Genomic DNA, 123,764 nt, shown 5'->3' on the forward strand with positions numbered 1-123,764 from the left:
CTGCCAGCTCCTCAGTAAACCAAGGGGCTGGTTTAGCTCGGTTACTCGAGAGGGGACGTTCCGGAGCGATCTTGTCAATAGCCCTGGTCATCTCCCCATTCCAGAGAGCGACCAAGGCCTCGACATGATCACCTACCGCGGTGGCGGGGAACTCCCCAAGAGCCGTCAGGAATCCACTCGGATCCATTAGCCTCCTGGGGCGGACCATCCTAATGGGTCCTCCACCCTTGCGGAGGTTAGGGGGCGCAGTGAGCCTAAATCTAATCAGGAAGTGGTCGGACCATGGCAACGGAGAGATGGACAACTCCTCCACACCGCCACCCTGCTCCCATCCCTGACAGAAAACCAAGTCCAATGTGTGTCCAGCACAGTGGGTGGGGCCAGTTATTCGTTGGGACAGCCCCATGGTTGCCATGGCGGACATGAAGTCCTGAGCCGCACCTGTGAGGGTTGCCTCGGCGTGGATGTTGAAGTCCCCCAGCACAAGAAGCCGTTGGGACTCCACCGCCAGGCTCGAGACCACCCCCGCTAGCTCAGGTAGGGAGACTGTAGTGCAGCGAGGTGGACGGTACACTAACAGAATCCCTATTCTGTCCCGGTCACCCACCCTCAGGTGGACGCATTCAAAATTTGTGGTCTGCGGGATGGGGCTCCTGGTTAGATGGATGGAATCTCTATAGACCACTGCGACACCGCCTCCCCGTCCTCCGGCTCTTGGTTGGTGTTGCACGGAGAAACCTGGAGGACAGAGCTGGGAGAGGTTTACGCCCCCCGCTTCATCCAGCCAGGTCTCCGTGATGCACGCCAGATCTGCCCGCTCCTCCAGGATTAAGTCCTGGATCCAAGATGTCTTACCGTTGACAGATCTGGCGTTCAACAACACCACCTTCAAGCCAGAGGGCCCGCTCACCTGGTTACACCAATTTACCTTCGGAGACCGATTGGGGATAGTTAATTTAGATAAACGGTCCGAATTAAGCCGAATTCGAGGTCTCCTTCTCCCGCATCTCCTCCTTCCCACCACGACCTCTATGGGGGCCCCTCGGCTAGTGGAACACCTCCCCCCCTCCATGCCGCAGTTCTGAGCCATGCGATCCCTTTCTCCTATAATTGTTGTCAAGCTTATAGGTTCTTGCCAGCATCCCCTCTCCCCCTCCTCCCCCCTCCCCACCACATCTTCAATCGTAGGCTCCAGAGCACCACCCCTATAGCCCCCCCCGCTACAAAGCAGCGTCAGGAACAATACACAAATGGGGGCAGGGGACCACATGGGTAGCAGCAATACAGATGGTAACTGATGTTCCAACTACTACAATAGGCAGTTCATAAAGTGCTTAGAATTGGGAGCAATTCATCAGTAATCGTAATGATCTTAATTGGTTAGCAGCAGCACACATTCATAAAGATACATTAACAAAGTGCAAGGTCTAAAAGCACGTTAATAAAGTGCAGATCTTAATAAAGTGCTAGGCCTAAAGGCACATAAATAAAGTGCAGATCTCAATAAGGTGCTAGGCCTAAAGTGCTCTAAAGTGCTCTACTAATGATAATAAAGTGCGGCACAGAGGGGCGGGGAAGGGGAGTAAGTGCTGGTGCGATCCGGCAGTCGATGGCAGGCGCCTAAGTGCTCTATCCTATTACCAAAAGCAGATGACAACAATGACTACCAGGGAAGGACTAGTAGATGTTATACAACTCCCTATCAAGGGTGATAGTGATGGTAAATTAATTGAGTTGCTATGACCCCAGGGTATCTAGACGGATTGTAAGCCAGCGGATGGGCTTCCGGAGCTGGTGACTCGGAGGTGGGGCAGCACAGATCGACAGTCAACACTCTTGCTCTTGCTCAGCGAAGAAGCTGGTCTACATATAGGTGGTTCTACACACTGGACAGGCCCTTGTAGGAATCACGGTGATGCTAGTCAACAATGGGCCGGGAGTCACGATGAGGCCAGTCAACAATGGGCCAGGCACCTCACGTTGGTCTCTACCGGGGTGGTTCCCCAGGGATCTGGTCTCCGTACCTGGTGCCTGCAGAGTGGAATACTCGCCTGAAGCTGGCAGGGAGAGGGCCGGAGGAGGGCAGGGGCGGGCCTGCCTGAAGATGGGGGTCGGAGGCGGACTCGCTCGAGGATGGAAACTCTCCGTGCCTGCAGAGTGGAGGACTCGCCTGGCTCGCCTGAAGTTAGCAAGAGAGGGAGAGGGCAGGAGGCGGGCAGGGCGGGTCAGTATCGGCTGTGGAGGCCGGGGAGCGCCCGGCCTCCCCACCCAGTGACCGGCGGTGCTCTTCTCCCTGTCGCCAGGCCTCTTCTCCCTCTTCAGCGTCAGGCCACTTCTCCCTGCCGCCTGCAGTGATGGTAGTGCAGCAACGGCGGCGTGGTCCAGCTGGGCCAGACCAGTGATGGGGAATGCGGCAACGGCGGCGTGGTCCGGCTGGGCTAGGCCGCGCCCGGCCTCTCCTCTCTGCTGCCGGTGATCCGGCGGTGATCCGGCGGTGATCCGGCGGCGGTCCGATGGTCCGGCGGCGGTCGAGCGGCGGTCAGGCGTCGTTCAGCCTCCCCCCCTCGGTTGACGGCCGCCGGCGGCGACCCGGCGGCGGCCGCGAGCCCGCGGCGGGCAGATGGTCCGGCCGAGCCGCCCCCGGCCCCTCTCCCGGCCGCGGAGTGATTCAGCGGCTATGGCCCGGCCGCAGCGGCAAACGGCGGCAGCAGCGTCCCGGCAGCGGCAACGGCGGCAGCGGCACCCCGGCAGTCCAGCCGACAGTCCAGCCGCTCCAACGACGGTCGACCCGCCAGCAACGATGGAAACGGGGCCAGCGGCGGCGACAGCGGCGGTCTGCTCTGCCAACCCAGCGCTGAGTAGGCCGCAAGGTAGGCCGGGGAAAGATGGCGGCGGGTGTTCCTTCTCCTCTCCGTTTCTCCGGCTTTCGCGGCTCTTCCGTGGTTTTATTCGGCTCTCCTCCCCTCTATCGGGGGTCCAGAGCTTAAGATTCCTTTCCCCCTCGTTTTGCGGGTGGTGGGCGAGGGGGGGCTCAGGATTCCTCCGGATTAGAAATTTTGGCCGAGCAGCATAGCGTTTTTGCTGCTAGCCACCATACCGGAACCGGAAGCTTCCTCCGGTTCCGGTATGGTGGCTTCAAAAGTCTTCAAAAGTTGACCATTCCTTGCTGTCAACCAGATCCCCAAGTACCTTATTTTCTTTACTATTTCCATTCCTTTGCAATTTTCTCTTGTTCTACTTTCCCTACGTTTTTAGTTCATATTTTAGTTTTCCCTTTATTCATTTTGAAGCCTGCCACTTTCCCAAATTCTTGTATTTTGCCAATCCAGCTATGCAAATTATTTATTGGGTCTTCCACTATTCCCAGTATATCATCTGCAAAGGCCCTAATTTTATATTCATATTTTCCAATTTTCACCCCTTTAATATTTGTATCTTCTCTTATTTTCATCATCAGTGTTTCCAGAGCCATTATAAAAATTAAAGGGGATAACGGGCATCCCTGTCTTGTTCCTTTTGTAATCACAAACTCCTCCGATAGTTGACCGTTAATCCTAATTTTGACCTTTTGCAAATCATAAATAGCATCAATTGTGTTTATAAATTTAGCTCCCATATCTAATTCCTGAATCAATATCTTAAAGAAATCCCAGTTCAGATTATCAAATGCCTTCTCTGCATCAACTGATAAGATGGCCACTTCTTTCTGATGATTCACCTCAAAATATTCAATCAAGTCCATAACTAGGTTTGTTCTTAAGCTGAATTTGTATGTAAGTCAGAACAGGCACATTTTAAAAGTGTAACTCCAGCCATTTTGTGACTCCACTGCACCACCAGGGGGCGATATATATATATATATATATATATATATATATATATCCCTGGTGGTGCAGCGGGTTAAACTACTGAGCTGCTGAACTTGCTGATTAGCCCCAGCTTCTGCCAATCTAGCAGTTCGAAAACATGCAAGTAGATCTGATGGGGAGATATTGGAAATATATTGATACATAAATTGTATGTACTTTACCAGCACTGAAATGTAAGAAAAATCAGGTTCCCTCTGTGTTAGAAAGCCAGCAGGACAGGGAGAATGCTGAAGGAGATCTGTGTTAAAAGGTGGAGAAAGGGGGGAGGGCTGTTATCTATACATTTCAGAGAGACTGGTACAGCATAGCTCAGGCTATAGCTTCTTCTTTCTAAGTAAGGAATCTCTCTCCCTCCTGACAGGTCAAAGAGGGCCTCTTGATTGATGGGTGTAAGCTGTAAGCTGCTTTTTAGAAAAAAATACAGAGGCATGCCTCTCGCACGTTGGAAGAGATAATTTGATATTTCTGTGATGCTAAAGTGACGTAGTGGTGATACTACGTATGTAGTAGTATGTTTCTTTGTTTGTCTGCATTTGGAGAGGTATAAAAGGCACAGTCAATGCCTTTATCCTCACTCTGGTTTGCTTTTGGACACAACTCCTCACCAGAGTCCCAGCTGGAAATAAATGTACATTTCTGACCTCCAAACAAAGGATCTCTTTTGGTATTATCTCTCCTATCATGCTGCTACAGGCAGGAAGGTAACGGCACTCCATGCAATGATGCTGGCCACATGACCTTGGAGGTGTCTACGGAGAACACCAGCTCTTTGGCCTAGAAATGGAAGTCAGCATCACCCCCAGTCGGGCACAACTACTCTTAATGACAGGGGAAACCTTTACCTTTATACTCTATCTATCTATCTATCTATCTATCTATCTATCTATATTGTAGTTTGGATAGCATAGGGAAGCAGTAACATGTCTGTAGTGTTTCTTTTGCTGTCTGTGCCCTTGTTCAGAAGATTTCACCTCACTTTCTATCCCTGTGATCATTGGATTTTGAAAAAAAATGGCTTACTGTGGAAACAAAGATTGGTGAGAAAGCTTCAGTGGAGACCCCCTTTCCCATGACAACTCTTTCAGGAGTGAATTTCCCTTCTGAGGTGTGGATTTATCTTGCTTCCTGTTGCCTTATCCCCATTCTTAACTGGGCTATTTGTAAGTCAGATGTTTGTAACTCAGGGATTGTCTGTACAAGGAAAAATGAACAAGCTGTACTAAGTATTAGTTAGGCAATAGGAGAATCTTAAGGCTGTTTCGCAATAATGAGTAGTTTCACACTTCACACTTATAGCTTTATGCTCACACTTTATAATTCCACTTTTTATAAGGCTTCACCCAATGAAATCCTGGGGTTTGGTAGGATCTTACTGGAGTTCTCTGGATGAGAATTCAAAAGTGCCCTCCCTACACTGCAAATTCCAGGATTTCATGGGTTTCTGCTATAGCAATTAAATCTGGAACCACAGCACTATGGCCTCATGGTGCGAAAAGACCTCAGGTGTATAAGACATGACTTTCCTGCCCTCTAATCCAGGAATTCAGCAACCACCTCGACCTTTCCCAGTTATATTCATGAAATTTTTCATCAGAAGATCAAATCTATCAGTGTGATTGTGGTGCATCAGGCAGGTTACAGACTAGTCAAATAAATGCTTAAGAAAAACACAAATGGTGCAGAATATTTTATTTCATGTTAGTCCAATAATACACCTTATCATGACAGCTTCTTCTTAGTCAGTCTTGCAGTTTGGTTATTAATTGAGCTTCCTAATGTAGTTATGTGGCTTTACCCAGACCCATGTTTGATTTCAACCCTCTGGAATGATTTTAAATAACTGTCCCATCTCAATTTTTGCATTTTACTTGAAGCTACAATAGTGGGCCAGCATGATGGACAGCAACAACTTAATCAAAAATTCTAAATCCTTCGGCAACAGTTTCGGCATCAGGGGGTGGTCTTCTTTGACTACCAGGTTGAAGGAATTTCTTAATGTTAGGGATATTGCTTATTCTTGCTTTAAAAGCCTATAAAAAAGGGAGAGTGCTCAGAAACACAATAATTTTATACAAAGAAAAGATGTTATCCCCGAATATTCATCATTGAACAACCTAACTGACAACGTTACATCTGTAGGACTACACATTCATCTTAAATAGACATAGATCATGGTCCAGAATTGACATGATCTGATCCTCAAATATACTAGCCACAAAAATTAGCAAAATTAAGATACTCCTTAAAACTCAAGCAAACCACTGCTCACTAGAATTTACATTAAATAAAAAACCAAGACATTGGAAATGGAAAATAAATGATAATCTATTGAAAGAAGAAAGTGATATTAGGAAAAAGAGACAGAAGCAACATATTACGAAAATAATTGCACAAGACAAAGAATACTTTGGGGATCAAGACATTGCAGAACAATTTTTAAATACTACAAGAAACTCTATTCAAAAGACCAGATCAAAAAAGAAGACATAGTTCAATACTTAAACAAACAAAATCTGACAAAAAATTGAGACCATCAGAGAGAAACACTTAACAAAGAAATTACAAAAGAAGAACTACATAAAGCAATCAAAAGCACCAGGGCCCAATGGCTATACAGCATCCTATTATAAAATATTCGAACAGGGGTTATCAGCAATCCTCCTGACAATAATGAATCAAGCAATGCAGAAAATTCCAGAAACTTGGAAAAGTTCCACAATCATAATGATCCATATGGATAAATCAGATCCAACGGACGTCAAAAATTACAGACTAATCTCCTTATTAAACACAAACCACAAACTATTCACAAATATTCTGGCAGAATGCTTCAAGATATTCATAACAGATTGGATAAAAGAGGATCAATCTGGATACCTTTGAAGAATTCTATTGAAGGATTTTTTGAAATCAGAAAAAAATAACATAAAAATATAAAGACGGAGTGGACTAAAACTATTTTTTTAAATCACAAAAGATATTCACCCAGATGGAAGAATTGGAAGTCGCAATTTTTTTTCTCAAAACTTTTTAAAACATTTTTTTCTTTTCTCTTTTTTAATTTTTCTAAATTTGTTTCTTTTTCTCTTCTATCTTTTTTCTTTTTTACTGAGGCGAAGCCCTTTTAAATTATTACTAATACGTTTCTATGTTCCCCCTCCTTTCCCCCTTTTTTCCGACTTACCTACACCCCTATTTCCTCCATTCCCACTCTAACCCCATCACTATCTTGCAATAAAACCTATTAAAAAAGAAAATAAAACAACCTTCAACCCCTGACAAAAACTAAATAGATGTATAAGTAACATATATCTCAGAAAATCTGACTATAGATTATCCTAATCTTTATGTTTAAAGTAAGAAAATTTGTGGCTGAGTCCAGAATCTGAAATACATAACCAAGAGTTACACATTCATGCAGAGGCGGCCCTAGTTAATTTTCAATGGTAAGCAAGCAGTATTTTGCCCCCTCCCCTCCAACTAATCACTGATATATATTTTCTGTTCGTTGTGGGAGTTCTGTGTGCCATATTTAGTTCAGTTCCATCATTAGTAGAGTTCAGAATGCTCTTTGATTGTAGGTGAACTATACATCCCAGTAACTAAAACTCGCATATGTCAAGGTCTATTTTCCCCCAAGAGCATCTCAAGAGCGCCCCTGGGCAAAATCAACTATACTGCATATGCTTACTTTGGGTAATGGGTTGAGCTGCCCCTGCATTCATGACTTCATTATATTCATAATACTTATCTCCTTATTTATGCCGATTCCCAACTAAGGACCATGAAAGGTCCTATTTACTATTTAACAGCCACTGTGAACAATGAATTTTTGTTGCCTTGTTGAGTGAAGAGCAGATGGTTGGCTGTGACGCCATACACACACCAACCCTTCCAATGGCTTAGGGAATACTTTCCTCCAGGATTTGCGGAACATGATGCAGCATCTATGAATGCACAGGATCTAGTACATTTCCTTACTGTGTTGTAATTCCATGTCTTCCCCAAATTTGTTGTTTACCTTTCAAAGACTTCAAGCCCCATAAGCTTCCCCAAAACAGCTTGTTTACCGTTAAAACAGGAAACTTGGAGAGGACATCAGCCTTCAGCTCTTCTGTTGCTAAAATGGTCTCAAGCAACTGGATATCTGCTCTGCTGAGCTGATTTCCCACCAGAAAATCTTGTCCATGATCTTTCAGGACCTACAGGACAAGAAACATTATAAGAAGCTTTCAAGCCAGTGGTTCTTAAGCCTTTGCTTCTCCAAGTATTTTGGACTGCCGCTCCCGCAATCTCAGACCATTGGCCATGCTAAAGGGGACTTCTGTGAGTTGAATCCAAAGTGTGTGGAGAGTCAAATGTTGACAGTCACTGTTCCATGCATATATAGTAAACTGAAATGATACTGCTGGACTAATTTGAGGATCACATACTGGAAAATACTGCATCATTAAATTAGAAGATTCATATTTGGATTGACTTAGGTTTTTGAAAAGCCACTGGACACCATGAAAATGCAACATGAATGACAGGAGGCTGGACTAGATGGCCTTTGTGGTCCCACCCAGTTCTATGATTCTCTATTGCAGCACCAGGTTAGAGTAGTGCAATCTGGAACCACATACTGGATTTTATGGCAGTGTAAATCCAGCCTAAGATACCAAGACAACTCAAGACACGAGTAGCAGAATAGGTCAGATGCACATAACAAATGTACTTCTCTAAGCACTTTTCTCATTTCAAGTTCTGTAAAGCTTCCAGGATGGCATCGTTCTATGCACTTGTGTCACCTTTATGTGATTTATGATGACAAAGTAAGCTGCACCGCTGCACAACACTTGTATTCTCATGAAAGTAAGAGAGGTGGACCTATGTGTTCAAGATCAGCGAGTAAGAGCAGTCGTCATAGCTCTATGGGTCCCATTGTGCTGTGCATCCCATTGTGCAATGGGCATTACAGCACTATGAGTGGTACTGCTTAATGAAGGCCTTGCTGTGTATCGGGGTCTCCCAGGTTGTCCCAAACACATAAGCAAGATTCACTACTAAATTGTGGTAATATTAAATATAGCCTCTATCACAGCCTATTAGCTTCCGTTTATTCCTTTCTGTTGTTCCTGATTTCTGATATATATATAAAAAACTAAAACAAAAAAACCCAAACACAAAACAGTTATACAACCAAAGACTAACAATCACTGAGATTAGGTATTATTCTCTCATAATAGGTATCCTCCTACCTTTTCAAAGACTGGGAAATATCTGTCAGTGGCTTTCTCAATGATCATTGTTGTTTCCTTCTCCCTCTCCTTTGGATCAGTGCATTTCCAGGGCATCATCCAGATCATTTCACCCAGGTCCCAAGCACCTTCACTGTACATATCAATTCTGTTAAAAAGTGAATGTGCTAGTTATACTTCCTAACTACATGCCACGTGGATTGCTCTGGAAAACTGAAATGCACAATATTCATTTTGCCGTGCTGGGAAAAGTATTTCTTCCAGTTATTTACATCTGCAGTGGATTCACAATGTCTAATTATAGCAGCTTGACCTTACTTTAACCACAAAATCCTCGTATTTGTACTTTGGTGACATATCAGTACTCTTTGACTAAACACCATGCAAAACAATAAATCCCAGATTTCCATAGGGTGAAGCTACAGAAATTAAGGTAGTATATTCCAGCTTTACTGTTTCAGAGTAGCCACAACCCTGTTGAACTGAATTAGCTTCTTCATGTATATTTGTACAAGACTACAGTCTTATATTTATTTATTACAGTCTTATTTTTATATTTAAAAATCACATTCCTTTATATGTTTATTAATAATGTTTATAATGTTTTGTGTATAATGTTTATACACAAAACATTAGAAAAAGTGCACTGAATTCCTGTTTATTTATTTATATTCTGTATTTATACTCCACCTTTCTCAACCCCAAAGGGGGCTGAAAGTGGCTTAGGTAAAGATAAAAGTTCTCCTCTGACATTATGTCTAGTCCTGTGCAACTCTGGGGGTTGGTGCTCATCTCCATTTATAAGCCAAAGAGCCGGCGTTGTCCATAGACACTTCCAAGGTCATGTGGCCAGCATGACTTCATGGAGCGCTGTTACCTTTCTGCCGGAGTGGCACCTATTGATCTACTCACATTTGCATGTTTTCAAACTGCCAAGCTGGCAGAAGCTGTGGCTAACAGCGGGAGCTCATCCCGCTCCCCGGATTCGAACCTACAACCTTTCGGTTAATAAGTTTAGCAGCTCAGCACTTTAACGCACTGTGCCACCGGGGGCTCCCAAAGACGGCTTACATATAAGCAATTATTCAATGCCTTAGAACACATACAATTAAAATTAAATTAAAATTAAAACATATTAAATATTTAAAAACATTACATTCACTATAAAAACCATGCCATCCATAATCATAGTCCAAACCACTTTGAGCCCCCCTAAGGCTGAGAAAAGCGGTATATAAATACTGCAAATAAATAAATAAATAAATAAATAAAGCTGTTCCATAGTTATTGCACATATTCCATATCTGTTATTGCACTGCACTATTCTCCAAAAGCCAAGTTTCTCACTTGGATTTAATGAAGGGCTGGAGCAAAGGTGAGTAGTATAGGGTCCTCCAGATGTTGTTGGATGCAGCATCCATGGTCAGTTAATACTGAAACCAATTGTAAGCTAACAGTGCCCTACCTAGTACTTTTTAGTTTTTATTGCACACATTGAGCATGATGCCAGCTATGACTTTTGCCTCAGCCACATTGTTTTACAATGCTGTTTTATTGTGTTTTGTTGTATCATTTTATTTTATTGGTTTTAATGTGTTGTATTTTATCTGTGATTTTTGGGCTCATTCCCTTTGTAAGCCGCCCCGAGTCCCTGAGGGGAGATGGTGGCGGGGTATAAAAATAAAGTTACTTACTTAGTTGCTTTTGGCAGTGGCAGTGAGCTGACATAGGCTGATTCATAGGGCAAACCAGATATCTCATCTCATGCACAGCAAACATATCTTGCAGAAGCAAACACGCATTCACCAAATGTAGAAATGTTGCTCACAGTGCTCTCTGCTTGATGTCGTTCCCATAGAGATTGTATTTTTCTGCAATGTAGTTGAGAATGGCTCGGGTCTGCACCAGCTTCATCCCGTCAATTTCCACCATGGGCACTTGCTGGAAGAGCAGGAGTCCATCTTATGAAGGGAAAATTGGGAGAAATCTGTTTATTTTTCTACAGCCAATGGGGATAGGCAAAATATTATGCATACACCATTATTTCTGCATGAGAACCAGCATACTGCAATTTTTGAGGGCTGGACTACAACTCTGGAGATGAGGATTTGAATCTCCATTCAACCATTAATGGGTGATCTTGGGTATGTCAGACTCTCAGGCTCAGAGGGAGGCAAAGGCTAACCATCTTTGAGCAAATCCCACCAGGAAATGCCATGATAGGATTACCTGTGGGTTGTCATAAGTTGTAAACAGCTGAAAGGTACATAACAACAACTCATTCTTACCTAAAACTGTGCATACATAATGCAGAACATGAGTAACTAGCCCGATACGAAAACATCTGTTTGTTTTCTATAGAGGCCCACCTGTTCTTTACACATGGAATCCACTGTGTGTAAAAAATCCACACAGTCTCCTCCTGCTCTATCGATAATGTAATAATAGTAATATATATATATATATATATATATATATATATATATATATAGATATAGATATATAATATTAATAATGTTGTAATATTATATATATATATATATATATATATATATATATATATATTAGTATTATATTTTTATTATTAAACTTTATTTATACCCTGCTACCATCTCCCCAAGGGACTCGGTGCGGCTTACATGAGGCTGAACCCACAATACATCAATACAAGCAATAACAACAACAACAGTAAAGCAAATTAAATAAAACTCATAAACAAAAAGCAATATGCAATGACAATAATACAACACACAATTAAAATTTATGGCTGGGCCAAATGTAATTAAAGTTAAAAATAATTCTAGGCATGAATAAGGTAGGAAAGATGGGGCGTTACAACGTACAACAATCCTACAGTCCTACAATCCAACAGTCATACACAACTTCTGGAACAATTCCATCAGTGCTGCCTCTGAAAAGTCCTGCAAATCTCTTGGGAAGACAGGTGGACATATGTCAGTGTGCTGGAAGAAGCAAAGACCACCAGCATTACAACGATGGTCCTCCGCCATCAACTCAGCTGGACTGGCCACGTTGTCTAGATGCCTGACCACTGTCTCCCAAAGCATTTGCTCTATTCCGAACTCAAGAATGGAGTGGGCAGGAAAAGAGATTTTAAGACAGGCTCAAAGAAACCTTAAAAACTGTGGCATAGATACCGAGAACTGGGAAGCCCTGGCCCTTGAGCACTCTCACTGGAGGTCAGCTGTGACCACCAGAGGCACGAACAGAGGGTGAAAGAAAGAAACATGCCAAGAGGAAGGTACGCCAAGCCAACCCTGACCAGGACCACCTTCCACCTGGAAACCAATGTCCTCACTGTGGGAGAAGATGCAGATCAAGAACAGCCACCTATGGACCCATCGCCAAGACACCACATCTGGAAGACAATCATCCTTGAGCTACAAGGGATCGCCTAAATAAGTAAGTAAGCAAGCAAGTATAATATGTATTATATATACTACAACTTATGGTATAGTACAATATATTATACAGTACTAATAGTATAATACACTGGTAGTGTATTATACATATTGTGGAAGAGTAATATAGTACAATATAGTAATATATAATAATGTAATAATTGTATCTTATATATTACATGTAATATTACTAATAATATTGCAGTATAGTGGTATAGTGCAATATAGTAATATATAATACTAATGTTGTGCTATGCTAATAATATATTTTGTATATACATATAACATTGATATTATTATAATGTGATGCAATATAATACTAATAATACAATATAATAATATATATAATAATATTGTAATAAAGTAATACTAATATCTTAAATAGGATCCCCCACTGGCGCAGCAGATTAAACTGCTGAGCTGGTGAACTTGCTGATCGAAAGGTCAGTGGTTCGAATCTGGGGAGCAGCAAGAGCTCCCACTGTTAGCCCCAGCTTCTGCCAACCTAGCAGTTCAAAAACATGCAAATATGAGATCAATAGGTACAGCTCTAAGCAGTAACGCTGGCCACATGACCTTGGAGGTGTCTACAGACAATGCTGGCACTTCAGCTTAGAAATAGAGATGAGCACCACCCCCCAGATTTGGACACGACTAGACTTAATGTCAAGGGGAAACCTTTACTTTTTAATGTATTAAATATAATTACTACTGATAATATATAATGATACACTGTTTTATTACTGTATATTTGCATGTTTTAAGTTGTAATGTTTTTGTTTGTGAGCAGCTTTGAGTTTCCATATGGAGAGATAAAGAGGGATATAAATAAAATAAAATAAAATATATTCATATTACTCCAAAGCAGATACATAAAATATTTGGACAACAAACTCACCTTTCCTTAATTTTTCTAGATCTGCCTTTGACTTAATAAGTGGTTCTTCAAACTACCAACAAAAAGAAAAGAAAGAAACAAAGAAAGGCAAATGATCTGAAGAATCTCATGTTGAAAAATGCACAACCTCCCAATCTCAGTATTTCCTCATAATTTAATATTCTCAGGGGAAAGCATAGTTTTATAAAAAGTAATGAACAAGACAATATATGCTCAGGTTACACAAATGTCCCCTCGCCTTCATCAAACAGAAACAATGATAAAGTCCACTAGAAGAAATGCAGGGCAAATACAGTTCCGTGGCAAAGTTTAAAAGCCTGTCTCCTCCACTGTAGCTGAAAACAAATCCGCTGCAGTCTAAGATACCTGGCCACTGCCAAGTGAAGCCCTAGAGTAGGAAAGATTAGAGTGGTGGTTCTCAACCTGTGAGTCCCCAAGCATTTTGGCTTACAACTCCCAGAAATCCCAGCCAGTTTACCAGCAGTTAGGACTTCGGGGAGTTGAAGGCCAAAACATCTGGGGACCCAGAGGTTGAGAACCACTGGCCTTGAAAGTCATAAAGTAAATAAAATGCAGGGGAACATTTCCCCAGGACTGACAGGTCTGTGTGAGGACATGTTCTCAAGTCTTGGGATTTTTTTGACTCAGTCCTAAAATGTGGATTTTGGAAGTGCCCTAGGTGACTTTGGGCAAGTCACACTCTCTTAATCTGAAAGGAAATAAGCAACTACGGGCATGAAATGAATTATTATTAAATTATTAAAATGAATTATAATTATTAATTATGAAATTAATTATTAATTATTAAATTATAGGCAGCTCAAATGAATTATTAAAACAATATTATCTATTTAGAGGAAAAACTGAGCCCAAACCTCAACTCCAGCTGCAGCCAACATCCATCTTATGGTTTCCATGCGGGCTCTTGTATTTGTGTAATGAAGCTTAGGTTTCCCAGCCATGTTTCCAAGTATTTTCTTTCCTGTTTTAACAAAATGAAGATTTCAAAAAGAAATACTATACCAAGGGGTGGGAAACTGGAGAAAGAGCAGAACAGCTTTCAGTATCTTTGCTTTTGATTCTATGAGCTCTGTTCTAGTTGAGGAAATTACTTCATGACAAGCCTTATCACCTGGATGTCATCTGATTTTAGAAGATATTGTGCCAAAGACCTGGTGTTAATGTTGGGTCTTGATCCAATTTTAGGCCCAAAGCAAGAGAAATGGGTTACCTGACACGCTCTGCTGGTCTCCTTAATACAGCCAGCCCTAAACATTCACTGTGGTTAGTGACACAGGAACACCATGAGAGTAGGAGCCCTTGATGGTGCAGTGGGTTAAACCCTTGTGCCAGTAGGACTGAAGACCAGCAGGTCTTAGGTTTGAATCTGAGGAGAGCACTGATGAGCTCCCTCTGTCAGCTCGGCCAATTCTCTCACACCAGAAATGACTAGTAGTTTCTCAAGTTGCTCCTGACACGGAAAGAAAAAAACCCATAAAAGAAAAAAAAAAACGGCAAACAAAGAAATTGGTACAAAATTTGAGAATGCTTCTCAAGGAATTTATAGGAATTCCAGCATGACTCTATGATTGACTTTCAGTGGAAGTTGAACACAGAATTGCACTGGAGGATGTAGAAATTCCTAGAAAAGTATTCTCTTTGGAAATCTCAAGGTCTCCATCTTGATCAGGGGAAAAGAACCATACAGCAACACTAGAAATCCTAGGGATCCCCAGAGAGAACATTTTAAATATGTGAATAATTAAAGGTCTAAATGTCAAAACTGCATATGTATGGGGACAACTGTATTAGCAATGCCCGACCTCCAAAAATAGACAAGGTAAGTTATATTTAGGGTGAGATGCCCTGGTGACCTTCCAAATACTAGCCATACTAACACTTAAAAAAACAACAACTGATAAGGTGAGGTCTATCTGGAACACAAGTGTCAAACTCAAGGCTGAATTCAGCCTGCCTTTTTATTTTATGTGGCCCTCCAGATGCTACAACTCCTGCATTCCTCATCATTGGGCATCATGACTAGATGAGAGGTGGGATACAATAACACCTGGTAGGCTGCAGTTTGTTCTGTTTAGTCAGGATAAAGGGGTTTGAATGTAGATACAAAGCTTGTTGATATGAGGTCTGACATTAAAATGTCCTTCAACTTTTCCCCAACCTCAGAGCCACAAGTGCTGTTGGATTGCAATCCCTATTATCCCTAGTCCACATGGTGGAAAATCAAAAGTGATGGGAGTTTTTGCTCAATAACATCTGGGGACCCAACCTGGATAAAATTAAAGAGCACCGAATACTAAATTTTAAAAAAGGCTGGCCCCCTGTATCCACTGATTTAACAGTCCTTTGAAGGCAAGCATAAGGCTGATGAAAATGGGGTCGACACCCCGAATCTAGAGTGATGAATGCAATATTCCCAAGCTGAAAAAAAGCTGCTGCAGCAACCTCTGCTTTCCAAAGAGTAATGTTTCTCTTGGCTCCCATCCCTGCTGAGACCGGAGACAGGGCCAAGGAATGATATCCTTGGCCCAGTTACCTCTCCCTTTCACATTAATGTGTGAGCTCTCTTTCGCTGCAGTCCTTTAGCTTTGGAAAGCCCCCTTTTTGCCCAGGGTTTTTAATACACTTTTCTTTTTCTTCAAAAATATCTTCTTTTTGCAACACAAAACAAGTTGGCTGCAACCACTGGGTTGTTGTAGGTTTTCCAAGCTGTATGGCCATGTTCCAGAAGCATTCTCTCCTGATGTTTCGCCTGCATCTATGACAGACATTCTCAGAGGTTGTGAGGTCTGTTGGAAACTAGGAAAATGGGGTTTATAGCATAAAATTCTTACACACCTGGTTTTTTTTTGGTTTTTTGGAATTAACGTATCAATTCCTTCCCAGCAATGGCAGCATGTCTGAAGAGAGAGAACTACAAACCAGTTTATATTTCTGCATTATTTTCCCCTACAGTGCATACAACCTTAACAACTTACAATTCCAGCTATATATTTGCAATTCCCTTCCACCCGCAAATGTAGACATCCCTTCACAAGATTCCAATAGTAGCATCTGAAAAAAGAAACTTTGACATGAGTTTCACAATGCTTTGATAAAACAAGAAATATATAGCTGCCCAAACTCGACAACTGGAATGCCTTAAATAAAAGGATAATTGAAGATAGGATTTGAAGATAAGTGAAGATAATGATTAGAATATTTATTCTTCTTTGATGTAAATGTAGTACTTAGCCTTCCAATAATTGCTATTGCTACTACGAGTGGTTAAAAGGTGCCTACATTGGGCACGGCATCCAATTTACAAGCGATGCACATAGGACAAAACAAGACTAGTTTGCAGGTCCAGTCACCCTGCTGAAGCCACTGCTAGGGACAAAGTTTAGGCTTAGTAGTCAACATGCAAACCTAGTGAACCCCAAAGCAAGGAGAGTGCCAGATCCCTCCGTGCTCCCCCTTAACCCCCCACAGAAAGAGGGAAATAAGAGAAGAATTGGAAACTGGGGGAGGGTGGCAAAGTTTCCTGGCCAGATGGTGTTAAGACTCCACTATAAAAACCTCAGGAAACACCATGGGTCTGCAAGGAAAAAATGCTCTTCAAATAAATACAAAGCAAAGCCTTTGGATCCAATTAAGATTGTTATTCCTCCGAGCACTCGTAGGGGCCTCCCACGCAGCCCTATATCCCAGAACATCAAGGCAGAGGGCTGTGGAAGGGCCCCTAGGGTGTTGTAGGGCTGAAGTGGATTTTCTCATCCTGGCTACTAACCTGTTGCTGGAACTGGGGAAGGAGATTTAAAGGCTTTTCTTGCGTAAGAAAGATTCAGCCTGTGTGCAACTGTTATATAAGCCTTTGGAATAGGAGAGAACCACCCAGTAGGAGGTGCAGTTTCCCTCTCTAAACAGATGAGTGTGCCAGATTGGTGGTTGATGTGTTTTCAACTACAATTAGTGGCCTTTTCAATGTGTCATTATTATGGGAGTGCTATATTCATGTTTTTACAGTTTCCCTCCATATCCATGAGCTTTGTATCCACAGATTCTGTCTCTAAAATATTTCTTAAATATCTCAAAAGCAAACTTTGATTTTACCATGATTTATAAGGGTTGCAATTTTACTACACTATTGTAAGTAATGTTACTTGAGCATTTATAGATTTTGGTAGCTACATAATGTCATGGAATTAAATCCCAGCGCATATCAAGAGTTGGGATGTTTAAGGTTTTTCAGGCTATATGGCCATGTTCTAGAAGCATTCTCTCCTGACGTTTCACCTGCATCCATGGCAAGCATCCTCAGAGATTGTGACCTCACACCCTCTGAGGATGCTTGCCATAGATGCAGGCAAAACATCCGGAGAGAATGCTTCTAGAATATGGCCATATAGCCTGAAAAACCTACAACAACCCAGTGATTCCAGCCATGAAAGTCTTTGACAATACATACCAAGAGTTTATTCAACCATATGCAACCTGTACTATAATTTTGTCCAATAACCTCATCATTTTTATGGGCAGTCCCATAAAATGTGGCTACTTTTGTTGGCCCAGCAATAATATGGCATATGTCATAAATGACCAAATTACTTTATTAGTGGCACCTAATTTTGAGCGTTACAGGATTCTTGTGAATACTTTGATTTGCATGAAGAAGGTCACAGGTTCAGCACATTGGATATTGCCAGTTGACAGTGTGAAGACACACCATACCATAAATATTCCTAGTCTATGTTTCCCAATATAGGAATCGAGAGATGATAATGACAGAAGTTTATTTTCTGTAGAAATTAACTAGCGGGTGAGCTGTGCTTATGCAATGCAAGCCAGCCAAGAAATACCACATCAGAGAAAGAAAATGTCAAGGTTTGATAAATAAAGGTTTTTGAAATCCACACAATACACTCACATTTCTTCACCCCCACCCCTTTATACTCAACCCCCTTTTCCTTATCCATCCACTTCCAGACTGACACAGCTGTATAAAATCCAGATAATCTGCTTTGAACTGAATTATATGAGTGTGGACTCAGATAACCCAGTTCAAAGCAGATATTCTGCCATATAACCCCAGATTATCAAATCAGATAGTCTACATTATTTACTTGGAACTGGATTATATGAGTCCACACTCATATAATCCAATTCAAAGCAGATAATCTGGATTTTATATGGCAGTGTAGAAGGGCTGTGAGACCTCTTCTACACTGCCATATAATCCAGATTAGCAAAGCAGATGATCCAGATTATCTGATTTAAATGGAATTATATGAGCCTACACTGCCACATAATCCAGTTCAAAGCAGGTAATCTGTGTTTTATATGGCAGTGTAGAAGGGGCCTCAGCATGCCCGAGAAAGTTTTCAGAAAAGCTTTTGTTTTCCCAATTTGTAACTAGATGCAGCGGGCTGTTATCTTTATCTTGAGCTGGAGTTGTCTCCTTTCTCCTAACTCCCTAATTTCACTGCTGAAGTTAACCTTGACTTGAATGCCTTTTTTGTTCCTGTTGCCAGGGAACTGGCTTTCTCACTCACTTGATCTTCCCTCCTCCCTTCTCTTTACCTCAATGCACAAAGCCATAGTTGCAGTTTAATAGTTTAATTTGGCAAAGGAGTTAACAATTAGCAATTAGCAATTTTATTTATCATATCAAACATGAACTGAGGGTACATTTGTATTTAAAAACACAAACAAATCTTGCTAAATTTTCTTTGACCAGTAGCTAGCCACGTGGAGTGCCTCTGGTGTTGCTATAAGGAGGTCCTCCATTGTGCATGTGGCAGGACTCATGCTGCATTGTAGTAGGTGGTCTGTGGTGTGCTCTTCTCCATATTCACATGTCGTGGACTATGCAGCCCTCATTTCTTAAAGTTGGCTCTGCATCTCGTGGTGCCAAAGCTCAGTCTGTTCAGTACCTTCCAAGTTGCCCAATCTTCTGCGTGCCCAGGAGGGAGTCTCTCATTTGGTACCAGCCATTGATGAGGTTCTGGGTTTGAGCCTGCCATTTTTGGACTCTCACTTGCGGAGGTGTTCCTGCAAGTATTTCTGTAGAGCTTAGAAAACTATTTCTTAATTTAAGTCGTTGTTCAGCGCCTTCCAAGTTGCCCAATTTTCTGTGTGCCCAGGAGGGAGTCTCTTATTTGGTATCAGCCATTGATTGAGGCTCTGGGTTTTAGCCTGACACTTTTGGACTCTCACTTGCTGAGGTGTTCCTGCGAGTATCTCTGTAGATCTTAGAAAACTATTTCTTGATTTAAGTCATTGGCGTGCTGGCTGATATCCAAACAGGGGATGGGTCAGAGATGTCATTGCCTCAAACATAAAAAACCCCTAAAACATAAACAAAAAAACAAAACAAAACAAAAACAAAAACAAAAAAACAAGATTCTGGCAACTGGACTGATTGACAACTGGGAAATAGAAGGAGAAAATGTGGAGGCAGTGACAGACTTTGTATTTCTAGACACAAAGATTACTGCAGACGCAGACTGCAGCCAGGAAATCAGAAAACATTTACTTCTTGGGAGGAGAGCAATGACCAATCTCAATAAAATAGTGAAGAGTATAGACTTCACATTGGCAATGAAGTTCCACATAGTTAAAGCAATGGTATCCCCCATAGTAACCTATGGATGTGAGAGATGGACCATAAAAGAAGGCTGAGCAAAGGAAGATAGATGCTTTTGAACTGTGGTGTTGGAGGAAAGTTCTGAGAGGGTCTTAGATCGCAAGAAGATCAAAGCAGTCCATACTCCAGGAAATAAAGCCTGACTGCCCCTTGGAGGGAAGGATAGTAGAGGCAAAGATGAAGTACTTTGGATGGTATCCTTGAAGTAATTGGCTTAACCCTGAAGGAGCTGGGGGTGGTGACGGCTGACAGGGAGCTCTGGCGTGGGCTGGTCCATGAGGTCACAAAGAGTCGGAAGCGACTGAATGAATAAACAACAACATGACTACATTTGGATAGATCAGTGGTTTGGTAATCCATCCTTTCTATGAGTACATTTGGATGGAAAGTCTTAGGATCAGTTTAAGGAGTTATTCCTTCTATGGTGTTCAGGAGTAGCAGAAAGAGCAACTCACTCACAGGAGCCATGTTTTTAACAGCAGGTGAGAGAACTATAAATCATCAAGAACAGGAACAAGGAACTTCCCAATATGGTTGAGTGGCAGTTTCTATTATCCCTGTCCAAGATGGCAGAGGCTGTTGAAAACTCCCTTCCACTCTGTGTATGCTAGGCTTTCATATGCTTTTCCTTTTCTTAAAAAGTAACTTCTTTTTGCAAAAGTTGGTATTTCCAGCAATGTAATATGGCAATGCCCCCCTATGCAAAGAAATGTGCCAGCTCATTTTCACAGCAGCCCTATCCTAGTTCATAGTCTCATATAGCTGACATTTTATCCCCCACTAGAAAACTGAAAACATATACGTTTAAATTTAGACTCAGCATCTGATAGAGAGGCCCACTGCTGGTGCAGCGGATTAAACAGTTGAGCTGCTGAACTTGCTGACCAAAAGGTTGGCAGTTCAAACCCGGGGAGCAGGGTGAGCTCCTGCTGTTAGCCCCAGCTTCTGCCAACCTAGCAGTTCGATAACATGCAATTGTGAATAGATCAATAAGCACTGCTTCTGCGGGAAGGTAACGGTGCGCCATGCAGTCATGCTGGCCACATGACCTTGGAGGTGTCTATGGAAAACGCTGTCTCTTTGGCTTAGAAATGGAGATGAGCACCACCCCCCAGAGTCGGACACTACTAGACTTAATGTCAGGGGAAACCTTTACTATCCCAATAGAAACATTTAATGTTGTATTAAACAACTTACACATGTTCATCACATTACCTTGTGGTTTATTGATTTTCAACCTAGAGGGTAATCATGGCATTTATTTGCACAAGGTGAGGCAATGTTTGTCCTCTGGCAAGTAACGGAAGGCAGCTCTTGCTCAGTCTTCAAAATTGGCATCACAATTGCTATACATTCATCATCCTTTGGCTTCCGGGCTGCCACAACTTCTTAATGTTGGGGTTTTTCTTGTTCTTGTCATGAAAGTCTAAAGAAAATGTTTTTAAACCTTTGTTTGTCGGGTTCAGTGTGGAGTTTTCTAGCGGAGTACTCTAAATACTCTTCCCTAAATGGCAAATCCCAGGATTTCATGAGATGTTGCCGTAGCAGTCAAAATCCAAACCATACGGCACTATGGTTGAATTATGTGGAAAGGCCCCAGGTGTATAAGACATGGTTTTTCTTGCCCCAACCCATATAGTGTGGAACCTTTTCCAACCATATTTATACAGATTTTCATCAGAAGATATAGTCTGTCGGTGTGATTGTGGCACAGCAGACATCTCACATACAGTCAAATGAATAATTTGAAGCCCCCGGTGGCCCAATGGGTTAAACCCTTGTGCTGGCAGGACTGCTGATTGACAGGTCACCATTTTGAATCCAGGGAGAGCGGGTTGAGCTCCCTCTGTGAGTTCCAGCTCCCCATGTGGGGACATGAGAGAAGCCTCGCACAAGGATAGTAAAACATCAAACATCCAGGCGTCCCTTGGGTAGCGTCTTTGCAGACGGCCAATTCTCTCACACCAGAAGCGGCTTGCAGTTTCTCAAGTCACTCCTGACATGAAAATAAATAAATAAATGAATATTTAACTAAAATGCAAATACTGAAGAACGTTTTATTCCATTCTCATCCAATAATACACTGTATTGTGACATCCTGTCTTTAGTTTGTCTTTTTGTTATGAATTTAAGTTTCTAATGTTATGAATTCACTTTATCCAGACCTTGTACCCATGTACAAGATTGCAACTCTTTGGAATGATTTGAAATCATTGCCACATCTCGATTTTTGCATTTTGCTTGAAGCTACAATCATGGACCAGCGGCCGCCTTCTGCCTCAACTCAACCAACATTTTCACTCCTACTTCAATAGTCTTCTCATCAGGGGGTGGTTTTCTTGGACTACCAGGCTGAAGAAATTTCTTAATGGCAGGGATGTTGCTTATTCTTGCTTTAAAAGCCTTCAAAAGAGAAGAGGGAAGACATTAAGGAATACTGCAACTTAATGTAAAGAAAAGACAAAGGTAAAGGTAAAGGTTTTCCCCTGGCATTAAGTACAGTTGTGTCCGACTCTGGGAGGGTTGATGCTCATCTCCATTTCTAAGCCAAGGAGCCAGCGTTGTTCATAGACACCTCCAGGGGTCATGTCGCCAGCATGACTACATGGAGTGCCCTTACCTTCCCGCCGGAGCAGTACCTATTGATCTACTCACATTTGCATATTTTCGAACTGCTAAGTTGGCAGAAGCTGAGGCTGACAGAGGAAGCTCACACTGCTCCCTGGATTTGAACCTGCGACCTTTTGGTCAACAAGCTCAGCAGCTCAGCAGTTTAACCCACTGCACCACCGGATGCTTCATAGTAGGGGAGCCACATTGCAATTCTCTGAGGAAGAGCCTTGGTTTTTATTCTGGAATGTTTTATTCTTATGGAATGTTGGATAAGCAAAGTTTGGATAAGCGAGACTCTACTGTATATATATTGTGAACCAGGCCACAATCTCATTGGGTAGTTATGGGTGCATAATCAAGATGTATGCAATGCATATGTGACTTCTTAGTATTCACATTTCCTACATATCTCCTTGTTTAGGAGATAAGTAAGGACCATGAAAGTCTCCCAGCCCCTATATAGTATTCACTGTGATGAATGGACATAGGTATGTTCTAGGCCTGGGTAACAACGGAAAAATTTGTTTCTAAAATCGACTTGTATTTGGGGGGTTTTTTTGTTTCGATATTTAAAATAATTACAAATTTTTCCTTTTAAAAAGTTTGATATTTACGAAATTTCGTAAATGGTAAAAAATTAACGAATCGATTTCCGAAACAATAACGAATCGATTCGTTAATGGCGGACGCGACCGCAAAATACGCTAAAAAACCTCCAAAACCTTCTGAAGCTTCCCTCTCCCTCTGTTGTTGACTGTTGGTGTGATATTATAATTTTTTTTCACTAATTAAACCATAAAACTGGCCCAGACATGCAGAAATAATAACGAAACGACCTCAAAACAATAATGAAACGAATACAATATCGAAATACGAAGCATTTACAAAACGTTTTTGAAAATTCGTTTTTTTAAATAATTGCTCCAGAATGGTTCGTTATCGTTTTGTAATTGAAAAAATTAACGAATTATTAACGAATTACGAATTAATGAAACGAAACCGCCCAGCCCTAGTATGTTCCCTGTTGATCAGGAAGCAACTTGCAAATGGGACCACCCCTCCTTATGCAAGTGATCTCCACTGTGAGGGGGGGTTGAGACAGGGACCATTTCTACCTGTCAAAATAGAGAGAAAGGGTATGGCACTCTCACAGAACCTCACTGATCATTGTTAACCGGTAATGTGAGGAGTCAAGCCAAATTCACTATATTGTTATTTAAGTTACATAGTTACATAACAACATAGTGCATTACAGATTCTGGTAGCTTCTGCTATGTTCCATTTTATTGTTTATCTCTTTTTATTTCTTCACTTTTAGTATTGCTTTGGATGTCAGGCCTTATAAGCCCTGTTCAACACATCAAAAGGATCACGGGAACTGAAGTCTACAGTGGTGGTTTTCTGCCTGTGGGTCCCCAGGTGTTTTGGCCTACAACTCCCAGGAATCCCAGCCAGTTTACCTACTGTTAGGATTTCTGGGAGTTGAAGACCAAACCATCTGGGGACCCACAGGTTGAGAACCACTGGTCTAGAGTGGTGGTTCTAAACTTGTGGGGTCCCTGGATGTTTTGGCCTAAAGTAAAGGTAAAGGTTTCCCCTTGACATTAAGTCTACTTGTGTCCATGTCCAACTCTGGGGTGGTGGTGCTAATCTCCATTTCTAAGCCAAAGATCCAGTGTTGTCCATAGACGCCTCCAAGGTCATGTGACCAGCATGACTTTCCCGCAGAAGCAGTGCCTATTGATTTACTCACATTTGCATGTTTTTGAACTGCTAGGTTGACAGAAGCTGGGGCTAACAGTGAACTCACCCCGCTCCCTGGATTCGAACCACTGACCTTTTGGTCAGCTAGTTCAGCAGCTCAGCAGTTTAGCCTGCTGCACCACCGGGGTCTCCCACAACTTGTTTTGGCCTACAACTCCCCAAAATCCCAGCCAGTTTCCAGCTGTTAGGATTTCTGGGAGTTGAAGGCCAAAACATCTGGGGACTTACAGGTTGAGAAGCACTGGTCAAGAGCAGTGGTTCTCAACCTGTGGGTCCCCAGGTGGTTTGGCCTGCAACTCCCAAAAACCCCAGCCAGTTCATCAGCTGTTAGGATTTCTGAGAGTTAGGACATCTGGGGACCCACAGGTTGAGAGCCACTAGTCTAGAGGGTCAGAGTTTCCCTTCCCCTCCTCTCTTGTACTCTAACTCTTTCAACTGTTTTGTGAATCCTTCCCTACAGGATCTGTAGAACATGATCCAGCATCTCAGAATGTGTTGGATCTACTACCCTTCACGGCTCTGCTGTCCTTCCATATCTTGCCAAAACATTCTTACCGTTAGAAGAGGAAATTCGGAGAGAACATCAGTCTTCAGCTCTTCTGTTGCTAAAATGACTTCCAGCAAATGGACATCTGCTCTACAGAGTTGATTCCCCTCCAGAAAATCTTCTCCATGCTCTTTGAGGATCTAGAGAAGGAAACATTTTAAAAGACTTCCAGTGCTCCAGGCCAATGCTTCTTAAACCTTTACTTCTCCAAGTGTTTGGGGCTTTAGATGCCAGAATCTCTGACTACTGACCATGTCAACGGAACTTTCTGGGAATTGAATCTGAAGTTTGGAAAATCAAACATTGACAGCCACTGTTTTAAGGAAGTATACTAAATGAAGAAGATGCAGCTGGACTACTTTGACAATCACTCGATGGAGAACGCTGCACCATTACAGTAGAGGGTTCCTATTAGATTTGGCTCATGTTTTTGAAGAGCCCCTGCCATGTTTTGGGTGACATTGTGCTTTAACGGGGATGTCAGCTCCCATTTATTCCTCTCCATTGTTACTGATTTCTAAATATACCAAATAGTTGCACCAATGACTAACAATTCCTGAGCTTTTCTCATAATACCTTTTCAAAGACTGGGAAATATCTGCCAGTGGCTTTCGTAAGGATCACTTTTATTTCCTTTTCCTTCTCCTCCGCTTCAGGATATTTAAAGGGCATGTCCGCGATCATTTCACCTATGTCCAAAATGCCTTCACTATACATATTGATTCTGTATAAAAGAGAAAAGGAGAGAATGCTCCTAATATGTTGATTAAGCTGATAGACCACACAGTTTGCTCTGTAAAACTGAAATTCTTAACATTCAACTGATGAAGAAGGCCCTTCTTGTTAGAAATGTTAAAAATTAACAAGGTATTTTTAATTACAAAAATGGGAGTCAAGCACTGAAAAGGTTAAATGGATACAATGACTCAGCAAAAGCTGCATTTCTATATAAGCAGGTGTGCCTGTAGCTTAGTAGCCATCAGTCTGAGGTAAACCTCAGTGGGAGAAAGGTCAGTGGGAGTAGGCCTCACAGTTTGAGGTAGGACTTAATCTGTGAGAGAAGGCCTCACAGTATGAAGTAGGCCTTAGTCTGCGAGAGAAGGCCTCACAGTGTGAGGTAGGCCTTAGTCTGTGAGTGAAACTTCAGTGTGAGGTAAGCCTCGGTATGAGAAGGCCTCGCGTGTGAAGCTCCAGTGTGGAGGTTGAACTTTATTTGTGTCATGTAAATAGTGCAACCATATTATTGTAAAAAGTGCAACCATATTATTTTGCTATAAAGAAAAGCCTCCTATGGAAGAGATAACATTGGTCTTTGTGTTTTTGTTCTTTTTATTTTGCACTAGTGGTGGTGGGTCACACTGCTGATGATAAGTAACTTTGCTTCACATTTATGGAGAAAGTCTTTTGTTAATAAGCCTGCTCGCCCAACACTTTTTCCAGTTATTTTGATCTGTAGTGTATCCACACAGTAGAATTAAAACAGCCTGATATAACCTTAACAGCCATGGCTCCATCCTACAGAATCCTGGGATTGTAGTTTGGTGAGGTACCAGCATTCCTTGGCAGTGAATGCCAAATACTTTGCAAAACTACACATCCCTGGATGCCATAGAGAGGAGCTCTGGCAATTAAAATGGTGTCAAACTACTATGTATTTGTAGAATGGATGCAGTGCAGCTTACTCCATGTATATTTGTATAGCACTACTGTTGTATAGTGACCACATTACATTCCTCTAAATTATAAGAACATTTTAAAAAAGAATGCTTTCATGTCATTTAGGCCCCATCTACACTGCCATGTAATTCAGTTTCTGAATGCAGATTATCTGCAAGGAATTGGATTATATGGCAGTGTATTCTCATATAATACCGTTCAAAACAGTTAGTCTGAATTCCGAAACTGGATTATATGGCAGTGTAGATCCAGCCTTAGTTTCATATAATTTATACAAAAATTTGGGGAAGGTCATTACATTTTGGTTGATGAGGATTAAATTAATGGTTGTAGCAAGCGTGAGTAACATGCGGCCATCCAGGTATTGTTGGAATGGAGATTCCATCATCCCTTATCATTCATCACAATGGATAAAACCAGTGAAAAAGCCAATTTGATAACAACTAGAAGGGCACAAGCTGCCCATCCCACACTAGAGAATGAACTCTAGAGAAACAACGCTTGACTTCTAATGAACCCAGTCTATGTGAACTCGATGGTGAGTAAATACTGCTCTAACTGGCACTTTCCAGTAGTGATTGGTAGTCACAGTGAATTAAAACAGGCTGTCTTATACCTTGTCAGCAGTTCATAGGACAAAACATATTTCTCCTATCTTGTGCAGTAAACAGAAATAAACATTCTGTAACCAAATAGTGAGATGTTGCCATACCTTGCTCTTTGCTTGATGTCCTTCCCACAGAGATTGTGTTTTTCTGCGATATAGTTGAGAATGGCTCGGGTCTGCACCAGCTTCATCCCATCTATTTCCACCATAGGCACTTGCTGGAAGAGCAGGGGTCCCTCTTGAGGAGGGGGAGGGGAAATGGGGAGGGGGGGATATCAGTTTACTTTTCTTATGTTATTTGAGTTTAGGCAACATCTTTCATAGTGCTATGAAGCATTTTTCTATACTGTTTGAAGTCTCCATGCACAAACACATAGATAGCTGCCATGGCTTATGTCTTATACACCCCTGCCCAAAAAATGTATATATAATATATAATCCCTGAAGCAGACACATAAAATATTCAAACAGCATATACTCACCTTCCCTTAACTTTTCTAGATCAGCCATTGATAAAATAAATTGCTCTTCAAACTAGAAAACAAAGAAACAAAAAAAAAAGCAAATTATATATATATAAAAAGATTAGGACTAAGTACGTTCCAGCCTTCTCTGCTGTGGCCCTCCGGTTTTGGAACTCGCTACTTGGTGAGATTAGGCATGCCCCCACACTAGCAGCCTTTAAGAAAGATCTAAAAACTCGGCTCTTCCGATGTGCCTTCGGAAAGTGACCATTCAACCCGTTTTGTTTGTTTCCACCTATAGCTATTCCCCTGTCCTTAATGAAGGCCAAACCCCACAGCTCCTCCTCCTTGGGCTCATTCCTCATAAATATACTTTTTTCTACTCTTTTCTCACCCAGGGTTTTAACGTTTTTAACATTTTATCTTGCACATTTGGCCCGCCCTTTGTCTTTGATTTTTATTATGTTGTTTTGAACTGTTTATTTTATTTTGTTACTTCATGTATTTTGTTGTGATGTAATTTTTTCTGGTATTTTGTGTTTAATTTTGCTGTATTATTTTTGGGCTTGGCCTCATGTTAGCCGCTCAGAGTCCCCTTTGGGGAGATGCAGGCGAGGTATAAATAAAGATTATTATTATTATTATTATTATTATTATTATTATTATTATTATTATTATTATTACATCTGGGAAACTGATCTGGTGTCCTGCTGGGAGGGAATCTACTCAGGGACACAAAGCAAACAGGAAAAGACCCTTTTTAAAGATGCGATTAGAATCAGGCTCCAGGTATTTCAGAAATATCAGATACAAACTGCACCTCAGTAAGAATTGTATTGTTCTGTATGCCTTCTATTCTGTTGTCTATCTTTACATAGGCCTCGTCTTTGTTTCTCAGGCTGACTCCTTTTACGGACTCGCAGTGTCTGCCCTGGCTTGGTCTTAATCAGTTGTTTTCAGGCAATGCAAAGAGTCTACAAAGATGTTGCCCTGGGGATGCCTAGATGTGTTACTATCCTGCGGGGAGGCTTCTCTCTGACCATGACTGAGTAAACCAACTTCTGTTCCAGCCTTCAGCCTTATGTATGTTTATTGGATCTGAATGGAGTGCTAACAATATCACTGTAGATTTCTGTAGAAGTCATCTATTTCTTTTGAAGTGTTTAATCACAGCTCTCTGCTTGACACAATACATTTTCCTACTGAGCCACCACCTTAACTCCTTCACAAACTCTTAATGAAAAAACAACGCACACAAATACTTAATTTGGCATGCACACTGATATCAGTCACTGATACTGCACAAAATCAAAACCATACCAAAATTTTAAATTGGTTAAGAGTGGAGTCTAAGGATCAGCCCTATTTGAAAAGAGAGAGAGGGAAGACAAACCTCAACCTCAGCTACTGCCAACAACCACCTTATGGGCTCCATTCGGCCCCTGGCATTGAAGTAATGCAGCTTAGGTTTCCCAGCCATGTTTCCAAGTGTTTTCTTTCCTGTTTTGACAAAAAAGAGAGATCTTTTTAAAAAGACAATATATTCAAGGTGGGAAATTGGAGAAAGAACAGCATAGCTTTCAATATCTTAATTATTGCTTTTAGTATGGAATAATCTCGTAGTTTTTAAAAAGTTAATTTTTAAATTTTCCTTTAATTTTTTTATTTCAAATTGCATGCAGTATATCTAAACTAATAAATAATAGGAACAATATTTAGTCTTTTTAAAGGTTCATTTCCTCAAGGTAAATGTTTTTTCTCCCCATCTGATGCTACCTATTATTTTATTTGTTCCTTCTCCTCGGTACTATTTATTGAAGTTTTTGTCACTTGTCAATTTAATGAATAGTAAAATATAATGTCCTCTTTCTGAAATGAAACATTTAATCTTCTCAATATGTTGAGTCCAGTTCTGGCCTTTATCTTCAATGCTGTTTTACTAACTGGTCACTGGTCTTATCACAGAACAGTGAAAGTCTCACACACACCAGCTCAGAAGTAGTCAGCCCTCCACATTTTGGGGGTTTAATTTTTGTAGATTTGATTAATATGGTCCCTTTAGGACTCGGCCTCCAGCAGAATTTCTGCTGGAAATTGGCTATAGAAAACTAAAAGATTCCTAGAGAGATGTCTCAATGAATTCTACCATCCACAACTTGGAAATCTCACTCCACCACAAGCAAAAAACCACATTTTTAAAAACTAATTTTGCCGTTTTATATAAAGGATACAGCATGGGGGCAGGGGGAATCCTGGAAGATACCAAGGGCCCACTTCATTGTCTGACTGGCAGAGGCTTTAGTGCTATAAGCAAGAGTCTTTCAAAGTCCCAGCAGATATTTGGTATTTAATAATAATAATAATAATAGTAATAATAACTTTATTTTTATACTCCGCCTCCATCTCCCCGAAATATCTGCTGGGGAGATATTACATAGGGCCAGGGCCAACAATACAGTTAAAACATAACACACTAAAATGTAAAACAACAAAATAAAACAAAACAACATAAAAACAACAACATTATAACAAAATATAAAACAATGATCAAACCAACAACCAATAGCAAAGTTGAACATCTCATCACGGGAAGGCAGACTGATGTTACAACATTTCAGAGGATAGGGCTAGTAAGTAAAGTGCATAGGTCACATAGCAGCAGCAAGGTCAAGAGCAATATAAAATAGGTTTTTTATAACTTTGGATATAAAACAATAGTACAGTGCAAGGACAGGAATTTTGGGTCCTAACTGTGGCCAGTTATCTAGGGAATTGTCTGGTCAAAAGCACAGTGAAATATCCGCGTCTTAAGATCTTTGTGGAAAGTGGTTAGGGAGGATGCAAGCCTAATCTCTCTGGGAAAGTAGTTCCAGAGGCAGGGGGCTATGACCGAGAAGGCCCTTTCTCTCATCCCCACCAACCATGCCTGAGACAGAGGTGGAAGTGAGAGGAGAGTCTCCCCAGAAAATCTTAGAGGCTGAGTAGGTTTGCAAGGGAAGATGCGGTCACGAAGATAGGCAGGTCCCAAACCGTTTAGAGCTTTATAGGTGATAACCTGCACCTTGAATTGGGATCGGAAACTTATAGGTAGTCAGTGGAGCTCTTGAAACAGGGAGGTTGGCCGCTCCCTGTAGTTTGCTCCAGTTAACAACCTGGCTACCGATTTTTGCATCAACTGCAGTATTTTTTGGTTTTTTTTTTAACTGAGAGGGAACTATTCCACAGTATAAAATGTTTCTAAGACTCCTGTTCTGTTTGAGAAACAGAATTATAATCCATACTTTCTCTAATTTTATTCTGTAAATCGTGGGCCCTACCAGTGTTAGGCTCAAAGTCTGAAAAGAGAAGGCGTTGTCTACTATGCTCTGGTGATCTCCCAAATAATAACCATGCCTGACCCACTCAAAAAACATTTAGTTTGTGAATGCTATGTCCTCAAGTTGAATTAAGCAGTAATTGCAGAGGTAGAAGTTGTTGCCTGGCAGAGAGGAGATGTGCTGCCCTTAGAATTACCATCTAAGCCTCCTCTTTGACATTGTATCATAAAAGGCCGAGAGGAGTGAGATTTAAGGAAGTTCTGGTGGGGAAAGCAATGCAAGTCTCAGGAACCCCAAAGCAAGGAAGGTTCCTGATCCATCTCTCCACCTTAATTGCATGGTATCTTCCTCTACCATAGAAATCCAGGAGGCAAGAGAAAATAGCAAAATAAAGAAAATAAGGAGGATGGCAAAGTCCCCTGGATGCCCATCCTTCAGCTAAGTCATTAGGATTGTTCTGTAAAAGCTTCATCTGGAAGCACCAGATGAAAAAAAATGCAGACCACCAAATGCTCTTCAAGTAAGGAGAGAGAGAAAGAAGACGGTGAGCACAATCTACATTTGAAGGTACTGTACTATTCTCTCCAGAACTACATTTCCAAGAAACATAGTCCACAGCTGTTGAGTTCTGAAGGGAATTTTCTATACCTGGCCACTAACCTGCTGCTGGAATTGGTGAAGGACCTGCACGTTCTTCTTCTGCCCAAGACAGAACTTGTGTGAAGGCCAGTTATAAACACTTCAGGAAAGGGAAGAACCACCTATCAGGAGGAGACCCCCCCACCCCCAATAAGCCTTCTGTGCTAATGCCTTTTATCCTATAGCAAAACTGACCTGTTCAGTGACTTCTCAGTTTGCTAGTCATCGTGGAATGTTTCTCTTACTCACATGATGCAATTCACCTTGTGAGAAATCAGTGCAGTTATGTGTACAGTAATCCTATTTTCACTACACGCAAGCCCTGACTTAATATTGTGCAATAAACTCATTGATTTTATCAACAGACAGGGTGGTTACTGATCCATCTCTCCACTAGAAGATACCGACAAGTCATAACCTACTAAATGTTCTATTCGTAGCACTGGTTTTGGGGGTTATGGGATTCTTGTGCATAGGTTTAAGGACAGAAGGCCACAGTCGCTGCTTCAGACTTGAGGGACTCTCTTCTGGTCAATAAATGTAAATGTAAATATTATAGAACACTAAGCAGTCACCAGTACATAAATTCCAAGAAAACTACATTTCATCCCCTGCAAGTTCATGGCCAAATAACAAAGGTGCTTTGCTGTAAAGCAGCGTTTCTCAACCTGGGGTTTGGACCCCTGAGGGGCCGTAAGGGGGTGTCAGAAGAGTCACCAAAGACAATCAGAAAACAATGTATTTTCTGTTGGTCATGGGGATTCTGTGTGGGAAGTTTGGCCCAATTCTATTGTTGGTGGGGTTCGGAATGCTCTTTGATTGTAGGCGAACTATAAATCCCAACAACTACAACTCTCAAATGTCAAGGTCTATTTTCCCCAAACTACACCAGTGTTGGGTTATTGTAGGTTTTTTGGGCTGTATGGCCATGTTCTAGAAGCATTCTCTTCTGACATTTTACCTGCATCTGTGGCAGGCATCCTCAGAGGTTGTGAGGTCTGTTGGAAACTAGGAAAATTGGGTTTATATATTTGTGGAAGGTCCAGGGTGGGAGAAAGAACTCTTGTGTGTTGGATGTAGGTGTGAATGTTTCAATTGGCCACCTTGATTAGCATTTGATGGCCTAACTGTTTTTAGGTGTGGCTTGTTACTGCCTGGAAGAATCCTTTGTTGAGAGTTGATTAGGTGTTCCTGACTGTTTCTTGTCTGGAGTTCCCCTGCATTTGAGTTTTGTTCTTTATTTACTGTTATAATTTCAGATTTTTTTAATACTGGTAGCCAGATTTTGTTCATTTTCATGGTTTCTTCCTTTCTGTTGAAGTGGTCCACATATACCAGTGTTCATTTTTGGGCATACTGAGTATCTGTGTCAAGTTTGGTCCAGATCCATCATTGTTTGAGTCCACAGTGCTCTCTGGATATAGATGAACTACAACTCTAAAACTCAAGGTCAATACTCACCAAACTCATCCAGTATTTTCTGTTGGTCATGGGAGTTCTGTGTGCCAAGTTTGGTTCAATTTAATAGTTGGTGGATTTCAGCATACTCTTTGATTGTAGGTTAACTATAAATCCCAGCAATTACTCCCAAATGATGAAATCAATCCCTCCCAACCGCACCAGTATTCAAATTTGGGCATAATAGGGTATATGTGCCAAATTTGTTCCAGTGAATGAAAAATACATTCTGCATATCAGATATTTACATTACTATTCACAACAGTAGCAAAATTACAGTTATGAAGAGCAACAAAAATAATTTAATGGTTGGGGGTCACCACAACATGAGGAGCTGTATTAAGGGGTCACAGCATTAGGAAAGTTGAGAAACCATAAATGTGCTGACACATGCTCATGAGAAAAATTTCATCAAAAAATCTTCCTTCACTTGTCATTTCTATCACATGCTCATGTTGGGCCCCAGGGCAAGGGCTTATTTTGTCCTTATCAACTTCTTTGTGCAACTGTAATTAGCAAATTGAATAAACACCAAGAACCCGGAAGCCCTGACCCTCAAGCGTGTTATAACCGGAGGTCAGCATACCAACATTGCAGTGGATTTCGAAGAGGCACAAATAGAGGGCAAAAGGGAGAAATGTCCGGAGAGGAAAGCATGTCAAGCAAACTCTTATCGGGACTGCTTCCGTTTTGAAATCTATGTCTCCATTGTGAAAGACCATGCGGCTCCAGAATAGGTCACCACAGTCACTTATGGACCCAAAGTCAAAGCTCTATCCTTGGAAAACAATCATACTCAGCTACAAGTGATATCCAATGATGATGAGGTTGATGCTCTCCAAAGAGAAATGAATAGAGGGTGAAAGGGAGAAATGTCCCAAGTGGAAAGCATGTCAAACAAACCTTTGTTGGGACTGCTTCCATTTAGAAATGTATGTCACTTATGGACCCTCTATCCTTGGAAAACAATCATGTTCAGCCACAAGTGATAGCCAATGATGATGATGCTCTCCAAAGTGAAATGTATGTCCTGCTGTTGAAAACAGCAACAAAAAGCCAAAAGGGGTCAATTCATTCATTGGTTTCTTTTTATCTATAGTTATTGGCCCTAATTAATCTCAACCAGACCTCCTGAAATACTACAAGACTATATGTGGAATTCAATGATCTTCTTTAGAACTCCCCACAGGAAGCATGTGGTCCCCTACATGCCCCCATTCACATGGGGCTTTCATAGTCAAAGATTTCAAAAACAGGTTTACTATCAAGAGGTTTAGTATGCCTCTTCCACCACAGTACTAACAAGCATTAGCTATGGGTTTTTTTAGTGTCAGAAGTGACTTGAGAAACTGCAAGTCGCTTCTAGTGTGAGAGAATTGGCCTTCTGCAAGGACGTTGCCCAGGGGACACCTGGGTGTTTTACCATCCTTGTGGGAGGCTTCTCTCATGCCCCATGTGGGGAGCTGGACCTGATAGACGGAGCTCATCTGCACTCTCCCCGGATTTGAACCTGTGACCTGTTGGTCTTCAGTTCTGCTGGCACAAGGGATTAACCCACTGCGCCACTAGGGGCACCATTGGCTATGGTGACACTGCTGTTGTCTCTGAGGGATTCTCTACCCACCTCAACCCTACCCCACCTGCTACCGCTAAGTATTATTATTATTATTATTATTATTATTATTATTATTATTATTATATTTATATCTCACTTTATCTCTCTTGAAGGAGACTCAAAGTGGCTTAACATAAAAGTATTAGCATACAATTTAAAATATACAACTATGCAAACTTTAAAACAGAATTAAATATAATCAGTATTAAAAATTGTCAGTTTAAATGAATTAAAACATATTGAAAGTTAAAAACCACAGGTAGATGTTCAGTTAATTTCACCTGTCTTCTCAGCAAAGGCTAGGATAGTCTCTTGCCACACAGGAGCATGAAATCCCATCATGAGTGCCATGATGTAACTCTGGCCCCATCTACATTGCCATATAACGACGTTTTGGAATGCAGATTAACTTCATTGGAATGGATTATGTTGGTGTCTACACTGCCATGTAATCCTGTTCATTGCAGTTAACCTACATTCTGAAACGACATTATATGGCAGTGTACAAGGAAGCTACAAACAAGGAAGCTACAGCCCTAGGTTTGAAGGCTTCTCATTTCTGTGGTCACAAAACTTGAAGTAGACCTGGCAGCAATTAACAGTACTACACCACCCCCCAAACAGCCAGATGACATGGTTTACCAACCTCCTGCCATTTTAGGCCCAGGTGTTTTTCAAATGTGAAGCAATGTTGCCCCAAGCATCTTCCAGTTGTCCATACCTGTTCTAGTATAGCCTTTCTTGGGTCCCTAAAATCTGTCCTCTGCGCAAGTATGGAGGATTATTGGGAGTGCTGGTGTGTGTGTGTGTGTGTGAGTGAGAGAGAGAGAGCAGGATCCCATAATACCTCTATACTTGACCATATACTTTGCAATATCCTTTTCTAATTGTAGGTATCAGTGGAGTAATTTGGAAATATTCAGACTGTGTCATCTTTTGGGAAAATATACACAATAATGTTAAGAATTGTGGAAGCTGGAGTCCAAAACACCTGGAGGGCCGGAATTTAGATGCTTGAAGATTAAGTTATCAGAGATTCACTCTGGAAGACCTAGGGATCATTTTGATGAAATCCGTGAATAATGAAATCTTCGAAAGTCAAAACTGCAAATATGGAGGGCCTACTGTATTAGCCATGCTTAGCCACCCAAAGCAGACAGGATGAGCTACAGACAGGGTGAGATGCCTTGGTGATCTTCCAAATACCAGCCATGTCCAACTCCTCAATGGACAGGATGGGGTTCATTTAAGGTGAAATACCCTAGTGACCTTCCAACTATTAACCATACACAACCCCCAAAACAGACAAGATGGGTGTGTTTAAAGTGAGATGACCTGGTGATATTTCAAATACTAAAGCTGAGAAGATGAGGTCTTCTCATCTTTGATGAATGCAATCTTCTTAAGCTGAATGTGACTGCAGACAAACAATGTGTTTTGTCTTTTATTCAAGTGTCACCTTCTTTTTAGGAACCAAGCAATCAGGAACAAACATCCAAAACCCAGGAACAAACCCAGATTTAAAAAAAAACCCAGTTCAAAGCAGATATTATGGGTTATTCTGCCTTGATATTCTGGGATATATGGCTGTGTGGAAAGGCTCCAAGAGTGCCTGGCAAGGCATTCTTTGGCCTTTTGTTTTTCAAGGTTACAAATATATCTAAAGAAATGAATGTTTCAATTCTGCCTGAGGAATGCCAGAAAGAGAAACTTTTAAGCAAGTGTGCTAAGATAAGGCTGCCTAAACCCACCAACTGGAACACCTTAAATAAAAGGACCATTGAAGATGGGACTGGCATCTCTGACTTCATCATGATTAGAATATTTATTCTTCTTTGCTATAATGGTACTTCTTAGCCTCCAAAAGGCAGGCTTTTAAAGATCGTCAGGGGCTATTGTGGTTTTAACTTTGAATATGTTTCAATGGATGTTTAACTGAATTTTTGAGTGCTATTTGTGTTTAATTCTGTTTTAATTTATGGGTATTTGTATATTTTAAATTATTTGCTAATGCTTTATGTCATGCCGCTTTGAGACCCCTTTGAGGTATAAATACATATAATAATAATAATAATAATAATAATAATAATAATAATCACCACAGCTATTTGAGTTGTTAAAGGGTCTACATTTTGATAGAGGGGGTCTCTTTACAAGCCATGCACACAGCACAGAACAGCGAGACAAATTGTTCCAAGGGTCTCATCAGGAAAATCCACTTAAAATCCGGTTTCTGCCTCCTGCAGAATTCTAGGGTTTGTAGTTTAGGGAGGAGCCTTTAACAGCCTCACTAAACTACAAATCCCAGAATTCTGCAGGAGGCAGAAACTGGATTTTAAGTGGATTTTTTCTCTAGTGTGATGTTGCATGTTCAGTCACCCCAACTGATGATAGCCCTGAAGTTCCGTCAAGATGGCCAAAATCACCGACAGAGATTCAGGCTGTACTAGTTCCACGACATTGCTCCTAGCAACTACCAGATCCAGCCTCCAGCTATTTACGCTGCTTTCACAAGTGTTATCACCTGTTGACCCTCCTGTGAGTCAACCGATTAGATCTCCTCAGTTGGATGGAAGGCTTAACACCTGATCTGCTTCCTGGAGCTCCTGATCCTGCCCTAGCTCTGTGTCCCTACTTCCTTGAGGCCCCTGGTCCTGCTCTGCAGAAAGAGATTCCTCAGACCCCTTTTACACTGACATATAATCCAGATTATCAAAGCAGATAATCCACATTATCTGCTTTGAACTGGATTATATGAGTCTACACTGCCATATAAATCAGTTCAAAGCAGATAATCGGAATTTTGTAACAGAGTAGAAGGGGCCTCAGTGCCTGGCACTGCTCTCTGCTTGCCCCTGACCCTTTTACACTGGCATATAAAATCCAGATTATCTGCCTTGAACTGGATTATATGGCAGTGTAGACTCATATGGTCCAGTTCAAGGCAGATAGTCTGGATTAGGGCCTTTTACTCTAGCACTTAAGACCTGGCTTTTCACTAGAGCGTTTGATCTATGTTAATTATTAAATTTTGTATGTATGTATTTTTATCTTTTACAATTTAGCTTGTAAATCGCCTAGAGCATCTCGGATGGAGGGCGATTAATAAGTAATTAAATATGATGATAATGGTGATGATATGCTTTGAACTGGATTATATATCAGTGTAGATGTATATAATCAGTTCAAAGCAGATAATGTGGATTACAGTAGCTGGTGAGCTAAAAGGGAAGACTGATCCCAGCTATGTAAGGGCAGGACTCAGGAGTTTGTTATAATTAGTTCACTCTTCAGCCTTGGTATTTTAATAGTAAAAGTAATGAACTTTGCAGTATAACCTAGCCGGGGTGCTAGAGAAAAGAGACTCCTGATATTTTTATTGTGACTTCAGTGTCAAGTCTGAAATAATAAAAGTAGGAATTTGCGTTTAATGTCAGTCAGAATATTTACTCTTTAAGGAGTAAATATTCAGTTGAATTATAAGTAAAGTGAAGAAACCATAAGATTAAAGTGACCCAGTCAGAAGACTGAGAAAGGAGCTAAGTTCTAAAGGAAGGAAACAACAGACACTAAAGTGGCAGAAGATAAGCCATTCTTAAAGTTAAATAGTAACAGTTTCATGTTTTCTTAGGAGCATGTTTCATGTTTTCTTAGATGACCTCTAGTCCCTTTCTCAAATGTGTTTCTTGTAAAAAAAAAGTATGATCTCAAATTCTTGATAGATTTTTCAAACACTGTATCATTTTGCCAGTGAACCTACTCCATTAACATTGAAAGAAACTACAACAATAATCCCCCCCACCCCCGCCGCCGCCAAAGACATTGTTTCAGTTGACTATGTAATTCAATTACCGTATATAAAACGACTGGGGCTATAAGACGACCCCCCAATTTTAGCAACCAAATTTAGAGTTGGGGATATAATCACTGTTTAAGACGACTCCCCAAACCAGGCCCTTCTGATCAGGCCGCTCTCCTTCTTCCTGTCCAGGCCTAGCACGAAGTGCCTCTTCTCCTGAAAGACGTTGTCTCACGGGAGAAGAGGCACTTCGTGTGACGCATGGACAGGAAGAAGGAGAGTGGCCTGAGCAGCACGGGAAGCAGCCCAGGGGCCCAGCCTCCAACAAAGGAGAGGCCTGGGCCTCTGCAAGGAAGGCAGCCAGGAAGGACGGGGAGCCTGCTCGGGAGGCCGCCATGAGCCAAGGCGGAGGAGGAGGAGGAGGAGGGGAGCCCGAGGCCAAGGCAGCCATGTTAAGTAATTTTATTATTATTTTTATTTTATACCCGGCATACTAGACGACCCCCAAAATTTTATAAGGTTTTACATGCCTAAAAAGCTGTCTAGTACCCCGGAATATACGGTAAATACTTTACCACAATTACTTTAGTCTCCATTATTTTCCTCATCCCAATCAATGACAGGCTGATTTTTTTCCGCCTCCTCCTTTTTCTTCTTGTCATTCCCCTTCTCCTCCTTGTGCCAAAGAGCACAAGAGAGCCAGCCAACCGGGTGGGAGAAGCATCCCAGGAAGCAACCTTTGTACTCTGGAGACCCCCTCCACCTTTTCCAACTCACAGTCCCAGATGTTCCCTGAGGCCTAGCTATGGTCCTACCCTCTGCAGGGAGGCTGTCCACCTCCTCCCTCCCTCTGGCTTCAGCAACCTCCTCCCATCTGTCTGTCTATCCATTTTCCTTTCAAGCACAGACCGGGCACTTGGAGTTCAAGAGCCAGCCTGGGAGAATGGACTTGAAGCACTCCTCTCTTGTTGGCATAGCCAAAAGGAGAGAGAGCGACAATGTGCCTCCTTCCCTTTCCTTGATTCTGAAGGAAGAGGCAAGGATGAGGGAGCTACCCTTGGCCCCCACTTTCTTTGACCCGCTGTCTTCAGCTGCCTCATCCTCCTTGCAATCCAGGCAAAACTTATCACACCAAGGCTCCTGATACTTGTGCAATTTGACATCCTTAATCTCCTCTTTAGCATCTCTTAGACCCACCAAATATCAGGCCTGCCATTGGTTTTCAGTCTGTCCACCTTTGTAATTTTCCAAGTTGCCACCAGAGGCTGGTAGAGAAAAAATGAATGTTTTGAGTTATTTCCTTTCCTATTCCTTATCTATTCAGCCCAGGAGAGCTTTTGACTCCATAGAATTTTTTTTTTGTATCAGGAGCAATTTGAGAAATTTCAAGTTGCTTCTGGTGTGAGAGAATTGGCCTTCTGCAAGGACGTTGCCTGGGGACGCCCAGATGTTTTGATGTTTCAACATCCTTGTGGGAGGCTTCTCTCATATCCATGTATGGGGAGGCGGAGCTGACAGAGGGTGCTCATCTGTGCTCTCCCTGGATTCAAACCTGCGACCTGTCAGTCATCAGCCCTGCTGCCACAAGGGTTAAACCCATTGCGCCACAGGGGGCTCCTCCAAAGAAGATGAGCAGAGTGAGTTTCCCTCAACACTTCCATCCTGTCCTCTGCCAAAGTTCACCCAGCAAACCACAGGAGCACAGTGTTTGCACTGGAAACTGCAGAAGAGATGCAGGCCACGCTTTAGGTGGATGGTCCCTCTGCTGCCTCAGCCCTCTCTGAACGTCATCAATGGCAGATCTGCACCTCATTAAACACACAGGACCCCATGACCAACAGAAAACACTGGAGGGGATTAGATGTCCTGATCCACCACGGCAGGAGTTGTAGTTCATCCTTCATCCAGAGAGCAGTGTGAATCCAAATGATGATGGCCCTAGTCTAACCTTGGCAGGCATACCCAACCTGGCCAATTTTGAATACAAGCAGATGACAGATTATGATGGGAGTTGTAATTTACCCAGTCCCAATATTCAAAATAATAAGCCAAGCTACATATGATCCTCTGCTGTAATGACTTGGTATTTTCCAATAAGTCGTATTCTGGGGAAGTAGTTCTCTTCCCCAGCAAGGTGAAGAATACCCAGGACTATTTAGGTTATCCTGGCACCTGAGGATTACAGATCACACATCTAGTCTACCCCCATTCCCAGGACTGAAAATTGAACAATGGTCAAAAGGTAAATAATACATCAAGTAAACAACATTTCCTGTCCTTTCATGACACCCAAAAGCACAGATAGTTCACCTTGTCTAATAGCAGGGACAGCCCCTTTAATCTTGATCTTTTAAGAAATGCTGAGGAAACAGTGGTTTGAATGCCGAATTACAGTTCTGGGAGTTCAAATACATGCTCGACCATTTCACATACTCTTAGCCCCACACAACTGCACAATAGGGTTGGCATAAGTAGGAATTCGCACATAATTACACCAACAAAGAATTGTTCCAGCTTGTCCAAGAAGGGGCAGTGTGTAACTTCAATCTTCTTTCAGCACTCAATAAGGAGTTGTAAGGTGAAAAGATGAATGAGGAAGGCAAAATAGTAATAATATGTTCTCTGACAGTATTTTGTGGGAGTTGGACTGTTTCTCTAGGAACTTAGAAGCAAATGTTGAGGTGCTGTTCCTGTTAATGTTAACCTTCTTTTGAACCTGTTTATGGGATAAACTTCATCACTTTGGAAAGCTCCTTCAAGTACACTGGATACATTTATTGCCCTACAGCAGTGGTTCTTAACCTGTGGGCCGTGGACCACTAGTGGGTCATGAGGACGAAAATCTGGCCCATGAGCCTAATTCCTCTTTACAGTGTCACATCACTTATCGCAAGTGTTACATTCCAGGACCACCGACAAAAAGTGAACATCCGTGAAGTAGGAACACTATATTTATAACATCCCTACTTTGTCTAGCCCTTGCACTTCCTTACCTGCCTCTGCTGTGCTCGCCTGGTGCGTCGGTGTCACTAGAGTTGAGGAAATGGACTCGAGAGGTGAAAAGAAGGAGGCTGACCCTGGCTGCTGCTCCTCCTCCTCCCTCTCCCTACTAGAGCTGCCTTTGCTTTTGCTGCTGCTGCTGCTGCCTACCTCTATTGCTGCTGCTGCCTTAGCTGATGCCTGCACCCTGCAGGCTGAGGGCGCGTGCTGCCAAGGAAGGAAGAAAATTTCCCCCCCCCCCTCCCCAAAGAGGCTTCCCAAAGGCAAGTTGTACATGGCCTTTGGAATACAAGCAACTCTTAACTACCATCCAATAAATGCCCCCAGAGCCACTTCTGGGCCGCGGTAGAGCAGTAGGAAGCACTTCGTGTCCAGTGGGCCTTCTCCACTATGCCTCAGGTCCAGTCCACACACCAGCCTCCCTTTCTGAGGCCCATTGGCTGCCAGGCAGAGCCACTCACCTTCCACCACCACGTAAATAATGTAATGTAAATATTTTACATTAATATTTATTGAAAAACGGTGAAACAGCGAGTCCACAAAAAGTGAACCACAAAGTAGCAAGGGATTACTGTATTTTATTTTATTTTATTACTACTGCTTTCATACCATCTGCCACTCCTTCCCTGTCATTGATCATGGCATATGTTCTGTATCAGAAACTAAAGCTGATGTGATCTATCCAATGAAATTTTCTGAATCAGCACCCCAAACCATATCTAAAGTTGACCAAAAACTGATTTGTTACCCTTTTGGGGATTAATGTTGGAGAGTGGTCCCTGGTCAAAGTGGTCCCTGGTCAAAGTGGTCCCTGGTCAAAAAAAAGGTTAGGAACCACTGCCCTACAGTCATTGAATCCTGTGGGGCAAGACATTCCTCAATAAATGTAAATATTACAGAACACCTGCTGGTCCCCAGTACACAAATTCCCCAAAACTGAATAGGTGTGGATAGCATGAAATTTCATGCCTCAAATAACAAGGGTATCTTGCTATAAAGAAGCCTAGAACGTGCTGAGATCCTGCTCCATTAAAAAATGTCTATTAAAATCTTCTTTTACTTGTCATTTCTATGATTCTGCTTTAACTCCCATGGCTTCACCCTACAAATTATTGGGCTTTGTCATTCAGTGAGGGTTTACTTGAGTTCTCTGTTTGAGAATTAAAATGCCCCCTTCCCTCTGCCTACTGTAATTTCCAGGATTTCACAGCCATTAAAAGTAGAACCGCAGTCATGTACAAGCATAACTTTCCTGGCCCCTAGACAGTGGAGAAGGATACTGACCTTTTCTAGTCATATTCATGCACATTTTTATCAGAAGGTCAAGTCTATCAATGTGAATGTGGTGTATTTGACAAGTTCATACCAGTCAAACAAATGCTTACCTAGCTTCAATACTAATGGTATAAAATATCTTATATCATGTTAATTTAACGATATTTATTTATTTATTTGTTTATTTATATACTGCTTTTCTCAGCCCTCAGGCGACACAAAGCGGTTAACAACATCAATACAAAACATCACAAGACAAGTATATAGCAGTTAAAAACAATTGTAACATAAACAATTAAACATCAGTATAACAATCATTAGCGCCTCAACAGATATACACTATGATGGTAGTTTCTCCTTAGTTGGTTTTGCAGTTCTACTATTAATTTAGTTTCCTAATTCAATTATGAGAATTTACCCAGACCTATGTATGACTGCAGTCCCTTTGAATGATTTGAAAACAATGGCCCGTCTCAATTTGGTGTAATGGCACACAGTATTATAATAGTTTCTCAGTTATGTGGATTTATTAAGATCTTATGATTGCACCCCTTCAGAATAATTTGAAATCGGAATTTCTGCACTTTCTGAAAGTTACAATAATAGACTGGCCGCCGTCTTCAGCTGAACAACTCAGTAGAAAACTTTGATTGCTTCTGCAACCATTTTCTCATCCACAGGTGGTTTTCTTGGACTACCAGGCTGAAGAAATTTCTTAATGTTAGGAATGTTGCTCATTCTTGTTTTAAAAGCCTAAAAAAGATAGAGTGTGTTCAGGGACACATGAATTTTGCACAAAGAAAACATTATGTCCCTGTATGTTCGTCATTTCAATAGCATAATGGCTTTACAACTTGACAATAAAAAATGTAAATGCAGAAATAAAATGTATTTCAGAAAGTCCTTATTTGACAATAAATAATTCCCATATATCTCCCTATTTAAGGGACATCCAGACCATGAAATCCCCCCAACACCAATGTATTATTCAGCTGCCACAGTGGACAATGAATCTCTGAGCAGCAGCTTCTTGATGGTGCCAATCCCCAATCGTGCAAGTGATCTCCGTTGCAAGGATGGTGTGTGTTTATGTGTCTCATACATCTTGCCTAACATATCTAAAAAATTAAGGACACTGATAATTCCTCACCTTTTCTGCTGCTTTGTGAATCCACCCAGCCAGGATTTGCACACCATCTTCCAGTGTCTAAAAACACTAACCCTAACCCAGTACCCTGCATGACTGTGTTGCCATTCCATAGCTTTCCAAAACTGGTTGTTTACCTTTAAAAGAGGAAACTTGGAGAGGACATCGGTCTTCAGCTCTTCTATTGCTAAAGTGGTCTCAAGCAGCTGGATATCTGCTCTGCTGAGTTGATTCCCCACCAGAAAATCTTGTCCATGATCTTTCAGGACCTACAGAACAAGCAACATTATAAGAGGATTTCAATACTACAGGTCATTGGTTCTCAAGGCTTTGCTTCTCCAGGTATTTTGGACTGCAATGTCAGACCATTGGCCATGCTAAAGGGGGCTTCTCATAACTGAATCCAAAGTGTGTGAAGAGTCAAATGTTTGAAAGTTGATTTTTCTATATTTCAGTGCTTTTAATGTGCATACAATATATATCTTTTTTCTCTCTATGTAGTAAAGAGTTACTATATTGCAGACTGGATTTGTGAGTATCTATATTTTCCAATAACTCCACATCAATATCATCCAGTTTCAGAATGCAGGTTAACTGTAATATAATCCAATTCAATGCAGTTAATCCAGCTGCATTCTGAAACCAGATTCTATGGAAGTGTAGTTTCAGCCTAAAAGTCTTCAAGTCCCCCGTGTAAGATAAGCCACCATAGCCCCATGGGCCCAGTTGTTCAGTGGGCATTGCAGCATCATGAGTGCTACTGAAAATGGGGCTGACGTATTGGGACTTCCCATATAGTGGTGCTTGTGCAGGTTGGCCCAATACATATAACCTCTCTTGCAGGGCCCCCACTTCTGTTTATTCCTCTCACCAGTTACAGATCTCAGATATACCGAATAGCCGTACTACCAATGACTAACATTTTTGAGCTAAGCAACTCGTCTTTTCTCATAGCACAGTATTTTCCTACCTTTTCAAAAACTGGGAAATATCTGCCATTCGCTTTCCCAAGGATCATGATTATTTCCTTCTCCCTCTCGTTCGGATCAATGTATTTCCAGGGTAATTGCATGACCATTTCACCCAGGTCCCAAGCGCCTTCACTGTACATATCAATTCTGTGAAAAAAAAGAGAGAATGTTTCATGATGTTTCCTAATCATTTATACCACAATATTTTCTCTCTAAGACTGAAAAGCACAATACTCAGATTCCCATCTTGAATAAGACCTTTTTTCTGTTATTTTGGTCTACAGAATATCCATACTGTAGAATTATAAATTTGACATTACGTCAACTGCCATGGTGACATTCTACAAAATCTTGTAAAACTACAAATCACAGCTTTCCATAGGATGGAGCTATGATCCTTAAAATCTTCCTGCTATAATAGAATAGAAATGTTGGGGTAGAGATGTCATAAATAAATAAAACTGTAGTATGGATGCACCCCTGAGAAACTGGATTTAGTGCAGCTTACTCATAAATGTTTGTAAAGGATTACAGTTTAGTATTGTTCATACTGCGTTCCTCCAAATGAAGAGCATTTTTATTTTTTCCATATAATTAATTTTTCATATAATTTATACAAATATTATATTAATTTCCCATTTGTTGGGGTTAAATTAATGGCTGAAGCAAAGGTAAATAACATGTAACACTCTAGGTGTTGTTGGGCGCAACATACACTATCTCTTTACACTGAGAATAAGCACTAGAGCTGATGAGAAGTTGAGTTCAATAACGAACAAAAGAGCACAACCTGCCCACCCCAGACTAGAGAGTGAACTTTGGAGAAAGGATGTTTGGTTTCCAATTAACCCAGGCCCCTTCTGCATTGTTATATAATGCAGATTATCAAAGCAGATAATCAAGATTATCTACTTTGAACTGGATTATCTGAGTCTACAGTGCCATATAATCCAGTTAAAAGTAGATAATCTCAATTTTATACAGTTGTGTAGCAGGGGTCTCAGTCTAAATGGTTTTCTATTCAGAACTTTTCAGTTGCAACTTGCAGTGGCAATAAACTGAACTGTGCTGATTCATAAATTATCAACAGAGCATAGGGCAAATCAGATTTCTCATATCTTTCACAGCAAACAGAAGCAAACATGCATTTACTAAATGTAGATATGTTGCTCACAGTGCCCTCTGTTTGATGTCCTTCCCAGAGAGATTATATTTTTCTGCAATGTAGTTGAGAATGGCTCGGCTCTGCACCAACTTCATCCCATCAATTTCCACCATGGGCACTTGCTGGAAGAGCAGGAATCCATCTTGTGGAGGGGAAATTGGGGAGAATTCAGTTTATTTTCTACACAACCAATGCATGAGAGCCAAAATATTCACTCTTATTTCTGAATAGGAGCCAGCATAGTGTAAATCTGTGAGGGTTGAACTACAACCATGGAGACTAGGATTTGAATCCCTACTCAGCCATGGAAACCCATTCGGTGAGTTTAGGCAAGCCGCATACCTTCAGCCTCAGAGGAAAGCAGGAGCAAAATCCCTCTTAACAAATAATACAACCAATAAAAACCCCATTATAGGGTCCAACTTAAAGGCAATCAACAACAGGTTCTGACATGAAACCACATGTACGTATTTGGTACATAATGCAGAACATGGGAAAACGTTCAGAAAGAGAACCTGTTTGTTCTTTACATGACATTGTACCGAGAATCCACACAGACTCCTCCTGCTCCATTATCATGAATTCATGTTTTGTCATGAGCTATGTTGGGGACAATAGAGTAATTTACCTGTAATTCTTTATGCCTGTCCCAATATCTTAAAGGATTTTTTTCACAAATACATTTGTTTATCCCATATAGTTTTAGTCACAAGAGAAAGCACATTAAAGGTTTAGACAATATACACACCTTTCTTTAGTTTTTCTAGATCTGCCTTTGACTCGATAAATTGTTCTTCAAACTAGCAAATAAAGAAACAAAAAAGAAAGAAAGTGATTTGAAATATTTCATAATGTAAATTGCACCCCAATGTCAGTATATCTTGTTTTTAAAAAGTCTCTGAAGCTTGGGAGGAAACACATGGAGAGACTTGACACACGCTCTCAATCTCCATGTAAAGGGGTGAGTTTGGGCATGAAATGAAAGTGCTGCTTTCCAACCCAAAGTGAAGGAATTAACCAATAAAATCCAGTAATCCAAAGGAATTCTGAAAAGTGATATGCTGTATTTTTGGTGGGTGGGGGATGAAAACAAACCTCAACTCCAACAGCAGATAACATCCACCTGATGGTTTCCATTCGACCTCTTCCATTAAAGTAATGAAGCTTGGGTTTCCCAGCCATGTTTCCAAATGTTTCCTTCCCTATTTTGACAAAAAAGATCACTTTAAAATAAAACACAGTAACATATGGGAGATGGGACATTGAAGAAAGAGGACAGATTTCAATATCTGGTCTGATATACAATGATCTGATATGCAGTGTTACTATTTGGAAAACCATTTCCATTTCAAATTACATACAATACATATGCACAAGACTTGTGCATGGATTCGGTTTGGTCTGTTTCCTTCGGCTTTACTAAATAATGTTAACAATGCTGTCTACACAGGCAGGGTAACATATACTTGCCCTGGTCCTGTCTGTCTTCATGACATCCAGGGACTTCTCTATATTGCTGCAGGTTCAACTGAGTACCGTATTTCTTCAATTATAAGACTCTATTTCTTGTACAATGCTCCCTAATTTCAGTATCACCAATACCAACAAAAATACATAAGATACACCTGTGATTCTAAAATGCACCCCATTTTTAGACATGTTTATATAGAAAATAATGCATCTTGAAACTGAAAAAAAAATACAGTTATTCAGTTTAGCCTCATGTCAAAGCAAGGCAGGGTATGTCCCAAAGTTGACAACTCCTAGTTCACTGCACTCCCCCCCCCCTCAACGTTGCGTAATCCCCCTTTTCCTGCAGCCTTTCAGCCCTAGAACCCTCTCTTCCATCTCTTCCTACAAAGCCTTTTAAAATGCTTTTTCTTTCAAAAATAACTATCTTTTGTTTTTTTAAAAGTGTTTCTATCAGAATAGGCCAGCACTCATCCAACATGCCAGCTGCCCAAGGCCAAACTACAGCCTTCCAGCCACCACCAACCTGCACATTTAAGAGAAGGAGACCCTTTCCTAGCTTCAAATCCAAGGCAATTCTTCTGCTTCTTGTTTTTCAGTTTACAAAAGTACTTCAACACTTGAAAGTTTCCACTCTGCCTCACCAACACCAGTGTACCTCCAAAATAATATCTTCCCTTTGCATCAAGATCATATAATTCTGCATTATTTCCCTTTCAAAATGTAGACACCCTTAGCAACTTGGCATTCTGGATGTATTTCTTTTTACACACCCCTCTTAAATTTATAATCTCTTAACAATTTTAAAGATTCCATGAATAGTGTGCAAAATGGAAAAAGAAACTTTTAAGTAGGTTTGAAACTCTGTGCTTCGATTAACACCAGCAGTGCATTGCTGTCCAATTTGACAACCTTACATAAAATTAGAATTGGAGATGGGATTGGTAACTCTGATGGATTCATGACTGAAAGATTTATTCTTCTTCTGTGTAAATTTATTTACTTAACTCTCAACAAATCACCATAGCTACTACTAGCCTCTAAAAGATGTCCAGGAAGAAATGTCCTGTATATAAATAATGCTCACATCACGACAATCAGTTCAAAGGTTGGGATACTTTGCAAGTCCAGTCACCCAGCTGCAACTGTTGGTAGTCAGCCAGCCAGTGGCCCATCTGCAACCAAGATCTGGCAAGCAAGGTAGTCCAAATCCAAGTTGAGTGAGCTCCAAGGCAAGGAGGATCACCAACTCACCACATCCCCCTTAATTACCCCAGATTTCTCTCTCTCCTTAGAAAAGGGACAAAGAAAAGCACAAAATGAAGAGAGGGGAAACTCAGGAGGAAAACAAAGTTCTCGGCATGAGGCTGCAAATCGGGTTTTAGGTTTCCCTAAGAAAACTTCATCTGGAAGCACCAGCGGTCTGTAAGTTTACAACTTACAATAAGAGAAGACTTTGGGTCGAATTTGGAGATGCTTCTTCTTGCTAGGGTTGCAAATCAGGAAAAAAAAGTTAATAACAAGAGAAGCCCTTGATCCAATTTGGAGATGCTTCTTCCTGCCAGAGCCCTAAGTTCCCAAGGAAGGCAATCTTCAGCTGGCAAAGGCTGCTGTTGGAAGTGATGAAAGACCTGCAAGTTCTTCTCCTGACCAAGACACCGAACCTGTGCAACTCAGTTAGAAAAGCCTCAGAGCAAGGGGAGAACTGCTTATCGGAAGAAGAGACTCCCTTCTGCAAACACAGAGGTGTGCCTTCTCACCCACTGTGCAAATGGGTAATTCTGTTTGCCACCACCCATGGGAAGCCTTCCCTCTCACCCCTTTCCAGACTATAATACTCATGTCAGCTACCATATCCACAGATTCTGCACCCACAGATTTCACCATTCTTCTTATTTAACATCTAAAAAGCAAACTTAAATGTTGCCGTTTGATAGAGGGGACACCATCTCCTATACCACCCTAAAGAATGCTGATAATTGCAATTGATTGAGGAACTTATAAATGCTTCTGTTAGCCAATGCCAGTATGCACGCTAACACTCACCACTACAGAGTGTACAATACATCTCATTTACTGCAAGCCACAAAATTCCTTTGGGTGAAATTATGACAATTAAAATTGGATCAAAATTACATTTCTATGTAAACAGATGATAATTTTAGATAAGGACTGCTACTCTGTTGGGGAATTATGCAATGGCTCCCATAATCAACCCCACCCCACCCTACCCCCATCCCTTTTGGGTGAGTAGGCTTATTAACAAAAGACCATCCTCATAAATGTACAGCAGAATAACTTAGCAGCAGCGTGAACCAGCACCAGTAGCTAAAAGTGATAAAAAGAACAAAAACACACAGACCAATGCTATTTATTTATTTATTTATTTACAGCATTTTTACCCCGCCCTTCTCAACCCCCAAGGGGGGGGGGGACTCAGAGCGGCTAACAAAGGCAGCAATTCGATGCCACAATCAATAACACAGTATAAAACCATAAATACATACAGAGTTAGAACAATAGCAGTTAATTATAACCAAATTATCATAAGTCATTTAAACAATAGTCCACAAACCCACTGATAGAACCATAAAACCGTATCCTCATACATATCATCTTGCCAATCCATTTCAGTGAAAGTGCTGCTTTATGTTTATTGTCCAATAGCCTGGTCCCAAAACCAAGACTTTAATTTCTTCCTGAACATCAGGAGGGATGGTGTTCAGGAAGAAATTAAAGTCTTGTAAATAGTGCAACCATATTATTTTCCTATAAATAAAAACCTCCTTATGGTTGCACTATTTACAAGAACAAGGTTTCCATAACACAAATAAAATTCTTTATACTTCTTGCTTCCCTGCTGTACTCCTTTCTCATGCAGATAAATAGCTTCGCTCTCGCAGAGCCTCCTCTCACACCAAAGTTACACAGGAGCTTCATATAGTAGCTTTAAACACAGCAGCCTTCACACTGAAGCTTCACACATGATGGCCTTCAATCTGGGGTGGCTTCTCACACCAGGCCTTCTCATACTGAGGCTTACTAACAATGAGGCCTTCTCACACTGAGGGCTCTCTCAGACTGACACCTCTCATGCACTGAGGTGAACTAACACCGAGGCCTTCTCATACTGAGGCCTATTGTAACAGAATGGGCCTACCTTGCCAGGCTAGTGTGTAGGAAAATTTCTAGGCCCTGGGAGAAAAGGCCCGCTCCAAGCTAAAATAAGAAGGAACAGCCCGCTCCTTATGTTGTAGTGATGCCTGATTGGTGAGGGAGTTAAAGAGAGTTGCCTAGTGTAACATGCTGGCCTACTGTGCAGGGCTGGTGTTTGGTTCCTTAAAAGCCAAAAGCTAAGCAGCCGTTTTCTTAGCTCAGAGCCAAGAGGGGGCGGAGCCAACAGGCAGCCTTGAGGGTGTGTGTCACCACCTGATTGGTCAATAGCCCTGAAGGAAGAAAGTGAGTGGAGCTTAGACGAGGAAAGAAAAAAAGGAGCCATTTTATTGTCAATTAGGAGTTCGGAGTTTTGCGATTTAAAAAGGGAGGAAGGAAGTTTAGCTTGTGTTATATAATAGTTACTTCAAAGAAGGACTATTGTTTGAGACAGACCCTGGTGATTGGGCTGTTTGGATTGAAGGAACTGTTTAGTGGTTTTGACTGGAACCTGTAATTCAAGCACTGAACTACTTCTGAAACCATAACGCTCTGTACAAGTTTTACTGCAACCATTAAGCTTCTGTGCCTTTTCTAAAGAAATAAATAAACATCTTTCTTTGTTCATACCAAACAAAAGTCTCTACATCCCTCTCACCCAAACTACACATATGAGGTGGTAGCCTGTAAAAGAGTCCTATATTGGGTGGCAGCCCTTTATTTTCTTTAAGAAGAAGATAAAGGGCACAGAATCCTCTACAGTTGAGATACACCAAGTGGGATATTCCTCACAGCTATATTTAGGCCACATCATGAGGAGACAGGAAAGCTTAGAGAAGACAATTATGCTGGTGAAAATGGAAGGAAAAAGGAAGAGGGGCTGACCAAGGGCAAGATGGATGGATGGCATCCTTGAAGTGACTGGATTGACGCTGAAGAAGCTGGGGGTGGTGACGGCCGACAGGGAGCTCTGACGTGGGCTGATCCATGAGGTCACGAAGAGTCGGAAACGACTGAACGAATGAACAACAACATATTTAGGGTATCTCATGGCACCTAGCTACAGAAGGTAGAGAGCGCCAGTGAGAGCGGTAATTTGAAAGACTGGGCTAAGCCTGAGGAGGAAAAGGGGGACGTGCTTATATATTAGGAGCCTCTGGAAGGGAGGACTGAGCGGTTTTGAAAAGCCTGGTTAGTTCATCTGTGCGTGAACATAGTTCTATGGAAGGAACCATTATCTTTTAAGGAAGCAGCTTGATAATCTTCTGAAACCACTAAGCGTCTGAACCTCTCCTAATATCTGAGAAGCCTTCTTGTTCTAGTTCAAATAAACTTCACAAATCTGTTTATAAGTATTCAGTGTGTCTTTCTGTGTCTCAGTGTAAGAAGGGTGTCTGTCTGGATAACAGCCATCACTCAGAGTTTCCCTCCGTTTTTGAGTGGCTCTGTTAACTGATTCCGGTGCTCGAATCAGCACCCCAAATAACCAAACTGAATCTAAAGTTGACCAAAAACGGATTCGTAGCCCTTTTTGTACTAATGTTGGAGAGTAGTCCTTGGTCAAAGAAAAGAGGGAACATCTGCTGTAAAGAAACCTAGAATGTGTTGAGATCCTGCTCATGAGAAATTTTTTTCATTAAAATCTTCTTTTGCATGTCTGTTGTTATTCCAGTTGTAAACACCATGGCTTCACTCTATGAAATCTTGGGGATTGTAGTTCAGTGAGTCTTAACTGGAGTTCTCTGTATGAGAATTAGAATGCCCTTTCCCCCTGTTATAAATCCCAGGAATTCATAGGGTTTGACCATAGCCATTAAAAGGAGAAACACAGTGTTTAAGACATGGCTTTTCTGGCCTCTTGATAGTGGGGAAGCAGACTGAGCTTTTCCAATCACATTCATGCAAGTTTTTATCAGAAGGTCAAGTCTATCAATGTGATTGTGGTGTATCTGATGTGTTTCATGCCAGGCAAACAGAAGCATAACTATAATACTAATGGTGTAAAATATTTTATTTCATGTTAATGGAACACAGTATGATGACAGTTTCTCCTTAGTCAGTATTGCAGTTCTCTTATTAATTTAGTTTTCTAATGAAATTATCTGCTTTAAACTGGATTATATAAGTCTTCGCTTACAGATAATCTGGGATAAGAAGATTATCTGGTATCATATCCTGGGATATGTGGAAGAGGCATCAGTTATGTGGATTTACATAGACATCCCTTTGGAATGGTTTGAAATTGGAATTTCTGCACTTTGCTCAAAGCAACAATAGTAGACTGGCTGCCGTCTTCAGCAGAACAACTCAGTGGAAAATTTTCATTGCTTCTGCAATCGTTTTCTCATCAGGAGGTGATTTTCTTGGACTTCCAGGCTGAAGAAATTTCTTAATGTTAGGGATGTTGCTCATTCTTGTTTTAAAAGCCTAAAAGAGAGAAAGAGTGTTCAGGAACACGTGAATTTTACATAAAGAAAACATTCTGTCCCCGAATGTTCATCATTTCAAAAGCATAATGGCATTAAAACTTGACAATAAAAAAGTAAGTGCATAAATAAAAAGTATTTCAGAAAATCCTTATCTAATGATAAATAGTCCTAATTTCTTTGATTAAAGCAAGAAGTATTCTGTTCTCTGTGTGACATAGAGTTGCACATTTATGACTGCTCTGTGTATACAATTCCTATATATCTCCCTATTTAATGGAGACAGGGACCATGGAATCCCCCCAATACAATGTATTATTCAGCTGCCACAGTGGACAATGAATCTCCGAGCAGTGGCTGGTTGATGGTGCCAACTCTCACTCATGCAAGTGATCTCCATTGCAAAGGTGTGTGTGTGTGTGTTGTAACAAGGACTCTGTTTCTGTCTGGCACAAGAGAAAGAACACACATGAGGGGAAGAGAGTGGCAGTCAACCACTTTTCAAACAACAGGGAGACAGAGCTCAGTTGGTTGTAGCAGCTGCTGACCAATAACTGGAAATGGGGTTAGGCCAAGTCTTAGACCTTGCTATGTACTTTCTGTAGTTGTATAGGAATATAATGAGCTCATAGATTCTAGCAGTTAACTTATTTATTCTGTGTCCCATTTGATTATTTGCTTTATTTATTTCTCAATTTTATCACTGTTTTAGACTTTGTGTCTCATACGCCTTGCCCAACATATCTAAAGGATTAGGGGAATTGACATTTGGCGAGCCAGAGTTCCCCACCCTTCCTCCATGGAATGAAAACCCTTCCCACTGCTTTGTGATTCCACCCAGCCAGGATTTGCACACCATCTTGTCTAAAAACACATGGGACCCAGTACCCTGTGTGACTGTGTTGCCATTCCATGTTTTGCCAGAACTGGCTGTTTACCTTTAAAAGAGGAAACTTGGCAAGGACATCAGCTTTCAGCTCTTCTGTTGCTAAAATGGCCTCTAGCAACTGGATATCTGCTCTGCTGAGCTGATTCCCCACCAGAAAATCTTGACCATGATCTTTCAGGACCTACAAAACAAGTAACATTATAAGAGGATTTCAATACTACAAGTCATTGGTTCTCAAGCCTTTAAATCTCCCAAGTATTTTGGACTGCAGCTCCCACAATCCCAGACCATTGGCCATGCTAAATGTTAGCAGTCACTGCCATATATAGTACAGTAAAATCTCGCTTTTATCCAACATAAACAGGCTGGTAGAATGTTGGATAAGTGAAAATGTTGGATAATAAAGAGGGATTAAAGAAAAGCTTATTAAAGTTTATATTATGATTTTACAAATTAAGCACCAAAACATCATGTTTTACAACACATTGACAGAAAAAGCAGTCCAATACGTAGTAACGTTATATAATAATTACTGCATTTATGAATTTAGCACCAAAACATCGCAATGTATTGAAAGAGCTGTGGATCCAGGCGGGAGGCAGACTGCGTTGGATAATACAGAATGTTGGATGAGCAAAGGTTGGATAAGTGAGACTCTACTGTACATAAAGCATATAGAGTAAACTGAAATGATACAGCTGGAGTATTTCTGAGGATCACCCATTGGAGAATACTGCATCATTAAATTAGAAGATTCATATTTGGATTGACATGTTTTTGAAGAGCCACTGCCATGTTTTGGACACTATGAACATACAACATGAATGTCAGGAGGTTGGACTAGAAGGCCTTAATGGTACCATCCAGTTCTAAACTTTTCTGATTGTACTATGCTATTCCTGTATTGAATGGCAACATTGTGAAATGGAATACATAACCAAAAGAGTCATACCACCAATTTTCAAAAGGACAGGTGGAAAAGCCCAACTGCATGCACAGTGGTATCCCATGCACAATTCCACTTCCATGATCCTGAACTGAATACCAACTTTCTGCATTGGACAACAGTGTCCAGATGTTTCCATGGGCAGTTTGCTATATAAGATAACCGGAGGACTCCAAATATCAGTAGCAGACTAGATCAGGAGCATCTAATACTTTAACAATGTATTGGCCTGAAGATTCTCCTTATTTCAATTTCTGCAAAGTTTCTGTTTAAGCACTTGTGTCATGATAAACCATCTTATGATAACAGGAAGGTGAACTGCACCAAAGTGCAACACTTGTATTCTTGGGCTGGATTTCCACTGCCATATCATTACATTTCAGAATGCAGATTAAATGCATTGAACTGGATTATATGAGGCTACACAGCAATATAATCTAATTCAATGCAGTTAATTCATCTGCTTTCTGAAACTGGATTATGTGGGATTGTAGTTTCAACCTAAAAGTCTTCAAGTCCACTGTGTAAGATAAGCCACCATAGCCCCATGGGTCCCATTGTGCAATGGGCATCACAACACCATGAGTGCTACTGAAAATGGGGCTGCCATTTTGGGACCTCTCATACAGTGGTGGTTTGTGCAGGTGGGCTCAATTCCCTACTAAATTATGAAATGTAGCCTCTCTTGCAGGGCCTCAGCTCCTCTTTATTCCTGTCCACTGTTACAAGTTTCTGGTATTCCAAATAGCTGTGCTACCAATGACTAATATTTGTTGAGCTTAAGCAACCCATCTTTTCTCATAGCACAGTTTCTTCCTACCTTTTCAAAAACTGAGAAATATCTGCCAGTGGCTTTCTCAAGGACCGCAATTGTTTCCTTCTCCCTTTCCTTCGGATCAGTGTATTTCCAGGGCAGCATCATGATCATTTCACCCAGATCCCAAGAGCTTTCACTGTACATATCAATTCTGTTGAAGAAAAAGAGAATCTTTCATGATACTTCCAATTCATTTGTGTCACAAAATTTGCTTTGTAAGACTGAAAGCACAGTACTCAGACTCCCATCTTGAATAAGATCCATCTTTCTATTTTTTTGATCCGCAGTGTATCCATACTGTATAATTATAACAGGTTGATGTATTGTCGAAAGCTTTCATGGCCCGAATCACTGGGTTGTTGTAGGTTTTTTCAGGCTATATGGCCATGTTCTAGAGGCATTCTCTCCTGACGTTTCACCTGCATTAACTGTCATGGTGCTGTTCTACAAAAACTACACATCCCAGTATTCCATAGGGTGGAGCTATGACCTTTAAAATGGTATCTTCCTGCTATAACTCTGTAGTGTGAATACACCCCTGATGAACTGGATTTAGTGAAGCTTACTCATAAATGTTTGTAAAGGATTACAGTTTAATATTGTTCACACTGCGTTCCTTCAAATGAAGAGCATTTTAATTTTTTCCATATAATTAATTTTTCATATAATTTACACAAAGCACTGGGAAAGGTGCATTAATTTCCCATTTGTTGGGATTAAATTAATGGCTGAAGCAAAGGTAAATAACATGTAACCCTCTAGGTGTTGTTGGGTGCAACACGCATCATCTCTTTACAATAAGAACAAGGGCTAGAGCTGATGAGAAGTGGAGTTCAGTAACAAACAAAAGAACACAACCTGCCCACCCCAGACTAGATGAACTTTGGAGAAAGAATGCTTGGCTTCCAGTTAACCCAGGCCCCTTCTGCATTGTCATATAATACAGATTATCAAAACCGATAATCAAGATTATCTGCTTTGAACAGGATTATCTGGGTCTACCCTGCCAAATAATCCGGTTCAAAGCAAATTATCTCAATTTTATACAATTGTATAGAAGGGGACCCCAGTCTAAATAGTGGTCTACTCAGAACTTTTGAGTTGCAACTTACAGTAGCAAAGAGTTGAACTGTGCTGACGCATACATTATTGACAGAGCATAGGGCAAACCAGATTTCTCATATCTTTCACAACAAACAGAAGCAAACATTCATTAACTAAATGTAGAAATGTCGCTCACAGTGCCCTCTGCTTGATGTCCTTCCCAGAGAGATTATATTTTTCTGCAATGTAGTTGAGAATGGCTCGGCTCTGCACCAACTTCATCCCATCAATTTCCACCATGGGCACTTGCTGGAAAAGCAGGAATCCATCTTATGGAGGGAAAATTGAAGAGAAATCAGTTTATTTTCTACACAAACAATGCAGGATAGCCAAAATATTCACCCTAGTTTTTGAATAAGAATCAATATAGTGTATATCTATGATGAATGAACTACAACACTTGAGAAGGCAAAAACTTTGTGTACCAGAAACTTCATGAAACGTGTGGAGGGCACATTTTCTTTGGCCAGGACAAAGTTGTGACCCCTTGTAAATGTTGTACATTTTTTTACAAGAAGATCAATCAGGAACAGCCATATATAACCCAGGAACAGCACCCTGTTGCTTGATGCCACGAGTACACAACCAAATCTGTTTGGACAGATGGCCAGGAAGCTAGGCTGTAAAAAGTGTCAATGATGACAAAGTTCTGATCCTGGCTTGAAAGTGTGTGTTCCTCTTTGATTGTGTACTGCTGACTTGGGCAGTAGTGGTCCTACCCCATGAGGTTTGTTTGTGTGCGGGATACTTTGTGAAACATGAGGAGGACACAGTTTTTCTGGCCAGAACAAAGAACGGAACTTATGTGGTGATACACATAACCAAATCTCTGCATATCTGCATTTTGCAGATTTTTTTAAAAAAAACTGCCAGTTTCTGGTGGAAATCCCATGGCAACCATCTTGGGAGCCTCTAACTCTCAGAACAAAGCATAAAGTTTGGACAATGGATGCAGAAATCCCGGGACAACAGGTCTGTATGTGGACCTCTCCTGAAGTCCCAGGATTTTTTGCCCCTCACTAAAACTCATGTTTTAGTGCTGTCTGGAAGCATCCTAGGATTTGAATACCCAGTTAGCTATGGAAACCCATTGGGCAAGTTGCATACTGTCAGCCTCAAAGGAAAGCAGGAACAAAATCCCTCTGAACAAATAATATAACCAATAAAAACCCCACAATGGGGTCCAACTTAAAGGCAATCAACAACAGGTTCTGACATGAAACCACATATACATATTTGGTACATAATGCAGAACATGGGTAGTTAGTCACAAATGCATTTATTTATCCTATATAGTTTAAATCACCAAAGAAGAGACATTAAAGGTTTAAACAACATACATACCTTTCTTTAGTTTTTCTAGATCTGCCTTTGACTCGATAAATTGTTCTTCAAACTAGCAAATAAAGAAACAAAAAGGTAAGTGATTTGAAAGATTTCATAATGTCAAAGACACCCTGATGTTAGTATTTCTTGTTCTTAAAAAGTCTCTGAAGCTTGGGAGGAAACACATGGAAAGAGTGACACATGCTCTCCATCTCCAAGTAAAGGGGTGAGTTTGGGAATGAAATGAAAGTGCTCCCTTCCAAACCCAAAGTGAAGGAATTAACCAATAAAACCCAGTAGCCCAAAGGAATCCTGAAAAGTGATATGCCATATTTTGGGGTGGGGGGTGGGGGATGAAAACAAACCTCAATTCCAGCAGCAGATAACATCCACCTGATGGTTTCCATTCGACCTCTTCCATTAAAGTAATGAAGCTTAGGTTTCCCAGCCATGTTTCCAAATGTTTCCTTCCCTATTTTGACAAAAATATCGCTTTAAAATACAATAACATATGGAGGATGGGACATTGAAGGAAGAGGACAGCTGATCTGATATACAGTGATTTGATATGCAGTGTTATTATTTGGAAAACCATTCCTATTTCCAATTGCATACAGTACATATGCACTACTAAATAACATTAACAATACTGTCTGCATATAGACAGAGTAACATGCACTTGCCATGAAGTTGCTCCTGTCTGTCTTCATGACATCCAGGGATTTCTCAATCTTGCTGCAGGGTAAACCAAGGGCACCATATTTCTTCAATCATAAGATACCATTGATTCTAAGATGCACCCTAATTTCAGTATCACCACTACCAACAAAAATACGTAAGATGCACCCGTGATTCTAAAACACACTCCAATGTGTATATAGATATGTGTATATAGGAAAAATGTGTCTTGTAATTTCCAGTTTAGCCTCATGTCAAAGAAAGACAATATAGGTTTGGCCACTCCTTTTTCACTACACTCATGTCCACTGAAACTTGGTCTCAGCGCAATGGTCTAAATGGTACAATCCTGTTCAGTTTCCAAAGGCTGGAAAAATCCTTATCCTGAACATTTGCCCATCTGGAGTCACAAGATCACCATGAAAGTAAAATGTTGCTATATATTTTTTTTTGACAGAGAGAACTCCTCTCTAGGAATTTCTAGGAACCTCTTCAGACGTGCTGCCAGAATCACTGCAGATTGTGGCAATTCTGGTGGCACATTTCCAGAGGCATGAGATCCTGTCACCCCATACCCTGTGCCATCCCGGCTTCCCTACTACCTTATCATATGGGGGGGGGGGGGGGGGGAAGCATCCACCAGTCAGTTTGCCCTGTTGAGAGCAATGCAACCATGGAAAACCTCCCATGTTGCCACCACCAGCTTTTTTTCACCAGTGACTCTGGTTCTGCTACAGTTTTGCCACAGAGCTACACTGGAAGTACTTGTCTGGTGTGCCTCGGAGCCAGGCATGTAGCCAGGGGGGGTGGGGGGGGGTGGGGCTTGGGAGTTTCAGCCTGCCCCCCAAATTCTCATGGTGGTTCGCCAAAAGGCCTTACTGGTGCATTATTTAAACTGTTATGTTTATTCATATCATGATCTGATCACCATACTCAATATATTCCATATGCATGGGGGTATTGGGGTAACAATACAAAAGGTTTGCTAGGGTAGACCCTCTTTCACTCAGATTCAGCCCCTCCCCCCCGAAACAAACTCAGCCCCCGCCCCCCGAATCGAAATACTGGCTACAGGCCTGCTCGGAGCCAGTAGGTTCTGTAGCAAAGCTGCTGCGGAACTGGCATTGCCACTGAAATTTGTCCCATGTGAAGAGGTCTAAGGTCTTCCAGCATGACTTTTGTTGATTCTCACTGGAAGATGAATACAAAACTGTACTGAAGAATCTAGAAAATCCTAAAAAGGCATTATCTCTGGAAATCTCTATGTTTTCCAGCATGACTAGAGGATGTTGATTGCAGAGTCACACTGAGGACTTAGGGATTCCTAGAGAGCCATGCCTGTACCCCCAAAATAGACAAGAAGGGATATATGTATGATGAGACGGCATGGTGATTTTTCCAAATATTAGTCATGCCCAAATTCCCAAAACAGACAAGATGGGTGATGAATGCAATGTTCCCAAGTTGAATGTGACTGTAGAGGTGGCAGTGCTTGCCTGGCGGAAGGCAATGATTTTCTTGGCTCTTGTCCCTGAAGAGACCTGGAATGGTGCCAAGGTAGGACACTCTTTGACCAGTTGCCACTGCCTCCGCCCACCAACGTTGTGTAATTCCCCCTTTCCTGCAGCCTTTCAGCTCTAGAAACCTCCCTTCCACCTCTTCTCCTAAAGCTTTTTGAATGCTTTTTCTTTCAAAAGAATGCTCTTTCTTTCTTTTGTTTTTTTTTTCCTATCAGAATATGCCAGCACTCAATCAACGTGTCAGCTGCCCAAGGCCAAACTACTGCAGCCTTCAGCCACCACCGACCTACACATTTAAGACAAGGGGACCCTTTCCCGGATTCAAATCCAAAGGGATTCTTCTGCTTCTTGTTTTTCAGTTTACAAAAGCACTTCAACAGTTGAAAGTTTCCATTCTGTCTCACCAACACCAGTGGGCCTCCCAAAAAAATGTATCCCCTCCCCTTCAAGAGCATATAATTCAGCATTCTTTCTCTCCCACCACAACAACTTGGCATCTTCGATGTATTTCATTCTCTCTCTCTCTCTCTCTCTCTCTCTCTCTCTCACACACACACACACACACACTCTTTTTTAAATGTATAATCTCTTAACAAGATTAAAGATTCCAAGAGTAGTGTGTGAAAAGGAAAAAGAAACTTTTAAGTATGTTTGCTACTTTGCACTTTGATTAAAGCCAGCAGTACATTGCTGCCCAATTTGACTGCCTTAAATAAAATTAGAATTGGAAATGGGATTGGTAACTCTGATGGATTCATAACAGGAAGATTTATTCTTCTTCTGTATACATATATTTACTTAGCTCTTAACGTATCACCATAGCTACTACTAGCCACTAAATGGTGTCCAGGAAGAAATGCCATGTATATAAGCAATGCTCACATCAAGACAAACAGTTCAAAGACCGGGATACTTTGCAAGTCTAGTCACTCAGCTGCAACTGTTGGTAGCTATCCAGTCAATGGCCCATCTGCAACCAAGATCTGGCAAGCTAGGTAGTCCATATACAAGTTGAGTGAGCCCCAAGGCAAGGAGGGTCACTAACCCACCACCTTTCCCTTAATTACCTCAGATTTTTCTCTCTCTCCTTAGAAAAGGGACAAAGAAAAGCACAACATGAAGGGGGGGGGGGCTTGGGAGGAGAAAAAAATTTCCTGCCAGAGGCTGCAAATCAGGTGTTAGGTTTTCCTAAGAAAATTTCATCTGGAAGCACCAGGGGAGGGGTGGGGTCTGTAAGTTTACTGTTCACAATAAGAGAAGACTTCCTGCCAGAGCTGCAAATCAGGGGGAAAAAGTTAGTAACAAGAGAAGCCTTGGAGATGCTTCTTCCTGCCAGAGTCCTAAGTTCCCAAGGAAGGCAACCTTGAGCTGGCAAAGGCTGGAGGTTTTTGTCTGCTTGGCTACTCACCTGCTGCTGGAAGAGATGAAAGACCTGCAAGTTCTTCTCCTAACCAAGGCTCTGAACGTGTGCAACTCAGTTAGAAAAGCCTCAGGGCAAGGGGAGAACAGCCTATCAGAAGAAGACACTCCCCTCTGCAAACACAGAGGTGTGCCAGCTGTACTCGTGCCTTCTCACCCACAGTACAAATGGGCAATTCTGTTTGCCACTGCCCATGGGACTACCTTCCCTCTCACCCCTTTCCAGACTGTAATACTCTTGTCAGCAACCGTATCCATGGATTTTGCACCCACAGATTTCACCATTCTTTTTCTTATTTAATATCTAAAAAGTAAACATTGGTTTTGCCATTTGACAGAGGGGACACCATCTCCTTTGCCATTCCTTAAGAATACTGATAATTACAATTGACTGAGGAACTTAGAAATGCTTCTGTTAGCAAGTGCCAGTATGCCTGCTACTGCTCTCCACTGGAGAGTGTACTATGCATCTCATTAACTGCAACTCACAAAATTCCTTTGTATGAAATAATGACAATTAAAATCGGATCAAAATCATATGTAAACAGATGAGTAACAACAACAACAACAATTCTTTATTGATTAGTCAATTTTGACCATATGAAAACATGCAGAACATACAAAACATACACACTTGCCTATGCGTACAATAAAACCAGATGAGAATTTTACACCTTAAATCTCAAGGTCAAGTCAATTCATGACTGCTACCCTATTGGGGAGTTATACAATGGCTCCCATACCCCCCCCCCCCCCCCCCGCAAATTCCCACTTCCCAGGCAGCAGACATTTCATTCAGTCCAGTTAAGCACCTGGCTGACATTTCCACTCACTCCTGTAAGTAATCTCTTGTGTTCCAGGAAAAAGCAAGACTCCCTCACAATTCCCTCTCATGACAGAGATCCGTTGTGTGAGGAAGTGGGATGGGATTGTAAGGGGTGGGATTTTTGTTCCTAGTTTATACATGCAATTTCCTAATTGGGTTGTTGTAGGTTTTTTCGGGCTATATGACCATGTTCTAGAGGCATTCTCTCCTGACGTTTCGCCTGCATCTATGGCAAGCATCCTCAGAGGTAGTGGGGGTTTCCTAATTGGTTCCATCATAAAAACATGGAAAAGGTTTATTAAACTGTAAAAAATTTGTTTTTGCAGGACATCCTACAGCATATTGTGCTATAGTTTTTCCAAGAATATCTCATCAAGTCTCAACCAATTCAACATAGTTTGTGTCAGTCACAAAAATGAAGTTTCTGGAGTATAAAAACTACTTTCAAAGTAAGTCCTGCATAATTAAACAACAAATAACACTTTTAAACCTGGAAACTGAAAATGTTTCAGATTTTAAGTGATCTCTGGTGTTCCAGGCAGAAGCAAGACTCCTCTCGCAATTGCCTCTTGAGATTCCTTGTGTGAAGTGGGGTGGGATTGTAAGGCACATTTTCCTGATACAAAGGGGGACGGACCCTATGCATCACAATTGCTGCTGTATAGTAAGTGGAGATGTTGAGGAGTGGGGGAGGGGGTCTTTTATAAAATTTATTTTTTTCAATTTAAAAATTAAATACCCAGGATATTTTTTTAGATATATAAAAGTAAATCTATATAACAAAAACTAAACGACTATAAAAAAATTACAAAACAGCAAGAGAAAAAGAAAACCCACAAAACAAGGAGACCAACCAACATCTTCAAACGTCCCACCATCCATCTGCTGGCTAATATCCTTTATTAGTTTTACACCCTTTTAATGATATCATATAGTTACACTTCTATTTTTGGCAAGATTTTACTATTTGATGAATCTTCAGTTTGATAAACGCTAAAGTCTGCTGTGTTCTGGTAATCGCAGTACCAATATGTGAGGGAGCATGGGGATGGGTATGCCAGCCCTCACACCATTATTGCTGCCCTACCTGCATTGAAGAGTGACTCTTTGAAGTAGTGTGTGCATAAGCACACATAAACACACTTTTTTGTTTTTTACTTCTTAAGACTCGTCATTTAATTTCCATTCTAGTTCTGGTCTCATGGTCAATACCTGTGATCATTCATCCTTTTCCAACTTGTGCAGGTGAGGAGGACAGTGCTGGTAGGGGAATGGGCTAGTTTTAGATAGTCTATTGATCAAGGCCAAGTAAAGTCTGGTTCTCCAGATATTGTTGGAATGCAAATCCCATCAGCCCCAGTCCAGTATAAACTGGTGATGATGAATAATGGGAGCTACAATTCAACCATAACTGGAGGATCAATAGTATGACATGATATGGGTTTCCCAAATTGCCTGCCCTTGTCATTGGCAAAAAAAAAAAAAAACATGAGTGAAGACATTAAATCTTTGTTATCCTGCCCCTAGGATTGCCTGAGTCAACAATATATTGCCTCAGTCAGAAAATGCCACTTACGTTGGTGAGTCAGCATGACAACAAATGGATCTTTAATTCAATTTCTTTTTAATCCTAAAACAAGACCCTGTCATGTACACAGCAATCATGTTTAGTGAAATCACCTGAATATTCTCTAAATGTGCCTTTCACATTTCTGCCATACCGTGAGTAACCATACATCTTCTTAAGTACGGTACCTAAATAGACATCCGTGGGTGAATCTGGTTGTATCACAGCATTTAACATATATGCACAGATAATCAGAGATCATTGATGTGTCATTTGCACTTCTTATATTCACCAGGGAAATTGCTGGGACTTTTTTTTTTTTTTTTGCAGCTCTTGTGTGGATGAGGTAATATTTCAGTTACTAAGCCATATGAGAGAAGTGGATTTCTTTCAAACTCAAACATGGATTCAGTTCTCCAAATCAAAATTCCCTTCCATTCAAACTATAAAACAGGGTGCAAGTTCCAAGGACCAAGCCCCAAATAGTTTCAATCACTTCATTTTTCAGAGATATTTCCACCCTACACCTATGGCAAAATTTATTGTATCCATAGATTTGTCTTATTTTTATTTAGCACTAGCCGTCCCCTGCCACGCGTTGCTGTGGCCCAGTCTGGTGATCTGGAAAATAATGAGAAGGTGTTGGTTTCTAATATATTTAATGTCTTTATGCTTGAGGGTGAACAGTATTGCTGTTTTTTTTGCCAGTGTTGATGTGGAGACTGTCTGGTTTGCCTACCCTGGAAAAAGGCAACATATAATTGTCCTTCTTTAGGAGCCCCTTTCACATCTATGATACTATATCTTTGTGCATGTGAATCATATCTATATATCTATATCTATGGCTGGATGGCCCTTTGTCAGGAGGGCTTTGATTACGTTTTCTTGTTCCGGTGAAGGCAGTTGGACTGGATGGCCTTAAGTATTTTCTGTTGGTCATGAGGGTTTTCTGTGGGAAGTTTGCCCCAATTCTGTCGTTGGTGGGGTTCAGAATGCTCTTTGATTGTAGGTGAACTATAAATCCCAGCAACTACAACTCCCAAATGTCAAGGTCTATTTCACCCAAACTTCATCTGTGTTCGTATTTGGGCATATGGAATTTTTGTGCCAAGTTTGGTCCAGATCCATCATTGTTTGAGTCCAAAGTGCTCTCTGGGTGTAGGTGAACTACAACTCCAAAACTCAAGGTCAATGCCAACCAAACCCTTCTAGTGTTTTCTTTTGGTCATGGGAGTCCTATGTGCCACGTTTGGTTCAATTCCATCATTGGTGGAGTACAGAATGCTCTTTGATTGTAGATGTACTATAAATCCCAGCAACTACAACTCCGAAATGACAAAATCTTTTTTTTTTTGAGTGATGGTCGCTCCTTGGGTTAGTAGGTATCATGTGGCCAAATTTGGCAGCAATTCGTCTGGTGGTTTTTGAGTTATGTTAATCCCACAAACGAACATTACATTTTTATTAATATAGATGAAATCCTTGTGATCTCCTGAGTTCAAAAAGCCAGCAGAAGCCTTTCAGAAAAGGCTTTCCAGGTGCAGACATTACAAAAGTCTGTAGAAATTTACATCAGGTGAGGTTTGCTCTGTGGGACTATCGCCTTGAGCTTGGACTGTTAATATATACTCTGGTGTTATTTGGGTGCCGAGGCTTTGACATGTGCCAGGACTGTGGAATAACCTGCTGGAAGATATTAGGTAGCTAGAGTCCCCTGGATGAGAATTTTGAATTGCCCTCCCTAAACTGCAAATCCCAGGATTTAATGGGGTGTCATAACTATTAGAACAAGAGCACTATAGCTGCATGGTGTGGACGGATCTCAGGTAAATAAGACATGACTTGATTGTCCTCTAATACAGAAACTGAGGAACCACACTGACGTTTTCCAGTCATATCCATGTACATTTCCATCAGAAGGTCAAGTCTATCGGCGTGATTGTGGTGCATCAGCCATGTTACACATCAGTCAAATAAATGCTTAAGTAAATCACAAATATTGTAAGATATTTATTTCATGTTAGTCTAATGGTACAAAGTGAGTCATGTGGTTCTGTTATTAATATAGCTTCTAAATGTAATTGAGTGGATTTACCCAGACCTTTGGGATGATTTGAAATCATTGCCCCATCTTAATTTTTGTGTTTTACTTGAACATACAATGGTGACCAGCTACAATCTTCAGTGAAACAAATCATTGGAAAGCTTTTATTGCTTCTGCAATCATTTTCTCATCAGGGGGTGATTTTCTTGGACTACCGGGTTCTAAAAACTTCTTAATGTTAGGGATGTTGCTTAGTCTTGTTTTCAAAGCCTAAAAAAGAAAAAAGAGAGACACACTGTGTTCGGGAGGACAAGAATTTTACATAAAGAAAAGGTGCTGCATTTTCCAACCCTGCTATGTGGCTGTGACACGTGGACTGTCTACAGATGTCACACTCAACTCCTGGAACAATTCCATCAGTGTTGCCTCAAAAATCCTGCAATTCTCTTGGGAAGACAGGCAGAGAAATGTCAGTGCTCTGGAAGAAGCAAAGGCCACCAGCACTGAAGCAAGGCTCCTATGCCATCAACTCCGCTGGACTAGCCACGTTGTCCAAATGCCTGATCACAGTCTCCCAAAGCAATTACTCTTCTCCCAACTTAAGAACAGGAAACACAATGTTGGTGGACAGGAAAAGCGATTTAAAGATGGGCTTAAAGTCAACCTTAAAAATGGTGGCATAGATACAGAGAACTGGGAAGCCCTGGCCCTTGAGCACTCTAACTGGAGGTCAGCTGTGACCAGCAGTGCTGCGGAATTTGAAGAGGCACAAATGGAGGGCAAAAGAGAGAAACATGCTAAGAGGATGGAGCATCAAGCCAACCCTGACCAGGTCCGCCTTCCACCTGGAAACCAATCCCTTCACTATGGAAGAACATGAGGAACAAGAATAGGGCTCCGCAGCCACCTACGTATCCATTGCGTAGATTGGAGGACCATTATCCTTGGCCTACAAGGGATTGCCTAAGTATACCACAATATTTGTAATTTGAGCAGCATAAACCTTCAACCCTTGACAAAGACAAAATGAATATATTAGGCAAAAGTATTTTAGAAGATCCTGCATTTGTGACTGCTTCATATTACCAATCCCTACAAGTTTTCTTAATTCTGAGATGCCTATGGATTATTTAAGCCCCCTAAACCAAATTTCCTATTTTGTAGATGATGAATCTCCTCTGTTGAGTGGGAAGCAGCTGGTGATCTCTCTGTGTGTGTGTGTGTGGGGGGGGGGGGGATGTGTGTGTGAAACAGGGACCCTATTTTTTCCTGCCACAACAGATGTTACGGCAGTCAACTGCTTTCTGAACAACAGAGAAATGTTGCAGGACCTGGGAATGAAAAATATATATGCTAAGATTAACTACCTAGCTATGTACCTTCTATAGTTGTATAGCAATGTAATATACTGAAGGGAAATGTTTATTTCTGCAAAATAATTGGGTTTTTTTGTATGCCCCATCTGATTATTTTGCTTTATCCATTTCTCGGTTTGTATTACTACTTTAGACTTTGAGTCCCATAACCCTTGCCCAACAATAATCCTTTGATTATTGGAACTGAAAACAGGAGGGTCTGAGTTTTCCCACTCGCCTCTATTGCATGCTAGCCCTTTCAACTACTATGCATTCCTACAGGATTTCCAGAACATGATCCAGGGTCTGAGAACATGAATACATGACATAGTAAAATTCATGGCTGTGTTGCCATTCCATGGGCAGTTCTACACAGGTGATTTATCCTGGGTGGCAACGGCAAATGCCGGATTGCCCCCCATTATGGAGGCAGGAGTTAGTCTCATTGGTGGGCCCCAGGCATGTAGCCGGGGGGGGGGGGGCTCGGGGGGCTTCAGCCCCCCCCCCGAAATTCTCATGGTGGTTCGCGAAAAGGCCTTACTGGTGCATTATTTAAACTGTTATGTTTATTAATATCATGATTTGATCACCATTCTCAATATATCCCATATGTATGGGGGTATTGGGGTAATGATACAAAAGGTTTGCTAGGCTACACCCTCTTTCACTCAGACTCAGCCCCCCCCCCCCGAAACTCAGCCCCCCCCGAAACCCCCCCCTGAAAATTTTTTAGCCCCCCCCCCCCCCGAAACGAAATCCTGGCTACGGGCCTGGTGGGCCCCATTACCATCCCTCTAACTCTGTTCTTTTTGTCACTGCAGTTAATAAGCATAGGATGGTTTAGGCCGGCTACTCATTACCAGAGCAACGAGGGAGGAGAAAGAAGAGGAATCACCCTCTCCATCCCCCCCTCCCTTCTACAATTCCATCATCCATTCACTCACTCCAGGTGATGAGTGACCAGTATGGCCCATATTTCACCCACTTGCTGGAGATGGAAGTGGGGGAAATGGGATTGAGAGACAGAGAATGCTATCCCAATCCCCATGGCACCTGAGCCATCTCAGAATCAGCCCAATTCTTTGTATGGGCCCAAATTCATGGTTTGCCTCCAATTCTGGAGGAGAATATAGATCAATTCATAACTTTGATTAAGGCAATTCAGGGTAACGTTAAGCAGCTTGGGCCCATGTTAATCCAGATCGGCTCTTTGCATCATTTACCCACCACAAAGTAGATTTGTTGGCCATTTGCTCTCATTGCTCAGTGCAGATGCACTTCCTGTCTTGCCAAAACTGGTTGTTTACCTTTAAAAGAGGAAACTTGGAGAGGACATCAGCCTTCAGCTCTTCTGTAGCTAAAATGGCTTCAAGCAACTGGATATCTGCTCTGCTGAGTTGATTCCCCACCAGAAAATCCTGTCCATGGTCTTTGAGAGCCTACAGAGCAAGAAACAGAGGGTTTCAGTTAGGGTTGGCTTATGTTTTTGAAGAGCCACAGTCAAAGTTTGGATACAACAAACAAGCAACTTAAATGGCAGGCATTTAATTCAATAGCCCTTGTAGTCCCATCCCCTTATATGATTCTCTGATTGTACCATGCATCCTTGTGGTTTTGTGTCATGGTTAACTGATTTACAGGGCCCATCTAGACAGGTCTTCCCATTTCAAAAAGGGGAGTGGCTAGACAATGTCAGCACTAAATGTGTGCTGAATCACTACAGAGGAGGGAAACTGTGGAATAAAAAGGTCCCTTTTTATATCGTTTCTGACCAAAAGATGGACATCTTCATAGGTGTGCATGACCCTGCATTCCAAAATATGTGTGTTTTCCTTCTCTTCCCCTTGGGGAGACTGCTCCAGCCGATGTCCCTTTTAAAAAACCTGAAACAGCTGATCAGCTGATTGTGCTGTCAAACAAATGTACAGCTTATTGAAAGGAAGCACAAACAGAGAACCATTAAAATTCTCTGAAACTCTATATTTTACACTGTATAATATTACACAGAAGTTTAATAAATAATTATGGAAGAGAGAAATCTAGTGGAAGTATTTTTAAAAAATTAACTCTATTATGCGCTGAATCTCATATGTGCACATGCACATATACGGATCACTGCATAACTCTCTCTCTCTCTCTGTGTGTGTGTGTGTGTATCTCCTGCCAGATGTCCTCTGTCCGCCCTCTATTTTATCCCAAGATACAGAAGGGAGGCCAATGAGGACAGCAAGGGAGGAAAGCCCAGGACTGGCATGTCTGTGTGGGACCTTCTCTGAGGTCCCGGGTTATTTTGCCCCTCTTTTTAATCCCACTTTTTGGCATTGTCTGGAAGTGCTCCCAATCAGCTAAAGCTGGACTCCACCACTGTGCAAACCTGTATTCTCAGTAAGGGAACACAAATGTATCTATGCCCTCAAGACCAACGTGTAAGAGCAGCCACCAGAGCTCAGTGGTTCCTGATGTGCAGATGGCCCCATTAAGCAATGGAATTGCAGTACCATTAGCGTCAGTGTATCAGGATCTCTTACACAGTTCCCTGTCATGCAGGTTGTCCCAATAGACATTGACAAAATTCACTACTAAATTTTAATGCTGAAATATGTTGCCTCTACTGCAGGATATTCGCTCCTCCATTGTCACTGATTTCTGACATATGAAACAGTTGCACTGAGACCTACCAAAGATGAACAGTTATTGAGCTTAGGCAAATGCCTTCTCGCATAAATACCTTTTCATAGACTGGGAAATATCTGTCAGTGGCTTTTTCAATTATTGCTGTAGTTTCCTTCTCCTTCTGATCAGCTGGCTTGAAGGGCAGGTGAATGATCATTTCATTCAGGTCCATAGTGCCTTCACAATACATATCAATTCTGTAAAATAAAATAAAAAAAGGGGGGGGGAGGATTCTGTGATTCTTACTAACCAGTTATTATATACTATGTCGGCTTCTCTGAAAAACTGAAATGCACAACACCTCTTCTCCGATGATGGAAAACATTTTTCAGATTATTTTGATCACCAATTCATCCACATTGTAGAATTGTTATAGTTTGATATCATGACTCCATCCTATTGAATGTTGCAAAGCTACAAATCCCAGGATGGAGCTACAACACTTAAAATGGTTTAATGTTGCAATAACTTTGCAGTGCAGATGCATGCCTGATAAACTCAATACAGTGCAGCTTCCTCATGTTTGTACAGGAGTATGGATCCCGAGGTGGCACAGTGGGTTGAAGTGCTGAGCTGCTGAACTTGCTGACCGAAAGGTCTCAGGTTTGAATCCAGGAAGTGGCGTGAGTTCCCGCTGTTAGCCCCAGCTTATGCCAACTTAGCAGTTCAAAAAAATGCAAATGTGAGTAGATCAATAGGTACTGCTCAGGCGGGAAGGTAACGGCACTCCATGGAGTCATGCTGGCCACATGACCTTGGAGATGTATATGGACAACGATGGCTCTCTGGCTTAGAAATGGAGATGAGCACCAATCCCCAGAGTCGAACACGACTAGACTTAATGTAAGGGGAAAACCTTTACCTTCACCTACAGTCTAATGTTGTCTGCACCCAATTCCTTCAAACAAAGAGCCTTTTTTTAAAAAAAATGCTCACATTCTGTCATGTTATTCTTTTCCATATAATCCACTTGGAAAAGATGTATTACATTTAAGTTTGGTGGAAGTAAATGAATGGCTGGAGGAATGTTGAGTAATTGGTGTTGTTGTTGGATGCAATTCCCATCATCCCTTAAATGACACCAATGGCTAGAGCTGAGGTTCAACAGAAGAGTCCAGGCTCAAGGATGAACTCTAGAGAAAGAATGATTGACTTCTAATGAACCCAGTCTATGTGAACTCAATGACGAGTCAATACTGCTCCACGACTAGCAGTGGCAGTGAGCTGAAAAAGGCTGAATCATAACCTGTCAGCAGATCAAAGGACAAACCAGATTTCTCATATCTTGCACAATAAACAGACACAGACATGTAGTAACCAAATGCTGAACTGTTGCCTACAGTGCTCTCTGCTTGATGTCCTTCCCACCGAGATTGTATTTTTCTGCAATGTAGTTGAGAATGGCTCGAGTCTGCGCCAGCTTCATCCCATCAATTTCCACCATGGGCACTTGCTGGAAGAGTAGGAATCCATCTTGAGGGGGAAAGGTAAAATGGGGGAGGGAATAGTTTATTTTCCTTCTCATGTATATTATTAGGATTATAGGAAACGTCTCAAGTCATGCTTTGAAAGTGATTTCTTGGACACCTGGGGTAGCTCACACACTCATGGCTGGATCTAGACTGCCCTATATTCCAGGATCTGATCCCAGAGTATCTGCTTTGAACTGGATTATATGAGTCTTCACTACCAGATAATCTGGGATAAGTATATAATCTGGGATACAGGGCAGTGTAATCCCAACCTTAGAAGGAGGCAATGGCAAACCCTTCTGATTAATCTCACCACAAAAACCCCATGATAGGTTTATCTTAAGTTTGCAATAATTCAGAAACTGCAACTTATTCCTATCTACAACTGTGCTTTTGTAGTTGGTACATAATAGAGAGAGCCCCCTGGTGGCGCAGTAGGTTAAACCTCTTAGCTGCTGAACTTGCTGACCAAAAGGTTGGCAGTTCGAATCCGGGGAGCAAGGTGAGCTCCGGCTGTTAGCCCCAGCTTCTGCCAACCTAGCGGTTTGAAAACATGCAAATATGAGTGGATCAATAGGTACTGCCTTGGCAGGAAGGTAACGGCGCTCCATGCAGTCATGACCTTGGAAGTGCCTACCAACATTGCTGGTTCTTTGGCTTAGAAATGGAGATGAGCACCACCTCCAAGGGGTCAGACACAACTAGACTTAATGTTAGGGGAAACCTTTACCATTACCTTTCATAATGCAGAACAATACTAACAAGTCCTATACAAAAAAAATCTGTTTTATGGTTTCCATAGTGGCCCATGTGATCTTTACACAAAGAATCCACATAAAGTCCTTCTGCTTCATCACCATCAATTCGAGTTTTGCCTTTAGCTACAAAGGGAGCAATAAAGCACTCATGATCACCAAAGAAGACATATTAAATGTTTAGACAACATACTCACCTTGTCTTAACTTTTCTAGATCTGCCTTTGACTGAATATATTGCTCTTCAAACTAGCAAAGAAAGAAATAAAATGGCAAATAACTGGAAGGATTTAATAATATAAAATGGCCTATAATGTCAATATTTTCTATTTTTAAAATAACTTTGACTCTGACTACAAAAACTTACCTTGGGCAGGTCACACTCTCTTGACCTAAAAGGAAACGTGAATTCTTGCCATGAGATGAAAGCACTCCCTTCAAACTTGAAGTGAAGGAATTAACCCTCACCACTAAATGCCAATACCTCAAATGAATTCTGAAAATAATCTAGTAAGAGAGCTAGATAGGGGGAGAGTGTCCCTACTAGTTCTCCTGGACTTCTCAGTGGCGTTTGATACCATTGACCATGGTACCCTTCTGGGTCACCTCACCGGTATGGGATTGGGAGGCACTGTTTTACAGTGGCTCCAATTCTTCCTGGAGGGGTGGACCCAGATGGTGATGCTCGGGGACTCCTGTTAGACCCTCTGTCCATCCTGTCCGCCCCCCCCCCCCCATACTGTTGAATATCTACATGAAACTGCTGGGAGAGATCATCCAGAGTTTTGAAGTTTGGTGTCAAATTTATGTTGATGACACCCAACTCTATTACTCCTTCCCACCGAAAACCAAGGATGCTGTCCTACTCCTAAACCAGTGAAGGACTGGATGAGGGCTAATAGGTTGAAGATAAATCCAGGCAAAACAGAGAGGTACTCCTGGTCAGTCAGAAGGTGGATCAGGGTGTGGGGTTACAGCTAGTGTTGGATGGGGATCACCCCCCCCCCCCCCCGAAGACACAGGTCCGCAGTCTGGGGGTGATCTGGAATCCCAGTTGTCGGCGGTGGCCAGGAGTGCCTTCGCACAATTAAAACTTGTACACCAGTTGCATCTATACCTTGATATGCCAGATCTGGCCATGTTATCCCATGCCTGAGTCACTTTCCATTTGGACTACTGCAACGCTCTCAATGTGGGGCTGCCTTTGAAGATAGCCCAGAAGCTTCAACTAGTTCAGAGATCAGCAGCCAGGTTACTAACTGGAGCGCCATATTGTGAGAGAATGACTCCCATGTTGTGACAGCTCCACTAGCTGCAGGTCCGCTTCCAGGCTAAATACAAAGTGCTGGTTATTACTTATAAAGTCCAAATGCAGCTCTGTATAAAAACTGACATGAGTGCTGCGATCTGCAGAGGATGCCCTGCTCTCATTCCCATGCCTGTCTCAAGCACACTAGGTGGGAACGAGAGAGGGGGCCTTCTCTGTGGCTGCTCCCCACCTCTGAAACTCCCTCCCAAAAGAATTTAAAACACCCCCTCTCTCCTCTTCTTCAAAAAAAGCTTTTTAAAACCCACTTATAACACATCTTCATACATATCCTTGTTTACATACTGGAATCTTACCTCAGCTTGGTTGGTCACTGAAAGTCATTCCATATTTTAATGTATTTAACTGTTAATTAATTATGTGGTAAATGTTTGTGATGTATTATAATTTGTTTATTTAAGTCGTTTACTTGTATATTTTTTGTTCCTTTGGGATTAGTTATTATAAGTCTTATGTTGCAATTGTTTTATTTATTGTTGTTGAAGTTTATCTGTTGTTTGTGCGTTATCGGCATTGAATGTTTGCCTCTTTTATTGGAAACTGCCCTGAGTTCCCCCGGGGAGATATAACAGGGTACAAATAAGTTGTTGTTGTTGTTGTTGTTGTTGTTGTTGTTATTTGAAACACAACAAGGTTAGTACACAGCAAACAAGATCACAATACTGGTTGTTGTATTGGATCACACGTCGGACACTTTCCAGTTTTCTAGGACTATGTGATGTATCAGCGAATAATGCGTGCAGATCCCAGTAGGGTGGTCCTTTGCAGTTGACAGATGGTAACTTTGTCAGTGCTGATTGTGTTTAAGTGCAGGTCAAGGTCTTTAGGCACTGCACCCAGTGTGCCAATCACCACTGGGACCACCTTGACTGGCCAAAGTCTTTGCAATTCAATCTTTAAATCATCGTATTGTGTCAGCTTTTGTTGCTGTTGTTGTTGTTAAATGTATTTGGAGAAAAGCATTGAAGACAAACCTCTATTCCTGCTGCAGCCAACAGCCACCTGATGGTTTCCATTCGGCCTCTTGCTTTGAAGTAATGAAGCTTAGGTTTCCCAGCCATGTTTCCAAGTGTTTTCTTTCCTGTTTAAAAAAATATCATTTAAAAAAGAAACAATATATGGAAGGTGAGAAATCAGAAAAAAAGAGCAGGACACCTTTCAATACCTGCATTTTGCTCTTGTTCTTGCTTTTATTAGGGAAAGGTCTGGTATATATATAAAATTATACATGTGAAAAACACTTCCATTTCTAATTGCATACAATACATATATATCATAATGTTAGTTGTCATCACCCAGCTGGTCATCTGCTTGTGAAAGAAACTTCATGTTCTTGAAAACCAGCTTGCAGAGAACAAATCCAGAATAGTGCAAAAGAAAAGAACACTGTTAATTATTGACTGTTAATTAGTTAATTTATTAAACTTTATATTCCTTCATAGCAGATTTTTCTGGGTGGCGTGCAAATATAATAAGAAATTAAAGACAATTCCAGATTAAAACAATAGGCGCTTAAACAGGTTAGAACATGTCAAACATCACAAGTACTTGCAATAGCTGAGCCCGTACCTTGGGAAGTCTGACTTGACCACGGTAGTCCACGCTCTGGTTACATCCTGCATAGATTACTGCAACGCGCTCTACGTGGGGTTGCCTTTGAAGATGGCCCGGAAACTTAAAATGGTCCAGCGTGCAGCAGCCAGATTGCTAACAGGAGCGGCGCTCAGGGAGCACACAACTCCTCTGCTGCATCAGCTCCACTGGCTGCTGGTTTGCTACCGGGCCCAATTCAAAGTGCTGGCTTTAGCCTATAAAGCCCTAAACGGTTCTGGCCCAGCCTACCTATCCGAACGCATCTCTTCCTACGATCCCTCCAGGAAGTTAAGATCATCTGAGGAGGCCCTGCTCTCGATCCCGTCTGCTTCGCAAGCACGCTTGGCGGGGACGAGAGACAGGGCCTTCTCTCTTATTGCACTGTCTTTTTTGTCTAAATGCACTTAATTGTTTTTGCTTTTGTATTGTATTGATGGCATCGAATTGTGCCGATATGTAGACCGCCCTGAGTCGCCTGCGGGCTGATATGAGCGGGATATAAGTGATGTAAATAAATAAATAAATAAATAAATGAAAACCCAGAATAATGAAAAGCTATGTACATTTCAGTTAAATTAATTCCCAACAGTGCTCCTTAAAAAAGCAACATCTTAAGTGGGTACCAAAAAAACACAACTAGCCTCAATGTCAAGGGGAAACCTTTACCTTTAAGCAAGCCTTTTATCACTGTAATTGTTGTCATCACACACACACACCCCTCCCACCTCCAATTGAATCCAGATCAGTAGCAAACTTGCCGGCACTGCAGCTCCTTGAAAGTTAGTCTTGTGTGTACTGTTGCTATTTTTTTGCACTAGTTGCAGCCCCCGAGTCCTCTTCAAGCGCAGAATGTTATAATTACATCTTAATCGGGACAGTACAGTACATTACAGTGGTGCAGGAAAAGTTCCAGCCCACACACTTGGCACTATACTGAGCTGCACTGGGCCACCAACAACCAAAGATGGCTCTAGAACTACTTTCAACTGTGCATTTGTTCCTTCAATGGCAGTACAATCCCATCCAGAGCAGGCAGCTTAAGCCAGTGGGTCTCAACCTTCCTAATGCCGTGACCCCTTAATACAGTCCCCCAACCATAAAATTATTTTTGTTGGTGCTTAATAACTGTAATTTTGCTATTGTTGTTAATCGTAATGTAAATATTTGATATGCAGGATGTATTTTCATTCATGGCACAAATACCCAATACACCCAAATTTGAATACTGGTGTGGTGGTGGGGGGGCGGGGGGCGTTAATTTTGCTATTTGGGAGTTGTAGTAGCTGGGATTTATAGTTAACCTACAATCAAAGAGCATTCTGAACTCCACCAACAATGGAATAGAACCAAACTTGGCACACAGAACTCCCATGACCAACAGAAAGTACTGGAAGGGTTTGAAGGACATTGACCTTGAGTTTTGGAGTTGTAGTTCACCTACATCCAGAGAGCACTGTGGATTCAAACAATGATGGATCTGGACCAAACTTGGCATGGATGCTCAATATGCTGAAATGTGAACACTGGTGGAGTTTGGGGAAAATAGACCTTGACATTTGGGAGTTGTACTTGCTGGGATTTAAAGTTCACCTACAATCAAAGAGCATTCTGAACCTCACCAACTATAGAATTGGGCCAAACTTCCCACACAGAACCCCCATGCCCAGGCCCGTAGCCAGGATTTCGATTCAAGGGGGGGCTGCATTTGTTTCGGGGGGGGGGGGGCTGAGCCTGAGTGAAAGAGGGTCTACCCTAGCAAACCTTTTGTATCGTTACCCCAGTACCCCATGCATATGGGATATATTGAGGATAGTAATCAGATCATGATATGAATAAACATAGCAGTTTAAATAATGCACCAGTAAGGCCTTTTCGTGAACCAGCATGAGAATTTCGGGGGGGGGGGCGTTTGAAGCCTCTCAAGCCTCCCCCCCGCCCTGGCTACATGCCTGCCCATGACCAACAGAAAATACTGTGTTTTCTGATGGTCTTTGGTTATATCCCCTCGCGACCCCCCGCCCAGGAGTCCCGAGAAACTCTGGCTTAAGCAATACCCAACTGCTGAGAAGACATAGCCTCCTTCTTTTGTCTTTTGGTGTCAGGAAGCACTCATCCACTGCTTCCATTTCTTCATTTTCATTTTGCTCAATGCTTTCACAGTGTCTGACAAGAAGGGAGCTACCTGAGCAGTATACTTCTCCTGAATGTTAGGCCATGTAGCCAATATTGTCAATCTTGACGGGCAGGGACTCTGGAGTTTTAAGGTGTATCTGCATTAATAGAAATAATGGAATTTGAAACCACTTTAACTGCCATAGCTCAATGCTATGGAATTTGGGGAGTTGTAGTTTTACCAGGCCTTTTGCTTTCTGTGCCAAAGATTGCTGGTGTCTGACCAAGCTACAAATTCCAGGACGCCATCACATTGAGCCATTGTAGTTGAAGTAGTATCAAACTCCATGAATTGTCTAGTGCAGATACACCCTCAAGAAGGATTCTTTCTGACCCTTCCCAGTAAATCCTTGGTTTTCTTTGCTGTTATTGGTTCCCTCCAGTTTTTTATTAGGAAGATATTGTTCTACAGTATAAAAGATTTCTATGAGTTTTGTTCTGTTTGAGGAAATAACTTCATAAGAAGCCTTATATGTTTGCCTGATTTTAGAAGCAATGTGCCAAATGTGTATTACCACTAGAAAGGAACGGAGGGCTTAGCAATCCACAGAGAAGTGTTTTCTCTAAAAATCTTTTGTTCCACCAGGGCCCAGGGATTCCCAGAGATAACATTTTAATCAAATCTATGAATAATCAAATCTGCAAAAGTCAAAACTGCAAATGTGGGGGACAACTGTACTGTCTCCTACATTTGCCCTTCCCCTAAAACAGACAAGAATTGGGTATACTTTGGGTGAAAGGCTGTAACAATATTCCAAATATTAACCATGCCTGGTCCTCAAAAATAGATAAAATGTGGTATATTTAGTATGTGATGTCCTAGTGATCTTCCAAATACTAACCATTCCTTACTCCCACACAAATACCAAATAAAAAGGTCCCACAGCCTTTGTCCTGTGGGGTCCCACAGAGTTCAGTACTGTCCCCCATGTTGTTTAACATCTACATGAAGCCGTTGGAAGAGATCATTCAGAGTTTTGGATTTCGATGTTATATGTACGCTGATGATGTCCAACTCTATCACTCCTTTCCACCTACCACTAAGGTGGCTATTCAGGTCCTGAACCGGTGCTTGGCCGCTGTGATGGTTTGGATGAGAGTGAACAAATTGAAACTGAATCCAGACAAGAAAGAGGTACTCCTGGTCGGTTGCAAGGCCAAACAGGGTATCGGGTTACAGCCTGTGCTGGATGGGGTTACACTCCCCTTGAAGGTGCAGGTTCACAGCCTTGGAGTTCTCCTGGACCCAGAGTTGAGCCTGGAACCTCAGGTTTCAGCAGTGTCCAGGGGAGCTTTGCACAATTAAAACTTGTGCACCAGTTGCACCCATACCTTGAGAAGCTAGAATTGGACACGCTATTCCACACTCTTGTTACCCCAAATAGGCTACTGCAACGTGCTCTATGTGGAGTTTCCTTTGAAGACTGTTTGGAAGCTTCAATTGGTCCAACAGATTGCTCACTGGAGTGGAGTACAGGAGCACACAACCCCCCTGTTACATCAGCTCTACTGGCTGCCGGTCTGCTACCAAGCACAATTCAAAGTGCTAGCTTTAGCCTATAAAGCCCTAAACAGTTCGTCCCAGCTTTCCTTATCTCCTTCTATGAACCATCTCAGAGGTGAAGCTCTTCTGGGGAGGCCCTGCTCTCGGTCCCGCCTTCTTCGCAGGCGTGACTGGTGGGGACAAGAGACAGGGCCTCCTCAGTGATGGCCCCTTGACAGTTGAACTTCCTCCCCAGGGTTATTTGATCAGCTCCTTCCCTCCTAGCCTTCAGAAAGAAAGTTAAAACTTGGCTATGGGACCAAGCTTTTGGAGAGTAACTGCAGTGCAATAAATGAATGTAGAACTGGTGCAATGGCAATCAGGAATGGCTCTGGACTACGGTCTTGGATTATGTGATTTTAATAATTGATGTCATTGTTTAATGTTTTAATTCTGTGTTTTTAATGAAAATGTTTTTTATTGTATTTTATTTTTATTATGTTTTTATGGCATTAAATTTTTGCCAATGTGTGAGGCCACTCGGAGTCCCCTTTGGGGTAGAGAAAGGTGGGATACAAATATTGTAAATAAAATTAAATAAATAAATACCAGACAAGATGGGATCTGTTTAGCTTGTTAGATGCAATGCTCTCAAACTGAATGTGACTGAAGAGGGAGCGGCACTTGCCTGGCAAAGAGCAATACCTTCCTGGGCTCTTGTCTCTGTAGAGATCTGAGATGAGGCCACCAAATGACACCCTTTGACCCAGTTGCCAACTCAGGCTCCTTCTTTCAGGTTGTGCAATCTCCTTTTTCCTGCAGCCCTTTCACCTCTTCTGCTCAGAGCTTTTTTGCATTATTTTTGCTCCAAAGAATAACTTTCCTTTGCAGAAAACAAAGTTGCTGTTTCCAGCAGAGCATATGCCAGTGCACAAAGCAATGTGCCAGCTGACCAAAGCAAAGCACAGCTGTGAAGCCTTCCAGCCATAGAAGTCGGGACCAAGGCAAGGGGGCCCGTTCCTGACTTTCTCAAGCCCAAGGTGCTCCAGGCAACACATTCTTTCGTTTCTAGTGTTTTGGGGTGACCAAAGACTTTCCATTCTGCCCCAGCAAGTACCATAAGAGAAACTTTGATGCAACTCTGTGTTGAAGTGAACCCTTCATTGCTGTCCAAGGTGATGAGATTGGTGACTCTGTCATGAACATGATTTGGATAGTTATTCTTATTTGCTTTAAATGTACTATTTTAGCCTTCAAATAATCATTTTAACCACTATGATCTGAATGCTGTCTACATTTGGTGGGGGCATCCTGTGTATATATACAGACAGGAGGAGAGAAATAAGGGGCATTTTCCTTCTGGACCTTTCAAGATAGGAAAACAAGGAGTGATTTGGGGAAAGAGACTTATCAGCTTCCCTTTTCCTCATTTCTTTCCAGAAACCTCTTGGGGAGCCTTCCTATTGTAACTAAAATACCAAAGGAATTGAAGTGGTAACCAAGAGATTGGGCTGCTTTGCAAACTAAGGGCCCTTCCACACAGCTATATAACTCAGAATAGCAAGGTAGATAATCCACAATATCTGCTTTGAATGGTGTTAACTGAGTCCACACTACCATGTAATCCAGTTCAATGTGGATTTTATACAATTGTGTAGAAGGTAACCCAAGATGTCCAGCCACAGCCAATATTAGCCAGCCATGCCAATCCGGTGCATAAGGTAATCCAAAGGCAAACCTGGCAAACCCCCAAAGAAGGAGGGTCCCCGTTCCACCTCTTCCCCTTAATCAACCCCCTCCCCCACAGAAGACGAAGAAGAAAGGAGCAAAAGAAGAGAAGAAGAGGCCACTAGGCAGGAAGACAAATTTTCCTGCTAGATTATGCATATCAGATGTCAGGACTGTGCTATAAAAATCTCATTCTGGAAGAAGTGGGGGGTCTGCAAGAAAAAAGCCTTTGGGTACAATTTGGAAATCCCTCTTCCCTCCGGTGCCCCAAGTTCCCAAGGGAACTGCTACTAACCTGCTTCTGGAAGGAATGAAAGAGCTGCAAGTTCTTCTCCTGCTAGCTAGAGAGAGATAATGTGTGCAACTCAGCTATAAAAGCCTCAGGGAGAAGGGAGATCTTCCCAGGAGGAGGAGACAGACACTCCCTTGGCAAAGTCAAGGGCATGCCAGTTCTACTCCTGCCTTTTACACCTATGGTACAAATGCCCTTTTGTTTGCCAGCTACCAGGGGAATGGGTTATCCTGTTTTTACAATTGGTCTTCAGAACCCACGAATTCTGCACCAACAGATTGCCTCATTTCATTTTTAACAAATCTAAAAGCAAACTTTGATTTTGCCATTTTATATAAGGGATGCCATTTGCTACACTGTTGTATACAATGGGATGAGTACTCATGACTTTTGGTACTATCTAGGTAGGGTCCTGGAACCAAACTCCAGTGTATATAAGAAGGAACTCCACTATAGGCAACCCATACTATCATTCTATGCAATAATTCCATCACTTTTACTGGCAGACAGGAGTTGGCTACTCTGGTTCGTGAATGGTTTGGTTTGCATGAGAAGGTCACAGATTCAGCACATGGATGTCTCCAGCAAATGGCATCTCAACACTACACCCATACAAATGCTGTATAGAAAGTGGAGGGAGTGGGGTTTTCTTCTTTAAAGGTATTTTTTTCAAAGTAGAAAAAAACCAAATAAAGCACTCAAGATAATTTTTAGATATAAAAAATAAAAGATACACAATTCTAACTAAATGACTATTAAAATTACTAAACAGAAAGACAAAAATAAAACACTCTGAAAGAAAAAGCAAACAAATCAAAAACTACAAACATACCACTCCCTACCTGCTAGTTATTCTCTCGTATTAATACATGTCTTTTAAACATATTATATATGTATATACTTTTGACAACACTTTAATAAATCATTAATCTTATGGTTGATAAATGCCCCCACTTTTCTTATGAAAAGGCAGTGAACCATTCTCATTTTTTTTCCCTAAAGCTGGTCAGAGATTTGTCCTAAATCAGCAAAGTCAATTTTTTCATCACTTCTGCTACTCAGATCTTCATCAACCATTCTTCTTATATTGGGATAATTGATTTCTTCCATTTCTGAACATACACAGTTCTTGCAACAATTATCCTAACAAACTTGAAAAGTTTCTTTCTATATGGCCAGCATTCCCAAAAGATAAAACTCTGGTTTCAAATCTGAATATGCTCTTATCCATCTTAAATTGTTTGAAATTTCCCTTTTTGGATCCAAAACCCCCTCCTCAGCTGCCATGGGGATGGTAGGACTCGTAGGTCAGTGAGAGAGAGAGCATTTCCAAAGTCTGCTTTATCTTGTCATTTCACAGCAGCACTAACCCAAAATATCATGGAACAAGGGGATGAGTATGTCAACTCTCACACTATTTTTGTTGCCCTCCTCAGATTGGAGAGTGATTCTCTGGGGTAATGTGTGTGTATACACACACATACTTGTCAGACTCCTCTTTTGACTTGTATTCTTATTCTTGTTTTAATAGTCTATTCCTGTAGTTTATCACCCTTCTCCAATTTGTGGAGGTGGGGCGGATTGTAGGGGCAGAGGAGAATGGGATGCTTTCAGATAACCATTACCAGAAAAAAGTAAATTCTGACCCTCCATATATTGTTGGAATGCAAATCCAATCAGTCCTTGTCCAGCATGAACTGTTGAAGGATGAAAGAAGGACGTTGTAATCCAACAATATCTGCAGAGCCAATAGTGGTTGACGATAGAAGTTCCACAAATTGCCTGCCGTTCGCATAAACAAAAGACCAAAGTATGTGTGAAAACACTGAACCATTATTATCCTGCCCCTTGGATTGACCGAGTCAGCAATATATTGCCAGAGACAGACTACGACACTTGTGTTGCCTGGGTTAGCTGTCTGTTTTAAGCAACAGCTTTCACTACATATTAAGACTGGGGTGGTATTTCAGGAAATGAGTCAGATGGGAAGAGTGGATTGCTTCAGATTCCAAGCATGGATTCAGTTCTTCAAATAGAAAATCATTTCCCTCCAAACTATTAAACAGGGTGCTAGTTCCAGTAGGCAAGCCCCAAATAGTTTTAGTCATGTCCTTTTTAAAGAGAGAGTCTCATCCTATACATATGGCAAAATTTATTGTGTCCATTAAATTGCCTTATGTTTGACATGAACCTCTTGTGAGCTCAAAAGGCTAGCACAAGCCTTTTAGAAAAGGCATTTCAGATGCTAATAGGCCTGTCATCTGTAGAAATTTACATTAGTTGAAGATATGTTTGGCTAAAATGATCCCATCAGCTTTCTGTGATTGATTTTTTGATCCATCATGTTGTCTGACATATATCTTGGCATATTCCATTTATCTGAAAACTCAGACTGTATTTCATTGCTTAATAGTCACACTTTCCACCCCATTTTTTAAAGAACGGGGGTGCGACTATTATGTGAAGAAAAATTATGTTGTTTTTTTTAAAATTGCCTTACCTCTGAAAGGGAACGAGAAGAGGTATGTCTGTCTGTTTAAATTGCAGAGCCATCTAGGACTGATTTTCCTTTCTTTCTTTCTCCAAAGGCAAGGCAATTTAAAAACTATAAAATGGTGGTCTTTGGAGGTGCGCTCTTTCCTCTTCCCTCTATTCTCCAAGGCAAAGCAGTTTACAAAACTTGGAATAGAGTTCTTTGGAGGAAAGAGGGAAGATATGATTTCCAGAGACCTCTATTTGAGGGTTTTTAAAAACTGCATTGCCTTGTAAGAAGAAGAAAGGAAAGGAAAGTGGAGCTTCAGAGACTTCCATTTTGTAATTTTTAAACTGCTTTGTATTTGGAGAAAGAAGAAAGGGAGGGAGGGAGGGAGGGAGGGAGGGAGGGGATCAGCCTCAAATGTGGGTGTGACTATTATGCGAAGAAAACAAAAATAACATTTGGGCATCAAAATGGTGGGGGGCAGCTATTATGCAGTGACAACTTTTATGAGATGAAATGTGGAAGCTTCTCTTTGATGTTCTAATATTGCCTAGCCTTTACTTTATATCTGTTTAATAGTTGCACTATGTGCCTCCATTGCTGGGCATAGCACCTAACTAGCATCAGGGGATATCATGTGTAATGACTGGTAAGTCAGTGATTTGATCAGTAATCCATCTATTCTATGCATACATTTGTATGGCAAATCTAATGGTCAGTTCAAGGAGTTATTCCCTTTTGGCTTTTAGGAGCAACAGAAACCACTCTCAGGACCCATGGTTTTAGCAGCTGGGAGGATTATAAACCATCTGAAACAGAACAGGGAACCTTGGCCCTCAAGGTGTTGTTGAGTGACAGTTCCCATGATCCTTTACCAAGTTCACAGAGGCTGGTGAAAACTAGAGTCCAATGACACTGGTTCATATAAATTGACACCCCACTCCAGAAAACAGAAACCATACGTCTCTAAATTTATACTCAGCACTGCAATGGGGAAGTTTAATATTTTTTCAGAGACCTTACATGCATTCAACGTATAACAATCCTGTTTACTCATTTTAACCTGAAAGGTGATTATGTCGCTTAACTGCACATAGTGATGCAATATTGACCTTCTTACAAGAGGCCGACAGGCAGCTCTTACTCAATCGTAAGTACTTTCAACACAGTTGCGACATAGGCAGCATCCGCTGGTGGTTTCTTTTGGCTTCCAGGCTGCAGGAACTTCTTAATTGTAGGGATATTGCTTATTCTTGCTTTGAAAGCCTAAAGAAAAGGAGTTTAGAAATTGAAAAATCCTAAAACATAATCTTGAGTTCAAAAAAATCCACAACATTTTAATGATCTTTAGCAATACACTTTTGCAATATAAAGAACCAATTTCCTACACAGACAATACACTATAGATAACCCTACTGTTGTGTAATCGGGCAATATAAGATGGACCATTAGTAAAACTGTCTACCCTGAATATTAAAACAAAATCCAAAATCTAAGCAGAACCCAGGCTAGGTTGAAGCATACTTCTCTGAAGAAATGCTGATGTGGGGAGAAAATTGGGTTGATAGTAGAGAATACTGACAGCCATTAGTATCCTCTATAGCTAGGTAATAGCTACAAAGGCCATTCACCACTTCTCAAGTTGACCAAATACTTGAGAACTGTTGTTTTGTTGAACCAAAACAGTTCATACGTGTGTTTGTATGTATGAAGCAGATATTTATTTATTATCTTTATTTATACCCTGCCTTTCTCCCGAGGGGGACTCAAAGCGACAAACACTCCACACTAGGCATGTTTAAAAGGTGCAATACAAAAGTTTAAAAGCAATTAAAAAGCAATTAAATAGTAGCAGTGTGGTAAAAACAAAATTAAATACACAGGTATACTAAACTGGCATTTAAAACTCATACCCCCCCCCCCCCCCCCATCCATATCCCAGATATCAGCAGATAGGTTGGTCTATTGGCCAGGATCCCATATCATCATAGTAGCTTATCTAAAGAGATTGAAAAGAGCAGGGAAGAGAAATCCATAACTCAGAACTGGTACACATATGGTGAAAACTGAAATTTACACAATGCAGCTCATTAATGTCATACCTGCAACTTTGGAAACTGTGCAAGGACATCGGGTTTTATCTCTTCCATTGCTAAAATAGCTTCAAGGAGCTGTACATCTGCATAACTGAGGCTATTTCCAACAAGAAATTCTTGTCCATGTGTTTTCAGCGCCTAGAAAATACAAATTTGTGTAAATATGTTTGAGTATGTAGATATCTATACCGGCAGTCCACAAGTTACGAACCTGATAGCTTCTCTAGGTTTGTTCTTAAATTGAATTTGCATGTAAGTCAGAACAGGTACATTTTTAAGTGTAACTCCAGCTATATATATGTGATAATTGGATTTTGAAAAAAAAACTAGCTAGTTGTGGAAGCAAGGATTGAGTATAAAGCTTCAGTGGAGACACCTTTTCCCCATGATAATAACTCTTTTAGGAGTTATATCCACAATACCTGCTTTGAACTAGATTATCTGAGTCAACACTGCCATATAATCCAGTTCAATGTGGATTTTATATAGCTGTGTGGAAGGGACCATAGTCTAAAAAGTGACTTTGCCAAGCTCTTACACTGATTAACTTCATCCAAGGAATTTCTGTTTTAAATATGTGCATTGCACAGCTTGCAAGATATGTCTGCGCGTTGCCTACACCAGGGGTCCTCAAACTCAGGCCCGATGGCCGGATACGGCCCTCCGAGGTCATTTACACAGCCCTTGCTCAGGGTCAACCTAAGTATGAAATGACTTGAAAGCACACAACAACAACAACAACAATCCTATCTCATCAGCCAAAAGCAGGTCCACACTTTCAGTTGAAATACTGATAAGTTTATATTTGTTAAAATTGTTCTTCATTTTAAAGTGTTTTTGTACTATAAATAAGAGATGTGCAGTGTGCATAGGAATTCATTCGTGCTTTTTTCAAATTATAATCCAGCCCTCCAACAGTTTGAGGGACTGTGACCTGGCCCTCTGTTTAAAAAGTTTGAGGACTTTTAAAGAGATTCAAAGAGATATATAAAGAGATTCAAAGCTGGGGTGGGGGATGGGGAATTAACAGTTACGTATTCCAAAACATTATGAGCAGATCACATTAAGTTATTCAGCCAGAGTTAATTAAGTATTTTCTCAAAAAGAGACTTGAAGACACTTCTATTTTCTATTTCAGAATTCAGAAGATTGGGAAATTTGGAGTGCAGTGGATGATTAGAGAATGCAAAAAAGGTTCTATAGGTTCACATAATGCATAGACCATGCTTTCTCTGTTCTTGCGATATTACAAACAAGTCTCTGGATTCTGTAAAATCCTTAAAGAGACAGTTAAAACATATTTCTTATATATTCTGGCATTCAAATCTCTTTCCCGGCCAGATTTAATCATGAATTTTAAACTTGCGTCTTGCGTTCACTGTATTTTAATCTTTTTTATTTATTTATTTATTTATTTATTTACAGTTCTTATATTCCGCCCTTCTCACCCCGCAGGGGACTCAGGGCGGATTACAGTCAACACATATATGGCAAACATTCAATGCCAGTTTGACAAACAACATTTAACACACAAATACACCAAGGCTATTTAACTTTTTTCTGGCCGCCAGGGGAGCTGCTGCTTTTCATCGTCCATCAACGACACCGATGAAGTTCTTCCGCATTCCACATTCCCCGGAGTCTTCTTTCTTTATGGCCTCATAAATTAGTTAAATTTAGCCTCCCACACAAGGTGGTCCCTTATTTTCCTACTTGACAGATGCAACTGTCTTTCGGGTTGCAAAGGTCGACAATGGGCTACACAATGGCTGGACACCCACTCCAGCCCGGGCTGGCTTCGAACTCATGACCTTTTGGTCAGAGTGATCTTAATGCAGCTGACACTCAGCCAGCTGCGCCACAATTGCCCCTCTATGAAAGCCTTCACTTGGGTGGTAGGCAGTATGGTGTTTGTGGAGGACATTGGCAGGGCTCTTGGACATGTTTACAGCGCTCACTATAACCTGCAATGTCATTGGAGGGAGGGCCATTGGAGTCTCCTGAGGAGTGGGAACTATAGCTATTTGTGGAGGCAAGAGCTTGTCTGTGTAAGCAGACACTTCAACCACACATATACATATTTTCACTTTTATTATGTGTATAGATTATGTGTTGTTAGCTAGGTTATATCCCCTCTAGTGCTGCAAGGATAAGTAGGTAAAGAATAAAATTATTATTAATAATAATAATTATCCCCACTATCCAAACTAATAAGTAGTTACTAGGCCTGGGTAACAACGGAAAAATTTGTTTCTAAAATCGATTTGTATTTGGGATTTTTTTTGTTTTGATAATTAAAATAATTACAAAATTTTCCTTTTAAAAAGTTCGATATTTACGAAATTTCGTAAATGGTAAAAAATTAACGAATCGATTTCCGAAACAATAACGAATCGATTCGTTAATGGCGGACGCGACCACGAAATACGCTAAAAAACCTCCAAAACCTTCTGAAGCTTCCCTCTCCCTCTGTTGTTGACTGTTGGTGTGATATTATAATTTTTTTTCACTAATTAAACCATAAAACTGGCCCAGACATGCGGAAATAATAACGAAACGACTTCAAAACAATAATGAAACGAATACAATATCGAAATATGAAGCATTTACAAAACGTTTTTGAAATTTTTTTTTAATAATTGCTCCAGAATGGTTCGTTATCGTTTTGTAATTGAAAAAATTAACGAATTATTAACGAATTACGAATTAACGAAACGAAACCGCCCAGCCCTAGTAGTTACCAGTAAAAATTCTAGACGACAGCATACCTTTTCATACACTGGGAAGTACCTTGTGGTGGCCTTCTCGAAGATTGTAGCAGCCTGCTTCTCCTTTTGCTCGGGTGGGGTGAAGGGAAACATCAAAATCATTTGGAATAAGTCCATTGTCCCTTCTACATACATGTCAATGCTGCATGGATAAGCAGAGAAAATGGCATTTGTATAAATTCTGCTTAGTTAAAATCAGCCTTTGGACAACAGCAGGAAAGCATGAAGCTCAACAACAACAACACCAACAACACTGTTGGTCAGATGATTCATTGGAACTTGTGCCACAAATACCATCTGCCTGCAATAAAGAACTGGTGGGATCACAAACCTGAAAAAGTTACAAAAAATGAACACATCAAACTACTCTGGGACTTCCGAATTCAGACAGACAGAGTTCTGGAGCACAACACTCCTGACCTCACAATCGTGTTAAAAAACAAAGTCTGGATCATTGATATTGCAATTCCAGGCGACAGCAGGATTGAAGAGAAACAACTGGAAAAACTGACACAATATGAGGATTTAAAGATTGAACTGCAAAGACTCTGGCACAAGCCAGTAAAGGTGGTCCCAGTGCTGATCAGCACATTGGGTTCAGTGCCTAAAGACCTTGGCCTGCACTTAAACACAATAGGCGCTGACAAAATTACCATCTGCCAGCTGCAAAAGGCCACCTTACTGGGATCTGCACGCATTATTCGCCAATACATCACACAGTCCTAGACATTTGGGAAGCGTCTGACATGTGATCCAATACAACAGCCAGCAGAGTGATCTTGTGTACTGTGGACTCATCTTGTTGTGTTTCTAATAATAATAATAATAATTATTATTATTATTATTATTATTATTATTTTCTTGCCCCCATACAGGAGTATACATACATACATACATACATACATACATACATACAGGAATCAAGCATTCTCTGTTTCTTCCTCCCAATGCAAAATCGCCAGCTTTTAGCTGTTAGCTAGCAATTTTGCATTGGAAGGAAGAAACAGAGAAATGCAAGCAGCACCCTAAATGCCACCCTATTCCGAAATCTGAAAGTGCGTGTTTGGTTATTAGTAGTGCAAATCGAAATTGCTCCTTTCATAGTTTTCAATAGCCTTCCCCAACTTCAGCCTTTCCTGGTGTGCTGGACTACAAATTCTAATTGATAGCTTTGAATTGTGGGGTTTGTAGTGCAATATATCTGCCCTAAAGCACAAGATCTAACAACTTGTTTATTTAAGGTTTCTTAGTGATCTACATTTCTTTCACCCCCAGCCATCATGTATTCCTGTGCTATTTTGTCTGAATTGGAAAAAGTGAATGAGGAACGATACAGATACTGAGCTCTGTCTTTCAGGGTCTTCCCATAGAGGTTATATTTCCCTGCTATGTAGTTGAGAATGGCCCTGGTTTGGACCAGATTCATTCCATCCATCTCCACTAGTGGGAGTTGGCCAAACAGCAAGGCTCCATCTTTAGAAAAGAAAAGAAAAACAAAGTTAGTGATCATATCAATATAATATACATATCAATACATTATAAAGGGCGCAGTGGGTTAAACCGGTGTGCTGCTTAACTTGCTAACAGAAAGGTTGCAGGTTTGAATCCGGGGAGTGGAGTGACCTCCCGTTGTTAGCCCCAGCTTCTGCCAACCTAGCAGTTCAAAACCATGCAAATGTGAGTAGATCAATAGGCACCGCTTTGGTGGGAAGGTAACGGCAGTCCATGTAGTCATGCCGGCAACATGACCTTGGAGTTTACCGTGAGACTTCAGATACTTTTACGCTAACCTTTGTTCTCATCAAATAAATGTGTGTTACTTCTCCAAGCAGGAATTTCATCAAGAACACCCAGGGCCGTTCCACACAGTCCTATATCCCAGAATATCAAGGCAGAAAATCCCACAAGATCTGCTTTGAACTGGGCTATCAGAGTCCACATTGCCATATATCTCAGTTCAAAGCAGAAAATGTGATATTTTATTCAGCTGTGTGGAAAGGCCTGCTTGTTTTTGAATGTCTCCTCTTTTTAAACAGGAGATAAATTATACTTTCTTGTTGGTTTTTGAATAGTGTTTGAATTGAATAATCCAGGAGTTGGAGATCACAAATCAAACTTTTCTGCTTGATTTTACTGAATCATGTGAAAAGATGAATAGAATAGAGTGAATGCTCATTACAACAATATAAGTTAGGAAAATAAATGCGGAATTTTACTGCATTGTTATGTGTGAATAATACGAATAGCATGTTGGTAAAATCTAAGTCTAATATATGACTCACTGTTCTACTGTCTGTTCCTTTCCCAGATGATTTTTCTCTAATACCTTAATTACAAGACAGTTAAAGTCATCTCTCCACATTTGCAGGTTGTACTTTTTCATATTTGATTAAAAACCTCTAGCTACTCCAGTGTAAATTTATAGTTGATTTTCTCCATTCATGCTGTAGGATCCAGAAATTTATAATAATAATAAAAAATATTTATTACCTGCCCTCTCCCTGAATGGATTCAGGGCGGTTTACAAGAAAAAATAACAAAAATAACAAACATTCAGTGCCCCAAAACAAATAGACAAGCAAGGCAAAACATAAAATAGCATACTCAATATAACTGATAAACCAACAAAACCAAGGATTAAACTAAATAAACATAATAGATACAATGAATCATACCAATTAATACACAGAACATTAATATAATATAATATAATATAATATAATATAATATAATATAATATAATATAATATAATACAACAACATCAGCAAGTTGAGGTAAATATCCATTGTCAGGGCAGGAATGTGCCTCAGATATGCTAATCCTCCTCTTCGCCATAGACTAGATAACACAGATGGGTCTTTAATAGTTTTTTTAAAGGACAGGAGGGAGGGGGACATTTTTAGTTCTTTAGGGAGGGAGTTCCAGAGATGGGAAGCGACCATAGAGAAAGCCTTCTCTCTTGTTTCCACCAATCGCACTTGAGACGGGTGTCTCCCCCTCAGACCAAAGTACTTCTGCTGATTTATACAAGGATATGTGATATTTCAAATAGTCTGGGCCTGAACTGCAGCCAGTGGAGCTTCCGTAATATGGGATTTGTCCGCTCTCTCTATGGCACTCCTCTTAGTATCCTGGCTGGTGATCTCTGAACCAGATGCAGCTTCTGAACTATCTTCAAAGGCAGCCCCATGTAGAGAGCATTGCAGTAGTCCAGATGGGAAGTGACCAAGGTATGGACTACCATGGCAAGATCTGACATTTCAAGCTACTGGCATGGATGGCGCTCAAGTTTTAATTGTGCAAAGGTGCTCCTGGCCACCGCCAACACCTGGGTTTCCAGAGTCAACAATGAGTCCGGGAGAACCCCCAGACCGCGAACCTGTGTCTTGAGGGGGAGTGTGACCCTGTCTAACACAGGCTGTAATCCCACACCCTTGTCCACCTTCTGACTGACCAGGAGCACCTCTGTCCTGTCTGAATTTACCTTCAAATTTCTAGAGAGAACATCTCTCTAGGAATCTTTAGATTCCACAGTGCAATTCTATAGTCAGTTTCTAGTGGAAGTTGACTATAAAGTCATGCTGGAAGACCTAGATATTTCTAAATAAGTCTTCTTGCATGTAAAAGGGTAGCAATTTCTTAATTCATGCTTTTTTATTTTCATGGAGGTCCAGGGCCCCCTAACCCTAGTGAATGTGAAGGACTAACAGTATTTCACTGAATCAATTCTTGCAATCAATAGAAATAGGTGGTCCCCTCCCTTACCTTTGCTGCTTAGCCTTTTACTCTCTCTGCTTCTCTGACTTGCATTAGAAATCCCTTCTTGGGTGTAGTAGAGTTACAACAATGTTTTTAAAAGTAATGAAATACCTAGCTCATTTGTGAGTGACATACAAAAGGGCTTTCTTGCTCTATGTTCCCAGGCTTTCTCTGCTAGGGGAGGGATTAGCTTTTCCTATTCACTGTTGTCCTTTATAATGCACACACACACACATATGGGCGAGTCCTTGACATCTAAACTAGGTTATGCTTGAACATATATGTTATTTCTGTTTATTGATGCATTTTGAATCTATTGTCAAAGGGGTGTTGTATGGTTTTCAGGGTGGATTGCTGTGTTCTAGCATTTCACCTGCATCTCTGGCTGGCATCTTGAGGGGATCTGTTATCAATCTGTTATAATGTTTAACCATATTTCTTCATTAATTTGAATGTTATTCTTGTCAATTGCCTTGAGTGCATAGTTTGGCAAAAGGACAGAAAATGAAGTGAACCTTCACTCATACATAAATATGTCTCGAAACTTTAGTTTCCCACCAGGTTTGCAGCGTAATCCTCTAAAGCACCACACCTTTTAGTGTGGACAAATTTGGACAAGCTCAGGCTGTTCCAATAACAAAACACTGGAGTCATCCTATAATCCTCCACCCAAAGTTTATGTTATGGCAAGTGAAACAGACTGAAGAGTAGTTCAAGAACAGCCTGTTTGATTTCAATGGTACACTTGGCAGCATGTTTACTCTAAAGTAAAGAAAACAGAAAGAAAGAAAGAAAGAAAGAAAGAGAGAGAGAGAGAGAGAGAGAGAGAGGAAGAGAAGAAGAAGCAGAAGAAGAAGCAGAAGAAGAAGAAGAAGAAGAAGCAGCAGCAAGGAGGGAGGAGCAAGGAGGGAGGGAGGAAGAGTGGCAAGGATAATTTTTTGTTCCAATACATCTCAGAATTTAGAAGAAACCAATCTGAAAGTATTGTTGGGAATTGCCAAAAAATAGACTGGAACAAGAGATAATCATTTAAATATTTTCAAAGACCCAGAGAAATACTGCAATCTCCCAACCTGTCTGTCTCATCCAGAGAAACCAAACACTTGTCTCAGATTTTTACCTTTGCATAGTTTTTCATATTGTTCTTTTGTCTCCACAAATTCTTCTTCAAACTGGAGAAAGAGAGATTGGTTATGTTATTTATGTTTTTTAATAATAATTTATTTATTTATTTATTCCCCACTACCATCTCTTGGAGGGACTCGGGGTGGCTCACAAAGCACTCTAAAGGGCAAACATTCAAAATACAAAAGTGCAAAGACAATAACACAAAAGCAATAACAACCAAGGTCAGTAAAATGCAACAACAGCTACAGAATATAAAACAACTTCAATCAATATCTGTTCCATAAAGTGCATGGTGAACATAATCTTTAGATCCTCAAGTATGTTCATTAAGGGTTTCAAAACATAGTCTAAGGCTTGTCTAAAAAGCCTTGTCTTCAATTGTATACAGAAGGCTTGGAGAGCAGGGGCTAGCTTAATCTGTGAATGTTATGCATGGTCTTTTTGTTGCATCATTGATCACATAAGTTGTGAACGGAGACATTTCTTGTTCAAACCAAGGAAAAAGATATGAGCTAATTGTTCATAACCAATCCAGTGCCATTTAATAGTTTTGTTAAAAAAGAAGAAGAAACCTCAATTCCAGCTGCCGCTAACAACCACCGAGTAGATTCCATTCGTCCTCTGCCATTGAAGTAGGTAAGTTTGGGTTTCGCAGACATATTTTGAAGTTGATGGTTTCCTGAAAAATATAGCAATGGAAGGAATTGCATTTAATATTAGCCATCAGTTAGAATTGATAACAGGAGCCCCCATGGTGCAGTGGGTTAAACCCTTGTGCTGACAGGACTGAGGACCGACAGGTCAGATGTTGGAATCTAGGAAGAGTGCAGATGAGCTCCTGACTGTCAGCTCCAGCTTCCCATGCGGGAACATGTAAGAAGCCTCCCACAAGGATGGTAAAACATGAAAACATCCAGGCGTCCCTGGAACAACGTCCTTGCAGACGGCCAATTCTCTCACACCAGAAGCGGCTTGCAGTTTCTTAAGTCACTCTTGACACGAAAAAGAAGTATTGATAACAGGATGTATATACAGACTTGTAGATTTAATTTTATTAGTGGGTGGGGGTTGGATAAATCAGTAAATATCCCCATGTATAAAAAGAAATGATACAGAAGTGAGAGCAAACACATATGCATGAAAGGGCTGCACATTCTTCTGATTTCAGAAGTAGAGGTTCAGTTTTCCAAAGACTCCAGTACCTAGTACACTTAAGGAAAAGAAAATCCTTTTGACTGCAGTAAGACTTTTTAAAGTAAATATATTTAAATGTGTTTCTATCCCCTGGTAGAGCACATTATGGATGCTATTGTGATATTGATAGCTGACTTTTCTAATAATGAAGATTGTCCTGGTTGCTCAAAAGGAATGGCCAGAGGATTGTCCCCGTTGCTGCTTGTCCCCTAACATTTGCCGCCTTGAGAAGCTTTGCCACTGTTTTTCTAATGGCAGTGTTGACCATAGCCCTATCAATGTAACACTTCATAAGAAACAGTTGGATGCCCATCTCGCTGGGATACCATAGCAGTGGATTTCTGCATCGATAGAGAACCAGGCCAGATGGACTTTAGAATTGTTTCCCACTGTTTAATTCTGTCCCCATTCCCCACTCCATGCTTCCCCTCTTCAGGGCCGTAGCCAGAAATTTTTTTGGGGGAGGGTTGAAAATTTCAGGGAGGGTTGAAAATTTTGGGGAGGGCTGAAAATTTTTGAGGGGGTGTGTGTGAAAATTTCGGGGGGGGGGGGTTAGGGTCACGCTGAAGCAAAGAGCACAACAGGGGGCAGAGCAGCCTTCAATAGCCTGCAGCTCTGCCCCTGTCAACCACCTTCACCAGGTCTGGCCTCCTTAATGAGACCATTCAACACACACACACACCCCGCCCCCCCAACTTGGTTGCTTTGCTGCATCGGCTATTGCTGCAAGTAGTGACAGTGGGAATCAGTTGTCAATATTTGCTTGAGATAGTGCTTGCAGTTCTGGAGGGACTCTTAATTTTTTGCGTCTCATAGACTTAGCATGGGGATTTGGTTAACCAGTTAAAATTAAACCAGTGGTTTTTTTTAACCTGAAAAATTTGGGCTTGCCCCTCTTAACCCAACCATAGGATGTGAATTTCCTTACACTCCTGAGATGGCTAGACAGGAGTGTAGTGCTATTCTCCACTAGTTCTTTTGAGAATGTGCAATGGAACAAAAAAGAGGAGTTACTGTATGCAGATACAAAAGTCTGAATGCAAAATACACCTGCCCTAACATTAGATCTGAATGGCTTGTATGGTTTCCAATTACCAATTCCATGGGAAATAATACACAAGAAGCCCAGTCTCTCCCCCATGCCTTCCACCTTTGTAGTTTGCTGAGAAAAGGGAGTGATTGATTGTACTTAAACTGAATAAGAAGCCTTTATATATGATACTCTAATATCAGTGTCTAAGTGCAAACATTTCAAGGGCTGGCCGGCCATTGAAGTCACACACATTGAGGTTGCACAAAAAAAACCCAACCCCAACAATGTATTACAATATGGAAGAGCTTAGGCCCCTTTCCCCACAGCTGGATAACATCCTACATTATGTGCTTCGAAATGGAATATATGGCAGTGTGGATTCAGATAACCCAATTCAAAGAAGATATTGTGAGATTTTCTGCCTTGATATTCTGGGTTATATGGCTGTGTGGAACAGCCCTTAGTCCCAGCCTCCCACCACAAAGGCTTACTACTTCTCCATTCTTCTGCTGCTTTCTTGTGGCCGAGTGGAGGAACTGGAAGCCTTTGCTTCCCTTGTCATTCAAACTGAACAAACAGAAGTTCATCCAAACTATGGCTTGTTTAAAACGAGACTTGGCACAGAATGATAAATTGCTAGTTAAGCTCTGACAGTTTGCCAGGAAATGCAGCCAACTCTCCACATTCACTGGAGTTAGAGGTGCAGGACCCCAATGAAAGTGAAAAACTGTGAAGAAGGAAATTGCTATATATTTTTAATCTGCAAGAAGACCTCACTAGAAATTTTCCAGCACCACTCTATGGTCCACACAGCCCTAAACTCAGAATATCAAACAGAAAATCCCACATTATCTAAGTGTGGACTCAGATAGCCCAGTTCAAAGCAGATATTGTGGGATTTTCTGCCTTGATATTCTGGGATATAGGGCTGTGTGGAATGGCCCTATGTGTCAGTTCTGTTGAAAGTGACCATAGAATCTCATTGACACTTAAACTCATGTTGTTTGTTTGATGTCTGTTTTGTGTATTTAATATGTATTTTATAGAAATCTTTTATAGAAACATGTATATTTGTCAAATTTTTGCTATGTTTGTGTTCATAAATTGTGTTGTAACCTTCCTTGAGCCGCAGGGAGAAGCAGATAAGAAATAAAATCATTTTATTTATTTATTTCATGTCAGAAGTATTGCATAAATAAGTATAAAACTGATAAAATAGAGGGAACACAAGCAGCTAAATAATTTTAGATCAAAAACAGGCAACAGTCACCGCATTGTCTGTAGCTTTAAGCAATTCTTCCTCAGTGCATGAGGCAGGGCATTGTGGACTAGATTTTAATTGCAGAGTTATCTGTTCTGTTCCAGTCACACAAGGTGTGCTGTTTTGGCAGGGTTGTGCCATTTTACCGGGTTGTCTTTTGATCTGCCCACTCCACTTCTGAGTGTGTTCAGGGACTTCCAAGTTGCCCATTTTTTGTTTGCCCCTGGAGGAAGACCTTCATGGGGGGCCATCCATTTGGCATGTCCTGGTTTCGCTGCCCAGAGTGATACACTTGCTATTGCTGGGGGAACATTAAGAGGAGTGGTGGTTCTTATGGAACTCTTCATTAATTTGAGTCTACCAAGAAGAGGCTGATAGCCATGCAGTGGGTGGCTTTCACAGTGTTCAACCTTATTTCTCACACAGTTAGCAACAATTTCTCATCACACATTGGGAGGGAATTATTATTATTATTATTATTATTATTATTATTATTACTGGAGGACCTCGAAAGTCCTATATTGGTGTTCTCTCTGGAAATCTCTACTCCTCCTGGAGAACATTGACAATAGAGTAACATTGGAGGACCTAGAGATTCCTAGACAGATTTAATAAAATATGTAAATAATCAAATCCTCAAAAGTCAAAACCACAAATGTGGATGGACAACTGTATATCTATTGAAATCTTATGGATTGGCAGATTGGAACTGGGTTGTGCTTGCTACATGTTGTTTCTAAGAATATTTGTGGTTTTGGCTCCCCTGGCGGCCAGAAAAAGTTAAATAGCCTCTGTCTATGTCTGTATATGTTTGTATGTCAAAAATTGGCATTGAATGTTTGCCGTATATGTGTACACTGTAATCCGCCCTGAGTCCCCTGCAGGATGAGAAGGGCAGAATATAAAAGCTGTAAATAAATAAATAAATAAATTTTGTAGTCTTATGCTAATAAGCCATGGCCAATTAAAGGATCTCATGGGACATACACAATTTATGTCTCTTTCTTCATTCATCTTCGCCACTTGTATTCTGGTTTGCTAGCCCTGTTTCCTTTTGAGAAGTGGTTGGTTGAAAGTGCCCACAGTCACAATATAAAACTGGTAAATGGTGTATTGCCTGAAATTGCTAAACGTTAACCACATCATCATGCTTTCTTGTGGCAATAGTTGATCCAAAAAAGCGGGGAGAGGAGTTATATGGGTGTGGCTATGAGATAAGGGCACAAACCCTAGTTGACTCATAAGTGCTAGCATTCAAAGCCTGGGTGAAAGCATAGTCTAATCCCATCATGAAAAGGTGATCTAAGCCCAACATTGTCCTCAAAAATGGAGAGATTAATGATGTTGCTGTGACTGAGTTGTTCCATAAACATCTTGACAGTGCACAAAGTCTCTCCCACTTCTACAGACCATGCCCTATGAGGAGCGTTTTAAAGAGCTGGGTATGTTTAGCCTACAGAAGAGAAGGTTGAGAGGAGGTGTGGTAACCATGTTTCAATGCTTGAAAGTATGACATAAGGAAGAGGGAGCAGGTTTGCTTTCTGCTGCCCTGGAGACTAGGATGCGGAACAATGGCTTCAAACTACAGGCAAGGAAATTCCTTCTGAACATTAGGAAGAACTTCCTAACTCTGAAAGCTGTTCAGCAGTGGAACTCTCTGCCCTGGAGTGTGGTGGCAGCTCCTTCCTTGGAGGCTTTTAAACAGAGGCCAAATGGCCGTTCGTTAGGGGCACTTTGGTTGTGCTTTTCCTGCATGGCAGTGGGTTGGACTGGATGGCCCATGCAACCTCTTCTGACTATTATTCTATGATTCTACAGACTCGGGCACTACTTATTTTGACACTAGTATTTCTGTTAAATAATTGTATTATTATTATATTAAATATTACGGTAAGGAACGAACAAAATGAAGCGATCTTCTATGATGTAATGCAGGTAGAGACTCAAATTCAGAACAAAATATCTTGAAGTTCTGCAAGATATTTGATACAGATTTAGACAATTTGTTGCATTTTGGTTAAAAAGACCATAGGTTTTTAAAACCCTAGGAGGGTTCAGGGGAAAGCAGTCCAGCACAAATCTATAACTGTATGAAAAAGACTATGGAAGCCATACTAATTCTATACCACTTTAACTGCCATGGATTTTTAAAAATTGTTTCAGAAGCGACTTGAGAAACTGCAAGTCACTTCTGGGGTGAGAGAATTGGCCGTCTGCAGAGACGTTGCCCAGAGGATGCCTGGATATGTTACCATCCTGTGGGTGACTTCTCTCATGGGTGGCTTCTCTCATGGGAAGCTGGAGCTGACAGATGGGAGCTCACCATGTTTTGCGGATTCGAACTGCCAGCCTTCAGGTCAGCAGGTCAGCCGGCTCAAGGGTTTAACTCATTGTGCCACCATGGCTCCTACTGCCATGGATCAATGCTATGGAATACTGGGAGTTGTAGCTTGCTAAGGTACCAGCACTCTTTGCAGAATCAGCTAAATGCCTTAGAAAACTACAACTCCCAGCATTCCATAGTATTGAGCCATGGTAGTAAAAAGTGATGTCAAACTGCATTAATTCTACTGTGTAGATGGACTCTATGGTATACTTCTAACCATGATCAGTGTGTCGAAGCACTGGCACAGTTCTGATATACCTATATTAATAACTTTGCAAAAGAAATAATAAAATGAGTGGCAAAACTACACAGGAACAGTTTACATGCAGAACTGTTTCCTATGATTTAATACAGACCTTCACCATTGAAACAGGAAACTGATGCCACCATTGCTTCATGCTCAAGATTACTTAGACCAAACACATCTTGTGTAATCTACGTAACTATCAAGAGAATGTTCACTGGATTGTAACCATTCTGCATTTCATCCCGCTGCTTCTAACTCTGCCAAGAATATATGGATGTCTGAGGAATCCACACCATGATGTCCTTCATTTTTATTTACAAAAAAGTTAAGAATATTTGAACAGCCAAAGGTTATGTTGTCTTAGATTGACTCCAAGTAAGAAGCTTTAAGGAGAAGCTGTCCGCAGCATCTGTACTGACTGATAGGCTTATCATCCTAATGCAGATACTACACTCTTGTCTCATCTTAAACATACGCTGCTGCATTAAGCATATGTAGAACAGCTAACATTTTAAGCAAACAGTCAAAAGTATGTTTGTTTAGAAGTAACTCCCATTATGCCTACTCCAAGGAAAGTCTCTTCCCATAGAGAACTGATACCTGTTTATTGAATTTTTTGTCTAGAAAAACCAAGTTGCTCTCTGGTCTGAGAATTGCAGACTTTCCATGCAATCCTAAGCTGATTCTATACTGCAGAATTAATGCAGTTTGCTATCATTGTCCTAATTTCTCACCAAACTACAAATCCCATAGCATTGAGCCATGACAATTAAAATGATTTTTTTTCGTGTCAGGAGCGACTTGAGAAACTGCAAGTTGCTTCTGGAGCGAGAGAACTGGCTGTCTGCAAGGATGTTGCCTAGGGGACGCCCGGATGTTTTGATGTTTTATCATCCTTGTGGGAGGCTTCTCCCATGTCCCTGCATGGGGAGATGGAGCTGACAGAGGGAGCTCAACTCACTGTCCCTGGATTCGAACTGCTGACCTGTCAGTCAACAGTCCTGCTGGCACAAGGGTTTAACCCATTGTGCCACTGGGTTTCCAAAGTGATGTTGAACTGCATTAATTGTACTGTGTACATGCATCAGGAGACATGCCTATTCAGAAATAAGACCTGTTGATTTCAGTGGTACTTTCCTACTTGAATGTATGACATTTAAGCCTGAAAATATATATTCTTTTTTTTAAAAAAATTACTGTATTCCACATGTTTTCCCCCCAGCACTTTCTAATAAATTGTGATAAACTCTCACAATATTCTTTTCGTACAAAGCAATGTTGTTTGGAATACAGAAGACCGGAACTCCCTGCCCAACACACACAATTCACAGTTACAGCAGGAGAAAAAGTATTTAATCTATTCAAAGAGATTCAAAGCAAAGAATGGCAGTCTAAAGTACATTTCACCCCTTCTCCAATATATCTAAGTACATTTAAGTATATTTTAATCTTTTACGTTCCAAAATTTGTACATGCATTCCTTTGCCTTGGCAAATCAACTCTATGCCTTCTGCCTACTTGGCTGGCTTTGACATGCGGTGTATTTGTAGATCTTTCACAGATGATCTTCTTTCATCTGTCAAAGATCTACAAATACACAGCAAGGATTGTAAACCTTAAATCAGCAAAAATTATATATTGTTTCTGTTGTGACCAGCAGTTTTGTTTATATTTAATCCGTTCTTCCTACACCAGCAGAATTCAAAGCATTTAGTGGTTGAAGAAAATATCTGTTCTGCCATACTTACCTTCTGCAAGGCTCAAGATACCTTCCCTCGTGTCTGCAAGAACAGTGCCTCAGACTTTTGTAATGCAGGAAACTCCACCTACTTTGGGGAAGACTCCGACTACCTCTCCCTCTGACTGTCTTCCCTGTCTGGCTTATGTATTTTTCAAACCTGTTTTTTGCATTTGAAATGGCTGGGCTTACTAATATTTAAAGGAAAATGTACTATAACAGACCCTTGGACATGTAGTAAAACAGTCAATCGTGAATTTGGTGAAAGCTATTGTGTAAAACCGTCAATTTTTCATGGAGTTATTTATCTTGTCAGAACAGAATTGAGAATACAGTTATAATGTATTTAAAAAAAAAAACCACAAACAAAGTTAAGAACTTGACATTATGCTAAATGTCCTTTAACCAGAAACTGGCCACTTGGAGTGCCTCTGGTGTCGCTGTAAGAAGGTCCTCCATTGTGTATCTTGCAGGGCTCAGGTTGCACTACAGTAGTTTGCTCTTCTCCGCACTTGCATGTCATGGACTCCACTTTGCATGGGAGGTTGCGGGTTGGGAAAAGTTTTTGGGATATAATGGAAGGAGGGCTTTCTTTGGCTAATGTATCAGATGCCATGGTCTGATAGCTACCATTCCCAGATAACCTGAAGGTGGTCTAAAAGTGTGTCTAAAAGTGTGTTCAGGGATGACCAAACCTGTCTTAGATGAAAGGAAAACATGCCTACATAGTTCTTATCACAAGATCCATCTAAGAATGCCTTCAAAATGCAGATCATGCCTTCTGTTTAGCACACCATCTCATAGACCATCTTCTAAACTCGTATATTGTCCCATTTTAGCCATATTCCCCACCTGTTTAACGAGAAGAATTAGGTGATTTTAAGATTTGGGTCCTTCTCATGAGAATCCACCATTTAGTGTTTTAATGCTACTACTTCACAGTAGCACAGTAACACACTTTTGAGTTTCCCAAGTACATGTAAATCTCTCTATTCCTTCCAGCATAATAAATATGGATGGCCTAAGAAACATGGGTTTTACCATTCTCAACCTTTTCCCATTAGGATATGTTGCCATACTTTGTTTTGCAGTGCAGTGACCAACAGTACTCTGAGGATTCCTGTAAGTGACAATCCAAGTTAACAAATCAACATTGCCAGCACTTTGGTAAATATAGCTGGAGTCTTAAATAGTAATTGCAAAAAAAAATCTTGGATGTCTTTTAAACTGTAAGGAAATGTATTGTCGGAGGCTTTCATGGCTGAAATCACTGGGTTGTTGTAGGTTTCTCGGGCTGTATGGCCATGTTCTCGATGCATTCTCTCCTGATGTTTTGTCTGCATCTATGGCAGGCATCCTCAGAGGTTGTGAGGAAATGATTGTACACAAAGAGAATCCATAATAGTGCAAGGAATAAACTGAAAAATTATATGGTTACCTTAAATATCTTTAAAATGTATTTTTTTTATATTTTTGCATGAGGGTTGGAGCACACTTTAGTGACTGTTTTAACAGTATGTGATTGTGCTGCTTATTTTATAATATCACGTGGCATTCCTAGTTTTCCTCCATTGTATGGCTGTAACTTTTAATTCACAAGAGAAACCCATGAATAGGATTCTGAAGATGCTTAAGTCCAGTGTTAGGAGTGGTACAATAAGTAACTAGTGTTGTTGCCACAGTACTTAGTAAATCTATGTGGTGGAGTGAGTGTAACTTTTCTCCATTCCACTTCCCTCTTCTCAAGCTTCAACTTTCAGTGACTAGACAGAGAGAACTTCCAGCTGTGTTGCCACAAGTCGCTCCTTTTGCTTCATTCACCATTTATTTTATTTTATTTTATTTATTGAATTTTGCAGTTTTTTCCTAGCGCTATTCTGCTTGCTTGTTTGTTGTATAACCAAATAAGCCTTTTCTTTGTGTTGGATATTCTGCAGAGCTATTTTTGGAACATTATTGTTTCATGTTCCATTGGGATATCAAAAATTGAAATATCAAAACACAAATGTTTTGTGTTTTTATATCCCAATGGTTGGAAAGTTTAATATTTTTAAGATATAAAAGGGTAAATTTTAATTATTTTACAGAGAAAGAAGTAAAACACCAACCCCATCCACACTGCATTTATAATGGAGATTGAACTGGATCATATGGCAGTGCAGACTCATATAATTCAGTTCAATGTTGCATTAAATGAGGGCACTTCTACTCAGGACCAAAACCCATGACCTATCACGGTTAACCCGAGTTGCCCAAACAATGTGAGGCCATTGCATTAGTGGTTGAAAAATAATTGCATGTTGTAATCTTTCTGCCGCTCTACACTCCACATCCCTTATTCATCCATGTTCTGTTGCAATGTGTATAACATGGATGTCAGTTGTATGGAGGAGAACAAAATATCATAGAAGTGCTGCTGTATACATACTCCACATTCCTTATTCATCCATGTTGTGTTGCAAAGTGTGCAACATGGATGCCAGTTGGATGGAGAAGAACAAAAATATAAAAATTCATCTATTTTTCTGAATTATTTGCCAGTTTCTTATCTGTGTCTCATCATGCCATGTATTTCAGTACTTGATTGTTCTTTGTTATGATAGTACAGTACTTATGTTTTCTTATTCTTCTAATTTTTGACATTTTAATGGCATTTTTGAAAGTAAAAGGAATTGAATTTGTTTTTGTTACAAACCACCTTTAATATTCCAAACCTATATTGGAGCAAAATATTAGAAATTGAGCTGCCGATATACATGGAGCAGTAAACAAAATATTGATTCTTATTCATTTTTATTGTTAATTATCAGATTTCTCATGTATTTCCCCAATATATATTTGGATGTTTGTTTTCTTATACACAGGCAGTCCCCGAGTAACAAACATCCAACTTGCAAATGACGCATAGTTACAAGCAGGAGTGAGATGACAGGAAGTGAAAGAAATCTAACCTTCAGAAGGAAATTCACTCCTGGAAGAGTTATCATGGGGAAAGGTTCTCTCCATTGAAGCTTTCTCACCAATAGCAAGCCAAATATTTTAAAATCCAATTATCACGGGGAAAGAAAGTGAGGTGAAATCCTCTGAACAGGGGGACAGACTGCAAAAAAAAAAAAGTCCCCAAGGATGTCAACTCTGTGTTATCCAAAGTGTGTGCGTGTCTGTATATGTGTATGTGTGTATATATGTGTACACACAGACACACATATGGAGTTACACCTTTAAAAGCACCTGCTCTGGCTTATAAATTTAACCCAAGAACAAAGCTACAGACCTCATCTTGTTCATAGCTTGGGGATAGCCTGTAGAGCAGCATTTCTCAACTTAAGGTTGGGACCCCTGGGGGAGTCACGAGGGGGGTTTCAGAGAGGTCGCCAAAGACTAACATAAAACATATATTTCTGATTATTTTTGGTAGAGAAGGCTGAAGATCTCTCCCCTTGTCCTTCTCTTCCTCTTTGGAAACACCAAAAGCCCTCCTCCTGGGTGATTGGCCAGCCTCTCAGCCAATCACAGCAGGAGGAGGGCTTTAGGTGTTTCTGAGGCTCCAAGCAGGGAGGGGAGAGCAGGTGTGTTATCTTCTAAATCACTGTCAATTTCTCCCAAATCCCTCCAGTATTTTCTGTTGGTCATGGGTGTTCTGCGTGGGAAGTTTGGCCCAATTCTATCGTTGGTGGGGTTCAGAATGCTCTTTGATTGTAGGTGAACTCTAAATCCCAGCAACTACAATTCCCAAATGACAAAATCACCCCCCCCCCCAACTCCACCAGTATTCAAATTTGGGCGCATCGGGTATTTGCGCCAAATATGGTTCAGTGAATGAAAATGCATCCTGCATATAAGATATTGACATTACAGTTCACAACAGTAGCAGAATTACAGTTATGAAGTAACAATGAAAATAATTTGATGGTTGGGGGTCACCACAACATGAGGAACTCTATTAAGGGGTGGCGGCATTAGGTTGGTTGAGAAACACAGCTGTAGAGGAAAAAAACGTTTGGATTAACAATTATTATAAATGTTTATCAGTTAAATCATAGGAAACTAGTATCTAGATGCAACCCTTCAATGCTAAGAGATATTTTTAGAGATGTACAGAACCGCTACTTCTCTAATAGGCTTTAACACATCTTCTGTTTTTACTTCCTATTGAAAACTCTATTTGCTGTTTGCAGTAACTTTTCATCAGGTGGAGGTTTCCTTTGACTGCCAGGCTGGAGGAACGTCTTAATCGTAGGAACTTCACACATCCTTGCTTTAAAGGCCTGAAACAAGAAACAAAATAACCTGAAAAGTAAACTAAAAATGTCAATACTAAGATGACTTTGAATGATTTTCCATAGCGACATCTTCCATACGAGTATGGAAATTGTGGCACACTGACCCAGATCAACCCAGATCAACTTGTTGTAGCAGTTCTCAATGTCAGGAGCAGGTCTTTTATGAAGCAGTTGGATGTTAAACATGCATTTCGAATCAAGCAGATACAAAATATTTTGCATTAACAAAAATGTTCAAAACAATGAATTGCTTCTAAGCTTTCTATGCCAGTTACTGTGATAATTCCAGCTCAGATGGAGGGAACATGAAAGCTGGAGAAGGGTAATCTTCATTCTGTTAATGAGGAAATTCCAATAACAAAGACGTATAAACAACAGCTTTTCTACAACACCGATTGAGTGAATCCAACTAGGAATATTAGGATTCCAATATGAATCCTCTGGCTAGTTCATTTGTGTGTGTGTGTGTGTGTGTATAGGAAAGGTAAAGGTTTTTCCCTGACATTAAGTCCAGTCGTGTCCGACTCTGGGGTGTGGTGCTCATCCCCACTTCTAAGCCAAAGAGCCAGCGTTGTCCATAGACACCTCCAAGGTCATGTGGCCAGCATGACTACATGGAGTGCATTACCTTCCCGCCGGAACGGTACCTATTGATCTACTCACATTTGCATGATACACAGGTGTCTAGAGACCCAATCATATCATATTTCTTCAGTTCCTAAGTCCCATCTATACTGCCATAAAATGAACTGGAATATATGGCTGTATAGACTCATATAACCTAGTTCAAAGCAGATAATGTGGATTATTTGATTTGATAATCTGGATTATATGGCCGTGTAGAAAGGGGCCTCAGATTCCCATGTCAGATTTGCATTTCTAAAAGACATGTTAAAATACCCGACATGTATAGTCCATGATGACGTCAATTCAATATCTTTATGGTCTATACATATCGGACACTTTAAAATGTCTTTTTAAATTAAAATCTAGACAATTAGTACAGCAGGCACCTTAAAAGGCAAACAATGAGTTTAAATGATATCTGAACCTAGGCAACAAAAGCCAGATGGCACTCAATATCTTTGGACCATTCCACACAGCCCTCTATCCCAGAATATCAAGGCAGAAAATCCCACATTATCTGGGTGAGGACTCAGATAACCCAGTTCAAAGCAGATATTGTGGGATTTTCTGCCTTGATATTCTGGGATAGAGGGCTGTGTGGAAGGGCCCCCTGTGGTCTGATTTAGTAATTTTTTTCTTACATGGATACAATGCACTCTTGTAATAGGCGACATCAACATTATATGAGTTAATCATATTTAACATGATTTCTGGTTCTCATCTAAGGCCCCTCCCACACAGCTAAATACAACCCCACATTATCTGCTTTGACCTGGAATATATTCCAGTGTGGACTCAGATAACCCAGTTCAAAGCAGATATTGTGGGATCTTCTACCTTGATGTTCTGGGCTATATGGCTGTGTGGAAGGGCCCTAAGATGAAAATCCTAGCTTTTAGAAGAGTGCTTTTGCAGTTCCTTAATATATCTCCTTGTTCTCATATGCATCAGTTCTTAATTGGCAATATCTGTAGCTGGAATATTTGGAAAATGTGCATCAAATTACTAATGTTATTAATTTTTATATACATTCTATTTTATTTTTTAAACCCTCCTTACAGCTGCTATGGTGTTCTTAATTGTGCAGAATATTCTTAATTGTGGAGACATCACAAATACTGGCTTAAAGGCATAAAAGGAGGAAAGCTATAAAATATTCATGGCAAAACATTTAGCTTGCAAACTAAAAAGGAATTTCAACATTACAAAGCTAAAGTGATCTGAAAGCTGAATAGGTCTCAAATCTTCAGGAATGAAGTTTGTTCTGTTTTGTGAGAATGCGGATTGCAATCTCAACGACAAATTATCACTCTGGGATTTCAAAACAACAAGGGAAAATACTTTGGCCTAATTCAAATCTTGAAGACAAATTCATGTCCACTGGAGGAATGCAAAATTCTGAAATGCAAGTGCATTTCATGATAACTCTGCCTCCAGTCAAAGCCTATGTATTGACCTATGTATTGTGTTCAAAATGCTAGAGTTTAGAAACTGGAGAAATGGTTCACCTCCACAAACACTAGTTACTGAAGTTGCTTAATTACTTTAATTATTGTTAATTAACTCATGATTTAAGATCTTAGTTACAAGTTGTAAGATGAAATCCCATTCCTTTGGGGTACAGCTTTCCTTTTTAACTTGTAGAAATAATACAATCTGCCATGTTATGGAATCATGGTAAGTATAGTTTTACAAAGTGTGTCCAGGCTTTGTATCTCACCAAAACACATTCCAGGATTCAACAGCATTGAGTCATAATAGTGAAAGTGGCTTAAAACTGCATCAATTATTCTGCAGTGTAGACGCATTCCAGCAGAGGCGTTTCTTTGTAGAACTATTGGGCAGAAACCTTAAAAGAACCACAGGCATAAAACAGGCTGTGGAAACCCTTCTGACTTGTAACTTAAATTGGAAATCCTATGCTCTTGAGTTTAACACGCTTCCTTGTTCTCAGGGGTGTCAGCTTCTTATTGGCAGTTTCTATATTCTGAAGAATGCTAATCAAATTGCTATTCGCCTGGTGTGGAGTTTTTGATTATTATTATTGGCACTATCACATGCAGTGTTTCCCCGATCCTTCTTTTACCTGTAGGAAAGGAAACTCTGAGAGGATACCAGGCTCCTTCTCTTCTGTCATCAAAATAGCTTCAATCAATTGGACATCTGCCCAAGTGAACTGGGTACCAAGAAGAAAAGGTTGCCCGTGGTCTTTCAAAACCTATGAGATAAAAATGTATTAGATGCAAATGAAGTGGTAAAGGGGGTTTTGTTGGGAGTATGGTCAGTCCCTGAATTACAAACATCTGATTTACAAACAACTCATAGTTAAGAACAGGGGTGAAACAACAGGAAAGGAGAGAAAGCTATCCTTCAGAAGGGAAGTCCACTCCTGGAAGAGTTATCATGGGGAAAAGGTGTCTCCACTGAAACCAGAAAATCAGAAGACGTCTACTTCTTGGGAGGAGAGCAATGACCAATCTTGAAACAATAGTGAAGAATAGAGAAATCACACTGGCAACGAGATGTGAGAGCTGGAACATAGGAAAGGCTGAGTGAAGAAACTGTGGTGTTGGAGGAAAGTTCTGAGAGTGCCTTGGACTGCGAGAAGATCCAACTAGTCCATACTTCAGGAAATAAAGCCCAACTGCTCATTGGAGGGAAGGATATTAGAGGCAAAGATGAAGTATTTTGGCCACATAATGAGAAGACAGGAAAGCTTGGAGAAGACAATAATGCTGGGGAAAATGGAAGGAAAAAGGAAGAGGGGCCGACCAAGGGCAAGATGGATGGATGGGATCCTTGAAGTGACTGGTTTGACTCTGAAGGAGCTGGGGGTGGTGATGGCTGACAGGGAGCTCTGGCGTGGGCTGGTCCATGAGGTCACAAAAAGTTGGAAGCGACTGAACAAATAAACAACAACAACAACAACAACTGAAGCTTTATCACCAATCCTTGTTTCCACAACAAGCCAAGTTTTCAAAATCCAATTATCACAGGGACGGAAAGTGTTCTGAACAAGGCCACAGGCAGGAAAAAACCCACAGGGATGTTGATGATGATGATCATGATGATGATGACAATACTATTAATAATAGTTTATTTTTAACCCACCCTCTCTCCCTAAACGGACTCAGGGCAGCTTCCAAACATAAAACATAAAACTGGCAAACATGTCAGTGCCATCAAATCAACATTAATACATTTATACCTACAATTAAAACAAAATGAAAGACATTGGTTGGAAATATGAATCAATCAGTCAAGCATCGTTAACTCTACTCTATGTTATCCACAGCTTTAAAAATATACATATTTGTCTGAAACTACACTTTTAAATGTACCTGTTCCGACTTAGATACAAATTCAACTTCAGAACCTATCTTGTTCGTAACTTGGGGGCTGCCTGTATTCCTCTATTGATTCATTATTTCATAATAAGTCTACTTTCAGCCAAACCTTTTGAGGCAGTTTAAAATAATGACAGGCACAGCTACATGATTACTGTGGAGTAAGGTCAGTGTCCCGCTATCAAGAGAACTCAAGGTACCCCATTTGTTATGATGTCAGTCAGAACTGACTCTTGCCTGAGCCTAATGGGAAGGACAAAATTTGTTCACTTCCTTTCCTTCATGCTGAGTGCAAATTACTTTTGCACTGTTCACTCAGTTCGCAATAATGGATGGGAGGAGAAAGAGGAAAAGGGATATTTCTGAAACAGCGGGAAAAGTTGGATGGGACAGTTCAGGAGTATTCTTTCTTTCTAATTTATTATCAGACCAATGGTTCCCTTTCAGAGCTCCAAGTGAAAATGCTACTGCCTCAAGCAAAACATTCTGCATGAATTGCTTTTTCTTTCCAGCCCATTCAATGAACACTGTCATCTGCTTGTATTGCATACCTTCTCATAAACTGGGAAGTATCTCTTCGTGGCTCGCTCAATGATCAATTTAAGGTTTTCCTCCTTTTCTTTTGGAGATAGTTTGAAATGGACTCTGATTATTGCCATCAGGTCAATTGTTCCTTCGACATACATATCAATTCTGGAGGAGAGAAAAACAGAATTCGCCTAATTTCACTTCCTTACCTTAGGAAGTAGTTATCTCATCTGCACTGGGTTTTTTAAAATTAATATAGAATAGCCTGATAGGAAAGAGAGCATGCATCTACACATTGTAGAATTTATGCAGTTTGAAACCACTTTAACTGCCATGGCTCAATGCTATGAAAACTTGGGATTTGTAATGTAATTAGGCACTAGCATTCTTTGGCAGAGAAGGCTAAATACCTTGTATAACTACAACTCCCATGATCCCATAACACTGAACCATGAGAATTAGAATAGTGTCAAACTGCACTAATTCTGTAGTGTAAATGCACCTAAAGCTCTTCCATTAGTAAATATTTTTATATGGTAATAAGGGAGCATTTTCGCTTCTGCTCAGCGTTGCCCTTTTTACTGGTCCCTTTCACATCTCATCATTATAGTCCTATATTCTAACATGGTATTATTCTAGGGAATCCTGGATTTATAGTTTGACCCTGGCAGAGAATTCTTGATGTCGCTCTTTAACATTCAAATCATAGGACTCCATAGGATATTGACATAGAAAGTTAAAGTGAAATAATAGCTCTGTTGTTGTGTAGTGTCTAGCCAGACTACACACACAGCATAGGCTGAGAACACTTTATCCAAAATACTTGGGATCAGACGTGTCCAATATTTTGGATTTTGGAATATTATCATATACTCATAATGAGTTCTTTGGGGATGGGACCCAAGTTAAAATTAATTTTCATTTCATATATACCTTATATAGACTAAAAGTAATTTTGTACACAGCGATTTTATAATTTTGTGAATGAATCAACATTTCTGTACGTTGGACCATCAGAAAGTAAAGGTGTCATTATAACTGTCCACCCATGAGGACAATCTGGGAATGCTGTATTTCAGATTTCAGAATCTTGTACAAAGGGATGTTCCCCTATATTTGAACTTTTGCCTCTTGCATACTGTACTTTCTTTAGCTCAGGAGAGAAAAATTATCTTGTTATCTCTGTTCACTTATTATCTTCGATAAGAGATCAGAGCTAGAAGGCAATTTAAAACTATTTGTACTCTTAAATACCTTTATAACTGAGATCCAGCAAGCCAAACTCTGCTTTATGTTCCTCAAAACTGTTACATCGAGATATGCATAGAATGGACTTTCATACCATCTCTATTTTATTGACTATTTTAAAGCCTATGGGGATCCCAAGTCACCTTGCTGTCTCCTGAGGAATCTGTATAATGACCAAGTAGCAGAAGTAAGAAGAAAGTACAAAAGCTGAGTTGCAGTTAAACATAAAAAAACAAGATTATGGCAGCCGGACTGGCAAATAGAGGGAGAAAACGTGGAGGCAGTGACAGTCTTTGTATTTCTAGGCACAAAGATGATTGCAGACACAGACTGCAGCCAGGAAATCAGAAATCATTTACTTCTTGGGAGGAGAGCAATGACCAATCTTGATAAAATAGTAAAGAATAGAGACACACTGGCAACGAAGGTCCGCATAGTTAAAGCAATGGTATTCCCCATAGTCACCTATGGATGTGAGAGCTGGACCATAAGGAAGGCTGAGCGAAGGAAGATAGATGCTTTTGAGCTGTGGTGTTGGAGGAAAGTTCTGAGAGTGCCTTGGACTGCGAGAAGATCCAACTAGTCCATACTTCAGGAAATAAAGCCCGACTGCTCATTGGAGGGAAGGATATTAGAGGCAAAGATGAAGTATTTTGGCCACATTATGAGAAGACAGGAAAGCTTGGAGAAGACAATGATGCTGGGGAAAATGGAAGGAAAAAGGAAGAAGGGCCGACCAAGGGCAAGATGGATGGATGGTATCTTTGAAGTGACTGACTTGACCCTGAAGGAGCTGGGGGTGGTGACGGCTGTCAGGGAGCTCTGGTGTGGGCTGGTCCATGAGGTCACGAAGAGTCGGAAGCAACTGAACGAATGAACAACAACTCATCTCCGTTTGGCAGGGACTGTCTTAATTCTACGTCATTCCAATTTGCACCTGCTTTTAAAGTATGCCAGTGTCTTTCCCCTTCTACCACTTTACTTCAATGTCATCAACTCACTTCAATTGCTGCAAACTGAATTCAAAGTGGGTTGTTGTAGATTTTTCAGGCTGTATGGCCATGTTTCCAACAGACCTCACAACCTCTGAGGATGTCTGCCACAGATGCAGGCGAAAAGTCAGGAGAGAATGCTTCTAGAACATGACCATACAGCCCGAAAAACCCACAACAACCCAGTGATTCCAGTCATGAAAGCTGACAAATACATTGAAAGTCGACAATACATTGAATTCAAAGTGCAAAAGTAGTACTCGATTAACTCAGTAGAGAAAGAGTTAAGGAGATGAGGGAATATTTCCCTTCTCTGGGGTCATGGTAAACGCAAGCTGCTGCAGTCTTTCCTAGCTTGAGTGTTCTTCCTCATCAATAATGTTTGCTATCTTGACCACACTTTGAGTTTTCTTATCTACAGTTTTCATCTGTGAAATGTTCAAAAGTATGTGCTTTATATATACAATGAAAAGATTGTCCACATTTTTATGCACTACATACACTGTGTTTCTTTTTTTGCTTGGCCTTAACCCCCTCTGCTCCTGAAATGTAGTCCTGAGAATCTTCCCAAATTGGATTCCAGCTGAAAAAAAATCAACCTCTTATTCCTGTTTGGCACTCTGCACTGCAGAATTAATGCAGTTTGATCCCACTTTAGCTGCCTTGGCTCAATGCTATGGGATCCTGTGATTTGTAGTCTGCTGAGCCACCCACACTCTTTGCAAGAGAAGATGAAAGAACTTGCTTGTTAAACTACAATTCCAATGATTCCATAGCATTAACTCATGGCAGTTAAAGTGGAGTCTAACTGCATGAATTAGACAATGTAGATTTATGCTGAGGTTCACTGTGCATCCTGAGGGCACTTTTCAGACAACCTTGTCTTGTCCCTTAGTGTTCACAGTAAACTATAAATGATAAATAAAAAGATCACAGTACATTGCTCTCTCCTTCATATCCCTCCCATAAAGGTTATGCTTTGCAGCAATGTAGTTCAGAATGGCCCGGGTTTCCACGAGCCTCATCCCATCAATTTCAACCATGGGCACTTGCTGGAAGAGCAGGAATCCATCTATGGAAAGAGGTGAAAAAAATTACACCAAGACTTGCCAGTTCTTGCATCACATTCTCTCTCTCTCTCTCTCTCTTTCATGTCAAGAGCGACTTAAGAAACTGCTTCTGAGATGAGATAGGACCTGGGGCCTTTAAGGTATATAAGCAAAGGTAACCTGCCATGTATATGTACACTATAAATGTAGAAACAAGCAATGCACTGCCCTTTCTTCTTCCTACTTGTGACCGAAAGCCTGTATGAGGTTCTCTTCTTATCCAGTATCAAAAGAAAAAAGAAAAAAAAGAAAAGAAAACAAACAGAATATCTCAGTAGGAAATACATGTAGAGATGTTCAAATAATGTATTTACACTGCTGTAAGCATGGAGCCATTATTGCCTCCCACTCCCACCCCGACCTCAAAAGCTTTCATGGGTGATTGGTTATAGCTAGTTTTATTGTGTTGTTCTTTCTGTTTATGATGAGATTATAGGCTGCATGCTTTGTAATGGGCTTACTCCCCTTTCTTGCGGTTTTACTTTGAATCTTGTCTCTGGATTTCTTTAAAATAGATGTAAAATAAATTACAAGTTTGTTAAAAGAAACAAACACGATACAGAGCTGGCATGACTGGTCAAACAAGATCCATTGTGTACACAGAAATGATATATAAAACTAGTACTTACAATAGTGGAGACTCCTATTACTTTTAAGCTTGCCCTTTTGACATGTGAACCTTTCCCCTTTGGTGCCAATTACAACATTTCTGTCCATTTTTTTTCTGTGGGCAAAGACTATGGCAAGGAACCAGAATTTTGCAATGGTTTAAGTGTTGTACGAGGGTTGAATGAAAAGTAATGCTTCCACCTTCGTTACTTGGGTTTGGATGGGAATATTTTAATAAATCAAACACAGAAATAATCCTTAGAATGTGCTCTTTGACTGCCATGATTCACTTTTCGACATAATCACCAGACAATTGGATACATTTCTGTCAACAATAAACAAGTTTCCTGAAGCCGTCACGGAAGAAGTCGACACTCTGTTTCCGCAACCCATCGTGCACAGATCTTCTGATAGCCAAGCAAAGCGATAATGTGACCCACACGTTCTTGTGAAATTCCGATTATGCTTAAAATTTATCTCTGAGTGATACGACGATCATCCTAAATTAATCTGTTAATCTTTTGCTTGTGAAACGGTGGTTGTTAGTCATGCAAGTCAGATGTTCACACCTCAACACCTTTAAACTTACTCACCCAACAATACACAGTACTCACATCAACACAATCACCATAAACAGCTTGCATTCTCTGATTAATCTCCTTTGGGGAGACACCTTCTGCTGTCAGGAATTCAATGACTGCACGTTGCTTAAGTCACATTGACCGACCATCTGCACAGGGTTCCATACTCTACACTTTAAGAACACAATTGTTGAATGCTAAAGCTTCCCACCAAAATGAAACTGTAAAGGAGAGTCTACTAAACAAGCCAGTACCTGCCGCATACCAGTACTGCCACCTGTTGAGGAGTTACGAAGGTGGAGGCATTACTTTTCATTCAACCCTCGTAGTAGGATTCTGGGAGACCTAGGTTGAAATCTGGCTCTGCTAGATGCTAAACTTTCCTCTATACCAATCTTGGGACATGAGATTAGCCTCCCACAGGATGGTAAAACATCCTGGCATCCCCTGGGCAACTTCCCTGCAGGCGGCCAATTATCTCACACCAGAAGCTCCTTGCCGGTTCTCAATCATACAAAAAAAATCATGTAAAAAAACAAACACGATAAGTTCATCTTACAGCCACTACAAACCAGAAAAGACTGGAAGGTGTACAACAACGACAAGGAAGTGACAAGATTGGTATTTACACAGAAGGTCAGTTAGAAATACGTTCTTGTCTTGCAGTGACAAAGATGGGATCCTACAGTAACCCTACCTTTGTGCACTGAGCACAATTTGGTCCCCATGCCATCCCGAGGCTTTGTCTCTGGTAAAAAAGGAAGGATTCCCCCCCCCCCCCCACCCAAAATACCAGCTGGACCAGTTCATCCCCTGTTGCCACTGTTGCTTCCAGTGTTCTTGCTCTGAATGGTGAATGAAGGTCTTCATTAAGAACCCTTACCATTCAATAGTTTTTCATATTGCTGTCTTGTTTCCAAAAATACTTCTTCGAACTGAAAAAAAGGAAGGAATTGCATGGATTGTTTTTGTATTTTAAAAAAAGAACTGTCATGGCATCCTAAAGCTTAACTGAGTTGTGGCATATGTGTTTTTGGGGGCCAGCCTACTCTATCAATGTTCACTTTAGTGGAGAGATTTATGTCTCACAAATACTTTAAGAACAAAGGATTTATTTTCCTGAAGGCTGGGGAACAAAGATAAAGCAATGTAAGAACTAGCAGTTGGTTTCTCACAGTATTGTGCAAAGCAAAGATCAGGAATGCTGAATAGGTAAACATATTGCCATGTTGTAGGATTTTATTGTTAGAGCTAAGTTAGTATTTAGTCTTTTTCTTAGGACACATCCTCAGGGGCAGTAAAATCAGTTCTATGGTGACTAAATGATGAATAGAGCTGATCTGAGTTAGTGAGGGTGAGTGCCAGATTTATCATTGTGCTTAGGTGTGTTTATGCACAGCACCCTGTTGACCGGGGGGGGGGGGGGGGAGGATCTCTCCCCCTCCCAATTATGATTGTTTTTGCTTATGTGGTGCAATTCTAAGTTTGGAAGCGTTCTGTTTTAGAGCAATTCCACACACAATCACCGAGTTGATAGTCTATGGGAGCGTGCCACAAAGCAGGCAGTATATCCCTACTTGGCCTATCTCCTTCAGGGCCCAAGGAAGGGGCCTCATAACTTAACTAGCACAGGGCTGCATTTGTCCTAAATCTGGCACTGGTCAGAGCAAAGACCACCACATTAACCAAAGTCATGGGTTGCTCTGCATTCTCCCCAAGAATCTGAAACAAACCACAATCATGGACCCATGTAAACAGTTGGGTCGGTTCTGAGACTGAACTGACAATTGTTTATATGACGATTCCATACTCTCTGGGATTACGCAGTCCAGGGATAAAAGGTGGAACTCACCACCCACCCCATCTTCTCATCATGACCAGTGGATGTGACAAAGCTCGTGATTATAACTGAAGTGAAGAAGCAATCACAAAAGGGAAGAGAAAGTCCACTGGAATGCCTTCTCTCCCTTCTCACATTGTTTTGGTGACACAAGCCCTATCACTCTTGCTGACTACCACAACAAGGAAAATGAGGGAGTGGTAAGGGTGGCCATCTAGCACCACTGGGCTGTCAAGTCTCCCTCCTATCTCTGCAGTACTCTGAGGAATGGCAGTCTAAGCTAACTGAAGATTGAACTAACATTCATCATCCAGATCAGTCCTGAGAGAAATATCCAGGCTAGACTCACCTTTGGTCTAAAAATGCAGATTACCTCTGTTGCAATGTCAAGTGTTACATTTTAAGAATGATTTTGCAATGGATTAGATCTTAAATGAGTGTTGCCAGTAGCTTCCATGTAAGGGAAGAAGAGAGGGAAGAATCTGCTCTGGATTTTAGAATCAGAGAGTTGAAAGAGACCTTGTGGGCCATCCAGTCCAACCCCCTGCCAAGAAGCAGGAAAATCACATTCAAAGCATAGTCTGAACCTTAACTAGGCTGTTCAAGACACTGAAGTCTATCTTCTAAAATAGGTCAATTTCTTTCAATAACTTGCTTTAAAATTCAGGCTAAAGCTTTACTACCCATTTGAGATGGAAACCACCAACTACCATTGTGAAGGCCCTCATCGTCACAGCCATATATTTGAGAAGATGCTACATTACATACACATTTTCTAGAGTACTTGGGATTTTCCTTTTCAGAAAGGAAATATTGGACAAGTTGCATACTCTTATACTATTTCTTGGATTTTGGAATACCTGCATATACATAAGGAGATATGTTGGAAATGAGACCCATTTATGTTTCATATACAACTATACACATAACCTGAAGATAATTTCACACACAATATGTGTTTATAATTCTGTGCATGTGTACATTGAATCATCAGAAAGCAAAGGTGTCACTATCTTAGCCACTCATGTGCCTTATTTTGGAATATTTTGGATTTTAGAATTCCCAATAAGGGATACTTAACCAGGGTCATCTGGGGGGAGATGTAAGAATGTAAACAGTGGTTCTCAACCTGTGGGTCCCTAGGCATTTTAGTTTACAACTCCCAGAAATCCCAGCCAGTTTACCAGCTGTTAGGAAGGCCAAAACATCTGGGGGACCCACAGGCTGAGAACCACTGATGTAAATGAACAAATATTGGTGGTGTACTTTACCCTTCTTTGTCTTCTTTAGGCACTCTCCACATGATAAAACCAGCAACTAATCTGAAAAACGAATTGTGGAAAAACAAGGATTATACAGACCTCAACACCAGCCGCTGCTAACAGCCAGCGAATAGATTCCATTCTCCCTCTTCCATTGAAATAGTAAAGTCTGGGTTTCCCCGTCATGGTTAGAGTCAAGTGTGATATATTCTGGAAAAAAAGTTAAGTATGTTCATTCTGCATGGAGACTGCAAAACCCTTGTGCCAACACAAAATTGTGCAGGATGTACCTCTCATAATACCAGTGAAGAATCTTGTGGCACCAGCATTGAACTTTATTTGGCAGGAGCTTTTGTGAACAGATTCTCCCATAGGCTGTTGCTCATGAAACGGTATACCACATAAAGCATATCCCAAATAAAACATTGTTAGTTTTTGCGGCAAGAAAACAACATAAGCCCTACACCTGTTGAGTGATTTCAGATACCACTATATTGTGGGTTGGTGAGTCCAGTGTATCATGCAGCCAAAAGATCAAATGAGACACAGACGGATGTGAAGGCAAAACTTGAGGTATTTAATCTCAGTGGCTAAGGAGGATATCACCCAATGTACTGACATAAAGCATTAGAAAATACAGAGGAAATAGGTGTTTATCAATAGTAAACTATTTAGTTCATAGGCACAGGTAATATTTTATCAATGGGAATGGGTGCACTTAAATGCATACATTAAGTAACTTTTCCCATTCTCCCAATCTACTGTGAGAAGATTAGTCAGACCTAGTACACATGACCAGGGCTGGGTAGCCTTCCAAAGGTGATTTCAATTAACACAACCTTGTGGAGGAGGGAGAGGCAGCCTTCTTGGTCTTATTGGAATTGCAAAACATAGGAAGGCAGTTTGCTAGCATTGTGAGACTGTCTGGAGAAATATTTAATATAAATTCATTTGTAATTATTTAGTGTTCACTATTTAAGGGGTCCATTTTCTGAATAACACTCTAGGAAACTTTTAAAATATGCATTGTATAACTGGGAACTTATTGTGGATTTTTGCTATGCTTTGTTCTTAATTTTATGGGTTCACTTGAAAATATTTACATCCTGGTTCTTTGCATTGGGCTGAATGTGATGACACAGAACAAACAATCAAATCTAAAAAACAACACAATAACATTTGGAACTGGAAGAAAAATATTTTAGTCTCAAAGCTATCCACCAAGCCTCCAATAAAAATGGATGAAGGATAATTCCACGAATCATGAAGTTCAAAGAGCCTGCTAAATAAACTGGTTAAATATCCCCTTTTCAAGATTGAACAAGACAAATGTATAGGTCACAAGTGAATTAACCCTGTGAGGTTTTTCTGTCTGTTTATCCACTCCATTCTCCATTTCCCCAGTTAATGTTCAATCTTGTGTGCCGAGTGGTAATGATGAATCACAACAGCAATAAAATCCATATGGATATTGAAATAATATTTCTAGTGCAATTAGTACTACTTTATTTGGTATAGGAGCCCCCGGTGGTGCAGTGGGTTAAACCGCTGAGCTGCTGAACTTGCTGACCTAAACATCGCCGGTTCAAATCTGGGGAGTGGTGTGAGCTCCTGCTGTTACCCCCAGCTTCTGCCAACCTAACAGTTTGAAAACATGCAAATGTAAGTAGATCAATAAGTACCGCTCCGGCGGGAAGGTAACAACGCTCCATGCAGTCATGCCATCCACATGACCTTGGAGGTGTCTACAGACAACACCAGCTCTTTGGTTTAGAAAAGGAGATGAGCATCAAACCCCACAGTCAGACATGACTGGACTTAATGTCAGGGGAAAACCTTTACCTGTATCTATGTGGCTTAACTCCATACAAAATGAGATTTAGCAAATAAGCCAAATGTGGAGAACCTGGAATCATCTATATTTTGTTGGACTACACCACCCAAGTTACAACAGCTTTGACACCTGGCTGTGTCATCGGGGAATGCAGTGCATCTAGTGGGCTTTCAGTTCTCAATCTGTGCTGCATAATGTATAGACGAGATGCACCTCCATCAACACCAATACAGGCAGTCCCCAAGTTACCAACAGATAGGTTCTGCAGGTTTGTTCTTAAACTGAATTTGTATGTAAGTTGGAATAGGTATATTTTTAGGTGTAACTCCATCCATAAATAAAGAATTTTAAGCTTTGGATAGCACAGGGAAGACTTAATTCCTCCGTAGTGTTTCTTCTGCTGTCTGTGCCCATTCAGAATATTTCACCTCACTTTCTATCCTTGTGATCATTGGCTTTTGAAAAAATTGGCTTGTTGTAAAAATAAGAATTGGAGCTAAAGCTTCAGCGGAGACACTTTTTCCCCTGATAACTTTTTCAGGAGTGAATTTCCCTTCTGCGGGGTATATTTCTCTCACTTCCTGTTTTCTAACTTCTCTTCTTTACTATGAATCGTTTGTAAGTCGGATGTTTGTAACTCAAGGACTGCCTGTACTTTAAAACATTTCTCCCCCTCCCCTCTTCCTCAGGTGAACATCAGACATGGAATTTAGACTAGATCAAACACGAGCATCTGTAACTAACCTTCTCTGAGCCTTTGGTCTGAGCTCCAGGTAATCTTTTCTGTGGTTGCACAAGAAACTTTGCCTGGAACAATAAAGTCTTGGGACTCCGCCCAGAGGAGAGTCTTGTTTGTGCAAGACATATATAACTCCTTCCACTCCTTTGTATGATTCGTAAGTGCTTTTCTCAGATGGTGGTCAAATAAAGATTAGCAGCCACTTCTTGAAACATTAAACTCTATGCTGGCTAAATTCTTTGGGGGTATATATGTGTGTGTGCATGTAAGTCACCTGTCAACTTATACTGACCCGCTGAATTTCATAGATTTAAAATGCTGCGGTCAATCCATTCACAACAGAAGCTTGAGGAGCGCCATGGGCGTCTACATGTATAGGAGGTCAGCATTCCCAGAGTTGGAGATCCAGAAGGCCCCTGAGCTGGGAGGTCTTTTGGGAATTTTGAAAACTGGAGTAAAGGACCTTCTAATTGTATGACAGCTACCAAAGACATTTTGCCCTACGGTGCAGAGGACTACACCCCCAGTTTGACCAGAGTGCCTTAAATGCCAAAGAATACAAGGCTATGAGAGTTGGTCCACATGCTAGCTGTTACATTTGGCCCAGGGAACGAATTTGATGACTGGGTACATCAAAGATGGAGGCCAGATGAATGGATCTAAATGAGTCCAATTGGTGTGTGTGTCAAGCTCAAATCCAATGCCTTTGAGCAATGAAATATTAATTGATAAAACCGTTAACCTTGATTGTTAGCCTGATAGTCTTCTTCTGATTGTGTAACTTTAACAAAAGATATAGAACTGTGTTTTGGGGAAGAAATAGATGTGATGTCATCAGAATGTTTAAATTACAATAGTCCTCAGCTTGCTGTAACATTCAACTTGGATGGGATGGGTGAAAGCACTGGTCATGATGCAAATTGTGATTGTTATGAGGATTACAATATTCTTGTGCTGCTTTGCTTTGATTATATGAACCTGTAAATTCACAATGTTGTCTGCAATAACCCCTAAGATAAGAGAACAGATACAACTTCCAGATGTGGTTCCCCATTGGGAAAGCAACAGAGAATACATCCCTATGTTCGAAAGGACATCTCATTCAGACAACAGTGGCCGACAACAGAAAGGGATCATTACTTGGGAATAGATTAGCCGCTTATTTGCTCAGCTTATGTAAACTCACTTTGCAAAATAAATAAATAAAAATAAAACGTGGAATGAAGGAGTCATGAATATATAAGATTTTTTTTATAAATGCTATATGTGACTGCAGGTCCCATCTATAAAGCATATGCAGCCAAATGTGTAATTACACAAGGCAGCCACTGCAGCTAGAAGAATGATTCCCACGCTTAACTCCCTAAACTTTCACACAGCAGTCTTGTGCTTACACTTGAAACAAAGAGATAAGCCCGTGCCTGTATCAGAGTCACCAGAAGATATGAAAGTGCAGATTATTCCAGTTTCAGTTGTTCTGCACCTATTTGCTTGTTTAGTTATAGAGAGCCAATGAGCCAATAAAAATGTATTAGGTAAGCATAGACCAGGGGTCCTCAAACTAAGGCCCAAAGGCCAGATACGGCCCTCCAAGGTCATTTACCCAGCCCTTGCTCAGGGTCAACCTAAGTCTGAAAGGACTTGAAAGCACACAACAACAACAATCCTATCTCATCAGCCAAAAGCAGGCCCACACTTCCCACTGAGATACTAATAAGTTTATATTTGCTAAAATTGTTCTTCATTTTAATTATTGTATTGTTTTTAAGTTGTTGGTTTTTTTTTTTGCACTGCAAATATGTGCAGAGTGCATAGGAATTCATTCTTTTTTTTCCAAATTATAATCTGGCCCTCCAACAGTTTGAAGGACTGTGACCTGGTCCTCTGTTTAAAAAGTTTGAGGACCCCTTGCATAGACAAATTACATGGACAATGTATTAACACCAATCAAAATGTGTATCTTTCAATTTCTGTAAAACAATAAAAGTTTGCAGCCCTTTTTTGGGGGGCAGCAGTCTTTTTATGCCTAGAGTGCACCTGCCTCCATTTGCACAGCTGGCAAATAAAAGCTCATCTTCAGAGAGCTTCAACGCTTAGTGTGCCCTTTCTGTGCTGCCCTCCGAGGTAAGAAGGTGACTCCTGAGAACGTGCAGAATGCATGCCCCTTGAATAGGATTATGTCTTTTGAGAGATATTTTTGCCTGATGTTTGAGGGTTAATTTGAAGAGTTAATGTGTAATAGTTGCCATGTTAATATTTTTAGAACATTTGGCAGCAAGTCCCACAGCTGTTCAAATTAAGTCTTTCTCATCATGGTTGTGGCAAAAAGTGATTCATGTTTTTAAAGCTGACTTTCCTTTCCCAGAATTGCACCACCTTTGTGAGGGAGAAAACAAAGATCTTGAAGATTTGATTACAAAGATGCATCAAGAATGCTGAAAGTGGACACACATGGCTTTGAGGAAGAATATTCAACATTATTTGCAAGATTGCTAACTTATAGTTACCTTGCTCATATGTAACTGCTGAACTCCATAGCCAACTCCATCAAGAGGACCAAGTATATCTATGGATCCATGATAATATATTCCCCACTAGTCAGCTTGGTCCCTTGACCATAAAGTTTGCATTGGTTAAAAAGAAGGATCGAAGGGTGTAGGAAGAAACTCAAGCCAGAGAATCAGAAATGTATAGGGGTGTAATAAGACCTTGCCAGTTTACAGAGGAAGGATATGAGATCCTCTGGCAAAGAGCCCAAACTTTGCAACTCAAAGTGATTTTCAACCCATGATTGTGCTAAAGTGTGCTCTTAGTTTGCATGTGATGTAGCTGTGAAACAAATGGCCTGTCAGTGTAGTCACAAGAGCTACACTAATATAAGATTGTCAAAGAAGGAGGATTGGAGCCTGAAACACCACAAAATTCCATTTCATCTTTTGATATTCGACTTTTCCATCTCTTTTGAAAATGTCCTAGTTTCACTCCCCTCCTTCTGTTATGTGATTTCAGCGCCCAGTATGTCTAGCTTCAAAGACTGAATGAGACACAGACGGTTGAAGGCAACAATCAGAGGCTTTCTTCTCAATGGCCAAAGAGGATGCCAGCAGAGTCAGCGCTCCAAAAACCTGACATGTAGCATATATTTTTGCAACTACATTTTATAGCATTCATTACATTTCCCTCCCCACATTAGTTGCTTGATAACTGTTTAAATATGTTTAATAACTCAGCAATTGATAGCATAAAGCTTGCCGACAATTAATGCAATAGTTATGCAAGCTTATAGCCTTATTGAATCTTATCAATATTGATATAGTGTGGTGTAAGGTCTCATGGCTCAAATTCCCTTTTTTGTCAAGAGTAGCTGACTCATTATAGCTTGCACATTTTTGAAGTGTGCAGTGTGACAGAAAAGCTAGAAGTATGCAGAAAAGCTGTAAGGGGTAGGTTATTCACATTATGTGCCTATACTGGGTAATGTCAAGGATAAGATTGGAGTATATTTTATAA

The 123,764-nt window shown here is 40.9% G+C and overlaps 7 protein-coding genes across 9 annotated transcripts; all 7 read right to left on the reverse strand.

The window, feature by feature from the left end:
* Positions 1-5,543: 5,543 nt before the first annotated feature.
* On the reverse strand, positions 5,544-17,299 carry LOC132783282 (glutathione S-transferase-like). 3 transcript variants are annotated; one of them, XM_060788412.2, is made up of 7 exons: positions 17,217-17,299; positions 14,305-14,466; positions 13,430-13,481; positions 10,938-11,070; positions 9,110-9,257; positions 7,940-8,071; positions 5,544-5,899 (listed from the first exon to the last, which is right to left on the reverse strand). In XM_060788412.2, exons 2-7 carry the CDS (start codon positions 14,389-14,391, stop codon positions 5,780-5,782), a joined length of 672 nt encoding a protein of 223 aa, XP_060644395.2. In that variant the 5' UTR covers positions 14,392-14,466; positions 17,217-17,299; the 3' UTR covers positions 5,544-5,779. The 3 variants fall into 3 exon arrangements, with proteins under 3 accessions (XP_060644395.2, XP_067324448.1, XP_060644403.2); XM_067468347.1 differs by having other exon boundaries at positions 14,305-14,411; positions 17,217-17,297; XM_060788420.2 differs by lacking the exons at positions 13,430-13,481; positions 14,305-14,466 and having other exon boundaries at positions 17,217-17,239.
* Positions 17,300-22,325: 5,026 nt separating this feature from the next.
* LOC132783327 (glutathione S-transferase A2-like) lies at positions 22,326-29,224 on the reverse strand. Its single transcript, XM_060788461.2, has 6 exons — positions 29,138-29,224; positions 27,763-27,814; positions 27,386-27,518; positions 25,573-25,720; positions 25,005-25,136; positions 22,326-22,475 (listed from the first exon to the last, which is right to left on the reverse strand). Exons 1-6 carry the CDS (start codon positions 29,222-29,224, stop codon positions 22,326-22,328), a joined length of 702 nt encoding a protein of 233 aa, XP_060644444.2.
* A 14,241-nt stretch (positions 29,225-43,465) lies between these two features.
* On the reverse strand, positions 43,466-61,921 carry LOC132783336 (glutathione S-transferase A1-like). Its single transcript, XM_060788473.2, has 7 exons — positions 61,868-61,921; positions 47,226-47,332; positions 46,879-46,930; positions 46,140-46,272; positions 44,965-45,112; positions 44,132-44,263; positions 43,466-43,600 (listed from the first exon to the last, which is right to left on the reverse strand). Exons 2-7 carry the CDS (start codon positions 47,310-47,312, stop codon positions 43,481-43,483), a joined length of 672 nt encoding a protein of 223 aa, XP_060644456.2. The 5' UTR covers positions 47,313-47,332; positions 61,868-61,921; the 3' UTR covers positions 43,466-43,480.
* On the reverse strand, positions 52,747-62,017 carry LOC132783258 (glutathione S-transferase-like). The gene is made up of 7 exons (XM_060788381.2): positions 61,868-62,017; positions 58,627-58,733; positions 58,280-58,331; positions 57,072-57,204; positions 55,835-55,982; positions 54,118-54,249; positions 52,747-53,180 (listed from the first exon to the last, which is right to left on the reverse strand). The coding sequence occupies exons 2-7, from the start codon at positions 58,711-58,713 to the stop codon at positions 53,061-53,063; spliced, it is 672 nt and encodes a 223-aa protein (XP_060644364.2). The 5' UTR covers positions 58,714-58,733; positions 61,868-62,017; the 3' UTR covers positions 52,747-53,060.
* A 4,251-nt stretch (positions 62,018-66,268) lies between these two features.
* Positions 66,269-81,272, reverse strand: LOC132783318 (glutathione S-transferase-like). Its single transcript, XM_060788453.2, has 7 exons — positions 81,169-81,272; positions 74,872-74,978; positions 72,768-72,819; positions 71,684-71,816; positions 70,399-70,540; positions 68,978-69,109; positions 66,269-66,585 (listed from the first exon to the last, which is right to left on the reverse strand). Exons 2-7 carry the CDS (start codon positions 74,956-74,958, stop codon positions 66,466-66,468), a joined length of 666 nt encoding a protein of 221 aa, XP_060644436.2. The 5' UTR covers positions 74,959-74,978; positions 81,169-81,272; the 3' UTR covers positions 66,269-66,465.
* A 3,343-nt stretch (positions 81,273-84,615) lies between these two features.
* LOC132783296 (glutathione S-transferase A4-like) lies at positions 84,616-101,373 on the reverse strand. The gene is made up of 7 exons (XM_060788433.2): positions 101,266-101,373; positions 93,969-94,075; positions 93,389-93,440; positions 89,849-89,981; positions 88,509-88,650; positions 85,747-85,878; positions 84,616-84,910 (listed from the first exon to the last, which is right to left on the reverse strand). Exons 2-7 carry the CDS (start codon positions 94,053-94,055, stop codon positions 84,785-84,787), a joined length of 672 nt encoding a protein of 223 aa, XP_060644416.2. The 5' UTR covers positions 94,056-94,075; positions 101,266-101,373; the 3' UTR covers positions 84,616-84,784.
* A 3,954-nt stretch (positions 101,374-105,327) lies between these two features.
* LOC132783308 (glutathione S-transferase A4-like) lies at positions 105,328-117,882 on the reverse strand. Its single transcript, XM_060788444.2, has 6 exons — positions 117,781-117,882; positions 115,463-115,514; positions 113,220-113,352; positions 110,064-110,205; positions 108,252-108,383; positions 105,328-105,523 (listed from the first exon to the last, which is right to left on the reverse strand). Exons 1-6 carry the CDS (start codon positions 117,865-117,867, stop codon positions 105,398-105,400), a joined length of 672 nt encoding a protein of 223 aa, XP_060644427.2. The 5' UTR covers positions 117,868-117,882; the 3' UTR covers positions 105,328-105,397.
* Positions 117,883-123,764: the final 5,882 nt, after the last annotated feature.

Source organism: Anolis sagrei, chromosome 1 (genome assembly GCF_037176765.1).
Source record: "Anolis sagrei isolate rAnoSag1 chromosome 1, rAnoSag1.mat, whole genome shotgun sequence".
NCBI classification, from domain to species: domain Eukaryota; kingdom Metazoa; phylum Chordata; class Lepidosauria; order Squamata; family Dactyloidae; genus Anolis; species Anolis sagrei.

What these genes read in the sequence shown, in the direction of transcription:
- LOC132783327 (XM_060788461.2), bottom strand. Translation starts at nt 29,224, where the DNA reads ATGGCTGGGAAACCTAAGCTGCATTACTTCAATGCCAGGGGCCGAATG. An exon ending in TGGCAGTAGCTGAGGTTGAG is followed by an intron (nt 27,815 to 29,137) that starts GTTTGTCTTCCC and finishes TTTGTTTTCTAG; the next exon opens with TTTGAAGAGCAATTTATTTT. An exon ending in CCGAATTTCCTCTTCTAACG is followed by an intron (nt 22,476 to 25,004) that starts GTAAGAATGTTT and finishes TCTCTTTTGAAG; the next exon opens with GCTTTTAAAGCAAGAATAAG.
- LOC132783308 (XM_060788444.2), bottom strand. Translation starts at nt 117,867, where the DNA reads ATGACGGGGAAACCCAGACTTTACTATTTCAATGGAAGAGGGAGAATG. An exon ending in TAGCAGCGGCTGGTGTTGAG is followed by an intron (nt 115,515 to 117,780) that starts GTCTGTATAATC and finishes CCTTTTTTTCAG; the next exon opens with TTCGAAGAAGTATTTTTGGA. An exon ending in CAGAGTTTCCTTTCCTACAG is followed by an intron (nt 105,524 to 108,251) that starts GTAAAAGAAGGA and finishes TTCTTGTTTCAG; the next exon opens with GCCTTTAAAGCAAGGATGTG.
- LOC132783258 (XM_060788381.2), bottom strand. Translation starts at nt 58,713, where the DNA reads ATGGCTGGGAAACCTAAGCTTCATTACTTTAATGGAAGAGGTCGAATG. An exon ending in TATCTGCTGCTGGAATTGAG is followed by an intron (nt 58,332 to 58,626) that starts GTTTGTTTTCAT and finishes TTTATTTGCTAG; the next exon opens with TTTGAAGAACAATTTATCGA. An exon ending in ATTTCTCAGTTTTTGAAAAG is followed by an intron (nt 54,250 to 55,834) that starts GTAGGAAGAAAC and finishes CTTGTTTTGTAG; the next exon opens with GTCCTGAAAGATCATGGTCA.
- LOC132783336 (XM_060788473.2), bottom strand. Translation starts at nt 47,312, where the DNA reads ATGGCTGGGAAACCCAAGCTTCATTACTTTAATGGAAGAGGTCGAATG. An exon ending in TCTAGAAAAACTAAAGAAAG is followed by an intron (nt 46,273 to 46,878) that starts GTGTGTATATTG and finishes CCCCTCCACAAG; the next exon opens with ATGGATTCCTGCTCTTCCAG. An exon ending in GACATCAAACAGAGGGCACT is followed by an intron (nt 45,113 to 46,139) that starts GTGAGCAACATA and finishes TTTTTTTCACAG; the next exon opens with AATTGATATGTACAGTGAAG.
- LOC132783318 (XM_060788453.2), bottom strand. Translation starts at nt 74,958, where the DNA reads ATGGCTGGGAAACCTAAGCTTCATTACTTCAAAGCAAGAGGCCGAATG. An exon ending in GACATCAAGCAGAGAGCACT is followed by an intron (nt 70,541 to 71,683) that starts GTAGGCAACAGT and finishes TTTATTTTACAG; the next exon opens with AATTGATATGTATTGTGAAG. An exon ending in CCAAGTTTCCTCTTTTAAAG is followed by an intron (nt 66,586 to 68,977) that starts GTAAACAACCAG and finishes TTTCTTTTTTAG; the next exon opens with GCTTTGAAAACAAGACTAAG.
- LOC132783296 (XM_060788433.2), bottom strand. Translation starts at nt 94,055, where the DNA reads ATGTCTGCGAAACCCAAACTTACCTACTTCAATGGCAGAGGACGAATG. An exon ending in ATATGAAAAACTATGCAAAG is followed by an intron (nt 89,982 to 93,388) that starts GTAAAAATCTGA and finishes TCTTTTCTAAAG; the next exon opens with ATGGAGCCTTGCTGTTTGGC. An exon ending in ACTTCCCAGTGTATGAAAAG is followed by an intron (nt 85,879 to 88,508) that starts GTATGCTGTCGT and finishes TGTATTTTCTAG; the next exon opens with GCGCTGAAAACACATGGACA.
- LOC132783282 (XM_060788412.2), bottom strand. Translation starts at nt 14,391, where the DNA reads ATGGCTGGGAAACCTAAGCTTCATTACACAAATACAAGAGCCCGCATG. An exon ending in ATTTCCCAGTCTTTGAAAAG is followed by an intron (nt 8,072 to 9,109) that starts GTAGGAGGATAC and finishes CTTGTCCTGTAG; the next exon opens with GTCCTGAAAGATCATGGACA. An exon ending in CCAAGTTTCCTGTTTTAACG is followed by an intron (nt 5,900 to 7,939) that starts GTAAACAAGCTG and finishes CCTTTTTTATAG; the next exon opens with GCTTTTAAAGCAAGAATAAG.